At 43.0% G+C, this 138,380-nt stretch overlaps 3 protein-coding genes across 3 annotated transcripts; 2 read left to right on the top strand and 1 right to left on the bottom strand.

The window, feature by feature from the left end:
* The first annotated feature begins 1,604 nt into the window (after positions 1-1,604).
* On the top strand, positions 1,605-12,179 carry LOC120297281 (H-2 class II histocompatibility antigen, E-S beta chain-like). The gene is made up of 6 exons (XM_039319725.1): positions 1,605-1,797; positions 5,799-6,032; positions 10,405-10,686; positions 10,811-10,924; positions 11,164-11,187; positions 11,800-12,179. Exons 1-6 carry the CDS (start codon positions 1,707-1,709, stop codon positions 11,811-11,813), a joined length of 759 nt encoding a protein of 252 aa, XP_039175659.1. The 5' UTR covers positions 1,605-1,706; the 3' UTR covers positions 11,814-12,179.
* Positions 12,180-26,012: 13,833 nt separating this feature from the next.
* LOC120297285 (H-2 class II histocompatibility antigen, E-S beta chain-like) lies at positions 26,013-35,813 on the top strand. The gene is made up of 5 exons (XM_039319729.1): positions 26,013-26,160; positions 28,379-28,669; positions 33,432-33,713; positions 33,863-33,976; positions 34,833-35,813. The coding sequence occupies exons 1-5, from the start codon at positions 26,076-26,078 to the stop codon at positions 34,844-34,846; spliced, it is 786 nt and encodes a 261-aa protein (XP_039175663.1). The 5' UTR covers positions 26,013-26,075; the 3' UTR covers positions 34,847-35,813.
* Positions 35,814-37,620: 1,807 nt separating this feature from the next.
* LOC120297280 (vomeronasal type-2 receptor 26-like) lies at positions 37,621-131,657 on the bottom strand. The gene is made up of 4 exons (XM_039319724.1): positions 131,349-131,657; positions 94,504-94,632; positions 93,578-93,704; positions 37,621-38,525 (listed from the first exon to the last, which is right to left on the bottom strand). The coding sequence occupies exons 1-4, from the start codon at positions 131,655-131,657 to the stop codon at positions 37,621-37,623; spliced, it is 1,470 nt and encodes a 489-aa protein (XP_039175658.1).
* Positions 131,658-138,380: the final 6,723 nt, after the last annotated feature.

Raw genomic sequence — 138,380 nt, 5'->3', positions numbered from 1 at the left:
GATCAAATTAATCATAAAAGGCATGAAGAACAATGAAAGCCCCAATCGCCCTGGTCACAGCCCTTTATTACGTAAGGCTTTTCAGCTCAGAATCCACACAAATCTCCCAGAGACTCTGAATACGAGGCTACGGAAAAGAATAAAGCTTTATGGTTTGATCAAAGAAGAGCCCGATGTCTCAATCTCTTGTCACACGCACAGCGAGACAGAGGAGAAAAGGCACACACATTATCTTTTTTTTTTTTTCACTTTTATAGCTAAGGCACTTTCTCAGGCTAACAGGCTAAAAGATTCCTTTTTTTCGTTTGAATACTTGTTTTCTTTATCTGTCAGGTTAGCTCAGTTACAGCTTGTCACAGGCTACGCTTCGAATACACAACTGCTGGCAAGCAGCCCAGAACTTTCTCTTTGGGCGGATACATTTGCAGCGGAAGAATGATACATTGCAAGCTATAGCCAATACATTTAAAGTGAGAAGAGAGGAGAAGAGAAGAGAAGAGAAGAGAAGAGAAGAGAAGAGAAGAGAAGAGAAGAGAAGAGAAGAGAAGAGAAGAGAAGAGAAGAGACGGAGCTTGTGGTGCCCCACTGCTTACTTCTCTCCATGTGGATGTGGCGCCATTGGGGACTACTCCTTGAGTAGGCTTGTCAGCCACATACAGATCCATCTGGTGGGGATGTTGTTTATCCCACCTTTTCCTAGTTTAGCAAGGAGCAGGTTGTGGTCTACTTTGTCAAAAGCCTTACTGAAATCTAGGCATGCGACGTCCACTGCGTTTCACTGGTCTACTGATTCAGTCCCTTGATCCAAGAATGAGATGAGATTGGCCTGGCATGATCTGTTCTCCACACACCCGTGCTGGCTCCCGGTTATAACTTTGTTTGCTCCTAGTTGTTCACAGATCTGCTTTTTGATTATCTTTTCTAGGATCTTCCCAGATATGGAGGTTAAACTGATTGGTCTGCAGTTTCCTGGGTCTGTTTTTTGTTTTTTTTTTCCCTTTCTTGAAGATGGGAACCACATCAGCCCTTTTCCAATCCTCGGTTCTTCCCCGGTGCTCCAGGATTTGTGGAGGATGGGGTTCTGATATAACGTCTGGTATCGGTTGCCTGAGGAGTTTGGGAGTCTTTTTTTTTGTGTGTGTGTGTGTGTGTGTGTGTGTGTGTGTATCCGCAGTCCCCCCCCACATGGTTCAGACCTGGGGGGGGGGCTTCCTGCCCCCAAACTGAGCCGGGTGAGCCCAGGAGGAGCCCTCAAGCTCTGGCTCCACTTTCCTCTAGGCTCCCTCTGGGAACCGAAAGGGCATCTAGTCCACCCCTACAGACACACAGAGAAAAGGAGGATCTGGTTGAGAATCACGGGGGGGGGTGCGCAAAAGGAAGTCCGCATGAAACGCCCCCCTAAAATGCAGCTCCCCCCCCCGACTGAAGGGATTGTTCCCCCCTCCCACTTTCTCCGCTTCTCTCTCTGCGCCGAACTATCTCCTCTATCGGGCGAAGTCAAGGGAGGCTCTGCCCGGAGATCGATGACGCTGCGGAAGGGAGAAATCCCATTGGTCTCTCCACTTTTCTGGGCCCTCCCAGTTCCGAAGTTCGAGGGAAACGCCTCCTCCCCCCCCCCAATCCAGACCCCCCGATTCCGCCTCTGGGGCTGGGAGCCTCCGCGTCTCCGTCTCTGGTCTCTCTGGGGCGCTTGTGGGGCGGCGTCCATGGGCTCCGCTGGGCTCCTCCTGGTGCTGCTGCTGCTGGCGGGGGCTCTGGCCCGGATCCCCGGAAGCGAAGGGGGGAAGGAGACCCCCGGTAAGGAGGGGGCTCGTCGAGGGAGGAGAGGGGCTGGGAGGGGCCGTCAGAGCCCCTGGGGGTGGGGGGGGGAGAAAGGGGCTGGGATCCCAGAAGTGGGGGGAAAGGGGTCGAGGGCAAGAGAGGCAGTAGGCTGCAGGAGCCTCGATCTCCGCGTGGTCTCCGCCCCTGCCTCGCCTCATTTTCCCCGCAGGATGGAGATGGAGCCCCCTCCCCTCTTCCCTTGTTGTGGCCGAGGTGGGGCGGGGGTCGCGAGAAGGCAGCCCAGGTGGAATAAGAAGCAGCCGGGCTCCTCTCTCGTCCCCCCCCCGTGGCTGGGTGGGAGGGGGACCGTGCGGATCCCGAATTAGCGCCTGAGCCCCAAAGTTTCTTGCACCGAAAGAGGAAGGAGACGGAAAGCGAAAGCGAAAGAGGGAAACTGAGGCATTTTCAGAGCTGAATCCACAAAGGCCAGCAAAGGTATACGAAAAAGGGTTTTTTTTTGGCAAAAGTGTTTTTGCAACCTCAGTTTTTCTTCTGAATCTCCATTTTTTTAAGGGGAGGGAAGAGTTGAGCTGGATTCCTTCTTGGGGGAGACTCTGAATTTGGGGAGGAGACTCAGAACCCCCCACCCTATTGCTGAATCCGGACTTGGAGGGGAGGGGAGAACTGAGGGAGAAGGATATTTGGGGGGGGGTCTGAATTGCTCCCCAAAACTGTCCCTTTAGTGAAGGGGGCTGGAGCCCCTCTCTTTGAGACAGTCTCGGGGGGCTGCAGAGGGGTCTATTTGGACGGGGGAGTGGAAAGAGGCGTCGAAAATCATCCAAAAGCTGCTAGTGGGGCTGAAGATGGGGGCGAGGGGGGAAAAGGGAAGGTGGGGCTTGAAGGGCGGGGATAGCCCAGGAGCATGGGTGTGGGTATCCTGATTGTGAGCCCCCCTTCCCTTCTGCTCCCAAAAGGAAGAGCGAGAGAGAAGCTTGGATATTCCTTTCCTTCCAGCGCAGGGGGGTCTCTTCCTCCCCCCATATTTCCTGCCAATTTGGGGGGCAAAGTGGCCCCATCGGGATCCAACGTTCCCTGCAGACAGTTAGGCCGAGTACTGGACCAGCTGAACTTCTGCCTGCCTTTTTCCACCCTGGGGAAGATGGAGGAGGTCCCTCACCAAGCTCCTCCCCTCCCTCCTTTTCCTCCCCCCTCCCGACCCCCACTAGGAGGGAATCCCGCTGGGACCGACAGTTCCCCATCCCTCCTCCAGGGGGCGCCTTCCGGTAGCCTCTTGCGGCAGGTTTCCCTCCCCTCCTCTGACAAGCCTGTGTCCCTCTTCTAGGAGAGGCTGGGAACCATGGGCCCTGGAGTCCCTCCTGACCCTCCTCCTCCTCCTCCCCGCAGCCCATTTTCTGCACAAGGGGACGTGCGAGTGCCGCTTCCTCTCCTCTCCGGAGCTGGCATGAAACGCCACCCTAAAATGCAGCCCCCCCACCCAGACTGAAGGGATTCCCCCCCCCTCCAACTTTCTCCGCTTCTCTCACTCTCCTCTTGTGGATGACTCAAGGGAGGCTCTGCCCGGAGACCGATGACGATGCAGAAGGGAGAATTCCCATTGGTCCTTCCGCTTTTCCCATTGGGCCCTCCCAATTCCGAAGTTGGAGGAAACCGCCTCCTCCCCCCAAGCCAGACCCCCCGATTCCGCCTCTGGGGCTGGGAGCCTCCGCGTCTCTCTCCCCGCTCTCTGGGGGCGCTGGTGGGGCGGCGTCCATGGGCTCCGTTGGGGTCCCTCTTCTGTTGCTGGTGGGGGCGCTGGCCCGGATCCCCGGAAGCGAAGGGGGGAAGGAGACGCCCGGTAAGGAGGGGGCTCGGAGAGGGGCTGGGAGGGGCCGTCAGTGCTCCTGGGGGGGGAGAAAGGGGCTGGGACCCCTGAAGTAGGGAAAGAGGTCGAAGGCAAGAGAGGCGGGAGACTGCAGGAGCCTCGATCTCCGCGTGGTCTCCCTCCCTCGCCGCATTTTCCCCCGCAGGACGAAGAGGGAGCCCCCGTTCCCTAATTGTGGCCGAGGTGGGCGGGGGTCGTGAGAAGGCAGCCGAGATGGGATAAGAGGCAACTGGACCCCCTCTCCGCCCCCCGCCCCCCCCGTGGCTGGGTGGGAGGGGGACCTTGCGAACCCCAAATTAGCTCCTGAGCCCCGAAGTTTCTTGCACTGAAAGAGGAAGGAGACAGAAAGCGAAAGCGAAAGAGGGAAACTGAGGCATTTTCAGAGCTGAATCCACAAAGGCCAGCAAAGAGTATAAGAAAAAGAGGGTTTTTTTTGGCAAAAGTGTTTTTGCAACCTCAGTTTTTCTTCTGAATCACCATTTTTTTAAGGTGAGGGAAGAGTTGAGCTGGATTCCTTCTTGGGGGAGACTCTGAATTTGGGAAGGAGACTCAGAACCCCCCACCCCATATTCCCCCATTGCTGAATCGCGACCTGGAGGGGAGGGGGAAGGATATTGGGGGGGGTCTGAATTGCTCCCCTAAATTGGCTCCCCAAAACGATTTCTTTGTTGAGGGGGGCTGGAGATGCTCCCTTTGAGGTGATCTTGGGGGGCTTCAGGGTGACAGAAAAGAGGGCTGAATCCTCAAATCACGGAATGTCAGTTAAGTTGGTGGGAAACAAAATTTGGGGGTAACTAGGGGATCTGGGGGTTCCCTTCTCCCCAGGATCCCCAGATCCGCAACCCATCTAGATCAAAATTGAGCAGCCCCCCTCAACAGAAGGGGAGGGAAAGGACCCCCCCATGTCCTGCCCACAACGGGGTCCTTTCAGCAGCTCCAGGAAGGCTCCCCACCCCTTTGGCCCCCCAATTCAGGGGACCCTGAGGGCCCACATAAACCCCTGGGGGTCCTCAAGGCCCCTCAGAGAACCAGGGACTGACTTTCAAACTGACAGCAAGGAATATCCGTCCTTCCACCCTCCACCCTTCGGTCAGAACTGAAGAAGCTTCTGGGATGAGAAGTGAAACGTCTTCAAGGGAAGAGTCCAGCTGCCTTTTGGAGAAGCCCCCTTGGGCTAAACGAGACCAGGGGGAGGGAGGGTCTCAGGAGAGACCCCCCCAAGCTCCCCTCGGCCTTTCCGAAGTCTCTGCTGACCCAGCCTGGACTCCTCATGGGGGGGGGGGTTCTTAAGGGAGCTTAAAGGGGCATCTAGTCCACCCCTCCAGGCACATAGAGAAAGGGGGACTGTGGTTCAGATTCATGGGAGGGGGTGAAAAAGGAAGTCCACAACCCCCCCTGGACACCCCTCTAAAGTTGCAGCACCCAAGACTGAAAATCTTCCCCTCCCTCGTCTTCTCCGCCTCTATTGGGAGGGATATGGGGGGGGGTCTGAGTTGCTTATCCAAACTCCCCCTTTAGTGAAGGGGGCTGGAGCCCCTCCCTCTGAGGTGGTCTTGGGGGGCTGCAGGGGGGAGGGGGACAGAAAAGAGGCCTTGAAAAGCACCCAAAGGCAGCTTGTGGGGCTGAAGATGGGGGGAGGGGGGAAAGGAAAGGTGGGGGTTGAAGGGTGGGGAGAGCCCAGGAGCATGGGTGTGGGTATCCTTATTGTGACCCCCCCCTTCCCTTCTTCTCCCAAAAGGGAGAGGGAGGGAGAAGCTTGGATATTATTTCCAGCCCAGAGGGGGGGTCTCTTCCCTCCCCCCAGATTTCATGCTGCTTTGGGGGGAAATCCAGCGTTCCCTGCAGGCGGACGGAGGCCTGGACCGGCTGAACTTCTGCCTGCCTTTTTCCACCCTGGGTAGATGGAGGGGGGGTCCCTCTTTCCCCCTCCCTCATTTTCCTCCCCCCTCCAGACCCCCAGCAAGGGGGAATCCCGCTGAGACCGACGGTTCCCCATCCCTCTTCCAGGGGGCGCCTTCCGGCAGTCCCTCGAGGCAGGTCTCCCGTCGCTCCGCCTTCCCGTCGCTCCGCCCCTCCTCTAGGAGCCGCTGGGAACCATGGGCCCTGGAGTCCCTCCTGAGGGCTTTCTTCTTTCTGCTCCACCCCCCCCCCGCAGCCCATTTCCTGCTCCAGCGGAAGAGCGAGTGCCATTTCTTCAACGGGACGCGGCAGGTTCGACTCCTGGAGCGGCACTTCTACGACCGGCAGGAGATCGACTACTACGACAGCGACCTCGGGAAATTCGTGGCCGTCACTCCGTTGGCGCAGCCCGATGTGGACCAGTGGAACAGCGATAAGCGCATCCTGCAGTACCTGAAGGCCGCCGTGGATCGCTTTTGCCGATACAACTAGGAGACAGCCAAGACCGGTCAGATGGTTGGCCGGAGAGGTGAGTGGGGGAGGGGGAGTTCCATGGGGGGGGAATGCAGGGACCCCCCCTTTTCCTTTTATTTCTTAGGACTCTCCCGGAGAAAGATTTGCCCCTGATGTGTTCTGTGCCCTCCAATCTATGAAATTTACTCATTGGTATTTATTGGTATTTATTGATACTCCTAAATCGCCCCCCTCCCTCAAAGCAGGGATCTGGATGGCGTAGTAGGATATAACATCACCCCTAAATAAAAGTGTATAAAAAATAAGGTTAAAAATTAAATTACAGTTAAAAAGTTTGAAATTCTACAACGATGACCATGAAACATGCCAAAGGGAAGAAATAGATCCCTCTCCTTCCCATCGGACCCACGATCTTCCTTCTCTTCCCAAGGTGCAAAGTTTCCCCTGCCCAGAAAAACTTCTTTGCAGAATATTATACCAAGTATTATATTTTTCTAAGGGGGGGGGAGGAATCCAGCAAGCTCTCTCTTTTGCCCAGTATATAGATATATTTCAATAGTAATCTACACTATATGCTATATAATATTTCAATATAATATTTTGATTAAATAATATTTATTGATTTACTTATCAACTTTTAAAACCGTCTCTCCCTCTCTCTCTCTCTCTCCCACAGAGGGACTTTACATGGTGTACACATAAAATATAAAGCCACCAAAATAATCTGTAGAATTTAATATTTAAAAGGCAGGAATGATTAAAATCCAGTGATAAAAATTCCATAAAAGGGGGGGGCTTCAGGAGGCTGACCAGCCCCACGGCTGCCTCCTCCTCCCCTGTGACCCCCAAGCAAAGCCCCAGAGCCCCCTTTCCCCCCCTTTCCGGGAGGCCAGGAGTGGGGGAGGGGCTCCCTTCACCTCTGGGGCCTTTGGGATTTTAGGATAAAAAGTGAACTTCCAAAGGTCTGGAAAAGGGAATCAGGGAAGGCTCTTTCGTCTGCTGGGCCCTGTCCATCTTTCAGTTCTTTTTATCCTTTATTCAGATTCAGTTGTTCATCCAATGTTGGGGGTCTGGGAGAAAAGCCCCCCTTGAAGCCCCCTTTTTGGTCAGAGACTCTGCTTCACCTGCAGCCGAATCGCTTCCCTCTTCGTATCTGGGAAGGTTCCCCATTTGGGGGCAAAGATTAACAAAAAAACCACAAACATTAAAACTGAATTTCAGGCATTCGTTCAGCCCTGAAGGCTCAGATTGTTTAGTTCCCTATTCCAGATTCCTGGCAAATTGCCTACATTTGTTGGTCTAGTTTTATTTGTTTATATTAAAAAACCTTATTTATTTCTATCAACTGATAACGTTTCATGGTGCAAAACCAGTGTTTCATCTGCAGTTGTTGCCATTTGTTGTTGCCAGGGTCTCCAAAAATAACACGCTACCAAAGAATTCAATAAGATCTTTCTTCCACGAGAGAAAAAACAAAAGATCCCAAGAGAAAAAGGCATTTTACCAGCTGGGCATCTGCTCCTTCCAGAAATTATGGAATATTTAAGGGGAACCGACACAGATTTTGTTCTCTGTATATTCAGTCGGGAATTCATTTTTACTACTAAATTCTTCCCTGCAAACCTAGGAGGATAATTAACTGTTCATAAAAAAATCCCGACCAGATCCCAGGATTAAATTACAAATAACCAAACCTTTAAAAATTGCAGGTTCTTAAACTTTATATAATGAGCTGTTCATCAGAGAATCCCTAAACGGAGAGAAACGTTGCTAGCAAAAGTTCTCTGATCTGGAGTGGATCTAAGAAGGACCCTCTGGGGGGGGCTCACTCATCCCCCCCCATTAATCCACCCAAGAGTTATGCCATTTGCTGAAGATCAAGAGGGATCCCTTCCAAGGCTCTTCTGTGATCCTGGTATCTGCCTGATCTCCTCAGCCACCAGCTGCCCCCACCTTCCCTTTCCCCAAGATCCCCCCCAGATCCTTTCCCCCCTCCCTGTCCGGAATGGGACAACTCACTGCAGGACAATTCAACAATTTTGTTCAATTATTTAAAATAATTTTTAAAATGTTTTTTTTTTAATTTTTGTCTTTCACATTTCATTTTCCTCCTCCCTCGGCCTCCTTCCTTTCCTGATTCTCTTTCTCCATTTCTTCCATATTGTGTAACTTTTGTGCTGCATTGAGTTGGCTGAGTTGTCCTAGACACCTCCCTCCCCCCCCACCCAGGCAGGAGAGTCGGACCCCTCCCCACCTCCCTCCCCAGGGGAAACGGGGCTGGGAGGGAGGCCTGAAGCTGCAGGGAGAGGGTGGGGGAGGGGGAACCTGGGCAGAAAAAACCAAAGGTTCAAGTACAGATTAGGCGAAATCTGGCTCAAAATCACTGGAGGTAGTTGTTGAATTCAGAGGCAATCCCCCCTCCCCCCTCACACCTCCTGTTCCTCCCCATCTTTTAACTATAATTTTATCTTGACTGGGAATTCCATTTTGATTGTTATAGAAATATTTATCTGTTAGGACTTTAATGTTCTAATGCTGTAAGCCAGGGCTTTTCAACCTTTTCACCGACTGTACCACTTTTAGGATATATGGCAATATTCGAGTACCACCTAGCAAGGTGTCAAACACTTGATGACCAAAAAAAAAACCTGTTCAAAGTTGCAATTGCACTGAAATGACTTATGACCATTTTTCACACTTATGACCATTGCAGCATGCCCAGGGTCGTGTGATTTATATTTGGATGCTTGGCAACGGATTTCATATTTATGATGGTCACAGTGTCCCAGGGTCATGTGATCCCCTTCTGCAACCTTTTGACAAGCAAAGTCAATGGCAGGGCTGCTGGTGGCCAAGTGCTAAGGCGGGACTTTCTTCCTTTCCTGCCTCCCTCCCTCCCTCCTTCCCTGCCTCCCTCTTTCTCATTCCCATCTCCTTCTGAAGGAAGACTTTGGACCCCCCCCCATTTCCCTTCTTCCATAGATTCATTGAACAAGGAAAAGCCTCCAGAGACAGAAAAGACAAGCCATTGAGGGAACTAGCTTAAAAAGGCGCATTCCCCTTTAAGAATCAGCTACTGGCTAGAAAGGAAAGTTAAGGAGCCCATTGTGCACTTAAGGAAGAAAAAAAAATGTAGTAAGTATGGCTGCTGGCTAAGGTAGACTCCCCAAATGGCTCCATTCGTAAGTAAAGGAATGCTACAGGCAAAATCCGTTCAGGAGAAAAATACTTCAAAATCCCTTGCATCAAAACTTACAGCTAACAATAGCAGAGCAATAGAAGCTGAGACATTAGCCATCAGCCAAATAGAAATTGCCAAACACTCCTTAAGAACACAAAGCCCCCATTGCACAAATGCCAGAACTTCAAAGTCACAAAAGCACAAAAGAATCCTTCCACTCTCCATCTCCCTCCTTGCCTCACCTCCAGCCAGTGCTGCCTTTCTTCATTGCTGCCTTTCTTCATTCCTCATGGAGAGCACCCCTCCTCCCTACATCCCTTGCCTCTTGGTTGCTGCCAGCACAGGTGGCTGCCAAAGAAGTTGTAGATCCACTTGTGACAGGCCTGCTTGATCTCCTGTCGTCTCATCCCACCCTCCTCCTTCTTTCCATTCTATGCAGCGAGAGCTGACTCCTCCTCCTCCCAAGGCTGCTTTTTTTTCTCTCTCTCCTTCTCCCGGCCAAAACTGCCTTCTTTTATAGCCTCTCCTGTCTCCATGCCCTCCTCCTCCTTTCTCATGGGGGAGGGGGTGAGCCAGAAGTGAGCCTGGGGCCTTTGCCTCGCCCCAGCCACTCTGCAGCTCCAGAGGACTCTCTCACAGTAAGTCCTTGCCTGCGCTGGCTCGTTCCCTTTCCCACTACACTTGGCTGGGCAGGGCAGCATACCATCTGCCATATGCTCATGTACCACAGGTGGTACACATACCACCAGTTGAAAAGCCCTGCTCTAAGCTGCCTAGAGTCATTTTATCAGGAGATGGTGGCAAACAAATTTAATAAATAAATAAATGTTCCGGTATTCTACCTATTTTTTAAAAAATGTGGTTTTCTTTTGAATGGGATCCCTGCAATTCTCCAAAACATGCTGTGTGTCTTCCCCGTCTTCTGGGTCTCTTTCTGTCTCCCTTCCTTCTGTTCCGGGGCATTTCCAGTATTTATTTCTGTTGGACTTGTGCAATTTCATGATGGAAACTGATCCCAACCAGGAACGATTTATGTTTTTCCATCTTTCAGGATCCCATTTAATTTCTTGCTGCAATTTGCTTTGGAAATAAAACAAATACTATTTTCAGGACTGAAAAGGGCTCTTGGCCTGAACTAACCCACTTGGTCTCCTGTTCTGGCCCCTCCTATGTCTCCCTTGTCCCTCCCCCCCTTCCTCTCCTCCAGCCAAGCCCACTGTTTCCATCTCCCCCACCAAGCTGGATCCCACTTCCCCTAACACCATCCTCCTCTGCATCGCGAGAGGCTTCTACCCCGTGGAGATCGAGGTCCAGTGGCTGAAGAATGGGCGGCTGGAGGAGGAGGGAGTGGCCTTTGGGGAGGAGCTCCAGAATGGAGACTGGACCTACCAGCTCCAGGTGATGCTGGAGACCCAGCCCCAGCGGGGAGACGTCTACACATGCCAGGTGGGGCACGCCAGCCTGGAGGCCCCCATCACCGTCCAGTGGGGTGAGCCCCTCCCCCTCTGGGGACCTCCTCCTGCCCTGAGAAGGGGGAGCTGGGATGGACCCTCTTGGGTGGGGGAAGATGGCCCTGATCCTCTTGCTCAGTGAGGCTCCTTCGCCTTCCTCAGAGCCCCGATCCTCCAACTCAGCCAGGAGCAAACTCTGGACGGGGATCGTGGCAGCCGTGATCGGGGTGATCTTCTTTGCCATGGGGCTCTCCCTCTACCTGAAGAGCAAGAAAGGTGAGTCTGGGGGCTGGATGAGAGATTGTGGGGAGGGGACCATCCAGGGGAGGCCTCTCAGCAAGCTTAGCATATGGCAAGGAGGCCCCCTTGGAGATTTGCTTGGGAAATTCTGTTCTCTGAGAGTCTACTGTATAAGTGAGCATCCTGCAACCTATTATGGGCTATTGATGGGGAGGGAGACACCCTGAGTGCTCCAGCCTATGAAGGGTCCTGATTGGATCTTTTTCTCCTTTCAGCAATTCCCATCCAGCCTCCTGCAGGTGAGTTTCTCCCCAAGTTATAGATGTTTCTTTAACATTCCTTAATTGTTCCTTTAAAAAAAAAAAAAAATGTGCCTGAACAAAACGTCCTAGCTATGGATAGCACAAATTTTTGAAATTTTGGGCAGCTTTTCATTACAGAGACCTGAAAACAGTGCAATCAAAAACAAACACACACACATAAACACTAAAATCTGGCCCAGGAGATTTCCAGGTTTTGGGAAATTGCAAAGGAGAAAGGAAGTCTCCTTGTGACATTTCACACAATTTCTGGCAAAGCCACACCCAGCTTTGCTACCACTCCCATCCTGGCCCCATCTTCTTTGTTAATATGAAACGTCTGCGGGGGGGGGGGCTCCTTTTTTGATTAATCCCCCAGTTAAGTCAATTGGGGTAAATTCCATAAGCCTCTGGAGATGAATTTCTGGTCCTTTGCATCCTTTTTCACACTGAAAAAGGGGGGGACACTCCCTCACTTTGTTCCTACCCATTAACCACCCCCCTGCAATGTGGGCCTGTGTGAGGGGGGTGGCTGAAAGAGAGGAATAATAAGCTATTTACACTGGCTTCACTTTATTTTCTAACTTTCTCCCCATCTCTTTTTTTCTACAGCACTCATGAATTAATCCTGCCATCCTTCCTGCTTCCTTGTGGGAAAGGAAGGGGCTTTTTTCCATTAGCTGATGAATTTCTGTCTCTCTTTTGCAACCTCTGAAAAATGGAGGGTCAAGATTTTAGATTGGGGGGAGGAGGAGAATGGCAGCCTGGAGCTTTTCCTGCTGAGACCCCACTGGCTTTCCTTTGAAGGCCTCTTTCTTGTGAGGGAGCGGTGGAGACCATCTAGACTGACCCCAGGGACTCTGGACCTGCCTGTCAGTCCAGACACCCAAATCTCTCCTGGCTTTAAATCCACAGCAGCTTCATCTTCATTACTCTTCATCCGAATCCCTTCCCTTCGCTTTGCTGTAAAAGAATAAACATTGTAGGAAAAATCCTGGAATTCCTTCTTCCTTCCTCTTCCTCCTCCTCTTTCCTCTCTCCCCCCCAGGAGGGTCCTCCCTTCTTCTCTTCCCCTCCCCAGATTGACACCTCCCCTGCCTCTGGATCAACCATCCCGGCTACTTCAGGTCCGAAGTCAAAACTGGTTTGGGAGGAGGGTGGGAAGATCCAGGGAGGGGAAGGGACAGGACTCCCCTCCTGCTCATAGGCCCCCTTGCTCTGCTTTCCCTCAAGCCTACCTTTGAGGACCAGAAGGTCAGCAGTCCTCCCCAAGCACACGTGGGGAGCCATTTGGGAGCACCTGAGGCTTCACAACTGGAGGGTCCTGTCCCATTTTGGCACCCAATGCCTTCCTTGTCCTCCCTCTTTGGGACTCATTCTAATGGCATAGGGCAGGGGTAGGCAACCTTGGCTCTTTTATGACTCATGGACCTCAACTCCCAGAATTCCTGAGCCAGCCACGCTGAGAGAAAAGGGAGATGTTTCCAAGCTGAGCCATGCTGGCTCAGGAATTCTGGGAGTTGAACTCCACCAGTCATAAAAGAGTCAAGGTTGTCTACCCCTGGCCTAGGTTTATACTATAGGCCACCCAACCAAACAGAGGAAATAGATGAACTTTTTAGTAGCTAAGGCATGGAGAAAGCACAGTAAAATAGTCATGGGGGACTTTGACCACCCTGACATCAACTGGAACACATTTTTTGGCGCCTAGTGGGAGATCAAACAAGCTCCTGATGAACCTAACAGTCAACTTTGACTCCCATAAAGTAGAGAAGGGAACTAGGGGGTCAGCCCCACTGGACTACAATCTCCCTAAGAGTCCTAGGCTGCCTTAACAGAGGGACAGAATCAAGATCACCTGAAGTTTTAATAGCACTTTACAAGGCCTTAATAAGGCCACACTTGGGACACTGCATCCAATTTTGGTCACCACGATGTAAAAAGATTGTTGAGACTCTAGAACAGTGATTCTCAACCTTTCTAATGCCGTGACCCCATAATACAGTTCCCCATGTTGTGGTGACCCCCAAGTGGGTGTGGCCACCAATAAGAGGGAGTAGGACAGCTAGGGAAAAGGGAAAAAAATGGCGGACAGCATGGTTTGGTGACCCCCGTGAAATGGTCATTCGACCCCAAATGGGGTCCCGACCCACAGGTTGAGAACCACTGCTCTAGAAAGAGTGCAGAGAAGAGCAACAAAGATGATTAGGGAGGGGCAGAGGCTGAAACATAAGGAAAGGTTGAGAAATTGGGTTTGTCTAGTCTCGAGAAAAGAAGGACTAGGGGTGATGTGATAGCTGATCGAAGTTGTTTGAGGGGCTGCCCCAAAGAAGAGGGGGCCAAGCTATTCTCCAAAGCCCCTGAAGGCAGGACGAGGAGCAACGGATGGAAATTTATTAAGGAGAGATCTGGATTGAAGGAGCAATTTCCTATCAGTGAGAACAATTAATCAGTGGAACTTCTTGCCTCAGGAAGTTGTGATGGCTTCATCCCTGGAGGCTTTTAAGAAGAGACTGGACAGCCATTTGTCTGAAATGGTGTAGAGTCTCCTCTGTGGGCAGGGGGCTGGACTAGAGGACCCCCAAGGTCCCTTCCAACTGTATTATTCTATTATTCTGTTACATTTTTGCACAGCAGATTCTGGATGTTTCCCATTTAGGGCGTCTCCCCTGGGCACTGAAATCAAATGTGGAGAAAGGCCAGGAGACTCCCGACCACTTTAATTCAAAGCCTTCGGGCCAAATCCTTCCTTAGAGACTGATCCATTTGCTCCTTTCCCCCCCCCGCTCCTTTTACTGCCTAGGAACAATTGTCTCCTTCTGTTTCACATAAGACCCCCCTAACTCTGCCTTACATTGTTTTTTTTTTTAATCCAGCGTTCTTGCCATTGTTTGCACTGGTTTGAAAGTATGTGTCAGAATCCAATCATATTTCATCTTTAATTATCAAATATAGAAACTCCCAATTCTGCCTTCTCTGGATTCTGCCATCAGAGGGAGAGAAGGGGGAGAACAAAGGGGCTTTATGGCCCTCACTTCCTTCAGTACACTTCAAAGAGCTGAATGCTGAATGTGTGTTTATTGTAACATCAAAGCGTTAGCACTAGAGGACCTTATCATAACAAAGCAGGGTATTTGCCTTTCATGTAGTTACCTGAAGTCTCCATCCAGACGGAAGAAAGAAGAAAGGGGGTGGAATTGTGATACTTGAAACTATCACTGGAAGGGGGGTTGATTGGGTGGGACTACTGGGGAACCCCTTAAAACCTTGAATGGGAGAGCTTGAACCCCAAGTCCTGTCTAGCATGCCTGCAACCATTTTCTCTTAATAAAGGATTCCTGTTGGAAGAATTATTCCAAGAGTTCTGTCTTCTTAAGATGCAAAGTGGGGTGGGTCCTTACATTAGACAGGACTTGCAAAATTAATCCACCTGGAAGGGAGACCCTTGCCGGGGGATTTTGCAAAAATTTACCATGTCAGACAATGGAGCAAGAGAGGGGGAAAACTCCCTGGAAAGAGAGCCGCTGACCCAGTTGGAACCTTGCCAGATGTTGGGATCCGAGAGGCCAGATTCCTCAGGAGAAGAAGTGGTGGAGACACAGGACCACAAGCCTCGCTGGTCCATGGGCGTTGGAAAGAAAAGTGAGTGGGGAAAGGAATCAAGAAAGGTGACCCTGAGACGGGGGACCAAGCAACCAGAATGGAAGCAGGAGATGGAGAAATCCCTGCACGCAAGTGAAGAGGGAGGAAGCTGGGCACCGTACTCAGACTGGATCCTAGAGAAAGCTATTGACCTGATGAAAGAGAACTCTCAGCTCCCTAGGAGAGGAGAATACTGAGCCCTACGGCCGCCCCAGTTCCTGGAGCCGCAAAGGGAGAGACACCGAGGGGGACATGGAACCTGCAACCCCAGGGACATCTACTGATCCAGGAGCCCCCACCCCCTACCGGACCACAGATGGCAATCTGGACGGAAGGCACTACCACCCACAACAGAGGCACCGATCCATTCCAAGACGTCCACCGTTGGAAGTGAAATTCAAAGGGGAGCCAACACGCTTGGGGTTTTTCCTAACCCAAGTCCTCAGCTACATGGAGGAATATGGGCAGGATATTCCCAGCGACAAAGCCCGCATCCGGATCGTGCAATCTGCCCTGGATGGACCAGCTGCGGATTGGGTAGTGAACTTGCATGACTCCAATGCCCCAGAACTCAGTAACTTCAACCGTTTCATGTCCTCTTTGAGAAGACGATTTGAAGACCCCCTGGCTGATCGCAAAGCCTGTGAAAGAATAACAACGATGAGGCAGGGCAAACGCCCAGTGGCTGAGTATACACAAGAATTCCCGGCCATTGCCAGCAAACTGAATTGGCCAGAAGACATCCTCCTTGGCCATTTCAAAGACGGACTAAACTATGATCTATATGATGCTTGCCTGCCCCGAGGGGACCCACATCGACTTGAGGAATGGTACGTCTTGGCAGAGGAAGCAGAGATCGACATATTGAAGAGGCACCGCCGAGGAAAACAATGGAGCCGCCCCCCGCCTAAGCTGACACACCAACCGGTGAAATCATCGGATACAGCCAAGAAGCAAATGGGGTGTTTCAAGTGCGGAAGAGAAGGGCATCGAGCTGTAGAATGCCGCTCAAAGGCCCCCCAGCACAACCCAGACAGATCCCCAAATCAACAAACCCGGAAAGTATTCAGCCAAGCCAAAAGAAACGGCCATGAGAATGATGGAAATTGCAGAAACCCCCACCTCTGCTCACCAAGGGGAAAGGACTCCAGCCTACACCACAGGGCCGGTGGATGCCTCAGATGACAGCTCGGAGGGTGAACCCCTGGTCAGTGGATGCATCACACCCATCTTCAAAACAGTGACTATATTAATCCCCCCCATGCCCGAAGCTGTGAAGGTGAAAGCCTTAATAGACTCTGGCTGCACCCGCTGCCTCATTAGCCCAACACTAGTGGGGAATCTGGGCATCCCATCCAGGAGACTGGAACAACCAATCTCATTTGGCCAGCTAGATGGATCCATAGCAGGGGGGGTGCCAGCTACCCTAGCCACTTTGCCAATACATCTCTCCCTGGGCAACCATGAAGAGGATTTAACGTTTGTGGTGACCCCAGGTATGGAATGCCCAATGATTCTAGGGATGGAATGGTTGAAAAAATGGAACCCCTGGGTAAATTGGAGGACGACAGAAATCAAATTCCCGAAGGGGGACCCTATGGACTTAAAACCCCAAGGGAGGCTACCAGAATCAAGAATAGAAAAAGCATCCATAGGAGAGGAAAAAAGATTAACAGAAATACCAGAGGAATATAGGGACCTTGCTGAAGTCTTCAGTGAGGAGAGGGCGAATGAGCTTCCCCCCCACCGACCCACAGACTGTACCATTGAATTCAAGCCTGGGGCAAAACTCCCGAAGCCCAGATTATACTCCATGAGCCCAAAGGAGAAGGAGGAAATGGAAAGATTTATAAAAAAAAACCTGGAGAGAGGTTTCATTGAGCCAGCCAAGCCTAAAGTGGCTGCCCCGGTCCTTTTTAGAGAGAAGAAGGATGGCTCTTTACGTTTATGCGTGGATTATAGGTCCCTGAATACAATCAGTGAAAGCAACCTATACCCGCTGCCCCTCATGAAAGACATGCTGTCACACCTATCGAAAGGGAAAGTTTTTTCTAAACTAGACTTAAGGGAAGCTTACTATCGAGTGAGAATCAAGGAAGGGGACGAATGGAAGACTGCATTTAACTGCCCCATGGGGTGCTATCAATTCAAAGTCTTGCCATTTGGATTACAAGGGGGCCCTGCAGTCTTTATGCAATTAATCAATGACGTTCTAAGGGAGCACCTGTTTAAGGGGGTCCTTGTTTACTTGGACGACATTCTTATCTTTACTGAAACAAAAGAAGAACACGTCAAACTTGTCAGAGCGGTTTTAAAGAAGCTGCGAGCCGCTCACCTATATGCCAAACTCTCAAAATGCGAATTCCACCAGGAAAGGATAGACTACCTAGGCTATCGCATATCCCCACAGGGCATTGAAATGGACCCAGAGAAGGTCAGAGCAGTATTAGAATGGGCACCACCCCGCACAAGAAAGCAACTACAAAGTTTCCTGGGCTTTGCAAACTTTTACCGCCAATTCATCCCCTCATTTGCCCAGATAGCCTTGCCCCTCACTAACTTACTAAAAACGAAGGGAGCATCCTCAGTAAAACCTAGCCAGCCACTAACATGGACAATGGAGTGCCAAGCAGCGTTTGAGAGACTAAAGAGACTTTTTTCTGCCGAACCAGTACTAAGGCACCCAGACATGGACAAGCCCTTCATAATACAGGCAGATGCAAGTGATGTGGCAGTGGGGGCTGTGCTATTACAAGAAAATGATGATGCAGTATTGCAACCCTGTGCATATACATCCAAGAAACTCACGGAAACAGAACAGCGCTGGCCCGTATGGGAGAAGGAGGCTTATGGGATACGTTGGGCATTACTCACATGGCGACAGTTCCTGGAAGGCAACAAAATCCCCTTCCAGGTGTGGACTGATCACAAAAATTTAGAAGCCCTGAAAACTTCCAGGAAACTCAATCCCAAACAAGCCCGCTGGTCCCAGCATTTTCACCAATTCCAATTTAAGCTCAAACATTTACCAGGAAGAAAGAACTTCCTGGCAGATGCACTATCTCGCATGCCCCAATATAACAGCGCACGAACCACAGACTCTAGACCAATAATGGCAGAGTCACAACTGGCAGCACCAGTAACCACAAGAACCCAAGCCAAAATAAAACCACAACTGGACAGCCAAACTGGGATTGAATTCAGAAAAAGTTTGGAAACAGATGAATGGTTCCAGAAAAACAAAAATGTGTGCACAATGAGAGACGGGTTGCCTTGGGTAGGGGAAAAGTTATATATACCAACAACTCAAAGAGTAACTTTCATGCACCTTTGCCATGACACAAAATCAGCAGGGCATTTTGGATTTGTAAAAACTTTACATTTAATTAAACGGCAATTTTGGTGGCCATCCATGAAAAAGGACATTGAAAGTTATATAGCCAGTTGTCCAAAATGTGCCACGGCAAAGAGGTTGCAAGGGAAAGTGCCAGGACTATTGCAAACAGTGGCAAGTCCCTCAGCCCCCTGGAGAGAAATAGCCATGGATTTTATAGTGGAATTGCCAGAAAGCAATGGGAATACTGTGGTCTGGACGGTCACGGACTTGTTTTCCAAACAGGTGCACTTTATCCCTTGCCAAAAGATTCCCACTGCAAAAGCCTTAGCAAAACTTTTCATCCAACACATTTACAGATTGCATGGGGCACCCCAACGCATCATCTCTGACAGGGGGGTGCAATTTACGTCTGCATTTTGGAAGGAATTTTTATCCCTCTTAGGAACCACTCAGGGACTGACATCTAGCCACCACCCTCAAGGAAATGGGGGGGCTGAAAAAATGAACTCCGTACTTAAGCAATATTTAAGATGTTTTCTTAGTTTCCAGCAGACCGAGTGGGCGGACTTACTCCCTTTTGCAGAAGTTGCCTACAATAATGCAGTCCACTCCAGCACAGGTTACACTCCTTTTCAAATAGCCACCGGTCAAAGTTTCAACCCCATGCCAGAATTAACCCCAAACGAACCAACGATCCCCTCGCTGAAAGAATGGATGGAGAAATTACAAAACACCTGGCCAATAGTCAGAAAAGCACTAGATGAAGCTAGGCAGGCATATAAAACACAAGCCGATAAAAAAAGGGTTGAGCCTACACCATTCATTATAGGAGAAATGGTGTACTTATCTACAAAATACCTAAAGTCCCTACAGCCCTGTAAAAAACTTGGACCAAAATATATAGGACCTTTTCCAATTAAAAGAATCATAAATCCAGTAACAGTAGAATTAGAATTACCCAAAAATCTCAGGCAAATACACCCAATTTTTCATTGCAGCTTGCTGAAAAGAGAGCATCAGTCACCTCTACGGCCAAAAATCCCCCCCCACCACCTCCAATCATGGTGGAGGGTGAACAACACTTCGAAATAAAGGAAGTCCTTGACTCTAGGAGATATCATGGAGCAACTCAGTACCTAGTTGCCTGGAAACACCTCCCTCCCTCACAAAATGAGTGGGTCCATAAACGTCATGTCAGAGCCCCGAAGCTATTGAAGAAGTTTCACACAGAGTATCCTAACAAGCCTAACTAAATTTTATACTTGTGTTTTCTTTCAGGTGGATCTCTCTTATTTTTAAGAGGGGCCGGATGTCAGAATCCAATCATATTTCATCTTTAATTATCAAATATAGAAACTCCCAATTCTGCCTTCTCTGGATTCTGCCACCAGAGGGAGAGAAGGGGGAGAACAAAGGGGCTTTATGGCCCTCACTTCCTTCAGTACACTTCAAAGAGCTGAATGCTGAATGTGTGTTTATTGTAACATCAAAGCGTTAGCACTAGAGGACCTTATCATAACAAAGCAGGGTATTTGCCTTTCATGTAGTTACCTGAAGTCTCCATCCAGACGGAAGAAAGAAGAAAGGGGGTGGAATTGTGATACTTGAAACTATCACTGGAAGGGGGGTTGATTGGGTGGGACTACTGGGGAACCCCTTAAAACCTTGAATGGGAGAGCTTGAACCCCAAGTCCTGTCTAGCATGCCTGCAACCATTTTCTCTTAATAAAGGATTCCTGTTGGAAGAATTATTCCAAGAGTTCTGTCTTCTTAAGATGCAAAGTGGGGTGGGTTCTTTTTAAAATGGGAATTAACTAATTAGATTATTTCACCCATTTTGATCAGTGTGCCCCAAGGAGAACGTATTTTGGAAGATGAAATCAAACACATTATATGAAGGGTAAAGAAGAAGAAGCTCCTTCATTTGAGTCTTGTTAGGGATATGCTATTTCAGTGATGGCAAACCTTTTAGAAACGAGTGCCCCAAAACTGGCCCTGCCCCCGCTCCACCCCTTGCCCTGCCCCCACTCTGCCCCCCATCCCCTGCCCGTCTGCCCACAGGACCAATCACCACCTCCAGGACCCGCCGCAGATCGCCCAGGCAACTCAGCAGCGCTATGGCAGCCACACCCTCTGCCTGCACCCTGCAGCATCAACTGCAAGATGGGGTGTGAGGGCAGAGTCTTCTCTACGCTGCCTGGCTGCCATGTCCTTGTCTGCGCTGCTCCATGTGGGCCACACTCAGGGGTGATTCTCCTTCAAGGGGGCTGATGGAGAGGAGGGGGTCATGGGCGGAGGGAAGGCACGTGTGCCCACAGAGTGTTCCCCACCACTGCGCTATTTTCTCTCTTCCACAAGGGCTTTTTGGATGATCTAGAGAGGAAAGGCTCCCTGTCAGCAGGTGAAAATCCCTCCCTCAGCAGGGCTGATCCCAGAAACTCTGCAAGGCCAGTCCAGGCTAGTCCTGGGATGAAGCAGTCTGGAAATCCCAGAATCTCTCTCTCTCCCTCCTTTCCTTCCCTCCCTCTTTCCCTCTTTCTCTCCCTCCCTCCCACTCTCTCCCTCTCTTATCTCTATCTACATCTCTCTCTATTGTCTCTCTATATCTTATGTGTCTGTCTGTCTGTCTGTCTGTCTGTCTGTCTGTCTGTCTGTCTGTCTGTCTGTCTATCTATCTATCTATCTATCTATCTATCTATCTATCTATCTATCTATCTATCTCTGTCTCCCTACCTGTATCTTCTCTATCTATCATTTCTCTATCGTATCATATCATATCGTATCGTATCATATCATATCTATCTATCTCATCTATCTTATCTATCTAGCCATCTCTATCTATCTGTCTGTCTATCATCTCTCTCTCTTTCTTTCTCTCTCTCTCACATCTCTCTATCTATCTCTACCCCTCCCCTTACTAGCTATATCATCTAGCTATCAAATTTATATAACCACCCATCTCAGAACAAGTGACTGGGTTGGATACACAAAGCTAAACACAGGTATATACAGTACATGAAATTATTAAAAAAAACATTAAAAAAAATAAAAAAAATAAAAAAAGAAATATGAGGTGAAGTTTTTTCAGTGCCACTGTAACTTTGAACAGCCATGAAATGAACTGTAGTTTAGTCATCACCATCCCCACCGCTTTCACTGGTGGAGAAAAGACCAGAGATCTCCTTTAACCGGATAGGCTAAAGATGGTTTGTGCCATCAAGTTGGTGTCAACGTTTAATCCCCCCATGAACAGATTTTTTCTGGGGAGACCCTCCCCCCACTCCTCCAGGTCCTCCCTCAGCATCCCCCTCCCCCCACTGCAGCTGAGCCCCTCCCCCTCCCTGCTTCTCCTCCTTTCCCTCTCTCTCCTTCCACCTTTCCCGGCATCAGAGCCCCTTCAACCTCTCCCCCCCCCCAGAGCCGAGTCTCCCAGGTGACGTTTCTCCAACCCTCCCTCGTTTTGTTCCCTGGGCTGTCCGGGGTCTCCTCGGGGGTCGGGAGGGACCCCTAAATCTCTTCCGCGGGGGAGGACAAAGGACCGAGGGGGAGACTCAGCCACGGGGAGAAGCGGGAGAGTCCCGGAGCTGCCCCGGGGAAGAATCCGGGCTTGTTGCCTGCTGGATCAGGGCCAGTTCCTCGGTTCCGCTTCGGGGGAGCCCAGCGCTTCAGGCCGGGGGAGGGGGGGGAGGAAGCGGGACTCAAGCGCCTCTTCGGGGGTTGTGGAAAGGAGTTGCTCTCTGTGTGTGTGTGTGTGTGCGCGCGCGCGTGTGCGTGTGTTTAGGGACTGGCAGGGAGAACTCGGAGAAAATCACAATATTTTTTTTGGGGGGGGGAAGCAAGAAAGACGCCCAGGGGTTCTGCCCGGGTCAGGCGAGCGAGGGGGGCCCCTCCCTCCCCCCCAGAAGCTGCCTGGATCCGGGACAGACTTTGGGCGACCGGCTGTGTCCAGACACGGAACTGGGGGCAGATGCGGACTCCGCCCTCCTTCGGCTGCGGGGGGGGGGACCCGGCTCTGGCCTGCCGGGGCTGGTGCTGGGCCAGGGGGGAGTCAGTAAAAATGCTGAATTCCCTGGCAAAGGGCGAAAGGCGGGAATGGGGAATTCTGTCCTGCTCATCCTGGGAATTCTTTCTCCGATTGATGGAGCTGAAATCCTTTGGCCAGACCTGAATCTCGGAATCCTCTTTTCCTTCCTCCGCGTCTTCGGGGCTGTCGGGGACTTTGTTAGTCTTTATCTCGAATTAAGGCGGAGATTTGGAAGGGCGGGAAAGGCTGCCCGTGTTTGGAAACGGTCTTTCCCTTCAAAAGAGGGTTTCGAGGAACCCCCGTAGAAAAGCCGGAGAGGGTCGTGGAGAAAAACCCGCCCGGAATCTCCACGCGGGAGGAAAAGCCGCGCCTGAAGCTCCCCTGGCGGAGAATCGGGCCGGGCGGAGCGAGGAAGAGCCGCGGATCCCTCGGGGGAGATTCCCGGATCCCTCGGGGGAGATTCCCGGATCCGGGGCTTCGGCCGGGAGAGGAGGGGGGAACGGGGGTCTCGGCCGGGCTTTCCGTGGATGGGAGGGGAGATCCACTCGCGGCCCTTCCCGGAGGAGGAGACCGGGTGGAGACCCACTCCCGCCCTCGGGATCCCCCTCGCTCCCTTGGGGATCTCTTAGGCAGATCCCGGAGGGGGGCAGCCTCGCCAGGGATCCCCCGGCGGCTGACCGAAGCCGAAGCCCGGAGAAGGTCGCTCAGCCTGGGAGGGAAGATGGGACCGTCCGGAGCCTCCGAGGGGGATCCGACCTGGAAGGGATCGGGAGGGATCTTCTGCCCGTGAGACCCAATCAATCAGTGGAACCTGGAATTGGGGGGGGGGGCTCCATCCCTGGAGGTCTTCGAGGAGAAGGTTGTGGAATAAGGACTCCTGCCTCGAGCAGGGGGGTGGACTAGAAGATCTCAAGGGTCCTCTCCATCCTATGAGTCTCTGAGTCTGAGGTCTCCCCCCTCCCTTCTCTCCACTCCCCTCCCCCCAAGCCTTCCCCCAGCCCAGCCCCTCCTGCATCTGACGGGAGGAGGGGAGGGGAAGCTGCCCCGGACGCTCCTGGCTCCGGGCTGAACCCCGACACGGCTCCGCTCCTGCAGCCCTTCAGGGGGGCAGAATTGGGACAGGCCAAGGGGGCCACTCTCTGTGGGGCCTGCACCCCCAGGAGGAGGAGGGCCCCTGCTGATCGGCAATGACCCCCCCCCCAGCGGAGCCCCCTCCCTCCCTCCCTCCTGCAGGGAAAGGACGCAACTTCACACTTACAGAAATCTCCCCGGCTGCAGCATAGCGATCCCAGATGGGGGGGGGGGAATAGGACTCCCCACTCAGCACTGTAGGTTTCATCCCAGAGCCCTTAAACGTGGGTATCGATTGTCTTAGGAGTTAGGGTGTATGTGTGTGTGTGTGTGTACGTGTGTCCGCAGTCCCCTCCACACACATGGTCCAATGCTGTGGGGGGCTTCCTGACCCCAAACTGAGCGGGCGAGCCCAGGAGGAGCCCTCAAACTCTGCCTCCACTTTGCTCTAGGCTCCCTCTGGGAACCGAAAGGGCATCTAGTCCACCCCTCCAGACACACAGAGAAAAGGAGGCTCTGGCTGAGAATCACGAGGGGGGGCGCAAAAGGAAGTCCGCCTTCCCCTCCGGAGCTGGCATGAAACGCCCCCCTAAAATGCAGCCCCCCCAAGACTTAAAAGATCCCCCCCCCTCCCACTTTCTCCGCTTCTCTCTGCGCCGAACTCTCCTCCATCGGGCGAAGTCAAGAGAGGCTCTGCTTGGAGACCGATGACGCTGCGGAAGCGAGAATTCCCATTGGTCCCTCCGCTCTCCTGGGCCCGCCCAGTTCCGAAGTTCGAGGGAAACGCTCCCTCCCCTCCAATCCAGAACCCCCGATTCCGCCTCTGGGGCTGGGAGCCTCCGAGTCTCTGTCTCTTCTCTCTCTGGGGCGCTTGTGGGGCGGCGTCCATGGGCTCCGCTGGGCTCCCCCTGATGCTGCTGCTGCTGGCGGGGGCGCTGGCCCGGATCCCCGGAAGCGAAGGGGGGAAGGAGACCCCCGGTAAGGAGAGGGCTGGGCGGGGCGAGGAGAGGGGCTGGGAGGGGCCGTCAGAGCCCCTGGGGGTGGGGGAAGAAAGGGGCTGGGACCCCAGAAGTGGGGAAAGGTTTCGAGGGCAAGAGAGACGGGAGACTGCGGGAGCCTCGATCTCCGCGCGGTCTCCGCCCCTGCCTCGCCTCATTTTCCCCCGCAGGACGGAGAGGGAGCCCCCTCCCCTCTTCCCTTGTTGTGGCCGAGGTGGGGCGGGGGTCGCGGGAAGGCAGCCCAGGAGGGATAAGAGGCAGCTGTGCCCCTCTCTCGCCCCTCCCCCCCCGTGGCTGGATGGGGGGGGACCTGGCGGACCCCGAATTAGCTCCTGACCCCCAAAGTTTCTTGCACTGAACGAGGAAGGAGAAGGGAAGCGAAAGCGAAAGAGGGAAACTGAGGCATTTTCAGAGCTGAATCCAGAGAAGCCACCAAAAGTGTTTTTGCAACCTCAGTTTTTCTTCTGAATCCCCATTTTTTTTAAGGGGAGGGAAGAGTTGAGCTTGGATTCCTTCTTGGGGGAGACTCTGAATTTGGGGAGGAGACCCGGAACCCCCATCCCATATTCCCCCATTGCTGAATCGGGACCTGGAGGGGAGGGGGGAACTGAGGGAGAAGGATATTGGGGTGCTCTAAATTGCTCCCCTAAATTGGCTCCCCAAAACTGTCCCTTTAGTGAAGGGGGTGGAGCCCCTCCTTTTGAGAGGGTCTTGCGGGGCTGCAGGGGGGTCTATTTGGGCGGGGGAGAGGAAAGAGGCCTCGAAAAGCATCCAAAGGCAGCTTGTGGGGCTGAAGATGGGGGCGGGGGGGGAAGGGGAAAAGGGAAGGGGGGGCTTGAAGGGCTGGGAGAGCCCAGGAGCATGGGTGTGGGTATCCTGATTGTGACCCCCGCCTCTTATGGCCCGGAAAGGGAGAGGGAGAGAGAAGCATGGGTATTATTTTCCCTTCCAGCCCAGAGGGGGTCTCTTCTCTCCCCCCATATTTCCTGTCAGTTTGGGGGGCAAAGTGGCCCCACCGGGATCCAACGTTCCCTGCAGATACTTAGACCAAGTGCTGGACCAGCTGAACTTCTGCCTCCTTTTTCCACCCTGGGAAGATGGGGGGGTCCCTCAGGAAGCTACCCCCTCCCTTATTTTCCTCCCCCCTCCCGACCCCCCACTAAGGGGGAATCTCGCTGGGACCGACGGTTCCCCATCTATCCTCCAGGGGGCGCCTTCCGGTAGCCTCTTGCGGTAGGTTTCCCTCCCCTCCTCTCACAAGCCTGTGTCCCTCCTCGAGGGGAGGCTGGGGACCATGGGCCTCGGAGTCCCTGTTGACCTCCTCCTCCTCCTCCTCCTTCTTCTTCTTCTTCTTCTTCTTCTTCTTCTTCTTCTTCTTCTTCTTCTTCTTCTTCTTCTTCTTCTTCTTCTTCCTCCTCCTCCTCCTCCTCCCCCTCTCACCCCATTTTCTGCACAAGGGGACGTGCGAGTGCCGCTTCTCTCTTCTCCGGAGCTGGCATCAAACGGCTCCCTAAAATGCAGCCCCCCCCCCCAGACTGAAGGGATTCCCCCCCCCCTCCAACTTTCTCCGCTTCTCTCTCGGCTTCGCACTGTCTCCTCGTGTGGATGAACTCAAGGGAGGCTCTGCCCGGAGACCGATGTCGATGAAGAAGGGAGAATTCCCATTGGTCCTTCCACTTTTCTGGGCCCTCCCAATTCTGAAATACGAGGGAAATGCCCCCTCCCCCCAATCCAGACCCCCCCGATTCCGCCTCTGGGGCTGGGAGCCTCCGCGTCTCTCTCCCCTCCCTTTGGGGGCGCTGGTGGGGCGGCGTCCATGGGCTCCGTTGGGGTCCCCCTTCTGTTGCTGGCGGGGGCGCTGGCCCGGATCCCCGGAAGCGAAGGGGGGCAGGAGACGCCCGGTAAGGAGGGGGCTCGGGGAGGGGTTGGGAGGGGGCCTCAGTGCTCCTGAGGGGGGGGAGAAAGGGGCTTAGACCCCTGAAGTAGGGAAAGAGGTCGAAGGCAAGAGAGGCGGGAGACTGCAGGTGCCTCGATCTCCGCGTGGTCTCCCTCCCTCGCCGCATTTCCCCCCCCCACAGGGCGAAGAGGGAGCCCCCGTTCCCTAATTATGGCCGAGGTGGGCGAGGGTCGTGAGAAGGCAGCCGAGATTGGATAAGAGGCAGCTGGACCCCCTCTCTCGCCCCCCCCGTGGGTGGGAGGGGGACCTTGCGAACCCCAAATTAGCTCCTGAGCCCCAAAGTGTCTTGCACTGAAAGAGGAAGAAGACAGAAAGCGAAAGCGAAAGAGGGAAACTGAGGCATTTTCAGAGCTGAATCCACAAAGGCCAGCAAAGAGTATAAGAGGGGTTTTTTTTTGGCAAAAGTGTTTTTACACCCTCAGTTTTTCTTCTGAACCTCCATTTTTTTAAGGGGAGGGAAGAGTTGAGCTGGATTCCTTCTTGGGGGAGACTCTCAATTTGGGGAGGAGACCCAGAACCCCCACCCCATATTCCCCCATTGCTGAATTGCGACCTGCAGGGGATTGAGAGGGAGGGAGATTGGGTGGGGTCTGAATTGCTCCCCTAAATTGGCTCCCCAAAACGATTTCTTTGTTGAGGGGGGGCTGGAGATGCTCCCTTTGAGGTGGTCTTGGGGGGCTTCAGGGTGACAGAAAAGAGGGCTGAATCCCCAAATCACGCAATGGCAATTAAGTTGGTGGGAAAGAAAATTTGGGGGTAACTAGGGAATCTGGGGGTTCTCTTCTCCCCAAGATCCCCAGATCCCCAAGCCATCTAGGTGAAACTTGAGCAGTCCCCCTCAACAGAGTGGGGGGAGGGAAAGGACCCCCGATCTCCTGCCTACAACGGGGTTCTTTCGGCAGCCCCAGGAAGGCTCCCCACCCCTTTGCCCCCCCCCAATTCAGGGAACCCTGAGGACCCAGATAAACCTCTAGGGGTCCTCAAGGCCCCTCACAGAACCAGGGACAGACTTTCAAAATGACCAAATGACCGCAAGGAACATCCATCCTTCCACCCTCCACCCTTCGGTCAGAACTGAAGAAGCTTCTGGGATGAGAAGCGAAACGTCTTCAAGGGAAGAACCAGGAAAGTCCAGCTGCCTTTTGGAGAAGCCCCTTTGGGCCAAGTGAGACCAGGGGGAGGGAGGGTCTCCTGAGATACCCCCGGCTCCCTTCGGCCCTTCCGAAGTCTCAGCAGACCCAGCCTGGACTCCCTCATGGGGGGGGGTCTTAAGGGAGCTTAAAGGAGCATCTAGTCCACCCCTGCAGGCACATAGAGAAAGGGGTACTGTGGCTCAGATTCATGGAGGGGGGCGAAAAAGGAAGTCCACACACATCCTGAACATCCCCTTGAAGTTGCAGCCCCCAAGACTGAAAATCTTCCCCTCCCTCACCTTCTCTGCTTCTATTGGGAGGGATATTGGAGGGGGGGGGTCTGGGTTTCTCCTCCAAACTCCCCCTTTAGTGAAGGGGGCTGGACCCTCCCTTTGAGGTGACCTTGGGGGGCTGCAGGGGGGAGGGGGACAGAAAAGAGGCCTGGAAAAGTACCCAAAGGCAGCTTGTGGGGCTGAAGATGGGGCAGAGGGGGGGAAAAGAAAGATGGGGGTTGAAGGGTGGGGAGAGCCCAGGAGCATGGGTGTGGGTATCCTGATTGTGACCCCCTTCCCTTCTGCTCCCAAAAGGAAGAGGGAAAGAGAAGCTTGGATATTATTTTCCCTGCAGCCCAGAGGGGGGGGGGTCTCTTCTCTCCCCCCATATTTCCTGCCGGTTTGGGAAGGGGGGGGCAAAGGGGGCCAATGGGATCCAGCGTTCCCTGCAGATGATGGAGGCCTGGATCGGTTGAACTTCTGCCTGCCTTTTTCCACCCTCGGGGGGGTGGAGGGGGGGGTCCCTCGGGAAGCTCTTTCCCCCCTCCCTCATTTTCCTCCCCCCTCCAGACCCCCACCAAGGGGGAATCCTGCTGGGACCGACGGTTCCCCATCCCTCTCCCAGGGGGCGCCTTCCAGCAGTCCCTCGTGGCAGGTCTCCCGTTGCTCCACCCCTCCTCTAGTGGCCGCTGGGAACCATGGGCCCTGGAGTCCCTCCTGAGGGCTTTCTTCTTTCTGCTCCTCCTCCTCCCTGCAGCCCATTTCCTTCTCCAGTGGAAGCTCGAGTGCCATTTCTTCAACGGGACGCAGCGGGTGCGGTTCCTGGACCGGAGCATCTACGACCGGCAGGAGATCGACTACTTCGACAGCGACCTCAGGAAATTCGTGGCCATCACTCCGTTGGGGCAGCCCGATGTGGACATGTGGAACAGTGATAAGGTCTATCTGCAGTACCTGAGGGCCGAAGTGGATTCCGTCTGCCGGCACAACTACAGGGTGTACAACTACGAGGTGGCCAAGAGGGAGGAGCGTCTGATTGGCCGGAGAGGTGAGCGGGGGCTTCCCTGGGAGGGGGGTGCCAGCACCACTTTAGGAGACAGCCAAGACTGGTCAGATGGTGGGCCGGAGAGGTGAGTGGGGGAGGAGGGGACCCCGGGACCCCCACTTCCTTTCACTTATTAGGACTCTCCCGGAGAAAGATTCTCTCCTTATATACATTCTCTCCTCTCAGATCCACGAAATTTATTCATTTCTCTCTGTCGCTATTGATGGATCCTTCTAAATCGCCCCCCTCCTTCCCCCAAAGAGGGGCTCTGGGGGGGTGTCCTTGAATAAAGATAAGGTTAAAATTTAAATCACAGTTTAAAAAAAGGTGGGATTATACAACAAGGTGTCCTGGTTCCGGCTGAAGATCCCAGGGAAGGAAGCAGACGGGAGACCTTCCCCTCCCCAATGCAGAACTTTCCTGCAGGACGAGAAGGCCCGAGTGGATCACTTCTGCCGCAACAACTACGAGGTTTTCCAGAGAGATTCCGTGGTTGGCCGGAGAGGTGAGTGCGGGAGGGGGAGTTCCATGGGGGGGAATGCAGCCCCCCCTTTTCCTTTCATTTCTTAGGACTCTCCCGGAGAAAGATTTGCCCCTGATGTATTCTGTGCCCTCCGATCTATCAAATTTACCCATTGGTATTTATTGCTATTTATTGAGACTCCTAATCCCTTCCCCTCCCTCTAAGTGGGCATCTGGATGGTGTAGTTGGATATAACATCACCCCTAAATAAAAATGTATAAAAAATAAGGTTAAAAAATAAATTATCTTTAAAAAGTTTGAAATTCTACAGTGATGACAATGAAACATGCCAAAAGGAAGCAATAGATTCCTCTCCTTCCCATCAGTTCCATGATCTTCCTTCTCTTCCCAGGGTCCAAAGTTTCCCCTGCCCAGAAAAACTTCTTTCCAGAATATTATACCAAATATTATATTTTTCTGAGGGGGGGAGGAATCCAGCAAAGTCTCTCCCTTGCCCACTATATAGATATATCTCAATATAATCTAGATGCTGTATAATATTTCAATATAATATTTTATATTAATAAATCAATAATATTTCCTTATTGATTTACTTATCAACTTTTAAAAACTGTCTCTCTCTCTCTCCCACAGAAGGACTTTGCATGGTGTACACATAAAATATAAAACCGCCAAAATAATCTATAGAATTTAAGATTTAAAAGGCAGGAATGATTCAAATCCAGTGATAAAAGTTCATGGGGGTGGGGGGCTTCAGGAGGCTGACCAGCCCCATGGCTGCCTCCTCCCCTGTGCCCCCAACAAAAGCCCCAGAGCCCCCTTTTTCACCCCTTTCCGGAAGGCCAGGAGTGGGGGAGGGGCTCCCTTCACCTCTGGGGCCTTTGGGATTTTAGGATAAAAAGTGAACTTCCAAAGGTCTGGAAAAGGGAATCAGGGAAGGCTCTTTTGTCTGCTGGGCCCTGTCCTTCTTTCAGTTCTTTTTATTCTTTATTCAGAGTCATTTGTTCATCCAATGTTGGGGGTCTGGGAGAAAAGCCCCCCCCCGAAACCCCCTTTTTGGTCAGAGATTCAGCTTCACCTGCAGCCGAATCGCTTCCCTCTTCGTATCTGGGAAGGTTCCTCATTTGGGGGCAAAGATTCAAAAAAACCCCACAAACATTAAAACTGAATTTCAGGCCTTCATTCAGCCATGAAGCCTCAGATTGTTTAGTTCCCTGTTCCAGATTCCTGGCAAATTGCCTATGTTTGTTGGTCTAGTTTTATTTGTTTATATTAAAAAACCTTATTTATTTCTATCAGCCGAAAAGGTTTCATAGTGCAAAACAAGTGTTTCATCTGCAGTTGTTGCCATTTGTTGTTGCCAGGGTCTCCCAAAATAATAGGCTACCAAAGAATTAAATAAGATCTTTCTTCCACGAGAGAAAAACCGCCAGATCCCAAGAGAAATTTCCTTCCAGAAGTTATGTAATATTTAAGGGGAACTGACACAGATTTTGTTCTCTGTATATTCAGTCTGGAATTCATTTTTACTCCTAAATTCTTCCCTGAAAACCTAGGAGGATAATTAACTGTTCATAAAAAAATCCCAGCCAGATCCCAGGATTCAATTACAAATAACCAAACCTTTAAAAATTGCATGTTCTTAAACTTTATATAATGAGCTGTTCATAAGAGAATCCCTCAACGGAGAAAAACGTTGCTAGCAAAGGTTCTCTGATCTGGAGTGGATCTAAGAAGGACCCTCTTGGGGGGGGTCACCCAGCCCTCCCCCCCATTAATCCACCCAAGAGTTGTGCCATTTGCGGAGGAGGAGATCAAGAGGGATCCCTTCCAAGTCTCTTCTGTGATCTTGGGATCTGCCTGATCTCCTCAGCCCCCACCCTCCCTTACCTCAAGATCCCCTCCCCAGATCCTTTCCCCCCTCCCTGCTTAGAATGGGGCAATTCACTGCAGGACAATTCAACAATTTTATTTAATTATTTAAAATAATTTTTAAAATGTTTTTTAAATTTTTGTCCTTCACATTGCATTTTCCTCCTCCCTCAGCCTCCTTCCTTTCCTGATTCTCTTTCTCCATTTCTTCCTTATTGTGTAACTTTTGTGCCGCGTTGAGTTGGCTGAGTTGTCCTAGACCCCTCCCTGCCCCCCCACCTCCTCCCGTGGGGAAATGGGGCTGGGAGGGAGGCCGGAAGCTGCAGGGAGAGGTTGGGGGGGAACCTGGGCAGAAAAAACCAAAGGTTCCAGCACAGATTAGGCGAAATCTGGCTCAAAATCAGGGGGTCCCAATGGGGAGCCTCACATTGGAGGTAGTTGTTGAATTGAGAGGCAATCCCCCCTCCCCCCCACACCTCCTGTTCCTCCCCATCTTTTAACTATAATTTTATCTTGACTGGGAATTCCATTTTGATTGCTATAGAAATATTTATCTGTTAGGATTTTAATGTTTTAATGCTGTAAGCCAGGGCTTTTGAACCTTTTCACCGACTGTACCACTTTTAGGATATATGGCAATATTCGAGTACCACCCAGCAAGGTGTCAAACACTTGATGACCAAAAAAAAAACCCTGTTCAAAGTTGCAATTCCACTGAAATGACTTATGACCATTTTTCACACTTATGACCATTTCAGTGTCCCCAGGATCATGTGATTTATATTTGGATGCTTGGCAACGGATTCATATTTATGATGGTCACAGTGTCCCAGGGTCATATGATCCCCTTCTGCAACCTTTTGACAAGCAAAGTCATTGGCAGGGCTGCTGGTGGCTAAGTGCTAAGGCGGGACTTCCTTCCCTCCATCCATCCCTCCTTCCCTCCCTCCCTCTTTCTCATTCCCATCTCCTTCTGAAGGACGAATTTGACCCCCCCCCCAATTTCCCTTCTTCCATATATTCATTGAACAAGGAAAAGCCACCAGAGACAGAAAAGACAAGCCATTGAGGGAACTAGCTTAAAAAGGCGCATTCCCCTTTAAGAATTAGCTACTGGCTAAAAAGGAAAGTTAAGGAGTGCAGTTGGTACTTAAGGAAGAAAAAAAATGTAGTAAGTATGGCTGCTGCCTAAGGCAGCCTCCCCAAATGTCTCCATTTGTAAGTACAGGCAAAATCCATTCAGGAGAAAAATACTTCAAAATCCCTTGCAGCAAATGTTACACCTAACAATAGCAGAGCAGTAGAAGCTAACACGAGACATCAGCCATCAGCCAAATAGAAATTGCCAAACACTCCTTAAGAAAACAAAGCCCCCATTGCACAAATCCCAGAACTTCAAAGTCACAAAAGCACAAAAGAATCCTTCCACTCTCCATCTCCCTCCTTGCCTCACCTCCAGCCTTTCTTCATTGCTGCCTTTCTTCATTCCTTGTGGAAAGCAACCCCTCCTCCCTATGTTCCTTGCCTCTTGGTTATTGCCAGCACAGGTGGCTGCCACAGAAGTTGCAGATCCACTTGTGGCCGGCCTGCTTGATCTCCTCTCCTCTCTCCCCACCCTCCTTTCCATTCTGTGCAGCTAGAGCTGACTCCACCTCCTCTCTCTCCTTCTCCCAACCCAAACTGCCTCCTTTTATAGCATCTCCTGTCTCTGCGCCCTCTTCTTCCTTTCTCATGGGAGAGGGGGTGAACCAGAAGTGAGTCTGGGGACTTTGCCTCGCCCCAGCCACTCTGCAGCTCCAGAGGACTCTCTCACAGTAAGTTCTTGCCTGTGCTGGCTTATTCCCTCCCCCACTACACTTGGCTGGGCAGGGCAGCATACCATCTGTCATGTGCTCATGTACCACAGGTAATACACATACCACCAGTTGAAAAGCCCTGCTGTAAGCTGCCTAGTCATTTTATCATGAGATGGTGGCAAACAAATTTAATAAATAAATAAATGTTCTGGTATTCTACCTATTTTTTTAAAAATGTGGTTTTCTTTTGAATGGGATCCCTGTAATTCTCCAAAACATGCTGTGTGTCTTCCCCGTCTTCTGGGTCTCTTTCTGTCTCCCCCAAATCTGGCAGGAAATTCCTTCCGTTCCGGGGCGTTTCCAATATTTATTTCTGTTGGTCTTGTGCAATTTGATGATGGAAACTGATCCCAACCAGGAACGATTTATGTTTTTCCATCTTTCAGGATCCCGTTTAATTTCTTGCTGCAATTTGCTTTGGAAATGACTTAAAACAAATACTATTTTCAGGACTGAAAAGGGCTCTTGGCCTGAACTAACCCACTTGGTCTCCTGTTCTTGCCCCTCCTATGTCTCTCCCCCCCATGTCTTTCCTCCCCCTCCTCCCCTCCAGCCAAGCCCACCATCTCCATCTCCCCCACCAAGCTGGATCCCACTTCCCCTAACACCATCCTCCTCTGCATTGCGAGGGGCTTCTACCCTGTGGAGATCGAGATCCAGTGGCTGAAAAATGGCCAGCCGGAGGAGGAGGGCGTGGCCTTTGGGGAGGAGCTCCAGAACGGAGACTGGACCTACCAGTTCCAGGTGATGCTAGAGACCCAGCCCCAGTGGGGGGACGTCTACACCTGCCAGGTGGAGCATGCCAGCCTGGAGGCCCCGATCACCATCAAGTGGGGTGAGCCCCTCCCCTCCCCCTCTGGGGACCCCTCTCCTGCCCTGAGAAGGGGGAGAGACCTTTCCTGTGGGGGGAGCTGGGATGGACCCTCCTGGGGGGGAAGCTGGCCCTGATCTTCCTACTCAGTGAGGCTCCTTCTCCTTCCCCAGAGCCCCGATCCTCCAATTCTGCCAGGAGCAAACTCTGGACGGGGATTGTGGCAGCCATGATCGGGTTGATCTTCTTTGCAATGGGGCTCTCCCTTTACCTGAAGAGCAAGAAAGGTGAGTCTGGGGGACTGGATAAGAGATTGTGGGGAGGGGACCATCCAGGGGAGGCCTCTCAGAAAGCTTAGAAGATGGCAAGGAGGCCCTCTTGGAGATTTGCTTGGGAAATTCTGTTCTTTGAGGGTCTACTGTATAAGTGATCATCTTGCAACCTATTATGGGCTATCGAATAGGGAGCCCCCCCCGAGTCCTCCATCCCACAAAGGATCCTGATTGGGTCTTTTTCTCATTCCATCAATTCCCATCCAGCCTCCTGCAGGTGAGTTTCTCCCCAAGTTATAGATGTTTCGTTTACATTCGTTAATTGTTCCTTTAAAAGAAAAATGTGCCCGAACAAAACATCCTAGATGTGGATAACACAAATTTTTGAAATTTTGGGTAGCTTTTCATTACAGAGACCTGAAAACAGTGCAATGAAAAACAAACACACACACATAAACACTAAAATCTGTCCCAGGAGGTTTCCAGGTTTTGGGAAATTGCAAAAGAGAAGGGAAGTCTCCTTGTGACATTTCACATAATTCCTGGCAAAGTGACACCTAGCTTTGCTTCCACCCCTCCCCCATCCTGGCCCCATCCTCTTTGTTAATATGAAACGTCTGTGGGGGAGGCCTCATCTTGATTAACTCCCTAATTAAGCCAATTAGAGAAAATTCCATCAGCCCCTGAAGGTGAATTGCTGGTCCTTTGCATCCTTTTCCTCCCTGAAAGGGTGGGGATTCTCCCTCATCCTGTCCCTGCCTATCAACCACCCCCCTGCAGTGTGGGTCTTCCTGGGGAGGCTGTAATAATAATATGTTATTTACCCTGAAGGTTTATATTCTAATCTTCTTCCTCATCTCTTTTTCTTCAGCACTTGTGAATTAATCCTGCCGTCCTTCCTGATTCCTGATGGGAAAGGAAGGTTTTTTTTCCAGTAGCTGATGAATTTCTGTCTTTCTTGCAATGTCTGAAAAATGGAGGCTCAAGTTTTTAGATTGGGGAGAGGAGGAGAATGGCAGCCTGGAGCTTCTCCTGCTGAGACCCCTCTGGCTTTCCTTTGAAGGCCTCTCTTTCTTGGGAGGGAGGAAGGGAGGGAGACCATCAAGACTGACCTCAGGGACTCCGGGCCTGCCTGTCACTCCAGACATCCAACTATGCTTTGAACCCACAGCAGCTTCATCTCCATCACTCTTCCTCCGAATCCCTTCCCTTTGCAATAAAAGAATAAAATTTAGATTGTAGGAAAATGCAGTAATTTTTCCTTTCTTCCTCTTCCTCCTCCTCTTTCCTGCCCCTCAGGAGAGTCCCCCCTTCTCCCCTCCCCCTCCCTGGATTGACCATCCCGCCTAGTTTAGGCCTGAAAGGAGTAGATTAGTAATGAGAAATTTCTAATGAGTCTAAAGGTGGACAGAAGAAGCCACCTGAAAGTCATAAATTCAGACAAATAAGAAAAGCAGAGGTTGCTAGCTAACTGAAACCGCAAGAAGAGGAAACACAAAAACTGAGGATAAAGTTTAGAGCTTAAGGCGCCAAAGGTATAACCACAAACAACTGTAGAGATCATTATAAGAATTGAGCTTTGTTTACAGAATATTAGATGGTGATAGATAGAATGTGCTGAAAGGGGCTTCCTGGAATGTGGGGAGGGGGACAGTATTTTTAGGTGGTCCGGATAGTTTATCGAATGATTAGGGAAGGGGCGTTGAGTGCGATAGGGGAGGGGGGAGTCTGCCTCGGGGGTAGGATATAAAAATGTGTGAAACAGCTCTTGAAGGTGTGGCTGGACTCCTCCGTATGTTTCAGCTCACCAAGTCTTTGCAAATGCTTCTTTTGAAATAAAACTTTGTTGCTGGAATTCCAAGTGAGTTTGTTTGTTTTGGGATCTTGAGCCATGTTCCAAACAGGCCGAAGCCAGAACCAGTTTGAGAGGAGGGTGGGCAGATCCCAGGGAGGGGAAGGGGCAGGGCCCCCCTCCTCAATCTCTCTAAGCCCTGCCAGATGGAGGGGACCTCTCGGAGACCTCCTATTCCTGCTTCCCCTCTTCTGTGGCTGGGAAGCTGCTGGAGCTGGTGGTCTCTCCAGGATTGGAGCCGGTTTGAGCCCCTCACAAGCCAGGGAGGCTCCCTCCCCATTCACACCCAGCACCTACCCACCTCCCTCCCTCCCTCCTTAGTTTGAAAGTTGCCCTGGAGGGGAAACAAAGAAGGAGGGAAGCTTCGGGACTCTGGACCAGATGGTTGGTCCAGACGGACTGAAGAAAGCTTTCTGAAGGACGGAAGAAAGGCTGCCTGGTAAGCACAGGCAGCCCAAGTCACCATCAGCTGGAAAAAAAAAGCGAGGAGCTGCTGTGCTCCACCAAACAGCTGATTGTTAACAGCGTGCTGAAACTAGGTGAGCCTGTTTTTTATTCCTTTTCCTTAAGGACTCAGATTCCCTGATTGGGAAAAATCTATGAAGTAAAGACCCCAGAAGAACTAGGGAAGAAGATAGGTAAAAGTGGCTAGCAATTACAAGAGGGAGAAGGAATTTAAGGAATATAAAAGAATACTTAAAAATGGAACTTAGATCGACTTAAAGAAAAACTGCTTAACCTACAGGACATGGAAAATCTTTTTAGATTTAATTTCCAGGGTAAATAAATTCCAAAGAACTTTAAAAGAAAACTTTGTAACAATCTTTTAAAACCGATATAGACAATACAGTGTAGGAGGACATCTAGTGGTAAAAGGAGATACTACAGTAATACCAAATGATAAAAGAATTTGAAAAGTGTTTTACCTTGAAACAATACCTGGTGTAAACAAAGTGCCTTTATATGACTGTGCATGAGGAAAGACACTCTAGAATTATATCTGTTGACTCTAGATATAACTAAAACAGGAATTATTTGAATACAGCAGGGATTTTATATTTGTGATTTGACTGGAGGATTTGGATTTAGCCTAAAGTACTTGGCTCAATTTTATGGTTGGGTTTTAGCCTAAAACAGTTGGCTTTTTTTTTTCTCTCTCTTTTTTTTCTCTTGTTTTTTCTCCTAGAGAATTTGTATCTAGCCTAAATAGTTGGCTCTTTTCACGGTTTGGATTTTAGCCTAAGATAGTTGGCTTGAAAAATGAGTATATCAAATCTCACTAGACTTATGATATAAACTTCCTCTGCACCTTCTGTCAGAACATCTAACCCAACAAGCCAGGGATCTATTGAAACAATGTTGCAGCATGAGAAAATAAGCACTGCTCAAACTGAGATGCAAACCACATTAAAATTAATTCAAGAATCAATACAGAGAAATCATGAAAAGACAAACAGTAATTTTGATAAATTAAACAAACAAATGTTGGCTATAAAGACACAATTTGAAGCCCATCAGCAAATGATTGTTAAAAATGAACAAAGAATTCAGAAGATGGAAAATAAATCAGATGATATTTACATAAAAATGGAAGTACTAATGTAAGAAAATGAAAAATTAGAATAAGCAAATCAAAACCTAGAAGGTGCTGTGCCAGTTTTAGAAATGGAGAAAGCGGAACACGATTTAAGATTTCAAATATTCCTGAAGACAGAGAAGAAGATATAGCAGTTGTGATTATTATAACCAATTATAACCAATAATAATGGATAATTAGAAGTTACCAGCCTAAGAAAAAATTTCACAATCATTCCCTTGATTTTGCCATTAGATGTTCCTTAGTGTTTAGATCTGGTCTCAGGATGATAATGTAGCACTTGGGGAAGAAGATGCAGCTCAATAGTCCAGCACCGGAGGCCAAGATGGAGAAGACCTGCACGGCCACCATGTATTTTCCTTTAGTGCTCAGATAGGTGGGGAGGAAGGAAATCCAGACACTGCAGAAGACCAGCATGCTGAAGGTGATCAGCTTGGCTTCATTGAAAGCTCCAGGAAGGTTCCTGGCCAGGAAAGCCACAATGAAGCAAATGGCAGCAAGGAAGCCCATGTAGCCAAGGACAACATAAAACATGGTGACAGAATCTTCGTTGCACTGAAGGATAATCTCTTCAGGCTGGGAGTGCAGATCAGAGTCAGGAAATGGGGGAGAAAGTCCCAACCATATGCCACAGATCAGAATTTGGACAGTAGAACAAGAAAGGATGATGGAATTGGCCAAGCTCTTCCCCAACCATCTTTTCACTTTATTGCCTGGTTTTGAGGCTAGGAATGCCAGCACTACTGTGATTGTTTTGGCCAACACAGAGGACACGGCTACTGAGAAGACAATGCTGAACACTGTTTGTCGGAGAAGGCAGGTGGCTTTCCTTGGTTGGCCAATGAAGAACAAGGAGGATAAGAAGCAAAGCAGAAGGGAGACAAGGAGGATGTAGGAGAGATCCCGGTTGTTGGCTTTGACAATAGGAGTTTCAAGGTATTTGATGAATATGATTAAAACAAAGCCCGTGATTAGGAACAACAGTAGAGTAAAGGAGATGAGGATGCTGCTGAGATGTTCTTCATAGGACAGGAAGGTTATTTTTTTGGGGATACACTGGACTCGGTTCTCAGTTGGATATTGATCATCTGGGCACTTGGTGCATTTTGTGGTATCTGAGAAAAGAAAGTAATATTTCTTTTATAGTCTTTCAAATTTCAAGAAAAAGTTTGGATAAGATGTGATACAGAGAGACAGAAAAGTCTCAGTAAATGGAATATACTTAAACTACAACAACAAAATCCCCAGTACACACAACTATAAAAAGTACAACAACAACAAAAATATAAAATTAAAAGAAGATCCATAAAGTGGGAATCTTTTAAGGAATAGATTTTTTGAATGCCAATTTTACCTGCTCTGGTGGGACAAGGAGTTATCCTCAACGAGAGGAAACTCTGCAGATACCTTGGTTCTGTCTCATGGAGGGTTTGAAATGTGAATTTAATTGCACCTGGAAAGAAACTGGGATTCTGTGGAGCCTACATAGCAGGGATGTTCTATGGACGAACACACGGAAACTCAACATTGTGCATGCCTTTGCATTCTGGACCATTTTAAAAATTCCAGGTGGTTTTCAAGAGCAACCCTATGAGTATGGGATAAAAAGATAGAAACAGAAAACTGATGGCAGAAAAATACCTAGTGCTGCATCTAGACTGCCCTTTGAGTTCTTTGTTTTTTTATTTATTTAATATTTTATTTCTTTTTTTTCAACTCGATGATGTCATGGTTCCGAAGGAGGCAGGTTTTCAAAGAACTTTGAGGCTTTATTTACCTTAAATAATCCTTTTATTGCTGCAAAGTTTTGGCACGTACATAATGAAGCCAAAAACTGAATCCTCCCACCCCCAATCACCCATAACAAAGCATAACTCACTCCTTCATTTTATAGTCATCAATCACGTTCTCCAATTAGTTTGAAGTGTGAACTTTCCCTCCCTCCTCTGGTTACAGCTGACCTTGGCAATGCTGTACTGAAATATTGTTGTGGTTAACTATCTTACTTTCCCACCCACTATTCTAACATTGTCTGACTTTAACTCTAGAAGTGATATGCAGGATAAATAAAACATGTTTGCTTCTTCATATATGGAAAGCAAGAACATCTGATGTTAGCAGTCTTGACAGATGACCTCCAAGGTCCCTTCCAACTTTATTATTATTATTATTATTATTATTATTATTATTATTATTATTATTATTATTATTATTATTATTATATGTTTATCCCAAAAACTTTTAAACACAGTTACTGATGATTGACCCACTAACCATACTCTCAATACACTGCTCCAAAAATACTGGACAGAGAATAAAAGTTGTCTAACATGGTTGGATACATGGAGAACCACTCAAGAATGGTTGCAACACTAACTAGTTAAGGACAGGTTGTACAGTCCCCTTCACAAAAAAAACCATTGAATATCCTGAAATTGAGAGAGTCTCCTAACTATTAGGCCTTCTAGAAATTCCTTCAAACGTGATTCTTTCAATGGTCCTGGGGATCTCCTGGTAACAGGGCCCCGTGTGCTGGTTGCATGGTAAGTACCATCTTGATGTACTTCTCTCTTGCTTTCTTAGCATTTATACCTCAATGTTTTAATTTTTATGATTGGTTTAATTGTATCCCACCAAGAGTCACTTTGTGTGACATAGCCATATAAACCTGATAAATAAATTTGAAAAAACATCTTAACGAAGATTAATTCATAAATAAATTCAGGAACTGAGTGTGTTATTTGTATTTTTACCCTGTAAAAATGAGAAGGTGAAGCAATATGTTTCCATATTCTCTCAATCTGGCAAAATTTTAAAGAGAATGAATTCAACATTGGTATCAAAGGATATTTAGTAGATTGGTCTTTTATTAGTTCTCTGTTTTCCTCTTCTTTCTGTTCATTCTAATCCCAATACTGCATGTTAGAATTTTTTTCCTTTCAGGAACACAACTATATTACTTTTTTTGGGGGGGGGGCGGGTGTTATATCACAGTACAGTATTTAACAAGAAAGAAAATTGGAAAGATAAGAAAAGGTAGAAAGGAAATATCTACTTGATGATTTTATGTTGAGTCCTATGTTTGGTTTTCATTGTTCCTTTAACCCAACATCTCTCCCTCTATTGTTCCTCCCAGTTAGATATTGCAGTTTATAAGGATATATGATCTTAGTAAAGATTAACTGATTAAATGAGTGATTATTCGATGCATCTATCAGCCTGTAATGTAAAGTTGGTTTAGCTAAACAAAACCCATTGATCTAAAGCCATTCCTCAAGTTACAAAGAATTACAGATATTTCTAAGAAAGATAAATATGGACGGAAACATCCAAACTGTGAAATGAAAGAGATTTCCCATGAAATCCACAACATCCTTCTTTCTATCTCATCATTCAAGATATTTTTCTTATAAATCCCATTTAGGGAAGAAATTGGACACCATTAAAATAGAGAACTTAGCAATCAAACTTACATGTGTCTTTAACATGCATATTGATCAAAGTTTCCCTGTGGTGTCACCCACCTTCCCGAGTGGAGATGGTCCCCTCTGGACAAGGAATGCAGTCATAGCAGCAAAATGGCTCTCCTTCTCGAGCCTGCTTGACAAATCCAGGATGGCATTTTTCCACACATTTAGACTGAGGCAGAGACTAAACAGAAAAAGAAGAAATGCCAAAGAAAATATGTTAGGACTCACCATCCATGTAAGATGGAGGTAGACATGAACATCAGCCAAGTCGTCTCTTGGCTTCACATAGGCAAATATGAAATCTCTGATCACTTCCACATGGTAAAGTACGTTTCTACTTAACAAAGTTTGGAGGGATGAAATTGAGAAAAGATTTAACCATTAAGTGGCAACCGGTGGGTTCCTCCTCATAGTGGAATTAACATGCATTCCTCCATTCTTCATACATGCTTGAATTTAAAATAAGATATCCAGAAATACTAATTTTGGAGTGAAGTTTATCATAAAAGATTTATTAATTTTTATTCCATTAGATTTATTGAAATAAAATAAAACTCTGATGAAGAAAATAACTTCTGACCAGTAGGATCTGGAAAGGATTCTTCTGGAGTACATAAAACATTGCAAAGCTGCTTCCCTTTTAAAGCAGTCCAAAATTATTTCCCAATTAAAATAAAAAGGAAAATTTCTTTACAAATAACGGCTGTCAGTTCTAAAGATGATCTTTATTTGTATATATATTTGTTCAATTTATATGTTTTTCATGCTGGTGAACTAAAACTAAAACTGGCTGACTATTTTCTAAAACTATAATGAGGTGAGATGGAGGTGAGGTCATGAGAACGTGTCCCTCAATAAGGATGAGTCGGGGATCTTTTGGTGCAACACATGGGTCATGAGTGTGAGTCTTATGTGTGAAAGGGATATTCAACACAAGGTATCCAACACAAGGTCCTTTCTGTTAAGAGAATACAATTAGGTGAGACAATCTGACAGGGAAATACGCACTCATATTTATTATTAGTTTGATTAGTAGCCTCTCAGTGTGTCCTAAGGCAGCTAACAATCAAGATAATCAGTTGCATTCAAGGGATTTTCAGATGAAGTGCATTCTTACAAGCAAATGCCCAAATCTAAGTAATATTTCCCTCGAATTTGTCCCTTATTATTTCTGATATCAAGATTTTTTTGCACCAAAATGATGCTTCAGTACTTCAGTTTTCAAGCCATTATCATGGTGAGATGGGCATCAAATAAATTTAATCAATCAATCCATAAAGGAGTTCACATCAGACCAGTCATTATTATTTCATGTGAACTGAAAGCCTTGGACCTCCTTCCTAAATTCCACTATCTCAGTGGGGTTAGAGAGAGGCAGCTATAAGCATGTTCTCAGCTGATTAAAACATCCCAGACTAAGAGCCTGCAATTTTGGGAGACCCCTGACTCCAATCAAGGCAAGATGAAGCTTATTTAACTATTGGACCAACAGGACCTCCATCCAGTCTTGATTCCATTTCATTGGATTCAGTCCAAATCTGAACTCAGGGACTGGTCAACAGAATTGCCTTCACCTTTGATATTTGAATACAAAAATCTGGTGAACCTGAAGCTATTAACACCAAAATCTCCAGCATATGAGGCCCTGTCTCACCAGTTTTATGGTGACACTAAACTGCCAAAGGGACACTAAAAGGCAATGATTCGTCTCCTAAATAATAATCCCCCCATATCTCATTTTGGATCAGCTTACAACAGGGTTCAACATGACAGCACCAGAAGGGAAACCTTGGTTAATAAAATTGAAGTATGCTTATCTGCCTAAGAAAATTATAGAGGTTTTACTCCACACATTCATTTCTTAGTGAAGGTTACCCACTTTTTTGACTGGGTTTAGCCCACTTGAGACAACTTTGGAAAAAAGAGAAAAGACATCAATATTTTCCCCACCTTGTTGAGCAACTTTAACTGTGACAAAGCATCTTGGTTGATTGTAAGTCTCTGTCTTTCAAAAGTCCCCAATTGCTTCTTGATGGGATCCTCCTTGGGGAGAACCACGCTACTAAAGATCTGCAGATCTGCTGCTACGTCTCCATTCTGATTCAAGTACACTTCCAGCAGGGAAAGATTGTACAGTTCCCTCTTCTTTAGAAATGGATGGAACTAGAATAGAAACATCCAAGAATTTAAAAGCAGAAAACTTGGTTTCTTATCTCTTATCATTTTTTACATTTGAATCTTTCTTCTATGGTTGTTTAACTTGCAAATATTGTGAGTTGGGAGAACAAGTGTTGACATTATCTTCAAAATTGAAGTACAAAGATTCAGCAATATTTCTAAATCATGTAGTATACTGATAAAATGTATATTGACAAAATGTAATTGACAAAAATGGTCAATCATATATAACAATCTAGCAAAGGTCACCAATCAACTATACAAAATACACAAATAACTAGAGTAGTCATCCTTGCAAAGAATAGTGTGATTACCTGAAAGCAGGTAATTTGTTAAGAAGAAAGTTGCAAGGCTAATCTTCATTCAGGTAGAGGAGGTAGGAAAAATGACCAGATGAAGTAATTCTACTTTGTTGTAAGGCAATATTAACGAAATCTTGCAGTGTGAAAGTACAAATCTTTCACTATCTCTTTTGACAGTGCAAAAATTTAGGGACGACTTTTTCTGACTTTCTTTCTCTGCCTGTTACGCAGCTGTGGGTTGCCCCCCCCAAAAAAACACTCCACTTTATCTGATCCTTCCCTGCATCTCTTTCTCTGGTCCTCCAAACTCATTCACACGTATCGTTATACTTCCTTCACAGATTGGGTGAAGAATGGTATGAAATAATTAACTGGATAGAACTGTCTCAAAAATTGTACTCAAATAAATATTAATATTACTGATAAAATTGGGGGAGTTATGAAAAACAATTAAACCTTGGTCATTGTTTTATTGGGGGGATAAGGCAGAATTTTATTTTATTTTTAAAAATATTGTATTGATTTTCTAATTTTACATTTAAGTATTTAAAAAGCAACGTAGCAGCTGAGTTAATCGGTAATTCAATGACATACAAATATTTTTAGTACAAGTCTCAAACTACCAGATTAGTATTTACTGTCTCATGTTTAAACTAATATAATACTTATTATATCAATTAAATAAAAATAATATTCTTACATTTATCAATTTTAGCTTATACATATTCCGGTTATTTTAATCTTCAGTCTTTATGAACAATCAATGTCCTAATTAGTTTTTCCCAATTTTTAGTTTCCCATTAATATTTAAATTTAACATTTTATATTTATAATTTCTAACTTTTAAGTAACCAAAGTTTCTTTTATCACAGTTCATCACAAAATCTAATATTCAGGATACACGTCTTATCTATTTGAATATATTCTATTGCTCACTATCTTACATCATCTAATTAATAATACAGTATAACATTCTTATTTTCTATTAATTTTCAAATGTCTTAAATTTAGTAACCAAAATTTCTCTTGTTTCAACTTCAAATATTTCCTCTCTTTTTCTCTTAATATTTACTATCTCATATTTAAGCTGGTACAGTTCTTATTGTATCAGCTAAGTAAAAATATATTTATTACATTTATCAATAGATTTTTAGCTTATATTATAATAATAATAATAATAATAGTAATAATAATAATAATAATAATAACTGATTACAAGCAGCGGCATGACAAAGTAGCAATAATGGTGCATTGGAAGATCTGCAAAAAATATCATTTGCCTGTAAGCAAAAACTGGTGGGATCATAAAATAGAGAAAGTCATAGAAAACGATAAAATTAAACTGCTCTGGAACTTCAGAATTCAAACAAGGCCAATAGAGTGCTAGACTGCATTAAGAGAGGGATAGAATCAAGATCACGTGAAGTGTTAATACCATTTTACAATGCCTTGGTAAGGCCACACTTGGAATACTGCATCCAGTTTTGGTCACCACAATGTAAAAAAGATGTTGAGACTCTAGAAAGAATACAGAGAAGAGCAACAAAGATGATTAGGGAACTGGAGCATATAAGGAACGGCTGTTGAATTGGGTATGTCTAGTTTAATGAAGAGAAGGACGAGGGGGGACATGATAGCAGTGTTCCAAGATCTCAGGGGCTGCCATAAAGAAGAGGGAATCAAGCTATTTTTCAAAGCACCTGAAGGTAGGACAAGAAGCAATGGGTGGAAACTAATCAAGGAGAGAAGCAGCCTAGAACTAAGGAGAAACTTCCTGACCATTAGAACAATTAACCAGTGGAACAACCTGCCTCCAGAAGCGGTGAATGCTCCAACACTGGAAGTTTTTAAGAAGAGACTGGAAAGTCATTTGTCCGAAATGGTATAGGGTTTCCTGCCTGAGCAGCAGGTTGGACTAGATGACCTCCAAGGTCCCTTTCAACTTTACTATTATTATTATCGATCATCGCACAGTCAGCCAGATGTTCAGACTGGATTTGGGATTTTGTCTACCTATCGAGTCCTTACCCAGGACCTGGGATAGGCAGATGTGGATGTTTGATGGTATTACAGATATCGTCGCAGGATGGAAGCAGTTCCTAATAAGGCCGCCTTTTGCAATTGACTAATAGCGAATTTGTCAATGCCAATGGTGTTCAAGTGGTGCTCCAGTTGTTTTGGGATTGCACCCAAGGAGCCTATGACTATTGGTACTACCCTTGCTTGCTTTTGCCACAGTCTTTCTATTTCTATTTGTAGGTCTTTGTATTTTGTTATCTTCTCCAGTTCTTTCTCTTCTGTTCTGCTATCTCCAGGCACTGCCACGTCCACTATCCAGACTTTTTTGTCTTTCTTATCGACAATTGTTAAGTCTGGGGTGTTATGTTTTATTTGGTCTGTTTCTTTTAAATAATTTAAATCCTTCTAGCTGTGTGTTCCAGGTGTGGGTTTCATCCCACCATGTTTCCTTAATATCTTAATTACTTTTACATTCAACCTTTATAAAGAAATCAATATTCAGATTTATCTTTTAATATTTATACTTCCAAGATTTAAATGAACAAAGTTTTCTTTATCTCAGTTCATAACAAAATCTAGTATTCAAAGTATACATCTTGTCTATTTGAGTATATTCTATTTTAATCCTCACTAATAAGTCAAACCCCCATTTTTCTTCAGCCTTATTCTAGTTTTCTTTCTTTGCCAACTCGCCTTCCATATCCGTGCTTTTAAGTCATCCCTCTGTTATTATATATATTGTTTGAGATAAAAGGGGCCATCCAGTCACCATTTTTTTGGGGAAGGGCTAACAAATTGTCTCTCTATTTTTCCATCTTGATGCAGTTGTCCCGAAATGTTTCGCTTCCCCTTGATCTGTTGTTCTTCTTGATCCTCAGGTTTCTTCTGGTTTATATAGAAAGTTTTTTCCATTTTCAGTGTTGTCAATCCCTTTTTTGGATTTTCCGTTTGTTGATCAGTTGAATCTTCTATCATAGTATTTGATTGTTCCACTTCTTCTATTATATTTTGTGAAGTTGATTCTTTAGTTGTAATCAAAGTTTGGGTTCGTATATCTAGGCTGACATCTTGTTCTTTTCTGCAGCTTCTGTAAGAATAGTTTCATAAATTGCTTTCAACATAAAGAGAATCTGTTCCTGATCTTCATCCATGTTCTCTTGGTGGCATGTTTAATTAAAAGCTTTACAATCAAAAAATGAAAATAATTTTGTCACTGAGTATAGAACACAGCTTGGCTTCTCACAGCTGATATCTGCTAAGGTTGCAAAAGTCTTATCTATAGTCTGGGTTTCAAGCCAAGTCTCTTTTAGACAATAACAAGTTGTAATATCAGGTTTAGCCACAAGATGTCACCCATACCATTTAAGATTTTTTTAAGTCCAAAATATTTATAATCCTTTTTCCAATTTTACTTCTTTTTTTGTAAGTAAAAACCCAAATCTTCAATAAGAATAAGAAATCTTTTAGTCCTTGAATTTTAGGAAGATAGAAATCCAAATAGAATCAGGTTATTCTTTCAGCATTTTAAACTCCCCTGGATAGTCAGTCGCCACTGTTTTTAGAGGCTGGGATGGAATTTCCCTTCCCTCTCTCCACAGGGGAAAAATATTTTGGGCAGCTTCTACAGGTGGAAAAAATAGTTAGGACTGAAGAGAGGTTCAGATCTCACCCAGTCTCATCCGCACTGCTTTATAGGTGCCTGCTGGTAAGTTTGCCTTTGGCTGTCTGCAGCCTAGTGACAGGCCATATTTCTAGGGCTAGTCTTTCATCCGCCAGTTTGGAGGGCTCCGCCAGATCGAGTGGAAGGGCTACCGCCCTCCTGCGATCAAATGGGAGACCCTCCTTGCTCGTTGCCCCTATAGGGAGACATTCGACCCTTTCCAGAGTCCTCCAATGGTGTGAAATCAGACGTGGAAGATGGAGCTCGCCTTCCAGTGGCCGCGGCAGCCACGGTGGCAAACCAGAAGTCCAGACCTTGGTCATTGTTTCTTCTATATTTTCATTAATAAAGGAATTAGATAAAGCATGATTTTGTGATGGAAAAATTATAATAATACTTGGAGAAAATTATTTTGGTCTCCTTTAAAAATTCCCAGCTTCTTTCTGGTCCCTATAGATCCCTGTCAGGATGCTGCCATCCTGATGGGAGGGGGGATCTTTGGAGCTCTCCTGTGATGTGTTTAGCTTTGCTTTGTTGACTTGGTTCTGCTGCCTGAGGTCATCTGCCTCACCTCACCAAGGAAGAGATGCCTGGGAACATCTTATCGCAGTTTCCATCTGGAGTTCTCACAACCTCTTTGCACCTCTGGATTGGCTCCTATGGACTGGGCAGTTGGGGAGGGGGTTGAACAATGGAGTTTAGCCTAACAATTTCACCCGGGAACATGAGATTCTGCCTGCCTTCTCTTGCTGTCACTGACTCTCAATAAAAGTTCATTTTAAAACGATGCCAGTTTCAAGAATTCTGCTTTCTTGAGAAATTCAGCTGAGGCAGGGCCTTACAGCTTCCAGAAAATAAAAATATATTTTGTGTTAGACAGAGGTGCATGAGTAAAATTCAATAGGAAACTAACTAATTGTTAGCATGCAGGACTTGATACATGGTTGTATGAATGTAATGAATGGCAGCTATAATCTGTATTAATATTTCATTTGTAGTTTTTCTCACATTATTCTATGCTTGGAATGGTTACTGATTATCATAAAATAGTAATACGTTAACATTATGATAATAACCATATTATTAATTTGTCGATAATGTCATTAATGATTCAGTGGAATCATACTAGGTCCTCTTGCAGGCACCACACTTGGAGAAGACATTGCACAAAATTTTCAGCAGCTTTAGTCAAGGACAAAGAAGGAGAGGAAAAGATCAAAGGAGCTGCTTTAAGTCTTGAGGAAAGACATCAAGCAGAAGAGCCATGTTGGAATCGAATCGAATCGAATAGAATAGAATAGAATGGAACAGAACAGATCAGAATGGAACAGAAGAGAATAGAGCTGGAAGGGACCTTGGAGTTCTTCTAGTCCAGCCCCCCACTGAAGCAGGAGAACCTATACCATCTCAGACAAGTGACTGTCTAGTCTCTTCATAACGATCTCCAGTAATGGAGCCCCCACAATTTCTGAAGGCAAGCTGTTCCACTGGTTAATTGTCCTCACTATTAGGAAGTTTCTCCTTAATTCCAGCTTGCTTCTCTCTTTGATCAGTTTCCAACCATTGTTTCTTGTCCTAGTTTACAGGAGCTTCAAATCAGAAAAAGTCTGGGAACTTTTTTTTGAATATGTAAAAGGTCTTGGTTGTTGAAGAAAGAATGCAGCACTCTTCTGATAAGTAGGAGATGTTGTACAGAAGCTTAAGATCTTAAACCACGAAGCCCAGAGAGCACAAAAGACCCTGAAAAGGAATTTAGTTTGATGGATCCTGGTTGGGACCCCATACCTTCCATGGCTGCAGCCCTGGAGCCCCCAACATCTCTTCTCCCTTCTTCCTTCTCCTCTGGGGTTTGGATACAGCACTCATGGCATGGGCCAGAATCTTAATGACACTGTAGATATAGCCATCATTTCGGATCCGCATCTTATTCTTTTTCTCTTGGGTCTCCACTGGTGCTTTCTGGGTGCATCTTCTCTGGCCTTTGACAGAAAAAGTGTGTTTTGAAACAGAACAGTGAAAATACTCAGCTTGAAAGTCACTTTCCACAAAGAAAGGTGATTTATAGATATTATCGTTTTTCCTACTCTTTTTCCACTGAAAGGGAAAGCTCCAAATACTATGGACATGTTTTAAACGCCAATCTTTTTTCAGTGAAAAATATCCAGCCACTGTCATGATCCAGACTTTCCCTTCAATGGGTCCTGGCAAACCTTCAAGTGCTGAATGGAAGGGAAGAATCCTGTCCCAAAGGGAATCAAATTCTATGAAGTGAACAAAGATGTTGACTTGTCTCCACTTAGAGAGGGCATCCCTGAGGAATGGGGTATGTCTAGTTGTTGAGAATTGTTGTGATATAACAACACAAATTCTATTCTTGACAAGCATAGGAGTAAAAGTCCTCATGAAATTCTCTCCCTTCTCTGTGTCTGTTGCAAAGAGACCAATCAGGGTCCATCCAAAATGAAGGAGCAATTGGACAATTCCTGGGTACGTGATCCCTTCTTTGGGGAACATAGGATGGAAAAAATGGAATTGACTTTTATCACTCAGAGCCTCTGAAGCAATTCTCACACTGACCTGAAAAAACAATGAAGAATTCTGTGTGATATTTGGGGTCCTACCAAGTCCCATTTTTTAGCTTTTAATGAATCCAACTTTGTTCTCATCCACATATTAGAACATTTCCTATTGGTTAATCATTAGGCCATATCCAGATACAGAATATAAAACACAGAACATTAACAAGACTGCATGTAAAAACAGAATTTAGAAAAATACAATAGAATAAGCAAAAAGAATGAAAATAGTATTTCTTTATAACCCCAGAATTTACCACAATCAGACCATAATTTCCTTCCAAAAAGGGCTTTATTATATATAATTTTTTTGAATTCTGAGCACAGTAGATTTTAAAAAAATATTAGGATTCCAATACACTGTTTCTCTAAAGTACAATCCAAGATATTGATCTCCCTCTTTCTTAAATAATTATCATTCAAAATAATAGATGTATTACAACTTCTATTTCTGGAGCTCCACAAATACAAGTATATTCATTGTAAGGAGTTTGGAAGATTTAACTCAATACTTGGAAGGTACATTTGTAGCAGTTGATGCCTTTCACTGTGCCAGCCTCACTGAAGATGGCCCTACTTTTCTCTAATTTGACCATCTTGGATTCTTTGTGCAGCATTTTTTTTTTTTTTTTTTTGGTTTTTCTCGAGTGGCAAAAAAGACAGGGAGATGACAGTTCCTAATTTAAAATCAAGAATGTTTTAAATGAAATTTAAAATTTAGAAAAATAAGTACTACAGTAGTAGTAGTAGTAATAGTTTCTATACCATTTATTTTATTAAAAACAATTATATGCCCCAATTTTATAAATTGTATAAATTCCCAATTTTGCTCTGAGGGCAGCAGTTGAAGTCCTTTCATCCACTCTCAAGATACTTCTCAGATATGTGATCTAATTTCTTCCAATAATGATATAAATTAAATCCCAAAGTTCAGCTCAATATAAGTGCATAATAGTAATGTTGGTATTTTGTATTTAATAATTCAGTCTAAGGAAGCATACCTATGATTTTTTTAAAAAATAGTTAACAGTGCATTCACTTGTGCCTTCTAAATGAGCTCATTTGATGTTGAGGGAGCCCAGATCCAGTCCCAGAGAAAATTCCCCCAGGTAAGGAAAGGTGTGAACTTGCTCTGTTGCCTCCTCATCGATTAGCCCTATAGGGCAATGCTGTCCTGTCCCAAAGATCATCACTTTTGACTTTGACTTATCCATAATCAGATAATTATTATGAGAATAGGAGCCAAGTCCTCTTAACAGCACATATGGAACCCAAATGTCATATCGGCAACACCTTTGTCTTACCTTTTGGTACATATCAATCCTACTTCTCATGGCTCCATTGAGCCCCAAACACACTCTCAAAAAAAAGAACAAAAATGGGATGGAAGGGACCATGGAGGTTTTCTAGTCCAACCCCCTGCCCATAGCTAGAGATCCTATGCCAATCCAGACAAAATGAATGTCCAGCCTCTTTTTGAAAATCTCCATTAACGGAGCACCCGCAACTTCATGAGGCAAGTTGTTCCACTCATTAATTGTTCTCACTGTCAGTGCTTGTAGAAAGGGCTTTGAGCAGGGTCAACATCCTGAGCTCCATTTGAAGAGCAGTCAATTTCTTCCATAATATTTCTTTGTTTATTGTCTCAAGTGCTATAAAGGCAGCAAACCATTATTTCTGCTGGTTCTTCTACAAGTAATACACTTTTCATCCACCTATTATCAATTTTTTTTCAAATAGAAGGTTGCAAATACTTTAGTCACAATATCTGTTAGAGAATTGGAATTGCTAGGTTCCTTTTTATTACCTTTTTATATATAGGAATTAAAATTAGCATCTTTGATCCAAATGGGTATGGCAGACATTATTTATGTAATAGATATTATTTATATAAAAGTTCCTTTGATTGGATACAGAACCTCTCCTCACCTTCACAAGTGTGCAGCACAAGCCTCTAAGCAATTGGGATGATGTCATGAAAAGACAGGTCTCTTCTGATCCTTGCTTCCTCCTGACTGTATATCCCAATCCTTATTTATAACACTTACAAATGCCATGGGGAAAAGATTATTTGCAGCAGAACCAGTTCTTAAATACCCTGATCCTGAGAAACCTTTCATCAGGATGTTGCGATGACCACAGTCCTCCTACATAAAAAAACCTTATGGGGGATCTGCAGCCCTACACTTCAGAGAGGAGATGGGCTGTTTGGGAGAAAGAGGCTTTTGCAGTTAGATGGGCATTATTAACTTGGCATCATTTCTTGGAAGGGAGTAATGTGCCTTTCGAAGTATAGACTGATCATTATTATTATTCAAAATAATATTGAATTACCTAGAGAAGACACAGTTGGATCTATTGCTTACACACCAACACCCCACTCACTTTACAGAAATGGAAGGACAAACACAAACCTGGGGGACTTTGTAGGTGCCTGCTAAGGTTGACATCTGGATGGAGCTGTCTCTGCTAGCTCCATCAACAAGAGCCAAAAGCTTGTCCTTCCTTCCACAGCTGTAGTTGGGAACATTGGCTTCTCCAGTAGAGAGCATGTCCAGCAAGGCATCTGAAGTGCCCAGGGTGTTATCATAGTTGTCATGGATGTTGTAGCCAAGTGTGAGATTGTGCAGGTTCTGAGGATTCTCCTTCACCAGTTCAATATTGCAAATCATGCGTACTACCTTTCTATACGATAAACTAGTATAAAACCATGATCATGTTAATATTAGCATCATCAACAGCAACAACAACAAAAATATTTTTTCTCCATTTAATCATTTTTTTCTCTCTACAAACTAGCTGAAACATAAGCCAATATTGATCCAAAACTAGAGGCAAATGATAGTCATCCATCAATCTTTAATACTGTTAGTATTAAGGATGGGGATAGTCCTCAAAAAAGTGTAACAAATAAGAAATATACCATTATTTTTAGCAGTACTAATTGTCAACACTGTTAATATAGGGCACAGGTCGGCAACCTGCAGCTCCGGAGCCGCATGCGGCTCTTCGAGCCTTCCCCTGCGGCTCCCAGCCTCCTCTGCCTTTGCAGAGAGAGGCAGAGACAGAGAGAGAAATTGCGCTTCCCTGCCTCTCTCTCTCTCTCTCTCTCTCTGTGTGTGTGTTGTGTGTTGTGTTGTGTTGTGTGTGTGTGTGTGTGTGTGTAAAAAAGAGAGTGGACTCACAGTGTTCTCCGAGGAGCTGAAAAGCTTACTGGGCGGAACTCCTCCCTTTGCTGCGTCTCTGAAGGAAGCAGGAAGCAGGAAGGGCAGGAGAGAGCTAGCTAGCCCAGCTAGGCTGACTCAGGAATTCTGGGAGTTGAAGTCCATGAGTCATAAAAGAGACGAGGTTGTCTACCCCTTATCTTGTTGGACAACAGCTTGAAGCTTGTCAGGTGAGCAGCAGATAGGAGAGGAGGGGGAGAAAGAGAGAGAGAGAAAGAGAGAGAGGGAGAGAGAGAGGGAGAGAGGGAGAGAGAGAGAGAGAGAGAGAGAGAGAGAGAGAGAGAAAGAGAGCGGGGGAAGAGGAGTGGCAGGCAGACCAAGGGCAGATAGAGAGGGAGGGAGGGAGGGAGAGAGACAGAGACAGAGAGAGACCCTTTTGACATCTAAAATGAAGATAACACTGCATATATCCTTTTTTTACCTGTGTGTGTGTGTGTGTGTGTATACATACATACATACATATACATATATATATACATACACACACACATACATACATACACAAACACACACACACAAACACACACACACCTATAATAAAGGTAAAAAAGGATATATGCAGTGTTATCTTCATTTTAGATATCAAAATGGTTTTGCGGCTCCCAGTGTTTTGTTTTTGGTGGGAAACGGGTCCAAGTGGCTCTTTAAGTGTTTTGGGTTGCCTACCCCTGATATAGGGTATTATTGCTTTGACAAGATATACAGAACTGTCTGGTATTTTTAGAGTTAATTCAGATGACAGAGCAAGAGGAGATTCATAAGGAAAGCCCAGGAAAAGGAATGGAAGTGAATCTTTACCCTCCAGGCTAATTGGAAGATGTGACTTATGACTGCAAAATAAGGGAGGGGTTTAGAAAGAAAAGTAGATGCAAGCAAGAGAAATTCAGATTCTGGCATACATCCATGATGTATGCCAGAGATGGGCAATCTGGGAGAAAGAGGCCTTCACAATTGGGTGGGCGCTATTAAACTGGTGACACTATTTAGAAGGGAGTAAGGTGCCATTTGAGATATGGACAGATCACAAAAATCTAGAAGCACTGAAAACTCCCCGCAAATTGTCCCCAAAGGAAGTGCGGTGGGCACAGTACTTTAACTGCTTCAACTTCACTGTAAAGTACATATCAGGAGGAAAAAACTTCCTAGCTGATGCGCTATCCCGGCTACCCCAATACAAAAGCGAACGGGAGGAGGTTAACAAGGCTATTATCCCCAATTCACAAACTGCTGCTCAACTTACACCTCGCAGGGTCCCCAATCCTGATGACCCTGGGGTAAAGAAAATAAAACGAGAGCTCCTCACCGATCAATGGTTCAAAGATAATCAAACCTCCCTAACGTGCAGGGATGGCTTGGCTTACAAAGGGGGGAAACTATATTTGCCCAAAGCCCTCTGTCTTAATGCTCTCAAACACAGCCATGATGTAAAACAGGCTGGACATTTTGGATATTTGAAAACCCTACACCTCACCTGCTGGCAATTTTGGTGGCTGGGGCTAAAATGGGATGTGGAAAACTATGTAAAAAGTTGTACTGTATGTGCCACAATGAAAAGAATCCCAGGGAAAACTCCCAGGGTACTGCGGCCGGTGGCAGACCCTTCTCAACCCTGGGACGAAATAGCTATGGACTTTATAGTAGATCTACCTGAAAGTAGAGGAAATACTGTCATCTGGACTGTGATAGACCTGTTTTCAAAGCAGGCTCATTTCATTGCCTGCAAAGTACTCCCATCTGCCCAACGACTGACCAAATTGTTCCTGAAACAAATCTACCGGCTGCATGGCACCCCTAAGCGAATAATCTCAGACAGGGGGGTGCAGTTCACAGCGAAGTTTTGGAGGAGTTTCCTTAAATTAATTGGATCATCTCAAGGGTTATCATCTGCTTTTCATCCTGCCACGAATGGGGCTGCAGAATCCACTAACAAAATGGTGGAGCAATATTTTAGATGCTACGTTTCTTATCAGCAGATGAACTGGACTGACCTCCCTTCCGTGGAGGTGGCGTACAATAATTCTGTGCACAGCAGCATTGGCTACATGCCTTTCAGAGTGGCCACAGAAAAAGAGTTCAGTCCAATACCTGAATACACTCAGGTGCCCTCCACTTCCCAGACACTTGACAAATGGGTGAGGGGGTGCGAAGAAGTTTGGAGAAACACAAAAACTGCTTTAAAAAGACTTTTGAAACCTGTAAAAGGCAGGCTGATAGAAAGAGGACTCCCCAAAGAACATTCCAAGTTGGGGAAAAGGTTTATTTGTCAACTAAATATTTACGCCTCAAATTGCACAGCAAGAAATTGGGACCAAAATTCTTGGGGCCTTTCCCCATAGTAAGGATCATCAATCTGGTCACCATAAAACTAGAACTCCCTAGACTTTTAGGGAGAATTCACCAGTTTTCCATTGCAGCTTGTTGAAACCTTATCGGGGCTCCACTTTAAGACCTCCCCCAAATAAGGCACCTGGGCCCCTTGTAGTTGTGGGACAGACCCACTATGAAGTGAAACGTATTCTTCACTCTAGAATTTTTAAAGGGAAATTGCAATACCTAGTACAATAGAAGGTATACCCATTGTCTGAAGCCACCTGGATGAAATCCAGTGAGGTGAAAGCTGACAGGCTTGTCAAAAGATTTCATGTGACATACCCGAACAAACCAAAAACTAGTAATTAACATATCCTTTTGTTTACATTACAGGATCTGTCCTTTTTGTAAGGGGGGCTGGCTGTCAACGCTGTTAATATAGGATATTATTGCTTTGACAAGATATACAGAAGTGTCTGGTATTTTTAGAGTTAATTCAGATGACAGAGTGAGGGAAGAGATTCATAAGGAAAGCCCGGGAAAAGGAACGGAAGTGAATCTTTGCCCTCCAGGCTAATTGGAAGATGTGACTTATGACTGCAAAATAAGGGAAGGGTTTAGAAAGAAAAGTTAGACGCAAGCAAGAGAAATTCAGATTCTGGCATACATCCATGATGTGCCATCGATTTGTTACACTGTTAATAAAGACTTTAGGATAAACATGCCTGGAAGTTCTTTGAAGTGTTTCATTAGTCAGAACCATGACACTAATATTCATAGTCCAGAATAATTCAGTCATTAAAAAAGAACCACCATTAAAGGAAGAAGATTTTTGATAAGTGACCCAGAGAAGCTGTTCTAAAAGCAAGTATAATAATAATAATAATAATAATAATAATAATAATAACAACAACAACAACAACAACAATAATATGGGTTTTGGTTGAAACATCTAACTGTTATACACCCACTCATTGCCAAGAAGTTCAACAATATACTACAAGGAGGAGAAATTGAAAAGTGGCTAACAACTGGGAAAACCTACCGAATAATGAAAAATCCAGCAAAAGGGGCAACACCAGGCAACTACAGGCCAATTACCTGCTTACCAACAACTTTCAAATTACTAACTGGTGTGGTAGCTGATGCAGTACAACAGCATCTGGTTGAAAACAATCTCTTTCCACCTGAGCAGAAAGGAAACCGCCCCAATAGCAGAGGAACAAAAGATCAACTCCTAATAGCCAAAATGATCTTTGAAAACTGCAAGAAAAGGAAGACCAACCTGAATGTGGCATGGATTGACTACAAAAAGGCATTTGACTCTCTGCCACATGACTGGATAATAAAGTGCCTAGAAATAACAGGAGTCAGTAGAAACATTAGAAAATTTGTGCAAAGATCGATGGCACAATGGAAGAGACAGTTGCAGATCAATGGTGAGAGACTGGGAGAGGTTAATATCAAGAGAGGAATATTTCAAGGAGATTCATTGTCACCATTACTATTTGTTATTGCACTGTTTCCTCTCAACAATACTGAATAACTCAGGACATGGCTATCAAACATCAAAAACATCTGCCAGACTATCCCATCTCCTTTACATGGATGATCTGAAGCTGTATGGAAAAACATCATCTGAAATAGAATCACTGCTCAAAACTGTCCGCATATATAGCCAAGATATTGTTATGGAGTTTGGCTTGGACAAATGTGCCACACTTACTATCAAACAAGGAAAAATAGTGAAAACTAAAGGAATCAAGATGCCCCACGAAAATAACATTAAGAGTCTGGATGAGGAAGATAACTACAAATACTTGGGTATCCTTCAAGCTGATAATATCAGGTACACTGAAGTCAAGAAAAAGATTAGAGGTGAATACATCAAGAGAGTGAAGAAGATCTTAAAGTCCAAACTCAATGGAGGAAATACCATAAAGGCAATCAACACCTGGGCAATTCCAGTCATTAGGTACACAGCTGGAATAGTGGACTGGACTCAAGCAGAACTAAAAGCAATGGATAGGAAGACCAGAAAAATAATGACAATGAATCATGCCCTTCATCCACACAGTGACATTGACAGACTTTATCTACCAAGGCAAATAGGTGGGCGTGGAATGCTACAAGTACATCAGATAGTTGAAGAAGAAAAAATGGCTTTGGAAGAATATCTGAAGAACAATGATGAAGATGCACTGAAATTAGTATATCAGGAAGGCTTACTAACTACTGGAGAGACCAAACTGGCCTACAAGAAAGACCAAATGAAGAACAGAATAGAGGCATGGGAAGATAAAGCACTACATGGCCAATATGTTAAAAAAATAGCTGGGAAAGCAGATAATAACAAGATCTGGCAATGGCTAAGAGCAAGAAAATTGAAGAAAGAGACCAAGGGATTAATTCTGGCTGCACAAGACCAAGCCTTAAGGACAAATGCATATAAAGTCAAAATTGAGAAGACAGCAACAGACAGTAAGTGCCGCCTATGCAAAGAAGCTGAAGAAACAGTGGATCACTTGGTAAGCTGTTGCAAGAAGATTGCACAGACTGACTACAAGCAGCGGCACGACAAAGTAGCAACAATGGTGCATTGGAAGATCTGCAAAAATATCATTTGCCTGTAAGCAAAAACTGGTGGGATCATAAAATAGAGAAAGTCATAGAAAATGATAAAATTAAACTGTTCTGGGACTTCAGAATTCAAAAAGACAAACACCTGCAACATAACACCCCAGACCTAACAATTGTCGATAAGAAAGACAAAAAAGTCTGGATAGTAGACGTGGCAGTGCCTGGACAAAGCAGAATAGAAGAGAAAGAACTGGAGAAGATAACAAAATACAAAGACCTACAAATAGAAATAGAAAGACTGTGGCAAAAGCAAGCAAGGGTAGTACCAATAGTCATAGGCTCCTTGGGTGCAATCCCAAAACAACTGGAGCACCACTTGAACACCATTGGCATTGACAAATTTGCTATTAGTCAATTGCAAAAGGCGGCCTTACAAGGAAATGGCTTCCATCCTGTGACGATACCTGTAATACCATCAAACATCCACATCTGCCTATCCCAGGTCTTGGGAAAGGACTCAATAGGTAGACAAAATGCCAAATCCAGTCTGAACATCTGGCTGACTGTGTGATGATCCATAATAATAAATAGTAAAGTTGGAAGGAATCTTGGAGGTCATCTAGTCCAACCCCTTCTTAGGCAGTAAACCCTATACCATTTCAGACAAATGGCTGTCCAGTCTCTTCTTCAAAACTTCCACTTTTGGAGCATTCACCACTTCTGGAGGCAGGTTGTTCCACTGGTTAATTATTCTAACTGTCAGGAAGTTTCTCCTTAGTTCTAGGTTGCTTCTCTCCTTGCTTAGTTTCCACCCATTGCTTCTTGTCTTGCCTTCAGGCGCCTTGGAAAATATCTTGACTCCCTCTTCTTTGTGGCAGCCCCTGAGATATTGGAACACTGCTATCATGTCCCCCTTCGTCCTTCACTTCACTAAACTAGACATACCAAATTCCAGCAACCGTTCCTTATATGCTTTAGCCTCCAGTCCCCTAATCATCTTTGTTGCTCTTCTCTGTACTCTTTCTAGAGTCTCAGCATCATTTTTGCATTGCAGTGACCAAAACTGGATGCAGTATTGCAAGTGTGGCCTTACCAAGGCATTGTAAAGTGGTATTAACACTTCACGTGATCTTGATTCTATCCCTCTGTTAATGCAGCCCAGCACTGTGTTGGCCTTTTTGGCAGCTGCAGCACACTGCTGGCTCATATTTAGGTGATTGTCCACTAGGACTCCAAGGTCCCTCTCACAGTTACTGCTATTGAGCAAGGTACCCCCTATACTATACCTGTGCATTTGGTTTTTCTTGCCTAAATATAGAACCTTACTTTTTTCACCATTGAATTTCATTTTGTTAGTTAGTGCGCAGTGTTCAAGTCTGTCCAGATCCTTCTGTATCTTAAGCCTGTCTTCTGGAGTGTTGGCTATCCCTGCCAGCTTGGTGTTGTCTGCAAATTTGGTGAGTTCCCCATCTATCCCCTCATCCAAATCGCTGATATAGATGTTGAAGAGCACTGGACCCAGAACAGAGCCCTGGGGCACCCCACTACACACTTCCCTCCATGTAGATGCGGTTCCATTGAGGACCATACGCTGAGTACGGCCGGTCAGCCAACTACGGATCCATCTGGATGCTGTCTACCCCACATTTTTCTATCTTGTCAAGTAGTAGGTTGTGATCTACTTTATCAAATGCCTTACTGAAGTCCAAATAAATTATGTCCACAGCATTCCTCTGATCCACTAATTTTGTCACTTGGTCAAAGAATGCAATAAGATTTGTCTGGCATGATCTATTTTTGACAAACCCATGTTGGCTTTTAGTAATGACTTTGTTTGCCTCTAGGTTTTCGGTGATTCATTGTTTGATTATCTTTTCCAGGATCTTCCCAGGTATTGAGGACAGGCTGATAGTTGTGTAATTTTCTGGGTCCATTTTTTTCCTTTTTTTGAAGATAGGAACTACATCAGCTCTTTTCCAGTCTTCTGATAGTTCCCCAGTGCTCCAGGATCTTTGAAAAATATAGTTTAGTGGTTCTGAGATCACATCTGCCAGTTCCTTGGGAACCTTGGGGTGTAATCCATCTGGTCCTGGCGATTTGAACTTGTCTAGGCTGGACAGGTGCTCACTTACCATTTTCTTGCCTATCTTAACTTGTGTTTCTATTCTGTTTTTTATGGCACTATTTTTGATAGGTTGGTCTGTTTTTTCCCTTTGTGTAAAGACAGATGCAAAAAATGAGTTAAATAGTTCTGCTTTCTCCCTGTTGCTTGTCACCTTCTTGACCCTTTCACCCACTAATGGACCAATCATTTCCTTCAGTTTTTCTTGTTTTTTACATGTTGAAATAAGCTTTTTTTGTTATCTTTGACTTTGGTCGTAAGCCTTAGTTCATTTTGAGCCTTGGCTTTCCTCACTTCATCTTTGCAGGCTTGGGCTATTTGCTGATATTCTGACTTAGTTATGTGCCCTCTTTCCACTTTCTATACTTGTCCTTTTTATCTTTCAATTTATCAGAGAGTTCTTTATGCAGCCATGCTGGTTTCTTTTGAGAGCTGTTATTTTTCCTCTTTGTTGGTATTGTGCTAGATTGGGCTTTTATTATCTTACTTTTCAAAATTTCCCAAGCCTCTTGAGTTGTTTTCCCCTTGAGGATTCTCATCCATGGAATCCTTCCCAAACCCTGTCTAAATTTGTTGAAATTAGCTCTCTTGAAGTCCAAGCCTGTAGTTCTATTGCTTGTGCTTCCATAATGTTGAATTCCAATATTGCATGATCACTTCCTCTCAAGGTTCCTATGACTTCAACACCTTCTATCGTTTCATCTCTGTTAGTGAGAATTAGATCCAAAATGGCTAACCCCCTAGTTCCCTTCTCTACTTTTTGGGAGACAAAGTTGTCTGCTAGATTTGTCAGAAATCTGCTTGATCTTCCACTTGATGCAGAGTTTGTCTCCCAGTTGATGTCAGGGTAGTTAAAGTCCCCCATTACTATTGTGATGTGCTTCCTACATACCTTAGTTAGCTGGCTAGCAAAAAGTTCATCTATTTCCTCTGTTTGGTTGGGTGGCCTGTAGTATCCACCTACGGCAATGTCATTTCCCCCCTTTTACATTGAGCCAAATGCATTCAAGACAGTTTTCATCATTGTTGTGCTATATTTCTGTGGAAATGTAGTTATTTCTTATAGAGAGAGCAACTCCACCTCCTCTTTTATTTGGTCTGTTTCTTTTAAATAATTTAAATCCCTCTAGCTCTGTGTTCCATTTGTGGATTTCATCCCACCATGTTTCCGTAATGGCAACAATATCATATCTGCCCTCATTAACCTGAATTTCTAGTTCACACTGTTTGCTGTTCATCTTCTATTCCTTTAAAAATCAGACATTGCATATCAATTGGTTATAAAAATAGGGAAATGGTTGGGCAGAGGAAATTAGAACCATTTCAATCATTACTTTCAACCAAAGTCAGTATTCCAGTCATGAATTTAGGATTGAAAAGAGAGAGGAAAATAATAATGTGGACTTCTTTCAGGTTTCATTTGCCTCATGTTTCTACTCTCAGTAAATAAGGCAAAAGAGAGAGGCTGTGTTAATCAAAAGGATTCAAAAAATTTGTGAGATCCTGAAATATAAGAGCAAGTAAAACAAGAAGAAAAGAAGAGTGTTAGAACTGCAAATGGAGGGAAGGAAACTCCATCTCATGACTTACAGCTGAATCTGACTAGAAGGTGCCATGTCAAAAGGGAATGTTGCGGGTGTTTTTTCTGATGCAGTGGTGACTATACCAATGAGAAGATCTCCTGGCCTATAATAGCTCCATGGCTTTTCTCCATTCTGGTGGTCCAAAGTCAGTGGGCACTTCATTCTCAGCTTCCCAGAGAGGGGCTGGGACACCAGCAGCATCAGAAGCAGCATCAGAAGGAGAAGGAGAAGCAGGAGGTCCATAATTCACGGGGCTGAATCAATTTCCTTCCCGTTTCTAAAGAAGAATTAAAAGAATTGGAAGCATTCTCATAGGATGGAATATCTAATAGCTTTCCTGATTGAAACAGAGATAAACCAAAATTTACCTGGAAGAGAAAGTACATTTAAGTGCACAGCTCCTGCCTGTCCCATATCTTGTGCCTCAAAGAGCACAACCTGTAGTTTTTATCCTTTTCTGAGGCAAGATCCCTTCCATGTTGCTTCAGTATGATGTTTACATCAAGGGCAGACACTGGAGACGTAGGAAAAGAGGTCTCAGAGACAGGGAGGGTGATGATTGCAGTGAGAAGGAGCTTCTGCTCTTGGGACTCTGAACTTCTTCCATGTAAGGAGGGGTAGCTGGAGAAAAGCCCCTTAGAGAAAAGTCACAGATAGACCCCTTGGGGCAGTGTTCTCTAGTGGTCTTAGTCCTTCCTGTTAGGACATGTCCAGAAAGTCATGCTGGATGGAGAAAGTTCAACAGCCAGGAAAGTGACTTCTGCTGTCCTTCAATGGGGTCTCTTGCCTCCAGAGGCTGCTAGGGAAGGTCACCCAGAGTTATGGACTTTGGTGCCATTCTAGGTTGGTGACCCTTAACGCTAGGGCTGCCTGTGCTTTATCTCCATGGAAGCACTCAGTATCCTTGAACCCAGCCTAATGTTAAGAGTTTGGGATTTTCTTTTCAATGAGATCTCCTTTTATTAATCCTAATCTGGAGCTGATTTTATAATTCCTTGTAACTGAAGTGAAATTTCATTTGCCATCTGTTCTAGAAACATCATTTTTTTCCATGAGAGCTGGCTAAGAGGCAGGAAAGGGACAGCCTGGGAGAGCACCATTTGCACACAGAGAGAAAATTGTAGAGTGGGTAGAAGTTTTAGTTTCCTCAACACTTTCTGAGTTGTCTTTCCATATTGATACAATGAGAGCCATTAAATTTTGACATTTCTTGGTTTAAATAAAACAATTGTGCTGTTAGGTCTGCAGTTGAGATGGTCACAGAGCCCACAGTATGGTGGATGGTGTGACCTGATTTCTTGCCACAACCACCCGGAAGTTGGTTTAGGGGGACCTGGTGGCAGTTCCTCTGGTTGCATAGATGCACTTGGTGTTTTGCGACTCCTATTCCTATCTCTGAGGCTTTTTTTGTCCTCCCCAGAAGACTTCCAAGTGCTTATAGTTTTGAGTCCCTGTGTTCTGGTTTATCTTGGTCAATCGTTGATAGATTACATTTCTTATCTGGAGGGGGGATGTTAATATGGACAGCTTGTCCTAAAAGAGAGAACTGGGGGGGGGGGTTGAGTGAGAGGGGGACCTGATGGGATGGGCAGGTCCACCCTTACAATGAGGACCATAGGATGACCAATTTCCCAAGTTCGTCATTTGAAAGTTCTCCCACTGTTCAGTTCTCAGCTTCCACTCTCACTGCCTGGCTAGCAGATCTTCAGTGGCTCCCATTCTGGCTGTTGCTTTTGAATGCCAGCCTGATGTGTAAGAAGGCTTCTCTCGCCCATGATGTTGTCCTGCCCTGTCTCACTGAAATCTAGTTGCACCCCAAGAGGGTTGCAAACCTCATTTGGAAATGCAGCCACCTACATTGTGGGTTTCCCTCATGTGAGAGCCCAGGGAAGTGGGGGAGAGGTAGCTGGGGTCATCCGTGGTTTGTTACAGGATTTCCGGAGACTGAGCCTAGAGCTGTCTTTTCACCCAAGGTTGGGTGTCTGCAAAAAATGTTTCCCCAGCCTGCTGAAGTATGTTGTGTGAATGTGGTCCTTACAAGAAGTGTCTCCAGCTTATTTCTGTTATCAATTAATGTTCAGCTAGTCCCTGTTAAATTAATATTCATAATTCACTGATTCATTGGTTGAGCCTCCAAAAATAAACCATGATTAAAAGTTGCAAATGAGAATTCAGCCATTGGTGAGGTGATCAGCTTAAATGGGTTGTATGGCTACGATCAGAGGCAGTCTGGTGTGGTGGTCAAGGAATCAGACTAGTAACAGGAGACCATGAGTTCTAGACCTGCTCTGGGCACAAAGCCAGTTGCGTAAACCTGAGCCAGCCAACCTCTCAGAGCCCTGGGAAAGAGGCAATGGCAAACCACTTCTGGAAAACCAGGTCACCTATGGTCTTTCTGACTACTTTCACACACAGCCAGCTGAGGTTGTGGGCCTTCCTGAGTCTGGGTACAATCTTGCAAAACCAGCCGAGTGGACTCCAATTTGCAGATATTTTAAAAAATTAGTTGTTTTGTGTAAAAGTGGCAGGAAAACCCCGTCCTGATCATGAGAGCGAGTTTCAAGTCCTCATGAAGGCTGTGGACAGGCCAATGAAGTTGGAGTCCTGGAAGGACTTTTGAGAGAGGACCCCTCCTCACATATGGGGGGGGGGCTGTTGAACATCACTAACATCACAGTCACCATTATCAACATTAAGCAAAAGTTTTCTTTCTTTCCTTCCTTCCTTCCTTCCTTCTTTCCACTCTTTGACTCAAAGTAGATTCAAAGTAAATAACTTACAGATTTTGAACCAACCTAGAACTAAGGAGAAATTTCCTGACAAAATAATCAGTGGAACGACTTGCCTCCAGAAATTGTGGGTGCTTCAACACTGGAGGTTTTTAAGGAGGGATTGAACAACCATTTGTCTGAAATGGTAAATGGTGAGGTTTCCTCCTTCAGCCGGGGGTTAGACTAGAAGACCTCCAAGGTCCCTTTCAACTCTGCTCTTCTGTTTCAGGCATGCAGTATAGTAATAGTAGTAAAGTTGGAAGGGACCTTAGAGGTCATCTAGTCCAACCCCCTGCTCGGGCAGGAAACCCTACACCATTTCGGACAAATGGCTGTCCAGTCTCTTCTTAAAAACTTCCAGTGTTGGAGCATTTACTGCTTCTGGAGGCAAGCTGTTCCACTGATTAATTGTTCTCACTGTCAGGAAGTTTCTCCTTAGTTCTAGGTTGCTTCTCTCCTTGATTAGTTTCCACCCGTTGCTTCTTGTCCTGCCTTCAGGTGCTTTGGAAAATAGCTTAATTCCCTCTTCTTTATGGCAGCCCCTGAGATATTGGAATACTGCTATCATGTCCCCCCTTGTCCTTCTCTTCGTTAAACTAGACATACCCAATTCTAGCAACCGTTCCTTATATGTTTTAGCCTCCAGTCCCCTAATCATCTTTGTTGCTCTTCTCTGTACTCTTTCTAGAGTCTCAACATCTTTTTTACATCGTGGTGACCAAAACTGGATGCAGTATTCCAAGTGTGGCCTTACCAAGGCATTGAAGAGTGGTATTAATACTTCACGTGATCTTGATTCTATCCCTCTGTTAATGCAGCCTAGCACTGTGTTGGCCTTTTTGGCAGCTGCAGCACACTGCTGGCTCATATTTAAGTGATTGTCTACTAGGACTCCGAGGTCCCTCTCACAGTTACTACTATTGAGCATGGTGCCACCTATGCTGTACTTGTGCATTGGTTTTTCTTGCCTAAATGTAGAACCTTGCTTTTTTCACCATTGAATTTCATTTTGTTAGTTAGTGCCCAGTGTTCAAGTCTGTCCAGATCCTTCTGTACCTGAAGCCTATCTTCTGGAGTGTTGGCTATTCCTGCCAGCTTGGTGTCTCTGCAAATTTGATGAGTTCCCCATCTATCCCTTCATCCAAATCGTTGATGAAGATGTTGAAGAGTACTGGGCCCAGAACAGAGCCCTGGGGCACCCCACTACACACTTCCCTCCATATAGATGCAGTTCCATTGAGGACCACTCGCTGAGTACGGCCGGTCAGCCAGCTACGGATCCATCTGGTGGTGGTTCTGTCTACCCCACATTTTTCTATCTTGTCAAGTAGTAGGTTGTGATCTACTTTATCAAATGCCTTACTGAAGTCCAAGTAAATTATGTCCACAGCATTCCTCTGATCCACTAATTTTGTCACTTGGTCAAAGAATGCAATAAGATTTGTCTGGCATGATCTATTTTTGACAAACCCATGTTGGCTTTTAGTAATGACTTTGTTTGCCTCTAGGTGTTCATTGATTCGTTGTTTGATTATCTTTTCCAGGATCTTCCCAGGTATTGAGGTCAGGCTGATAGGTCTGTAATTTCCTGGATCCATTTTTTTCCCTTTTTTGAGGATGGGAACTACATCAGCTCTTTTCCAGTCCTCTGGTAGTTCCCCTGTGCTCCAGGATCTTTGAAAAATATAGTTTAGTGGCTCCGATATCACATCTGCCAGTTCCTTGAGAACTCTGGGGTGTAATCCATCTGGTCCTGGCGATTTGAACTCATCTAGGCTGGACAGGTGCTCCCTAACCATTTTCTTGCCTATCTTAACTTGTGTTTCTGTTTTGTTTTTTATGGCACTATTTTTGATAGGTTGGTCTGTTTTTTCCCTTTGTGTAAAGACAGATGCAAAAAATGAGTTAAATAGTTCTGCTTTCTCCTTGTTGCTTGTCACCTTCTTGCCACTTCCACCCACTAATGGACCAATCATTTCCTTCACTTTTTTCTTGTTTTTTACATGTTGAAAGAAGCTTTTTTTGTTATTTTTGACTTTGGTCGCAAGCCTCAGTTCATTTTGAGCCTTGGCTTTCTTCACTTCATCTTTGCAGGCTCGGGCTATTTGCTGATATTCTGACTTAGTTATGTTCCCCTCTTTCCACTTTCTATACTTGTCCTTTTTATCTTTCAATTTGTCAGAGAGTTCTTTATGCAGCCATGCTGGTTTCTTTTGAGAGCTGTTATTTTTCCTCTTTGTTGGTATTGTGCTAGACTGTGCTTTTATTATCTCATTTTTCAAAATTTCCCAAGCTTCTTGAGTTGTTTTCCCCTTGAGGATTCTCATCCATGGAATCCTTCCCAAGCCCTCTCTAAGTTTATTGAAATTAGCTCTCTTGAAGTCCAAGACTCTAGTTTGACTGTGTTCTATTGGTTGTGCTTCTATAATGTTGAATTCTAATATTGCATGATCACTTCCTCCCAGGGTTCCTATGGCTTCAACACCGTCTATCATTTCATCTCTGTTAGTGAGAATTAGATCCAAAATGGCTAATCCCCTAGTTCCCTTCTCTACTTTTTGGGAGACAAAGTTGTCTGCTAGGTTTGCCAGGAACCTGTTTGATCTTCCACTTGGTGCGGAGTTTGTCTCCCAGTTGATGTCAGGGTAGTTAAAGTCCCCCATTACTATTGTGATGTGCTTCCTACATACCTTAGTTAGCTGACTAGCAAAAAGTTCATCTATTTCCTCTGTTTGGTTGGGTGGTCTGTAGTATACACCTATGGCAATGTCATTTCCCCCCCCTTTTATATTGACCCAAATGCATTCAAGACAGTTTTTATCATTGTTGTACTCTATTTCTGTGGAGATGTAGTTATTTCTTATATAGAGAGCAACTCCACCTCCTCTTTTATTTGGTCTGTTTCTTTTAAATAATTTAAATCCCTCTAGCTGTGTGTTCCATGTGTGAGTTTCATCCCACCATGTTTCCGTAATGGCAACAATATCGTATCTGCCCTCATTAACCTGAATTTCTAGTTCACCCTGTTTGCTGTTCATACTTTGTGCATTGGTGTATAAACATTTGAGTCCTTTGTGGGTGGCCCTGTGTTTCCTTTCTACATAACCTGTGTGGTGCCTGAGTTCCCCTATTGTCTTACCACCTATTTGGTTAGTGCACTTTATATGGCACTCGCTATTAGAGGCTTCATTTTGATTGGTAGCAAGGTTGGTATTCTTGTCCACACACACATCTGTGCTACATGCACTGATAGCCCTATAGTTTTTAAATTGCCGGGGACAGGGTTGTTCCGTATCAATTAACTCCCTGTCCCCGCTGTTTAGTTTAAATTTCCCTCCAGAAAATCTGTGAATTTATAGCCGAGTAACTCAGTCCCTTTTTTTGGTGGATGCAAACCATCTCTTTTGTACATCTTTTGATTGGACCAGCTACTGACATCGTGACTAATATATCCAAAGCCTTCCCCTTTACACCACTCCTTTAGCCACATATTGAATTGTGCTATGCGCTGGCCTTTTCCGTTTTGCTCCTTATACACTGGTAAAACCTCTGAGAAAGTAAGCCTACAGCCTATTCTGCTAAGTTCCTTCCCCAAGCTCTGGAAATCATTCTGCACAGAGAGTACATCTTTTTGGGACAGATCATTAGTGCCAAGATGTACAATAGCCTCCACATCACAGTCCTTGCTGCCATTCTTGATTATTTTAGAAATACGCTTCTTGTCCCTACTGGCAGTAGCACCTGGAAGACACCTGACCTCTTTCAAAGCCTCTGTGTCCTTTCCTAAATTTACATCCCTTATAATTGAATCACCTACCAGAAGGTAGCTTCTCTTTTTGGGAGCCTTTCTATTCTTGCATGACTGATGTGCAATACCTGATTCACACTTCTCCCTGTCAAAATCTAGTTCTTCATCTCGGACCACAATCCCCTGCTTATTTGAGTTATCTTCACAAATACCTTTACCAGTCTCCTTAATGTCCCTATTAAGGTCAGCAAGAGCACTGTAGCTGTTGTGCAGGGACACAGCGAAAGCTTTGTGTTTATGGTTCACAGCTCTCACCCTGCCAGATCCCACGGTTGTCCACACTGCCCTTTTCCTGCAGGATCTTTGTGGTAAAGGGGGCTGATAGCAGGGAGGCTTACTAGAGTAGAGGGGCTGAACTGGACACCTAATTTCTGCCCGAAGAGCACGGATTACAGACCCTAGGTAAATGATCTGTCCTTGTAGGCTAGTGATTTGTTTACAGATAGGACAGTTTCCAAGTTTGAAAAGGGTACTGCGAAAGACAGCTGCAAAGCAGGTGTTGCACTGAACTAAGCCGGACATCTTAGATACAGGGGATGTCAGACACACTTGCCCTGAATGTACTGCTACTGTTTGTGATTTTTAGTTATATAATTATATAATTCGCGCGCTGTTAGGCGCGCAGGCCGCTACTTTCCTGGTGGATTCTCCCAAAACTTACAGTTGAAGCAGCAGCTGGTGGGATGTAGCATGTTCCAGCAGCCCGACCGAAGTTGGAATGGGTTTAAATAGAGTATAATACACTATAAATATAATGGAGATCCAATCAGGGCCTCGCTACTTTCCTGGTGGATTCTCCCAAAACTTAAAGTTTAAGCAGCAGCTGGTGGGATATATTTAGCAAAGTGTTGATGGGGATAGAGATTTGAGGGCAGAGGTGGGGAGTTTAGTTTTAGCACCTAATTTGGGGGACGGGGCAGTGCAAGATGAAAAAGTTTGTCTCTTCCAGCATTTTTTGTGTTCTTTATTGAAGAAATGTGGGGTTTGGGGGAGTGAGGGGGGGTCAAAGCCAGAGAAAGGTTTCAGGAAGCTCATCTAAAGCTGCCCCATCGTCATGCAGGGTCTGGTTTCCCAAGCCCAGCAAGAGCCAGGAGAGCTTTGCAGTCTCCCAACAGCCTGAGGATCAGGGTGGGAAGCTCCAAAAGCAGCCGCCATTTCTACAAGGACTCCTCGGAGTATTCAAAATGGGGGCCACTTCCGGCAGGCCTGAGGATCCGGCCCAAGCACTGCAGGGTCCCCTTGGGGCAGGATCGAAGGGGGAGAGGCTTCCAGCCAGAGGGGAAGATGTCACCCAGCCACATCTGGAAGGCCGAAGGACCCCCAACTCTTCTACACATTAAAGAGGGGCTTGGTGGGGGCACAAGGGAGTCAAGGAGGGGCTGAAGAAAGAGCTCACATTTGGGGAGAGGAGATGGAAAAGGGGGGGTCTTTTGGGGGGGTGACCCCAGCAGGCAGCAACATGGCTGCATTGGCATTCAGCTCTTATTTCCCCCAGGGTGGCCCACTTTGGTGTGAAGGAAGACAGACAGCCCTGATCCTGAGTGGGGAGGGAAGTCCCAAGTCTGAAATCTCCCAGTGGGGCTTTTTGCCTAAAGCCACGTTCTCCCCCAGGAAAGATTTCCATTTTGGGCCTCCCGGGTCAGAGAGAGAAGCAGAGAACTGCAGCTGGTTCCATCTGTCTCTGCCCAAAGTCTCCCTGGAGGATTCGGCCAAAGAGCAGAGCGGAAACTTTGAGGATAATAATAATAATAATTCTCCCTCTCACCAGAGATCCCGGCTAATTCAACTAGTTCTGGGACTCAGAGTTTGTTGGGCCCTTCTCTGGAGAGGAATGGAAGGGGAATAATCCCCAGAGGATTCAAAATGATAGGGCAGAGCTAGAATTAAACCTTTCAGCAAGAATTGAGAGGTTGGGAAGCTCCAGGCTTGAAATTGGCCCCAGAGGGAATACACGGCACCTGTGGCTGAAGAAAAAGAAATCGGATATTTGTGGGCACAGCGGTTAAAGAGAAAACCCCGGGGACGACTTCATGCCTGAACATGTCACAGAACTGGAATAGCTTCCTACTGAGTTAAAACCAAAGTTTACTTTATTTTGTAAGTTAATGCTGAATAGAAAAAGACTGATGCAATAGTGGGACCAGGATAAAATAAATAAATAAAAATCTGCTAGTTAAAAACTAGTCATCAGGACATGACATAATTAAAAAAAAATCACATCCATGTACAGAGAATGAGAGAAATGAGAGGAATAAAGGATGCCTTTCACCCCACGTAAGGAAGAGAGGGAGGGGAAGGACCCATGTTCCACTGCCACTCCCTTCCACACATGGGGCCCTGAGGGGGGAAAGCAAAGCCCAGACGTGTCACGTTGCCCATAGAAAAGGCTCAGGAAGGAGGAGGGGAACTGGGGGAACCCTTCACTCCCCCCATTCTGGGAAGAGACTGAGGTGGATGATGGGCTTTGGAGTGGCATTTCAGGGGGAGAGGCAGCCAAGGGGGGTTTGTGAGGCTCCGGTTCCCCTTCGTGTCTTTCCAGGAAAGGCTCCTGGGGGGGAGAAGCCATGCAGGGCCTGGGTCTCCCAAGGGGGATCCGGCTTTGCTGGGGAGAGAAAGGCCGGGGGGTCTCCCTGGAGGGGCCCTCTGGGGCTCTGAGGAAGGGGCATCCTGGGGGTCCCTCCTGGCCCCCAAAGTGCCTCTGGGCAGCCCCTGCCCCCCACTTGCCCAAGCCCCCCCGGAGAAGCCCTCCATTGCAGGGATTTCTGGGGGGGGGGAAAGGCCCTTCCAGGACTCCGGCCTCCCCTCCCTCTGCATCTCTGGCAGTTTCTGCCTCTTTCTCATCCCAGGAAAAACTCTCTCATTCTCTCTCCTTATTGGACGTTTTCCTCTCCCCCCCCTTTGTCTTTGCTCCTTCAGCCTCTTCTCCAGGAGTCTGATTGGTGGCTGAGCTCCCAGGCAACCCTTGTCTCTTCCCTCCTGCCTGATTGGCTGCTGCTGGGTTGCCACGACGACAGGGGCAGGCCAGGACTAGAGGCAGCCACTAGGGAGAGAGAGGGGCGGGGCTTTTGTCTTGGCTCAGAAGTGGAGGAGTTGAAGGCAAAATCTTCTCTTTGAGGAAACTCTGATCAGATGCAGCCCAGAGGGGGAGAAAATGAAAGAGTGTTTAAATATATATCAATATGTTTATATCTATATCTCTCTATCTATATCTATGTATCTATATCACTATATATCTCTCTATATATCTATATATCTATATCTCTATCTCTATTTCTATCTCTACACCTATATCATCTATATCTATATATCTATAATTAAAATGAAGGAAAAATTCAAGACTTTGACAGAAGGAAAATATGAAATGGAAACTAAAAACAGACAAAAAGGAGGAAGATGCAGTGAAATTGGATAGAATAGAATAAAGTTGGAAGGGACCTTGGAGATCATCTAGTCCAACCCCCTGCTCAGGCAGGAAAACCTATATACCATTTCGGACAAATGGCTGTCCAGCCTCTTCTTAAAAACTTCCATGTTGGAGCATTCACAGCTTCTGGAGGCAGGTTGTTCCACTGATTAATTGTTCTAATTGTCAGGAAGTTTCTCCTTAGTTCCAGGTTGCTTCTCTCCTTGATTAGTTTCCATCCGTTGCTTCTTGTCCTTCCAGGTTCGTTGGAGAATAGCTTGACTCCCTCTTCTTTGGGGCAGCCCCTGAGACAAACCCCTGACATTAAAGGAAATAGAGTGGATATAGAGCTTATAGAAAACACTTTGTATTAAGATTAATTTTGCTATTAGTTGAAAACACTTATATTTTACAATTCATTTTTGAACAAATGTGAAAGCTTTCCTTGTGTGAAAGGAAAATGTCTACCCAGCCACTGTGGAGAGAATAACAGAATAATAGAGTTGAAAGGGACCTTGGAGGTCTTCTAGTCTAACCCCCTGCTCAGGCAGGAGACCCTAGGCCCTTTCAGACAAATGGCTGTCCACTCCCTTCATGCTATGGAAGGATTGGGGCTCTTGGGGCCTTGCAGATGTAGTTCAGTAACAACTCTCCCTCTGGCTGGAAGCTGGAGCCATGGGGGGTCCCACGGAATAGCAAGAGGGGCACCACTACGCACCCCAGCCAGGGAGGTTAGCAATTATGATTCTACTACACAATTTGTGGTACCTCTGTGTGTGTCACTCTAACTCTTGTTGTCTGGAGCCTGGATGGCCTAAACATGAGCTATTTATTAACTTTACCCGTTAATTCAGCTAATGACTCCACCTAGCTCAGGAAAGAGGGTTTCTCTCCCATCCAGGTTAAGGAGAGCCCACGCTTCCATGATGGTTAGCAGAGTTTGACTCAAGTTAGTTCAATTCTGCAGAGCACGCACAACTGTCAGCCACCTGGTGGGACACTCACACACAACACACTTGCAGGGTCTCTGTAACTGAGTCCTGCAAAGGGGACTGAGGGGGTCCCATCAATGCTGGGTGTACTGAGCCTGGCCAAATGCAAACAGGGGTTCAAACACCCAAGACTCAGGTGGGCTCTCCTAGCCTGCAGGTGCCTGGGACTTGCCTCCTGAAGGGGTTCCTGCCTGACCATCCACGCTGCACTCTGCTGCTAACAGAAGGGGGTGCATTGACTTGGACCCCCCTATCTGTGGAACCACCCTTGCTGTGATGTCACTGCTGCTCTCCCACCCTTGTTGTCTGCTAGGAAGGCTTCGCCCTCAAAGAAACGTTTTCCAACCATGCCTGAGGCTGCTTGAACCAAATCACGAAGAGGCTCCACCTGCCTTCCTCTTTTCCAGCATGCCCTCCCAGCCCTTGACAGGAAGGGACAACACCTCCTGCAGCCCTCCTGCCCTTCCAGGACCCCAAATTCACCGACCTGTCTGCAGCCTTCATGAGGACTTGTTACTCCCTTGCACAATCAGGATTGGAGTTTTCCTGCCACTTTTTAATCTGCAACCAGATTAAAAAAGAATCTGCCCATATTTAGCAAAATGGAGTCCATTTGGCTGGTTTTGTAAAACTGAAGCCAGAGTCAGGAAGCCCCACAGCCTCAACTAGCTGTGTGTGAAAGTAATCAGAAAGACCATAGTGACCGGGTTTTTCAGAAGTGGTTTGCCATTGCCTCTTTCCCAGGGCTCTGAGTGGTTGGCTGGCCCAGGTTTAACCAGCTGGCTTTGTGCCCAAGGCAAGACTAGAACTCATGGTTTCCTGGTTATTAGTCTGATGCCTTGACCACTACACCAGACTACCTCTGGTCACAGCCATACAACCCCCTTAACCTGATCACTTCACCAATGGCTGCATTCACACTTGCAACTTTTAACCATGGTTTCTTTCTGGAGGTTGAACCTGGGTGTGGCCCTTATCTTCTTGTAAGGGCCATATTCACAGAAAATATTTCAGCAGGCTGAGGAAATTTTCTTGCAACCCCCCTGAGACAAAGGAAAACTCTAGGTGCAACCTGTTTAGAGCCTATAATAAACCATGGATGACCACAGCCAACCCTCCTCCACTTCCCTGGACTCTCACCAGAGGCAAACCCACAAAGCAGGTGGCCGCATTTGCAACTGAGGTTTCCTTCCCTCTGGGCACAACTAGGCTTCAGGGAGACATGGCAGGTAACATCATGGACAAGAGAAGCCATGTTACACATCCACTTAACATTCAAAAAGAACAGCCAGTACCTGGAGCCACCAAAGATCTGGTAGGCAGGCACTGATAGTAGAAGCTGAGGACAATACAGTGGGACAACTTTCAAATGATGGACCTGGGATATTGGTCATCCTGTGCTCCTCATGGTAAGGGTGGACCTGCCCATCCCATCAGCTCCCCCTCTCACTCAATCTCCCACTTCTCCCTTCTAGGTCAAGCTGTATATATTAACGTCCCCCCTCCAGGTAAGAAAAATAATCAACAATCAACCAAGATAAACCAGAACACAGGGACTCTGAACTATAATCACATGGAAGCTTCTAGGAAGGAAAAAGAAAGCCTCAGAGATGGGAATGTCACAGGATCCAGAACACCAAGTGCATCTACACAACCAGAGGAACAGCCACCTAAACCAACTTCTGGGTGGGTGTGGCAAGAAATCAGCTCACACCATCCAATGCACTGTGGGTGCTGCCACCATCTCAACTGCAGACCTAAAAGCAAAATTGTTTTATTTAAACCAAGAAATGTCAAAATTTAATGGCTCTCATTGTATCAGTATGGAAAGACAACTCAGAAAGTGTCGAGGAAACTAAAACTTCTCTCACTCTACAATTTTCTCTCTGTGTGCAAATGGTGCTCTCCCAGGCTGTCACTTTCCTGCCCCTTAGTGATGTTTCTAGAACAGATGGCAAATGAAATTTCACTTCAGTTACAAAGAATCATAAAATCAGCTCCAAATTTGGATGGATACATGGAGATCTCATTGAAAAGAAAATCCCAAATTCTTAACATTAGGCTGGGTTCAAGGATACTGAGTGCAGCACTGAAGTTAAGTGTCACCAACCTAGAATGGCACCAAAGTCCATAACTCTGGGTGACCTTCCCTAGCAGCCTCTGGAGGCAAGAAGCCCCATTGAAGGACAGCAGAAGTCACTTTCCTGGCTGTTGACCTATCTCCATCCAGCATCACATTCTAGACATGTCCTAACAGGAAGGACTAAGACCACTAGAGAACACTGCCCCAAGGGGTCTATCTGTGACTTTTCTCTAATGTGCTTTTCTCCAGCTACCCCTCCTTACATGGAAGAAGTTCAGGGTCCCAAGAGAAGAAGCTCCTTCTCAGGGCAATCATCACCCTCCCTGTCTCTGAGACCTCTTCTCCTAGGTCTTCAGTGACTGCCTTTGGTGTAAACATCAGACTGAAGCAACATGGAAGGGATCTTGCATCAGAAAAGGATAAATATCACAGGTTATGCTTTTTTTGGCTCACATTACAGGACAGATAGGAGCTGTGCTCTTGAATATATTTTCTCTCTTTCAGGTGAATCTTGGTTTCTCTGTTTGAATCAGGAAAGCCACTGAATATTGCACCTTGTCAGAGTGCTTTGAATTCTAATTCTTTTTTTAGAAAGAGGAAGGAGATTGATTCCACCCCATGAATTATGGACCTCCTGTTTCTGCTTCTGCTTTTGCTTCTGATGCTGCTGCTGTCCCAGCCACTCTCTGGGAAGCTGAGGATGAAATGCCCACTGAATTTGGACAACCAGGATGGAGAAAAGCCATGGAGCTATTACAGACCAGGAGATCTTCTCATTGGTATAGTCACCACTGCATCAGGAATAACACCTGCCACATTACCTTTCAACATGGCTCCTTCTAGTCAGATTCAGTTGTAAGTCATGCAATGGAGTTTCATTCCTTTCATTTGCAGTTCTAACACTCTTCTTTTCTTCTTCTTCTTTTTTACTTACTCTTATATTGTAGGATCTGACAAATTTTTTGAATCCATTTGATTAACACAGCCTCTCCCTTTTGCCTTATTTTCTGAGAGTAGAAACATGAGGCAAATGAAACCGGAAAGAAGTCCACATTATTTTCCTCTCTCTATTCAGTCCTAAATTCATGACTGGAATACTGATTTTGGTTGAAAGTAATAATCGAAATGGTTCTAATTTCCTCTGCCCAACAATTTCCATATTTTTATAACCGATTGATATGCAATATCTGATTTTTAAAGGAATAGAAGATGACTTGGTTTTAGAACAGCTTCTCTGGGTCACTTATCAAAAATCTCCTTCCTTTAATGGTGGTTCTTCTTTAATGATTGAATTATTCTGGGCTATGAATATTAGTACTGCTAAAAATAATTGTATATTTCTAATTTCTTAAACCTTTTTGAGGACTATCCCCATCCTGAACACTAACAATATTAAAGGGTGATTGATGCCTTTAATTTTGGATCAATATTGTCTTATGTTTCAGCTACTTTGTAGAGAAAAAAGACGATTAAATGGAGAAAAAGTATTATTATTGTTGCTGTTGATGATGATAATATTAACATGATCATTGTTTTACACTAGTTTATCCTATGGAAAGGATAATATACTTCGCATGATTTTCAATATTGAACTGGTGAGGGAGAATCCCCAGCTCCTGCACAATCTCACACTCGGCTACAACATCCATGACAACTATGATAACACTCTCGGCACTTCAGATGCCTTGCTGGACATGCTCTCTACTGGAGAAGCCAATGTTCCCAACTACAGCTGTGGAAGGAAGGACAAGCTTTTGGCTGTTGTTGATGGAGCTGACACAGACATCTCCATCCAGATGTCAACATTAGCAGGCATCTACAAAGTCCCACAGGTTTGTGTTGGTCCCTCCCTCTCTGTAAAGTGAGTGGGGTGTTTGTGTGTAAGCAATAGATCCAACTGTGTCTTCTCTATGGAATTTAAGATAATTTTGAATAATAATAATGATGAGTCTATACTTCTAAAGGCACTTTACTCCCTTCCAAGAAATGGCGCCAATTTAATAACGCCCATCTCACTACAAAAGCCTCTTTCTCCCAAAGAGCCCATCTATCTCTGTTTCCGAAAGATGTTGTGAAGTGTAAGCGCAGGGCTGCAAATCCCCCCTAAGGTATTTTTGTTGGAGGACTGTGCCAAGTGCAACTTCACTAGCATGAATGTTGAAAGGTTCCTCAGGATCAGAGTGTTGAAGAACTGGTTCTGCTGCAAATAAATTTTTCACCATGGCATTTGTAAGTATTATAAATAATAATAATAATAATAAAGTTGGAAGGGATCTTGAAGGTCATCTGGTCCAACCCCCTGCTCAGGCAGGAAACCCTAAATCATTTCAGACTGTCCAGTCTCTTCTTAAAAATTTCCAGTGTTGGAGCATTCACCACTTCTGGAGGCAGGTTGTTTCACTGGTTAATTGTTCTCACTGTCAGGAAGTTTCTCCTTAGTTCTAGGTTGCTTCTCTCCTTGATTAGTTTCCATCCGTTGCTTCTTGTCCTGCCTTCAGGTGCCTTGGAGAATAGCTTGACTCCCTCTTCTTTGTGGAGCCCCTGAGATATTGGAAGACTGATATCACGTCCCCCCTCGTCTTTCTTTTCATTAAACTAGACATAACCAATTCCAGCAGAGGCTTCTGCTACACACTCATGAAGGCAAGGAGAAACTCTGTGTCCAATCAAAGGATCTTCTGTACAATAGGAATGTGTAGTACTGATGGAAAACTCACATTTTTATATGGTCTTAGCCAAAATAATGATATCTTCAATCATGACCAAATCTCAGATTTTTAAACAGAGTCCTATGGGATTACCTCTCCTACTGATGATAATACATATATGTATTATGAACCTTTAGCGGTCACTAACATTAACCAACCACTTTATTAAAAAATCTACATGTTATGTTAGACAATGTATCAACTATTTTTTGCCCTAAAATTCTCATGGTATAATTCATCATAAAAGCTTTGAAGAGCAATAAAGCCTCTGGAGAGGATTTTCTACCAGCTGAACAATTCAAGAAATATCCCTACTGGTGGGACCCTCCATTGACAGATAAATTTACACATATAAATAATATCTGCCATATCCATTTGGGTCAAAGATGGCAATTGTGATTCCTATGTATAAAAACGGGATGAAAAAGTCCTCTAGCAATTCCAGGCCCATTTCTCTAACAGATATTGTGACTAAAATATATGCAAACGTCACTTGAAAAGAATTGATAATAGGTGGATGAAAAGTGCATTCCTTGTGAAAGAACCAGCAGTCTTTAGGCAGATGTGACCCACTCTTGACAATTCTTTTGTCTTGAACCATCTAACTATAAAAATATCAGTCACAGGAAATAATGGTTTGCTGCCTTTATAGCATTTGACACAGTAAACAAAGAAATATTATGGAAGAAATTGACTGCCCCTCAAATGGAGCTCAGGATGTTGACCCTGCTCAAAGCCCTTTCTACAAGCCCTGACAGTGAGAACAATTAATCAGTGGACGTCTTGCCTCATGAAGTTGTGGGTGCTCCATTAATGGAGATTTTCAAAAAGAGGCTGGACATTCATTTTGTCTGGATTGGTATAGGATCTCTTGCTATGGGCTGGGGGTTTGAGTAGAAAACCTCCATGGTCCCTTCCATCCCATTTTTGTTCATTTGTTTGAGAGTGTGTTTGGGGCTCAATGGAGCCATAAGAAGTAGGATTGATATGTACCAAAAGGTAAGGCAAAGGTGTTGCCAAAATGACATTTGGGTTGCATGTGCTGTCTGGAGGACATGGCTCCTATTCTCATAATAATTATCTGATTATGGATGAGTCAAAGTCAAAAGTTATGGTTTTTGGAAAATGACAGCATTGCCTTATAGGGCTAATCGATGAGGAGGCAACAGAGCAAGTTCACACCTTTCCTTACCTGGGGGAACTTTTCTCTGGGACTCAATCTGGGCTCCCTAAACATCAAAGGAGCTCATTTAGAAGGCACAAGTGAATGCATGTTAATTTCTTTTTAAAAAATCATAGCTAGGCTGCTTCCTTAGACTGAATTATTAAATACAAAATACCAATGTTACCTTTATGCACTTATATTGAGCTGAACTTTGTGATTTAATTTATATTACTACTATAGCAAATCCGATCATAAAATCTGAGAAGTATCTTGAGGGTGGATGAAAGGACTTCAGCTCCTGCTCTTAAAGCAGAATTGGGAATTTATACAATTTATGAAATTGGGGCATATAATTTAATAATATTATTGGTAGGGAAACTGATAAGTGTCCTCAAACGCTATTAGAACAAACAAATTTCATTTAAAACACTCCTGATGTTATATTGGGAACTGTCGTCTCCCTGTCTTTTTTGCCACTCGAGAAAAACCTAAAAAAATGCTGCACAAAGAATCCAAGATGGTCAAAATAGAGAGTTAGGCTGGCACACTGAAAGGCATCAGCTGCTAAAAATGTACCTTCCAAGTATTGAGTTCAATCTTCCAAACTCCTTACAATGAATATACTTGTATTTGTGGAGCTCCAGAAATAGAAGATGTAATACATCTCTTATTTTGATTGACAATTATTTAAGAAAGAGGGAGATCAATATCTTGGATTGCACTTAAGAAAAACAATCTATTTGGATCCTAATATTAAAAAAATGTATTTCCTCTGTGCTCAGAATTCAATATATATATATATAATAAAACTTTTTTGGAAGGAAATTATGGTCTGTTAATAGTAAATTCTGGGGTTATAAAGAAATACTATTTTCATTCTTTATGCTTATTCTATTGTACTTTTTTTCTAAATTCTGTTTTTATATGTAGTCTTGTTGATGTTCTGTGTTTTATATTCTGTATCTTGATATGGCCTAATGACTAATCAACAGGAAATGTTCTAATAGTGAAGGAAATGATTGGTCCATTAGTGGGTGAAAGTGGCAAGAAGGTGACAAGCAATAGGGAGAAAACAGAACTACTTAACTCGTTTTTTGCATCTGTCTTTACACAACGGGGAAAAACAGACCAACCTATCAAAAACAGTGCCATAAAAACAGAATAGAAACACAAGTTAAGATAGGCAAGAAAATGATAAGTGAGCACCTGTCCAGCCTAGAATGAGTTCAAATCACCAGGACCAGATGGATTACACCCCAAGGTTCTCAAGGAACTGGCAGATGTGATCTCAGAACCACTGAACTATATTTTTCAAAGATCCTGGAGCACAGGGGAATTACCAGAGGACTGGAAAAGAGCTGATGTAGTTCCCATCTATAAAAAAGGAAAAAAAATGGATCCAGGAAATTACAGACCTATCAGCCTGACCTCAATACCTGGAAAGATTCTGGAAAAGATAATCAAACAATGAATCAGCAAACACCTACAGGCAAACAAAGTCATTACCAAAAGCCAACATGGGTTTGTCACAAACAGATCATGCCAGACAAACCTTATTGCATTCTTTGACCAAGTGACAAAATTAGTGGATCAGAGGAGTGCTGTGGATATAATTTACTTGGACTTCAGTAAGGCATTTGATAAAGTAGATCACAACCTACTACTCAATAAGATCGAAAAATGTGGGTTAGACAGCATCACCACCAGATGGATTCATAGCTGGCTGACCGTCCGTACTCATCGTGTGGTCATCATTGGAACTGCATTTACATGGAGGGAAGTGTGTAGTAGGGTGCCCCAGGGCTCTGTTCTAGACCCAGTGCTCTTCAACATCTTTATCAACGATTTGGACGAGGGGATCGATGGGGAACTCATCAAATTTTCAGATGACACCAAGTTGGCTGGAATAGCCAACACTCCAGAAGACACGCTTAAGATACAGGAGGACCTGGACAGACTTGAACACTGGGCGCTATTTAACAAAATGAAATTCCATGGTGAAAAAAGTAAGGTTCTACATTTAGGCAAGAAAAACCAAATGTAGAGGTATAGTATAGGTGGCACCATGCTCAATAGTAGTAACTGTGTGAGGGATCTTGGACATGCATAATCACTTAAATATGAGCCTGCACTGTGGTGCAGCTGCCAAAAAAGCCAACACTGAGCCAGGCTGCATTAACAGAGGGATAGAATCAAGATCACGTGAAGTATTAATACCACTTTACAAGGCCTTGGTAAGGCCACACTTGGAATACTGCATCCAGTTTTGGTCACCATGATGTAAAAAAGATGTTGAGACTCTAGAAAGAGCACAGAGAAGAGCAACAAAGAGGATTAGGGGACTGGAGGCTAAAACATATAAGGAAAAGCTGCTGGAATTGGGTGTGTCTAGTTTAATGAAGAGAAGGATGAGAGGGCACATCATAGCAGTGTTCCAATATCTCAGGGGCTGCCACAAAGAAGAGGGAGTCAAGCTATTCTCCAAAGCGCCTCAAGGCAGGACAAGAAGCAACGGATGGAAACTAATCAAGGAGAGAAGCAACCTAGAACTAAGGAGAAACTTCCTGATAGTTAGAACAATTAACCAGTGGAACAACCTGCCTCCAGAAACTTTGAATGCTCCAACACTGGAAGTTTTTAAGAAGAGACTGGGCATCCATTTGTCTGAAATGGTATAGGGTTTCCTGCCTGAGCAGGGGGTTGGACTAGATGACCTCCAAGGTCCCTTCCATTATTATGATTATGATTATGATTATGATTATGATTAAGCTCCAGACCTTCATTATTTTGAATGACAATTATTTAAGAAAGAGGAAGATCAATATCTTGGATTGCAATTTAGAGAAACAGTCTATTGGAATCCTAATATTTAGAAAAATGTATTTACTCTATGCTCAGAATTCAAAAATTATATATAATAAAGCACTTTTCAGAGGGAAATTAGGTCTGATTGTGGCAAATTCTTGGGTTATAAAGAAATACTGTTTTCATTCTTTATACTTATTCTATTTTACTTATTTTTTATATTCTGTTTTTACATGCAGTCTTGTTAATGTTCTGTATTTTATAATTTTGTATCTTGATGTGGCCTAATGACTAATCAACAGAAAATATTCTAATATGTGCATGAGAAAAAATATTGGAGTTATTAAAAGCTAAAAATTGGGACTTGGTAGGAGCCCAAATATAACAGAGAATTGTTTTTTTCAGGTCAGTGATAGAATTGTTTCAGAGGCTCTGAGTGATAAAAGTCAATTCCCTTTTTTCCATCCGATGTTCCCCAAAGAAGGGATCACGTACCAAGCAATTGTCCAATTGCTCCTTCATTTTGGATGGACCCTGATTGGTCTCTTTGCAACAGACACGGAGAAGGGAGAGAATTTCATGAGGACTTTTACTCCTATGCTTGTCAAGAATAGAATTTGTGTTGTTATATCACGATTCTCAACAACTGGACATACCACATTCCTAAGGGATGCCCTCTCTAAGTGGAGACAAGTCAACATCTTTGTTCACTTCATTGAATATGATTCCATTTCAGACAGGATTCTTCCCTTCCATTCAGCACTTGAAGGTTTGCCAGGACCCATTGAAGGGAAAGTCTGGATCATGACAGTGGTTGGAATATTTTTAGAGAAAAAGGATAGGCATCTCAAGCACGTCCATAGTATTTGGAGCTTTCCCTTTCAGTGGAAAAAGAGTTGGAAAAATGATAATATCTATAAATCACCTTTCTTTGTGGAAAGTGAATTTCAAGCTGAGTATTTTCACTGTTCTGTTTCAAAACACACCTTTTCACTCAAAGGCCGGAGAAGATGCACCCAGAAAGCACCAGTGGAGACAGAAGAGAAAAAGAATAGGATGCAGATCCCAAATGATGGCTATACCTACAGTGTCATAAAGATTCTGGCCCATACCTTAAGTGCTGTATCCAAACCCCAGAGGAGAAGGAAGAAGGGTGAAGAGAGTTTGGGGACTCCAAGGCTTCAGCCGTGGAAGGTATGGGGTCCCAGCAAGGATCCATCAAACTAAATTCCTTTTGAGGGTCTTTTGTGCTCTCTGGGCTTAGTTGTTTAAGATCTTAAACATCTGTACAACATCTCCTACTTATCAGAAGAGTGCTGCATCCTCCCTTCAACAACCAAAACCTTTTATATATTCGAAAAAAAGTTCCCCAACATTTTCTGATTTGAAGCTCCTGTAAACTAGGACAAGAAACAATGGTTGGAAACCGATCAAAGAGAGAAGCAACCTGGAATGAAGGAGAAACTTCCTAACAGTGAGGACAATTAACCACTGGAACAGCTTGCCTTCAGAAATTGTGGGGGCTCCATTACTGGAGATTTTTATGAAGAGACTAGACAGTCTCTTGTCTGAGATTGTATAGGTTCTCCTGCTTGAGCAGGGGGCTGGACTAGAAGACCTCCAAGGTCCCTTCCAGCTCTCTTCTCTTCTCTTCTCTTCTCTTCTCTTCTCTTCTCTTCCCTTCCCTTCCCTTCCCTTCCCTTCCCTTCCCTTCCCTTCCCTTCCCTCCCCTCCCCTCCCCTCCCCTCCCCTCCCCTCCCATCCTATCCTATCCTATCCTATCCTATCCTATCCTATTCTATTCTATTCTATTCTATTCCAACATGGCTCTTCTGCTTGATGTCTTTCCTCAAGACTTAAAGCAGCTCCTTTGATCTCTTCCTCCTCTTCTTTGTCCTTGACTTAAGCTGATGGAAATTTTATGCAATGTCTCCTCCAAGTGTGGTGCCTGCAAGAGGACCTGGTATCATTCCACTGGATCATTAATGACATTATCGACAAATTAATAATACGGTTATTATCATAACATTAACGTATTACTACTACTATATTATAATCAGTAACCATTCTACACATAGAATAATGTTAGAAAAACTACAAATGAAATATTAATACAGATTATAGCTGCCATTCATTACATTCATACAATCGTGTACCAAGTCCTGGATGCTAACAATTAGTTAGTTTCCTACTGAATTTTACTCATGCACCTCTCTCTAACACAAAATGATATTTTTATTTTCTGGAAGCTGTAAGGCCCTGCCTCAGCTGAATCTCTCAGGAAAACAAAACTCTTGAAACTGGCATCATTTCAAAAGGAACTTTTATTGAGAGTCAGTGACAGCAAGAGAAGGCAGGCAGAATCTGAAGTTCTGAAGGTGAAATTGTTAGGCTAAACCCCATTGTTCAAAAGCCCTCCCAACTGCCCAGCCCATAGGAGCCAATCCAGAGGTGCAAAGAGGTTGAGAGAACTCCAGACGGAAACTGCAGTAAGATGTTCCCAGGCATCTCCTCCTTGGTGAGGTGAGGCAGATGACCTCAGACTGGGGAACTGAGTCAACAACCAAGTCTAATTGTTTTTTGTAACTCCCCAATTATATCAGTAATATTAATATTTATTTGAGTACAATTTTTGAGACAGTTGTATTCACTTAATTATCTCATACTATCCAGCACTCAATTGACTAGATCCCCATTCATCACATCATGAAGCATTTTGTTCATTCTTTGCTAAAAACAACTTATACCACCAGCATTCACACAATCTGTTAAGGAAGTATAACATATGTGTGAATGAGTTCGGAGGACCAGAGAAATAGATGTAGGGAAGGATAAGATAAGGTGGTTGGGGGGGGGGGCAACCCACAGCTGCATAACAGGCAGAGAAAGAAACTCAGAAAAAGTCCTCCCTAAATTTTTTGACTGTCCAAAGAGATGGTGAAAGATTTGTACTTTCATACTGCAAGATTTTGTTAATATACTCTTACAATAAAGTAGAATTATTTCATCTGGTCATTTTTCCTATCTCCTCTACCTGAATGAAGATTAGCCATGCAACTTTCTTCTTAACAAATCCTTGCTTTCCGGTAATCACCCTATTGTTTTTAAGGAGTTCATGAATACTCTTGTTATTTGTGTATTTTGTTTACTTGATTGGTGACCTTTGCTACATTGTTATATATGACTGACCATTTTTGTCAATATACATATTATCAGTATACTACATGATTTAGGAATATTGCTGAATCTTTGTACTTCAGTTGTGAAGATAATGGTAACACTTGTTCTCCCAACTCACAATATTTGCAAGTAAAACAACCATAGAAGAAAGATTCAAACATAAAAAGTGATAAGAGATAAGAAACCAAGATTTCTACTTTTAAATTCCTGGATGTTTCCATTCTAGTTCCATCCATTTCTAAAGAGGAGGGAGTTGTACAATCTTTCCCTGCTGAAAGTGTACTTGGATCAGAATGGAGAAGTAGCGGCAGACCTGACCATCATTAGTAGGTTAGTTCTCCCTAAGGAGGATCCCTTTGACAAGCGAATGGGGAGTTTTGAAAGACAAAGACTTACAATCAACCAAGATGCTTTGTCACATTTAAAGTTGCTCAACAAGGTGAGGAAAATATTGATGTGTTTCTCTTTTTCCCAAAGCCGTTTCAAGTGGGCTAAACCAGTCAAAAAGTGGATAACCTTCACATAGAATTGAATGAGTGGAGTAAAACTTCTATAATTTTCTTAGGCAGATAAGCATGCTTCAGTTCCATTGACCAAGGTTTCCCTTCTGATGCTGTCATGTTGAACCCTGTTGTAAGCTGATCCAAAATGAGAGATGGGGTGATTATTATTTAGGACACAAATCACTGCCTTTTAGTGTCCCTTTGGCAGTTTAGTATCACCATAAAACTGGTGAGACAGGGCCTCATATGCTGGAGATTTTGGTGTTAATAGCTTCAGGTTCACTAGTTTTTTGCCTTCACATATCAAAGGTGAAGGCAATTCTGTTGACCAGTCCCTGAGTTCAGATTTGGACTGAATCCAATGAAATGGAATCAAGACTGGATGAAGATCCTGTTGGTCCAATTGTTAAATAAGCTTCATCTTGCCTTGATTGGAGATAGGGGCCTCCCAAAATTGCAGGTCCACAGTCTGAGATGTTTTTAATCACCTGAGATATTGCTTATAGCTGCCTCTCTTTAACACTAATGGGATAGTGGAATTTAGGAAGGAGGTTCACATGAAATAAAAATGACTGATATGATGTGAGCTCATTTATGGATTGGCTAATTAAATTTATTTGCTGCCCATCTCAGTATTGATAATGGTTTGAAAACTGAAGTACTGAAGCATCGCTTTGGTGCAAATAAATCTTGATATCACAAATAATAAGGGACAATTTTGAGGGAAATATTACTTAGATTTGGGCACTGGCTTGTAAGAGTGCATCTGAAAATACCTTGAATGCAATTGTTTATCTTCATTGTTAGCTGCCTTAGGACACATTGAGAGGCTACAAATCAAATTAATAATAAATATGAGTATGTATTTCCCTGACAGATTGTGTCATCTAATTGTATTCTTTCAACAGAAAGGACTTTGTGTTGAGTATCCATTTCCCACACAGGGCTCACACTCATGACCCTTGTGGTGCACCAAAAGATCCCTGACTCACCCTTTTTGAAGGACACGTTCTCATGACCTCACCTCCATCTCACCTCACTATAGTTTTAAAAACTAGTCAGCCAGTTTTAGTTCACCAGCACGGCAGCCATATAAACTGAACATATATATATATGAATGAAGAATATCTTTAAGGTTGACAATGGGTAAGGGAATTTCCCATTTTATCTTAACTGGGAGATAATTTTGGAGTGCTTTCAAAGGGAAGCAGCTTTGCAATGTTTTCTGCACTCCAGAAGAAACCTTTCCAGATCCTACTGGTCAGAAGTTTCTTCTTCATCTTCATTTATTTATTTATTCTATTTCACTAAATGTAATGAAATGAAAATTTAATAAAATTTTACAATATAGTTTACTCTAAAATTTAGTATTTTAGATATTATATTTTAAAATAAAGCATGTATGAAGAATGAAGGAATGCATGTTAATTCCACTATGAGGAGAAACCCACCGGTTGCCACTTAATGGTTAAATCTTTTCTCAGTTTCATCTCTCCAGACTTTGTTAAGTAGAAAGCTACTTTATTGTAATCTGATAAATCAGAAGAAAAAGGGAGGAACTGAATGAAGCATCTGCCTACAATTGTCTCTCCTGAAACCATTTGGGAGGGGTCAGAGATTTCATATTTGCCTACATGAAGCCCAGAGACGACTTGGCTGATGTTCATGTCTACCTCCATCTTACACGGCTGGTGAATCCTAACCTATTTTCTTTGGCATTTCTCCTTTTTCTGTTTAGTCTCTGCCTCAGTCTAAATGTGTGGAAAAATGCCATCCTGGATTTGTCAAGCAGGCTCGAGAAGGAGAGCCAGTTTGCTGCTATGACTGCATTCCTTGTCCAAAGGGGACCATCTCCACTCAGGAAGGTGGGTGACACCACAGGGAAACTTTGATCAATATGCATGTTAAAAACACATGTAAGGTTGATTGTTTATTTCTCAATTTTAATAATGTCCAATTTCTTCCCTAAATGGGATTTATAAGAAAAATATCTTGAAGGGTGAGGTAGAAAGAAGGATGTTGTGGATTGCATGGGAAATCTCTCTTTCATTTCCCAGTTTGGATGTTTCTCTCCATATTTATCTTTCTTAGAAATATCTGTATTCTTTGTAATTTGAGGAATGATTTTAGATCAATGGGTTTTGTTTACCTAAACCAACTTTACATTACAGGCTGATAGATGCATCTATCAATCATTCATTTAATTAGTTAATCTTTAGTAAGATCATATATCCTTATAAGCTGCAATATCTAATTGGGAGGAGCAATAGAGGGAGAGATGTTGGGTTAAAGGAACAATGAAAACCAAACAGAAGATTCAGGATTCACTTGGAATTTATAAAATGGTCCAGAATGCAAAGGCATGCAGTGTTGAGTTTCCATGTGTTCTTCCATAGGACACCCCAACTGTGCAGGCTGCACAGAATCCCAGTTTCTTTCCAGGTGCAACTAAATTCACCTTTCAAAGCCTCCATTAAACAGAACTAGGGCATCTGCATATAATAATTGGCATGCAAACGGTCTGTTCCCTTAAAGGATTCCCACTTTATGGATCATCAGAAGCCTGCCTTTTCTGCTGCAGTTCCTGCCTTATAGGATCCATTTCCCCTTGAAATTGATTAGGTCCCCATCCTCTTAAACCTCTGAACACATGCTACTTCTCCCAACTATTTGAGATAAAATAAGGTCAGTGCAGGATACGAATCTGGTGGATTACTTCAGAGAAGGGAGGATGCAGAACCAGACAGATTTTCTTTTGAATTTATATTGTTTTTGTTCTTTTTATAATTGTATGTATTGGGGATTTGTTTGGGCTCATGTTGTGTAAGTATATTCCATTTACTGAGACTTTTCTGTTCTCTTTATATCACATCTTATCCAAAGTTTTTCTTGAAATTTGAAAGACTGTAAAAGAAATATTACTTTCTTTTCTCAGATACCACAAAATGCAACAACTGCCCAGATGATCAATATCCAACCGAGAACCAAATCCAGTGTATCTCTAAAAGAATAACCTTCCTTTCCTATGAAGAACATCTCAGCATCATCCTCATCTCCTTTGCTCTTCTCTTGTTCCTAATCACAGGCTTTGTTTTATTCATATTTATTAAATACCTTGAAACTCCTATTGTCAAAGCCAACAACCGCGACCTCTCCTACATCCTCCTGGTCTCCCTTCTGCTTTGCTTCTTATCCTCCTTTTTCTTCATTGGCCAACCAAGGAAAGCCACCTGCCTTCTCCGACAACAGTGTTCAGCATTGTCTTCTCAGTAGCTGTGTCGTCTGTGTTGGCCAAAACAATCACAGTAGTGCTGGCATTCCTAGCCTCAAAACCAGGCAATAAAGTGAAAAGATGGTTAGGGAAGAGCTTGGCCAACTCCATCATCCTTTCTTGTTCTGCTGTCCAGATTCTCATCTGTGCCATGTGGTTGGGAGCTTCTCCCCCATTTCCTGACTCTGATCTGCACTCCCAGCCTGGAGAGATTATCCTTCAATGCAACGAAGGCTCTGTCATCATGTTTTATATCGTTCTTGGCTACATGGGCTTCCTTGCTGCAATTTGCTTCACTGTGGCTTTCCTGGCCAGGAATCTTCCTGGAGCTTTCAATGAAGCCAAGCTGATCACCTTCAGCATGTTGGTCTTCTGCAGTGTCTGGGTTTCCTTCCTCCCCACCTACCTGAGTACTAAAGGAAAATACATGGTGGCTGTGCAGGTCTTCTCCATCTTGGCCTCTGGTGCTGGACTATTGAGCTGCATTTTCTTCCCCAAGTGCTACATTATCATCCTGAGACCAGATCTAAACACTAAGGTACATCTAATGGCAAAATCAGGGGAATGATTGTGAAATTGTTTCTTAGGCTGGTAATGTCTAATTATCCATTATTATTGGTTATATGTTCTTCCTTTGGATTTACTTGACAACTTATGTTTATTAAAACTGAAGGAAATAAATATGTGAAGTTTGTTAGTTAGATGAAAATTAAAGATAATCGTCAAATACATTAATAATAAACAAATTAAAAACAAACAAATGAATAAATATTATGTTTTTTAAATTATTGGTTTTCATCCTTTTTCTCAGCACAGATGTCAATATTTGGCTTAAGCAAGTCTTCAAGACAAGAGATATATGAGTCATTTCCTGGGCTTTATAGTGGTGTAAGCTTGGCAGGTATCTTCAAAGATAATTAGTGAGGTCTGAATCTCATCTCTTTCATGGTTCTTTATGAATTGGTATTTCCATTCCCCCAAGTTATGGGTTCTACTGGGGATAAGAGAGTAAGTGGCATAGCTCTCATCTTCCTCAGAGTACACAAGCCCCACAACCTCGTCAAGGTAGTGCCTCACTGAGGGATGATGATGATGATGATGATGATGATTGATCATCACATAGTCAGCCAGACGTTCAGACTGGATTTGGCATTTTGTCTACCTATCGAGTCCTTACCCAGGACCTGGGATAGCCGAGGTGGCGCAGTAGTTAGAGTGCAGTACTGCAGGCCACTTTAGCTGACTGTGTTCAGCAGGTCAGCGGTTCAAATCTCACCGGCTCAAGGTTGACTCAGCCTTCCATCCTTCCGAGGTAGGTAAAATGAGGACCCAGATTGTTGGGAGCAATGTAAATATATATATACATTGCTTACTGGTGTACACCGCTTAGAGAGTGCTTGCACTTAAAGCGGTATATAAGTCTCATAAATAAATAAATAAATAAATAAATAAATGATTGATGATATTACACATATCTTCGCAGGATGGAAGCAGTTCCTAATAAGGTCGCAATTGACTAACAGCAAATTTGTCAATGCCAATGGTGTTCAAGTGATGCTCCAGTTTTTTTGGGATTGCACCCAAGGAGCGTATTACTATTGGTACTACCCTTGCTTGCTTTTGCCATAGTCTTTCTATTTCTATTTGTATGTCTTTGTATTTTGTTATCTTCTTCAGTTCTTTCTCGTCTATTCTGCTGTCTCCAGGCACTCATCTATTCTGCTGTCTCCAGGCACTATTATTATTATTATTATTATTATTATTATTATTATTATTATTATTATTATTATTATTATTACTATTACTATTATTATTATTATTATTATTATTATTATTATTATTATTATTTACTGAGATAATGTGAGCAACAACAATAGATATGAATTTGTATAACTATTCCATCTAGATCATTTATAGTTTTGGATAGTCTACATTTCCAAACATTTTAGATGAGAAGAGGAGAAATTAGAAACTTCAATATTTATTTATTTATTTATTTATTTGCAATATGTATTTACAATATTTATTTATTTATCAAATGTTTATGCCACCCATCTCCCTTATAAAGCAACTCTGGGTGGGTTACAGATTTTAAAAAAGACAAATAGAAAAACAATTAAAATCCAAATTAAAATTTTAGAACTACATATAGAAAAAAACTAAGAGTAGAAGCCAGACTGCATAGGGATGATGCCTTCTTACCCTATCAACCCCCTCCAATGGTGAGTGTCCCTCTCAGGGTTCCAAGTCAACCAGCAAGTCAAGATTTTAATATCTTTTCAGAAGGCCCAAAGAATCAGAGAAGTTCTCACCTCCAGAGGTAGAGTGTACCATAGGGATAGGGCCACAGTGAAAAAGCTGCTTCTCCATGACAGACACACACACACACACACACACACACACACACACACACACACACACACACCAGAATTTCTTAGCAGACAGGATCTGTAGTTGGCCTCTTCTGCTAGTGTGAGGATAGTCCCATTGGGGTGGGATGGCTTCTCAAATACAAATTTAATAACACAAATTTCCAGCTCAGGATCCTACCCATGCAGTAACCAATCAAGGATTTTATTTGTGAAGAAACTCTGTCTTACAGTAACAAGAAGATTGTCAAATTCTGAATTTCCTGTCTCATATATATATTACAGTAATGGTGTCCATACATTAGAAGGATGCAAAGATACATATTTTTTGTCAAGAAATGGAATAATGTGGAAAAATTCTGCCTAGAATAGCCCCACAGCAAGGTAGGCAATAACTACATTTTAGAAAATAAAATAAACATTTCCTTATGTAATGGGAATAAGGCAGGGATCCCCAACCCCAGTCCATGGATCAGTACTGGGCTGTGGTATGCCAGCAATTGGTCCACACAAACAAGCAAAGCCCCATCCACAAGATGCAGGCAGCACACAAAATCATACATCCTCCAGTCCATGGAAAAACCACTCTCTATGGAACCAGTCCCTGGTGACTAAAAGGTTGGGGATCTCAGGTGTAAGGCACCTGGGGATGAGCTATTGCTGAGAAATTAGCAGATGAGACTCAGATGATCAGTAACTAAATACATATAGCAGTGGGCCGTGTTAGGCAAATATAGTAATGGGTATCCTGTCTTAGAACTAGATTAGTTAGAACAAAGAACATAGAATAATAGAGTTCGAAGAGACATTGGAGTTCTTCTAGTCCAACCCCTGCATGAGCAGGAGACCCCATACCCATTTCAGATATAATGGTTATCCTGTCTCTTTTTTAAATCTTCCAGTGATGGAACACCCACAACTTCTGAAGGCAAGCCGTTCCATTGGTTGATTGCACTCACCATTAGGAAATTTCTCCTTAGTCCTTGGCAAATTTCCATCCATTATTTCTTGTGTTGCCTTTTGGTGCTTTGGAAAATAACTTGACACCCTCAAATATTGGAACACTGCTATCATTTCTCCCCTAGTCCTTCTTTTCATTAGACTAGACATACCCAATTCCTGTAACCGCCCTTCATATGTTTTAAGCCTCCAGCCCCCTAATCATTCTTGTTGCTCTTCTCTGCACTCTTTCCAGAGTTTCAACATTTTTGTATATATTGTGGTAATCACTAGAACAATTAGTTCTAGTTTTACCACAACTTTACAAAGAAATAAACTTGCAAAGTTCTTAATATATTTAAGGCCGACCCCTGGACACACTGTATATTTTTTAGTTCTTTATTCTTATCAGCTGATCTCTATTATTCAGTTCTGGTTTTACTAATATAATATAGCTTTTGGGAAGAAACATACAAATTAGTAATGCAGCACTGGACACCAAAATGGAGAAGATTTCCACAGCCAGTATGTATTTTCCCTTTGCACTCAAGTATGCCGGAACAAAAGTTAGCCAAACAGAGCAAAACATCAGCATACTGAAGGTGATAAACTTGGCTTCATTAAATGTATCTGGCAAATTTCTGGCAAAGAAAGCCACAGTGAAGCTCAGAAGTGCCAAGAAACCCATAAAGCTGAGGACACAGTAAAACATGACCATTGAGCCTTCCTTACATTCCAGTAGAATTTCTTCGGCTAAAGAATGCATATCAAAATCTGGGAATGGGGGAGTAATTATCAACCATATGGTACAAATAACAATTTGGACAAAGGAGCATAAAAAAACAATAGAAGTAGCCAGTGGCTTTCTCATATACTTCCTCATTTGGGAATCAGGCTTTGTGGCCTTAAAAGCTAGAACCACAATGATGGTTTTGGCCAAGACACAAGATACAGCAAATGTAAAGATGATACCAAAGGCACTTTGTCGAAAAAGACAGGTCAACTTTCTGGGCTGGCCAATGAATAGTAAAGCACAAAGGAATGAGAGCAGAAGAGAAATAAGGAGAGCATAAGTGAGATTCCTGTTATTGGCTTTGACAATGGGAGTACCCTGATGTCTAATAAATATCAACAGCATCAATACTGTAATTAAAAAAAGTGAGAGGGCAAGAATAGTCAAACCAAATCCTAAAGGTTCTCTATAAGACAGATAAGTGATATTTTTCAGAAGACATCCATCTTTAGCATCATTTGGAAATTGTCCTTCTGGACAACGAACACAGTCAACCATGTCTGGAAGAGAAAATATATATGAACAATTTAATTCATTTCAAATTTTTTTTCTGTAATGGCAAAACTATGAAGGAGATAAATTGGATTAAAATTTTAAATCTTATCAGTCAACTTTAGTAGAAACAAAACAAACCTTAATTATCACTTATAAAAATGGTGAATAAATTTATTATGAATGTTAAACCTTCTCCAACAGTTCAAGTTGGGATTATCTATAGACTGTGCATGTCTTTCCACCTTGTGAAGGACCAACAGTTCAAGTTGGGATTATCTATAGACTGTGCATGTCTTTCCACCTTGTGAAGGACCAAATACAGGATCCTTCACTATTAATTGAATGAAGCCAGGCTTAACAAGTTCTTGATTCCCTTGTTACAAATAATTACTTCCATCCACTATGGTCCAGTAAGCTGTCTTTAGCTCTTGTTTAATTCTTTATTGCTCTGGCAATTGATTATTGGAAAAGACCTCAGTCCCTTTCATCTCACAGAATAAAGAGAGTAGCGTAATATGTACACTGGGTGGGCCAAATGGTTTGGAGGAAATGGTGGTCTTGCAGTTTCAGGCCTTCAAAAAAAAGGCCAAGATAAATATTCCAAACATAATGTTTAAGGATTAAATACTTAGTGTAAAGTAAACATAGTGTTTAAGAATTAAATACTTATTGTTTTGTTCTCCTTCTCCATGTGTTTGCTCCTTCACAAATCAGATAGAATCTTTAACCCATACTACAAAACCCAAACTGAACTGTTTAATATGATGCTAATGAATTACATACATCATTTTAAATGCAAAGGAACTGCATGTGCTAAATATCAAAGCATTTGAAAATTCTAGGTTCATTTTTTCTCACCTTTCTGGGATGAAATCTTTCCTTCTGGACATGGAAGGCAATCATAACAGCAAAAGGGCTTCCCCTCCTTCTTCATTTTATAAAATCCTTGATGGCAGTTATCGTTACATACTGAAATAGGTTGTGTCTTAATGTAAAAAAATCAAATAGTCATATCAATAAATATGTATCAAACATATAAAAAGCAAAACTAAATCAAATAAATAGCAATATTCATTTACTGCAAAACTAATGCAGACTTTTCTTTCAGCACTGTATGATTATTGTTTCACCCAAATCTCATGCTCTTCATAAGGGATGGTTCTAGTGAGTTAGGCTGTCACTTAACTTCTCTAATAATTGATATTTATCTCAAGATTGCCTTAAACCTTCATTTGGATAAATGTCACTTAACAAACCTGAGAAAATGTGAAATTAAATACTTTTATGTTCCCCAAATTGAATGTTAAGAGAATACCCTTTCTCTTTTCATGCATAGAAGATAGCATGCTGACACATGTGTGCAGTGTTGCCTTAGAAGCGTTAGGAGAGATTATGCTGTATATTATCTCTTTTCAGCCCATTAAGGTGAGGAGGCAAAACTGTTTGGGAGACTTCCATTGCTCCTCTGCAATCCAGCTTCTAGGACCAATGCCAATGATTTCCTTGACCAAACATGGCTACGACATCTGTGTTAGACATGCATGGTAGTCCAGACAGGAAGCTTAGATGAACTAAGTCTACTTTATTGTAAGATTACGCTAACAAAATTTTGCAAGTCTGAAAGTACATGTCTCCCTTTACTCATCAAAAAACAAGGGACAATCCCTTCTGAGATTTTTGCCATACCCCTTTGCTTCTGTGGGCTAAACTACCTCTTATCTGATTGGTCCCTTGTCTTGGCTCTTCCCAAGGTCATTCCCATATACTATTACATTTGGAAATACCTCAGGAAATAGGTGGATCCTTACATGATTGAACTTCTTGGGCCATATAATGCTATTGTCGTTAATGGAGAATATACTCTTTGAAGAAGCATATGGGTCAATCTTTCCAACTTTTGCTTTCAAGAAAGACTGATTTGGGAATGTTATCCAGTTGATAATATCAAATCCAGCTTTTCTTTCTCCACTTTGATCAAAGGAAATTTTCTCTCCAGCACTGTTGTTGAATGATACTTTTCGTAGAATGTGATGAAGCTAAGATCAAATTTGGGGAAAAGTTTTAAAACACCAGGCAGGGATCAACAAGGAGATAATATTCTATTACTGAATATTTTAATGTCATAATTTTTTTTTTTTATTAAAAAGTTTTATAAATTTTACAGAAAATAAAAGACAATACAAAAACAAAAAACAACATATACAGATAAAAAACAAACATTACCCAACAAAACCCCCCTTCCCCCACCCCTACCCAAACCCCCCTCCCCCCCCAGGGCCTCCCAGAGCAGAATATAGGCTTAATTAAAAAAAAGTTAAAAAAATTTATATTTATAAAAAAAAGAGAATATAAAATAGAATATATATATATATAAAGTTAAAAATTATGAAAAAACTATATAGTATTTTTTATATCAAATTTAAATTGTATGAATTTTATCCATTTATCCCAAACAGCAAGAAATTTCTCTTGCGTTTGCCCCTTTAAGAAAGCCGAAATCTTTGCCATTTCCGCCAAATGAGACACTTTAAGAAACCATTCCTGCAATGTAGGCAAAGATTCCTTCTTCCAATATTGTCCTACTAACAGCCTCGCAGCTGTAATCAAATTTAACATCAATATAACCTCCTTTGTATCACAATCAGTAACTATACCTAACAAAAATAATTGTGGAGTAAATTTTACCCTCCTTTTAAAAATTCTCTGGATATTCCACCATATCTTAATCCAGAATGCTTTTATCTCTCTGCACGACCACCAATATGATAATAAGTAGCGTCCATACAACCACATCTCCAACATTTAGGTTGTAAGTCAGGGTACATAAAAGACATTTTTTGTGGATCAAGGTGCCATCTATAAAACATTTTATAAAAATTCTCCCTTAAGTTCTGTGCTTGTGTAAATTTGACATTTCTCACCCAAATAGTTTCCCAGGTGTCCAATGGAACTGGCTCGCCAAAATTCTGCGCCCATCTAATCATACAATCTTTAATTAGTTCCGTTTCTGAATCCAATTCAACTAAAACCCCATAAATTCTCTTAATGTGGGTTTGTCTTTGATCCTTCACTTGCTTGATAAGATTTTCATCTTCTCTGAGAAAACCCACCTTACAGTCCATCTTCCATCTATCTGATAATTGCCTATATTGGAACCAAGAATAAATAATATTTTCTTGTGCTAACTCTTCCCGTGATTTTAACTGCCAGTTTTGTCCATCCCATTTAAGTAACTGTCTATAAGACACCATATCCATTTTAACCCCTCTTTTTATTCCTTCTATCGCATGCCAAGGTATAGCCCATAATGGTACTTTGAAATCACTTTTATAATATTTTCTCCAAATCCTAAGTAAGGAAGTTCTTAAGATATGAGATTTAAAAGCCCAATCCATTTTTTTATTAAATATTAAATAGGCATGCCACCCAAAAAGTAGATTCCATCCCTCTAAGTGGAGTATATCAGAATTTGTCAAATTTACCCAGTCACTAACTAATGTTAAAACCACCGCATCATAATATAATTTCAAATTCGGCACCTTGAGTCCTCCCCTCTCACGGAAATCTTGCATAATTTTAAACTTAACCCTTGGCTTTTTCCCTGCCCAAATAAATTTATTAAGGCCTTTCTGCCACTCAGTTAAATTGATCTCATTCTTCAAAATCGGTATCATTTGGAACAAAAAGAGAAACTTGGGTAGAATATTCATTTTTATCACTGCAATTCTTCCCATGAGGGATAATTGCAACTTTTCCCAATTCTTCAAGTCTCTCTGTACCCTAACCCACAACCTTTCATAATTATTTTTAAATAATTTTGCATTAGAAACAGATAACATCACCCCCAAATATTTTACCTTATTAACAATTTCAAAACCCGTCAAATTAACCAAAGTCTGCTTCTCCCGACTAGTCATATTTTTAGGTAGAATTTTAGTCTTATTAACATTAATCTTAAAACCCGAAACCAAACCATAATTATGAATCAGCTGTAATAATTTTACTACAGAATAAGTAGGTTGCGACAAAGTAATGACCAAGTCATCCGCAAAGGCTCTTAACTTATACTCTTTTTTATTAACTTCTATTCCTTTAATTTCCTGCGACTCTCGAATTTTGATCAACAGTATTTCCAGTGTTAAAACAAACAGCAACGGTGATAGTGGGCAACCCTGTCTAGTACCTTTCTCTATTGTAAAAACCTCTGACAAGCCTCCATTAACGATAAGTTGTGCCGTTTGTTTTTGATATATTACCATAAGAGCTTGCAATATCTTTTCACCAAAATTCATCTCTTCCATTACTCTTAACATAAAATGCCAATTCAATTGATCAAAGGCTTTTTCAGCATCTAAAAATATCAGCCCTGCAGGAACTTGGTTGTTTTTATCTAAATATTCTAATAAATTAATAATTTGTCTGACATTATTTTTCATGTACCTTCCAGTTATGAACCCAGATTGATCTTTATGCACAAGGTGGTGCACAACCCTCATAAGCCTATTTACTAAGATTTTTACAAATATCTTATAATCCACATTTAAAAGAGATATAGGCCTATAATTCTTTGGTAAAGTAAGATCTTGATCTTCCTTTGGAATCAATGATATAAAAGCAGTACGCCATGAGGGAGGAATCTCTTGACCCTGTAAAATACCATTAAAAAGATCACCTAATGGTTGAGTCATCTCCTCCAATAAGGCTTTATAGTAAACAGCTGTTAACCCATCCGTACCCGGTGCTTTCCCTGGTTTCAATTGTTGAATTGCTAACGAAATTTCCTCCTTAGTAATTAAACCATTAACTTCATGTTTCTGATCCTCTGTCAATTTAGGGAAACTAACCTCGCTTAGGTATTTATTTATCTCTAAAATTTGCACATTAGTAGATTTATATAATTTTTGATAATAATCCAAAAAAGATTTCTTAATCAGTTCCTTCTGAGAAACTAATTTACCCTTGTAATTTATTTTGTCTATTGTTCTCTGTCTCTGTTTCTTTCTCAATTGATAAGCCAACCATCTCCCTGGCTTGTTAGCATTACAGAATGTGTTTTGTTTCATAAACAATAAATTAGTTGCAGCTTGATCTACTAACAACATATTAAATTGTGTTCTTAACAACTTTAAGGATTCTTTAATACTTTCATCAGAAGGATTTAAAATCAAAGACTTTTCTTTTAATTTAATTTCATCTTCCAATTCTTTACGTTTCTGAATCTGTTTTTGCTTATGACAGTTATTCATTTTTATCAAAATCCCACGCATAAATGCTTTCCCTGCATCCCATACCATTGACATTGAAGTCCCCTTATACATATTCAAAGCAAAATAATCCTTTAAACACTCCTTTAGTTTCTGAACATTTTTTTCTTATCTAAATAGATTCTCATTCACCCTCCAGGATCTTCTCTCCTCTTTTTCTTGAGTCAACTCCATCCAGACTGGACTATGATCCGTCAAAGACCTAGGGAAAATCTTGACATTCTTTACTCTATTATATAAGTCCGTTGTAATCAAGAAAAAGTCAATTCTTGAGAAGGATTGGTGTCTATCTGAAAAGAAGGTAAAGTCTTTCTCCTCTTGATTGCATTCCCGCCAATAGTCCCATAATTCCCAGTCCTCTTTCATATCAAAAAAGGCTTTAGGTAATTTTGCCTGCTTAAGAAGAGGAGAGGAACCTTTTTTGTCCCTTTGTACATCTAAGACACCATTCCAATCCCCCATTAGTACCACGGACCTGTAGTCCAGCAGATTTATTTTTTCATGTAAGAGTCTGTAAAATTGTTCCTGTTGCTGATTTGGTGCATATAATCCCACTATAAGTACTTTCTTACCATATAAGCCCAATTCAACCATCACATATCTCCCTTGGGGGTCAGACTCCACCAGACAAACTGGTAGATTTTGCTTAACATAGATAACAACTCCCCCCTTCTTCCCGGGAGCAGAAGATACGAAGTGAGATCCCAACGGGCATTAACTAAATATTTCTGATCCTTAAGTAAAATATGAGTTTCCTGTAAGCAAATAACATCATTATTACATTGCTTCAAATAATAAAAGATTTTTTTCCTTTTCTGAGGAGAATTCAATCCATTAACATTCCAGGTCAAAAACTTTGCCATCTCCCTTGGCCCGCAGCCTGGAGAAGACACCTTGGAGATCTGAAATTGCAACATGTGTTGCATGACTCTTGGGTCTTGCTCCTCCCACCGGCGGTGATACATTTCCAGGAGAAATCTCTTTGGCCTCTTTCTTACGTTGCTCCTTCTCTTTACGTTTATAAGCTGCGCGAGTCATTCTCTGCTCTTTAACCTCCGTCTGGCGTTGCCATTCAGCTTGCAGCATCCCAGCAGAAACCAAACCTAATGCCTCAGACTGCTGCTCCGCCTCTTTGCCACTCAGGGATTTCTGAACAGGTAAAGTTGAGCCTGCACCTAGGACTGAAGTATAGAATTCTCTAGCTTTATCAACCGTATTCAATCTATAACGTGTCCCCGCATGGCTCAAAACAATACCCATCGGGATTTCCCATCTAAATGGCATCAATCTAGCTTTAAGCTCATTAGCTAAGAAAGCAAAATCTTTCCTGCTTCTTAAAATTTTGGATGGGATTTCCTTTAGTATGATGACATCTTGGGCAGCTATCTGAAATCTTTTATTATAAAAGGCTTGTATGATCTCATTACGCAGAGACTTCTTCGTAAAATAAATCACCACATCTCTAGGCAAATTCTTCTGCTTAGCAATCCAAGAGTTAAGCCTGTACACTTTTTCAACTTCTCTGCGTAATTCTCCTTTGTCCATATCCAAAACCACAGCCAAATCAGTAAGGACCACCTCCATCAAATCTTGATTCATATCTTCCTTGAGGCCTCTAATCCTCAAGGCATATTCCATCTGCCTATACTGAAACATCAGAATATCTTCTTGTGAAGTCTCCACCTTCCTTTCCACATCTTGAATTTTATCATCAAAGGAGTCAACTTTATCTTCAACTTCCTCGAGTCTTGCATCCAGCTTAACCACCACTGTAGCCAAACCTGAGACTGCTGCAAGTATATCTTGTTGCAAAATACTGTTATTATTTTCCAATTGATCCTTTATCCCACTTATCTCTTCTTTGAAGTCAGATTTAATTTCTGATTTAAGCTGTGTAGTAAATTGCTTCATTTCCTCTCTCATTTGAGCTACAGCCTCTCCCATTATACCTCTAGCCTCTTGTGCTGAAAGTCCAGGCAAAGGAGGGGAGGGTGGTGGCTGTGCCGGTGGTGCGTGTTTAAGTTGTTGTTGTGGTTGTGCAGTAGAAGTTATAGGAGAGGAAATCACCTTGGATGTTGTAGAAGGCGGCTGTCTCTTTGAAGCCATTTTAAATGACACAGTTCTCACTTCCCTTTCCCCCCCCCAAAAAAAAGAGATGAAGGGGAAAGAGAGAAAATTTTACTTTTAAAAGAGGCAGCAAAAACACTATAATCCTTAAAAATCCAGAGAAAAAAGACCAAGAAAAAAAAAATCAAAAAAGAGAATTCAATACCAAAAGCAAAAGTAAAGTCCAGTCCTTAAAAGGAGAAAGTGAAACAAAAAACAAAGGAAAAAAAAAACTCCGTCACTTTCAAAACGCCATCTTAAGTCCTTCTCCACAATAATAATAAAAAAGGAGAAATAATCAGAACTAAATAAAAAAAAAGAAACACCTAAATTATATAAGAAAAAATCCTTTAAACTGCTCTGTCCGTTTTTTAAGAATTACTCACCAACTCTCTATAAGCACGGAGATAGAAGCGGCAGTTTCTTTTGCTTCCTAGGAAGCAAAAACAGCTGGGAGGCGGAGACAGCAAGAGCTCCGAGGGAACACTCCTTTCACCCCCTCTAGAATTAAATCCAGAGAGGGTTCAGGGGTTCTACCTCTACTCTTGCACTCTCTGTCCCTTCCCTTTGCCCGGGAAGGGAATTCCGAGCCGCGGGCCAGCTGGTGCGTGCTGCGCTCCGCGGCTCTGACACTTTCCCAGCTGGACGGCTAGAAGATAGCCGCCATCGCTGTCGCTCCGTACCGAAAGCCAATGTCATAATTTTTAAAAATCAATATAGAATTGCTAATATATCTTGTGAGACAGAGGAAATCGGGAACCAAGATCATTCAAATGAGTACAGGTTTATTCCATGCTATCTTTTTGCAGGTATCTGAACTACTAATGGTCAAAGCAAAATAGTGGCAGATAAGAGGACAGTGGAACCTTCAGAAATCATGGGTGCTCCATCACTGGACGTTCTTAAGAAGAGACTAGACAGTCACTTATCTGACATGGTACAGGTCCTTCTGCTTGAGCAGGGGGCTGGACTAGAAGACCTCCAAGATCCCTTCCAGCTCTATCCTAAGAGTCAGTGGAACTCAAGGAGGGCTAGACTTAGATCTTTTAAGGGCATGAAGGGACTCCAAATTGATGATGTCCTTGACCCCCTCCATTGGGCTCAGCCTAGTCAACTCCTACAATATCCTATTAAACTAGAGCAGTGGTTCTCAAATTCAGCAACTTAAATGTGTGAACTCCAACTAACTGAAGAAGTCTGTAACTTAAAGTCTATGCATCTTAAAGTTGATGTGGTTGAAAAATACTGGACTAGAAGTACAGAACTGACAAAAGTAGTGTTTTCTTCCAGTGGGGGAAAAATGAATTGCAGAGAAATGAATTGCAACATTGTGGAAATTAGTACACATAAAACAAACATTTATTTCTAATCCAGCATTTAATTTTTTCTGGGAACATCCATGAGAGTATCTCTTGAGATCAAAGTGATCTTTAGGATCAAATCAGCTCTGATCTCTGTCTCATTATTTTTTAGTGAGTGACTAAATATCAGAGACTGAAATGGGGATTCTCAGATTGATACAAAGTTTGGAGTAGAATGGAGTTGCCTATCCAAAGTCAACAGAGGGAACTATATTGTTCTCAATCCTGTCTGATAGTAGTAATAGTAGTAGTAGCAGTAGTAGTAGTAGTAATAGTAGTAGTAGTAAAGTTGGAAGGGACCTTGGAAGTCATCTAGTCCAACCCCCTGCTCAGGCACGAAACCCTACGCCGTTTCAGACAAATGGCTGTCCAGTCTCTTCTTAAAAACTTCCAGTGTTGGACCATTTACTGCTTCTGGAGGCAGGCTGTTCCACTGATTAATTGTTCTCACTGTCAGGAAGTTTCTCCTTAGTTCTAGGTTGCTTCTCTCCTTGATTAGTTTCCACCCGTTGCTTCTTGTCCTGCCTTCAGGTGCTTTGGAAAATAGCTTGATTCCCTCTTCTTTATGGCAGCCCCTGAGATATTGGAAGACTGCTATCATGTCCCCCCTTGTCCTTCTCTTCTTTAAACTAGACATACCCAATTCTAGCAACCATTCCTTATGTTTAATAGTGCCCAGTGTTCAAGTCTGTCCAGATCCTCCTGTATCCTAAGCCTGTCTTCTGGAGTGTTAGCTATTCCTGCCAACTTGGTGTCATCTGCAAATCTGATGAGTTCCCCATCTATCCCCTCGTCCAAATCATTGATGAAGATGTTGAAGAGCACTGGCCCAGAACAGAGCCCTGGGGCACCCCACTACACACTTCCCTCCATGTAGATGCAATTCCACTGAGGACCACTCACTGAGCACGGCCGGTCAGCCAGCTACGGATCCATCTGGTAGTGATGCTGTCTAACCTGCATTTTTCTATCTTATCAAGTACTAGGTTGTGATCTACTTTGCCAAATACCTTACTGAAGTCCAAGTAAATTATATCCACAGCATTCCTCTGATCCACTAATTTGGTCAAAAATGCAATAAGATTTGTCTGGCATGATCTGTTTTTGCAAACCCATGTTGGCTTTTAATAATAACTTTGTTTGCCTCTAGGTGTTTGCTGATTCATTGTTTAATTATCTTTTCCAGAATCTTCCCAGGTATTGAGGTCAGGTTGATAGGTCTGTAGTTTCCTGGATCTAATTTTTTCCCTTTTTTGAAGATGGGAACTACATCAGCTCTTTTCCAATCCTCTGGTAGTTTCCCAGTGCTCCAGGATCTTTGAAAAATATAGTTCAGTGGTTCTGAGATCACATCTGCCAGGTCCTTCAGAACCTTGGGGTGTAATCCATCTGGCCCTGGTGATTTGAACTCATCTAGGGTGGCCAGGTGCTCACTTACTTACTTTCTTGATTATCTTAACTTGTGTTTCTAATCTGTTATTTTATGTACTGTTTCTGATAGGTTGGACTGTCCCTTTGTGTAAAGACAGATGTGAAAAATGAGTTAAATAGTTCTGCTTTCTCCCTGCTTTCTCACCTTCTTGCCACTTTCCGCCATTAATGGACCAATCATTTCCTTAACTTTTTTTCATGTTTTTTACCTATTGAAAGAAGCTTTTTTTGTTATTTTTGACTTTGGTCACAAGTCTTAGTTCATTTTGAGCCTTAGCTTTCCTCACTTCATCTTTGCAGGCACGGGCTATTTGCTGATATTCTGCCTTAGTTATGTGCCCCTCTTTCCATTTTTTATACTTGTTCTTTTTATCTTTCAGTTTATCAGAGATTTCTTTATGCAACCATGCTGGTTTATTTTGAGAACTGTTATTTTTCTTCTTGGTTGGTATTTTGCTAGACTAGGCTTTTATTATCTCACTTTTCAAAATTTTGCAAGCTTCTTGAGTTGTTTTCCCTTGAGGATTCTCATCCATGGAATCCTTCCCAAGCCATCTATAAGTTTATTGAAATTAGTTCTCTTAAAGTCCAAGACTCTAGTTTGACTGTGTTCTATTGCTTGTGCTTCCAGAATGTTGAATTCCAATATTGCATGATCACTTCCCCCCAAGGTTCCTGTAGCTTCAACACCTTCCATCATTTCATCTCTGTTACTGAGGATTAGATCCAATATGGAGGCTCAGTAGATTAGAAGGGCTGAACCGGACACCTAATTTCTACCTGAAGAGTGCCGATTACAGACCCTAGATAAATAATCTGTCCTTGTAGACTTGTGATTTGTTTACAGATAGGACAGTTTCCCAGTTTGAAAAGAGTACTGTGAAAGACAGCTGCAAAATAAGGCAACTGAACTAAGCCAGACATTCTGAGATGAAAGGAATCTCAGACACGCTTGCCCTGAATGTACCACTGCTGTTTTTGATTTTTAGTTAATTAGGTTTAGTTAAACCTCTGGGCAGTTTAAATGCAATGGAGGTCCAATCAGCAGAGGCTCAGCTACTTTCCTCTCCACCCTCCTTCTTAACTCACAGATTGTAGCTCTTCCCAGCAATCTCTGGGCGGTTTAAATTCAACGGAGGTCCAATCAGCAGGGACTCAGCTACTTTCCTCCTCCACCCTCCTCCTTCTTAACTCACAGATTGTAGCCTATAAGTTATACCTTTGCATATAAAACTACGATAAGCTATTTTCCATTTGTGATATAAAATAGACTAGAAAGAACAGAATAACAGAGTTGGAAGGGATCTTGGAGATCTACTAGTCCAACCGCCTGCTCAAGCAAGAGACTCTATATCATTTCAGACAAATGACAGTCCAGACTCTTCTAAAACGCCTCCAGTAATGGAACACCCATAACTTATAAAGACAAGTCTGCTCACAAGTGGTTCCATGGGTTGTTCCATTGGTAATTGTTCTCATTGCTAGGAAATTTCTACTTTACATCTAGGTTGCTTCTCTCTGTGATTAGTTTCCATCCATTGCTTCTTGTCTTGCTTCTGGTGCTTTGAAAAATAGTTTAACCCACTCCTCTTCATGACAGCCCATCAAATATAGGAACACTGCTGTCATCCTGTATTTACATTTAAGGGCATATACTGTACCTGCCAAGAGTATTGATTGAGAAGTTTCTTTCTCTGCCCCTTTACCATTATTTTTCCCTTGAATTTCAAGAAATGTATGTGGTGCAGAGCATGTGCTATAGCATAGACTGCATTGTACATGCTATAGCTATGAGCAGACATCTTCACTTCAAAAAGAGAACCAGGAAGAGACTCCAGTTTTTCAAACCCAGTGCAGATTTTCTCAGACGTGTTTTCTGAAGCGGGGCTTGAGAAAAAACATTCAAACACACTTTCCCAGAAGCTCTGGATAAAACCGTCTTCTTTTTCTGAGATAGGATTTCTGGTCTGAAGGAACTCTCGAAATCCCAACACTTTCTTTGACTGGACTGCCAAGGAGATAGCACCAAGAAGGAAGTCTATGCTCCAGCTGCCCTGGAAAGCAAAGGAAGTGAAATCCATTTGAGCCATCATCATCCAGACTTTATCACCTGGCTTTGAAGATATATCCAAATATACTGAACTTGCTATCATGAATCTCAAAATTGGCACTGTCTGAATTTCTCCATGTATGAGCAAAATGTTGGAACTGTTTCTCATAATGGTGTTGTAAGTTGCAAGTCCTCCTTCTATAAGTTTCTGCATTTCCCCCGTAAATCCTTGTTTGGGGAGCCTTTGTATGAAGTCAAAACAAATGCCCTTCTCAGAGAAAAAGGGAAGGACATTCTGCACAAACCTTTCCCCGTTGTCATCATCAAGGGAAAGCACCCCAATCCATGTCCATCTGAAATGCAGAAGTAAGTGAAGGATCCCATTATATTGATGAGTGCCTCTTGGGAACATCTGTTGCACAAAGCCTGCTTGGCTTCTGTAATGCAGTACTGGAGCAGATCCATATGTAATCTTTTTTTAAAAATAAAGAACAAAAATATTTTTGAAAAATTATGTCATAATATCTATGGGTGAATATATTTGGTCACCACAATATTTTTTAAAAAAGATATTAAGACTCTAGAAAGAGTACAGAGAAGAGCAACAAAGATGATTAGGGGCCGTAGGCTAAAATATACAAAGAATGGTTGCAGGAATTGGGTAGGTCTAATTTAATGAAAAGAAGGACGAGGGGGGACATGATATCAGTCTTCCAATATCTCAGGGGCTTCCCCAAAGAAGAGGGATTCAACCTATTCTCCAAGGCAGGACAAAAAGCAATGGATGGAAACTAATCACAGAGAGAACCAATCTAGAACAAAGGAGAAATTTCCTGACAATTAGAACAATTCATCAGTGGAACATCTTGCCTCCAGAAGTTGTGTGTGCTCCAACGCTGGAGGTTTTTAAGAAGAGATTAAGCAACCATTTGTCTGAAATGGTATAGGGTTTCCTGCCTGAGCAGGGGGTTGGGCTAGAAAACCTCCCGTCCAACTCTGATATTCTGTTAATATATCTGTAATAATATAGCTGCCATGATCCTATGTTTTCATGTGATCCTATGTTTTCTATGAGACATCAATAGAAAACAATAGAAGATAGCAACAGGAAAAAACAGTTTGCCCAAAATACTTCTATATATGTAAACACGTTAGTGCAAGTTTTTGATCACAGAAAGCATTGCTAGTTCTTTTTAGATTCTAGCAACTAAGTCTTCTAAATCAAATTATGAAAAGTCAAGGATAAAATCTATTACTCTCAATTTTGGCAGATTGGAAGGTGTGCCCTTCTTCTGCAAAGAAACGGGGGACATGAGACAAATTTTGATCACAGGAAAAAGTATTTTAGTCTCTATAAGCAGAGGAATTCTGACATTCAATTATGAAGGATGAAAGTGAACATATGAGTCTCAACTGTAAAAAAGCCACATAGTTTTCCCCTTATTGTAATAAAGCCAATAAGGGAAGCGTGAGAAATATAGATGTCCTTTACCTGTGGAATCTTGTAGAAACCAAGGATGGTGGCCATATGGAGGCAGACATTTGAGTTAGGTCCCCCAATGACGGCAACTGCATTGTTTCTCCTGTCACACTTGTAGTTTGGAATGAACCTCTTCTGGGGGGAGAGCAGTTCCATTGAGGCAAGATAAGTCCGGCTTGCACTGAAATGGCTGTTATAGATCTGGAAGCCCAGAGTGATGTTTGGCAAAATATGTGGGTCTTCATTGATTTTTTTCACAGCAAATACCAGTGCCAGGATATGCTGGTAATGCTGAGTCAACACCCTACAAAGAAGTACATAAGACATAACCACACATTTCAAAATTGCTAAATGTAGCAAAATATGTATTAAATATATATATCAAACAAATGATGCTATATCTGAGATAGATTATGTAGCTGTTATGGCGGGAAGGGTAACTTGGGAGAAAACAATGCACTCTGGTAAGGTATCCCTTTTTGAAATTTGTATGTGAATTTAATTTGGAACTTCTACTCAGCACGCACACAATAATTCTGTTACATGTTTTGGGAAATCTGCATCAGCCTGCATTCAGTAAAGGCAAACCATTCATACAGTTGTGTTAAGATTATAAATGACCCTCCTTCATTCATTCACAGGGCTGCGTAGAGAGTTCTGCATGATTCATGATTTTAAAACCCAGTGTTCTTGTTCATTCCCTTGTAGAATATCTTAACCTGAGCTCCAGAGCATTGTTAAAATTAGATTCATGTGGTCTATTCTGTTCAAAAAGGAGGACAATATACTAGGACAGCAACCGGAAGAAAGCTTAGCATAGCATCTTCATGGCCAGCAGGTATATGATGGCACATACTTTCAGGGACTCAGAACATTTGATTCAGTTTGCAGGAAGAATTTATAGTTGTGTTATCACATGGATATAACAGCCACCCACTTACCCACCCACACATAGACATGCAGACACACAAACACACGAATGGGCTAAGAAGAAGGAGAAGCAGAAAGAAGAAAAAGATCCTTTTAAAAAGTCAAGGATTGGGAATAATTAACAGCTGTTTATAACCCAAAACACAAACAAGTTCCCAGAATTGTTCATTCAAGTTCAGAATTCTGCCCAAAACTGAAAATATAGTTTATCAGTTTTGAAAAGTTGGTCATTTTCCCTAATGTGGGGAAAAATCTATTGCAACCGCTATACATTCTAACTCAACAGATGTAATTTTGGGAGTCAAAATAAACGATTACAAAAGAATCTTGCTGTTAAAAAGTAAATTGGTTAACATATATCTTCATAAGGGCTGCAGCTCTTGTCTTCAAATCTACCCTGAAATAAATATAATCAGAAAACATGCCCTGCTTTTGTTGGAGAACCAAAACCTTATTAGCACACAACAGTCTTTATGATGTTACAAAATACAACTTGAGCTGACCAGCTTCAGAAACAACAGGGAAGGACACAAACATTATTAAGAACAGAATGTATGGCTTCTATTAATAAAGAAACATGCTATCATTATGCTTTTCTGCTAAAACTAGAATGAGGTCATATTAAAAATGGTATGAATCGGAATAAAAGTTCATCTATAAAGCAACTTGCTCAGACAGAGAGTTAGGAGAGATACACATTGCTATTCAAATATATCCCAGGTTCTTACGGAATATCATCAAAGTACTCCGGAGATGGTATTTTCTCATACGATAATGCACGTGAAAGCACGTTGCTCTGAGAAGTTATGCTAGCAATGTTAAATTCTCCAGAATGGTAATATTTGTGAAGAATTGGAAGAAGCACCCGAGTTGCACGTTTATCAACAGGACATTTGCTAGCTGTGTAAGGTAACAAAACTAATGCCAACATTATTATCACCACCATCTTGTTCACTGATTTAAAAAAAATGATAATGGAGAAGATCTTAGTGCCACATCTTGATTTAACTGATTACTTTTGCAAAAAGCAGTCCTGAAAAAGAAAAAAAAAAGCTCTGATCATACAGATCAATTGTTGGTATGGAAAAATCTATTAAACATGATATGTAGTTTTCCTAAAAGCTGTCAGTTTAATTATGGTTATTTTAATAATAATTATTTACTCAAAGCTGCTGTTGCTTTGCAGTCTTAGGTCCAGAGTAAGTCAGTTAACTTTTTTGTGGCTGTTTAAACCCATGGATAAGTTGTGATCTGTATCTTCTATCAAGTTAAATAAAAATTAAATTTAACACTTTAACTCATACTACTCTAGGAAGTGTTATATATGACTTCATTCATTTTATTTGTTTAACCTTTGTGATTGTAGCCACAAATATTCTCCGGGGACACATAACAGTGAGCCTGAAAATTATCACTCACTTGGTTTTTTTACATAATGAAAGCCAAAACAGTTTGGTAAGATCTTCATTCTTGTTTCATTGTATTTGACATGGGAGGAAAACAGCAATTGAAATCAATCTAGGAATCATCCTATGAAGAGTTGAAAAAGGGGCACGTGAAAGTAACAATCAAAAATTGTGCGATTTATGCTGAACTAACTTAAGGCACAATTAACTTCTTTCAAGAACTAGCAAAATCCTCTATGGTGCTAGGATACATGTGAGGCAGTGCCAGCATTGAAAGATTTCCCACTGAAATATTCCTTGTATGAAAATATGCCGTACTGGCCAAACTAGAGAAAAAATATATATTTGTTTATTTCTTATAATTAATCTTCTACCCATCGCATCTAGACGTGACTATATGAAATATGAAAAGAATTGTGGAATATCCCAGGATTATAATAATGATGATGATGATAATAATAATAATAATAATAATTGGTCAGCACCAGGTGAAGATGAACTGCATGGGTTTTGGTTGAAACATCTAACTGTTATACACCCACTCATTGCCAAGCAATTCAACAATATACTACAAGGAGGAGAAATTGAAAAGTGGCTAACAACTGGGAAAACCTACCTAATAATGAAAAATCCAGCAAAAGGGGCAACACCAGGTAACTACAGGCCAATTACCTGCTTACCAACAACTTTCAAATTACTAACTGGTGTGGTAGCTGATGCAGTACAACAGCATCTAGTTGAAAACAATCTCTTTCCACCTGAGCAGAAAGGAAACCGCCCCAATAGCAGAGGAACAAAAGATCAACTCCTAATAGACAAAATGATCTTGGAAAACTGCAAGAGAAGGAAGACCAACCTGAATGTGGCATGGATTGACTACAAAAAGGCATTTGACTCTCTGCCACATGATTGGATAATCAAGTGCCTAGAAATAACAGGAGTAAGTAGAAACATCAGAAAATTTGTGCAAAGATCGATGGCACAATGGAAGACACAGTTGCAGATCAATGGTGAAAAGCTGGGAGAGGTTAATATCAAGAGAGGAATATTTCAAGGAGATTCATTATCACCATTACTATTTGTTATTGCACTGTTTCCTCTGTCAACAATACTGAATAACTCAGGACATGGCTATCAAACATCAAAAACATCTGCTAGACTATCCCACCTCCTTTACATGGATGATCTGAAGCTGTATGGAAAAACATCATCTGAAATAGAATCGCTGCTCAACACTGTCCGTATATATAGCCAAGATATTGTAATGGAGTTTGGCTTGGACAAATGTGCCACACTTACTATCAAACAAGGAAAAATAGTGAAAACTGAAGGAATCAAGATGCCCCACGAAAATAACATTAAGAGTCTGGATGAGGAAGATTACTACAAATACTTGGGTATCCTTCAAGCTGACAACATCAAGCACACTGAAGTCAAGAAAAAGATTAGAGGTGAATACATCAAGAGAGTGAAGAAGATCTTAAAATCCAAACTCAATGGAGGAAATACCATAAAGGCAATCAACACCTGGGCAATCCCAGTCATTAGATACACAGCTGGAATAGTGGACTGGACTCAAGCAGAACTAAAAGCAATGGATAGGCAGACCAGAAAAATAATGACAATGAATCATGCCCTTCATCCACGCAGTGACATTGATAGACTTTATCTACCAAGGCAAATAGGTGGGCGTGGAATGCTACAAGTACATCAGATGGTTGAAGAAGAAAAAATGGCTTTGGAAGAATATCTGAAGAACAATGATGAAGATGCACTGAAATTAGTATATCAGGAAGGCTTACTAACTACTGGAGAGACCAAACTGGCCTACAAGAAAGACCAAATGAAGAACAGAATAGAGGCATGGGAAGACAAAGCACTACATGGCCAATACATGAAAAAAATAGCTGGGAAAGCAGATAATAATAAAACCTGGCAATGGCTAAGAGCAGGAAAATTGAAGAAAGAGACCGAGGGACTAATTCTGGCTGCACAAGACCAAGCCTTAAGGACAAATGCATACAAAGTCAAAATTGAGAAGACAGCAACAGACAGTAAGTGCCGCCTATGCAAAGAAGCTGAAGAAACAGTGGACCACTTGGTAAGCTGTTGCAAGAAGATTGCACAGACTGATTACAAGCAGCGGCATGACAAAGTAGCAACAATGGTGCATTGGAAGATCTGCAAAAAATATCATTTGCCTGTAAGCAAAAACTGGTGGGATCATAAAATAGAGAAAGTCATAGAAAATGATAAAATTAAACTGCTCTGGGACTTCAGAATTCAAACAGACAAGCACCTGCAACATAACACCCCAGACTTAACAATTGTCGATAAGAAAGACAAAAAAGTCTGGATAGTGGACGTGGCAGTGCCTGGAGATAGCAGAATAGAAGAGAAAGAACTGGAGAAGATAACAAAATACAAAGACCTACAAATAGAAATAGAAAGACTGTGGCAAAAGCAAGCAAGGGTAGTACCAATAGTCATAGGCTCCTTGGGCGCAATCCCAAAACAACTGGAGCACCACTTGAACACCATTGGCATTGACAAATTCGCTATTAGTCAATTGCAAAAGGCGGCCTTACTAGGAACTGCTTCCATCCTGCGACGATATCTGTAATACCATCAAACATCCACATCTGCCTATCCCAGGTCCTGGGTAAGGACTCGATAGGTAGACAAAATGCCAAATCCAGTCTGAACATCTGGCTGACTGTGCGATGATTGAGATAATAATAATAATAATAAAGTTGGAAGGGACCTTGGAGCTCATCTAGTCTAACCCCCTGCTCAGGCAGGAAACCCTATACCATTTCAGCCAAATGGCTGTCCACTCTCTTCTTAAAAACTTCCACTGTTGGCGCATTCACCACTTCTGGAGGCAGGTTGTTCCACTGATTAATTGTTCTAACAGTCAGGAAGTTTCTCCTTAGTTCTAAGTTGCTCCTGTCCTTGATCAGTTTCCATCTGTTGCTTCTTGTCCTGTCTTCAGGCGCTTTTGACTCCCTCTTCTTTGTGAAAGACCCTGAGATATTGGAACACTGCTATTATGTCCCCCCTCATCCTTCTCGTCGTTAAACTAGACATACACAATTTCAGCAACCGTTCCTTATATGTTTTAGCCTTCAGTCCCCTAATCATCTTTGTTGCTCTTCTCTGTACTCTTTCTAGAGTCTCAGCATCTTTTTTACATCGTGGTGACCAAAACTGGATGCAGTATTCCACGTGTGGCCTTATTAAGGCATTGTAAAGTCGTATTAATACTTCACATGATCTTGATTTTATCCCTCTGTTAATGCAGCCTAGCATTGTGTTGGCTTTTTTGGCAGCTGCAGCACACTGCTGGCTCATATTTCAGTGATTGTCCACTAGGACTCCGAGATCCCTCTCATAGTTACTACTATTCAGCAAGGTACCACCTATACTATACCTGTACATTTGGTTTTTCTTGCCTAAATGTAGAGCCTTACTTTTTTCACCATTGAATTTCATTTTGTTAAATAATACCCAGTGTTCAAGTCTGTCCATGTCCTCCTGTATCTTAAGCCTATCTCCTGGAGTGTTGGCTATTCCTGCCAACTTGGTGTCATCTGAAAATTTGATGAGTTCCCCATCTATCTCCTCGTCCAAATCATTGATGAAGATGTTGAGGAGCACTGGGCCTAGGACAGAGCCCTGGGGCACCCCACTACACGCTTCCTTCCATGTAGATGCAGTTCCATTGAGGACCACATGATGAGTACGGCCGATTAGCCAGCTACGAATCCATCTGGTGGTGATGCTGTCTAACCCACATTTTTCTCTCTTATCAAGCAGTAGGTTGTGATCTACTTTATCAAATGCCTTACTAAAATCCAAGTAAATTATATCAACAGCATTCCTCTGATCCACTAATTTTGTCACTTGGTCAAAGAATGCAATAAGGTTTGTCTGGCATGATCTGTTTTGACAAAACCATGTTGGCTTTTAGTAATGACTTGGTTTGCCTCTAGGTGTTCGCTAATTCGTTGTTTGATTATCTTTTCCAGAATCTTCCCAGGTATCGAGGTCAGGCTGATAGGTCTGTAATTTCTTGGGTCCATTTTTTTCCTTTTTTGTAGATAGGAACTACAACAGCTCTTTTTCAGTCCTCTGGTATTTCCCCTGTGCTCCAGGATCTTTGAAAAATATAGTTCAGTGGTTCTGAGATCACATCTGCCAGTTCCTTGAGAACCTTGGGGTGTAATCCATCTGGTCCTGGCGATTTGAACTTGTCTAGGCTGGACAAGTGCTCACTAACCATTTTCTTGCCTATCTTAACTTATGTTTCTATACTGTTTTTTTTATGGCACTATTTTTGATAGGTTGGTCTGTTTTTTTCCCTTTGTGTAAAGACAGATGCAAAAAAACGAGTTAAATAGTTCTGCTTTCTCTCTATTGCTAGTCACCTTCTTGCCACTTTCACCTACTAATGGACCAATCGTTTCCTTCACTTTTTTCTTATTTTTTACATGTTGAAAGAAGTTTTTTTTGTTATTTTTGACTTTGGTCGCAAGCCTTAGTTCATTTTGAGCCTTGGCTTTCCTCACTTCATCTTTGCAGGCTTGGGCTATTTGCTGATATTCTTAGTTATGTGCCCCTCTTTCGACTTTCTATACTTGCCCTTTTTATCTTTCAATTTGTCAGAGAGTTCTTTATGCAGCCATGCTGGTTTCTTTTGAGAGCTGTTATTTTTCCTCTTTGTTGGTATTGAGCTAGACTGGGCCTTCTATTTAGGGCCTCATTGTTGCATGAGTAGATTGAGTGGATTTTTCAGAAATAGAATTTAGTCTATGAAAGAATGTGAAACACCCTTTTTGTCCATCTATTCTTGTTGTTGAAAGTACATTATTACTTTCCTGGTAGGTCGCATAAAACAGGATTGTGAAGGGCTCCATCATCCCAAAATCTATTTTGGTTCCCCAGCCTTCATGGTAGGTTTTCACTTCACTATGAAGAGTTATCAATTGTATTGGAGAACATCCAATGATATTGGGCTATAATGCTTTACTTGGGTCAAGAACTTACTAAGCTAATGGATAGCAAAAGCATAATCTAAAAATAACAATAACAATAATAATTCTTTGTCCAAAAAGGATTTTGTGATCACATTTATGACATATTATTTAGTTATAACAAAATCAAAACAAATTTCTGTGTCAACTGAATAAAAGTGCTATGAGTGTAGTAAAGGCATGTGAACACATTTAAGGCAAGAATAATGTTAGTGTCACATCTTGATTTAACTGACTACTTTTGCAAAAAGCTGTCCTGAAAACCAAAGCTCTGATCATATAGATATTTGTAACCATCATCCTTTGCTAGTGCTTTCACAATACTTCCATTTCCCAGTTCTATTCCTTCTATTTTTCTTATTTTTCCTCGTTGCATGGATAATATAGCACATTTTCCAAGTCCAAAGTTCATTCTGATGTCACTGTTAAACAGTTGGACTGCGTTGAATATTGATAGAAGTTCAGTGTGGCTTTTTGTATACAGTTTTAAGTCATCAATGTATGGTAGGTGGTTTATCTTGCCATACTGGCTTGAGATGTAGTATCCCAATTTTGCGTTTTGTAAGATTATTGTCAATGGAATTAATGTGACGTTGAATAGTAATGGTGAAAGTGAGTCCCCTTGGAAAATTCCTTGTCTGATGTTAATGTCACCAATGTTCTCCCCATTTGCTGTTAGGATGTTGTTGTTGCATTTATTTATTTATTTGAAAAAATGTTCCCAGATTCCTTCTGATTTTAAGCTCTTGTAAACCAACATGGTTCTTCTCCTTGTAGTCTTTCCTCAAGGCTAAAAGTAGCTCCTTTGATCTCTTCCTCCCCTTCGTTGTCCCTCACTAAAACTAATGAAAATTTTGTGCAATGTCTTTTTCAAGTTTGTTTCCGACAAGAGGACCTGGTAGGATTCCACTGGATCATTAATGACATTATCATCAAATTAATAATATGGTTATTATCACAGCATTAAAATATTACTACTATTTTAGTATAGAATCTAGAATAATGTGAGAAAAACTGAAAATGAAATCTTAAAGAAAGATATAGATTGTGGCTGCCATTCATTTGTGTTATACAAGATACAATCATGTATCAAGACTGAATGCTAAATATTAGTTAGTTTCCAACTGGATTTTACTTATGAAATTCTCTCTATCACAAAAATCATATTTTCATTTTCTGGAAACTTGAAATTTTTTAAAGGAGATCAAAATAACTTTGTCCAAGCATTATTACAATTTTTGCATCATAAAATCATAATTTATTTACTTCCTTTATTAATGAAAATATAGACAAATCAATGAACAAGGTCTAATTGTTTTTCATAACTCCCCAATTTTATCAGTAAAATTAAAATTTATTTGAGTACAATTTTTAAGACAGTTGTATCCATTTAATTATCTCATACCATTAGCACTCAATTAACTAGATCCCCATTCATTACATCATGAAGCATTTTGTTAATTCTTTGTTAAAAGCAGTTATACCACCAGCAGTCACACAATTTATTAAGGAAGAGGAATGATAAGTTTGGAGGAACAGGGAAAGAGATGCAGGGAAGGATCAGAAAAGATGGGGGGAGGTCCCATCTGCACTCCCAGCCTGGAGAGATCATCCTTCAGTGCAATGAAGGCTTTGTCACCATGTTTTATGTTGTTCTTGGCTACATGGGTTTCCTTGCTGCCATTTGCTTCATGGTGACCTTCCTGGCCAGGAATCTGCCTGGGGCCTTCAATGAAGCCAAGTTGATCACCTTCAGCATGCTCGTGTTCTGCAGTGTCTTGGTCTCCGTCCTCCCCACCTACCTGAGCACTAAAGGAAAATTCATGGTTGCCGTGCAGGTCTTCTCCATCTTGGCCTCCAGTGCTGGACTGTTGGGCTGCATCTTCTTCCCCAAGTGCTATATTATCATCCTGAGGCTAGCTCTAAACACTAAGGAACATCTAATAACAAAAGCAGGGGAATGGCAATGAAATTGTTTCTTGGGCTTATAACTTTTAATTATCCATTATTGTTGGGTTTATATGCTTCCTCTGGATTTGTTTGACAACCTATGTTTATTAAAACTGAAGGAAATAAATATGTGAAGTTTGTTAGTTACATGAAAATTCAAGATAATTGACAAATACGTTAATAATAAATAAATAAATAAATGTCAACTCTACAACAAACCTGACTGCAGCCATCTTGCCTGTTGTAGGTTGCCACATAAATGGAAGTGGGTGCAGTGGATTTTTGCTAGTCTAAACAATTCTGTGTCCTATGGGAACCAAAGTTATTCTGTTGGTTATGCTAGGATGTTGGACAGGGTATTAGAAAGCCCGCCAAACTATTATATTGGGAAACGTAGCTGATTGCAGACCACTGGGGTGGGAAGTTTGACTTTGTAATAGTGTAACCCTTTGGAAGGAATTTTAGACTTGGTTTCAGTTTTGACTCTGCCGATATGTTGTATCCAATAAACATGTTCTTTGAGGAAACCTCTGGCCTTGGAGGTCTGATTTAATCAGTCTCATCTATCAAAACCATGACAAAAATAAATAATGTGAGTCATTTCATGGGCTTTATAGTGGTGTAAGCTTGGCTGGTATCTTCAAAGTTATTTAGAATGGTCTCAACCCCATCTCTTGTCTTCTCAATAACCATGTCTTCTGTGTTGTCCAAAATAATCAGAGTGGTGCTGACATTCTTAGCCTCAAAACCAGGGAACAAAGTGAGAAGATGATTGGGGAATAGCTTGGCCAATTCCATCATCCTTTCTGGTTCAGCTGTTTAAATTCTCATCTGTTCCATGTAACTGGGAGTTTCTCTCCCGTTTCCTGGCTCTGACCTGCTCTCCCAGCCTGGAGAGATCATCCTTCAATGCAACAAAGGCTCTGTCACCACATTTTATGTTCTCCTTAGCTACATGTGTTTCCTTGCTGCCATTTGCTTCACCTTCAGCTTGCTGGTCTTCTGCAGTGTCTGGGTCTCCTTCCTGCCCACCTACCTGAGCACCAAAGGAAAGTCCATGGTGGCTATGCAGGTCTTCTCCATCTTGGCCTCCAGTGCTGGGTTTCTAAGCTGCATTTTCTTTATTTTCCTGAGGCCAGAATTAAATGCTAAGGAACATCTAATCATAAAAGTAGGGAAATGACTTTGAAATTGTTTCTTGGGCCCATAACATTTAATTTTTCATTGCAGATATTGGGCTTTTGTATTCTTCCTGTGCATCAATGTGACAATTATGGTAGTTAAAACTGAAGAAAATTAACATATGAAGAGTGTAAGACTAGTGAAATTCCAAAATAAACCTCAAATAGTAATATAAAGCAATTAGTAATTAAAATTGTTATCATCCAGGAATGGACAAGCTAAGAAATAATATAGTTATAGTAAAATAAGATAGCTGAACAGAAGATATAAGACTCCCCAAAGAGATGGCGGAATCTTTTGCCTGAGGTGTGATGAATATGAAACTGTAAATCTGTTTGAACCTAGTCACTTTCTCTCTCTATGATTCTCTCTTGAAAGTAGCTATGAGCAATGGAGCTGGATGTCAAGATCATGCAGATAACTCCCACTTCAATACTCTGGATTTATTTATTTATTTATTTATTTTTAATATTTATATGCCGCCCAATCCCGAAGGACTCAGGGCGGCGTACAAAGTTAAAAAACAGTCAAAAACAATAAAATAATAAAATAATACAATCATACTGCGATCATACTGCGAGTCCGGTCATATCCCGGCCCCCCGGGGACATCAGCCCCAGGCCTGCCGGAACAGGAGGGTTTTAACAGCCTTCTTAAAGGCCGGCAGGGTGGGAGTAGTTCGAACCTCGGGGGGAAGTTGGTTCCACCAGGTCGGAGCCACCACGGAAAAGGCCCTTCCCCGAGGGCCCGCCAGCCGACATTGTCTGGCCGACGGGATGGATGCTACACCAGTTATTTCTGGAAGAATTAGGTGACATCCTAGACCTTATGGGACCTTAGAGTTCCATGACTTAATGTTAAATCATAATTATCCTAACATCTTTCTGGATATGTCCAAAAAGTAGTGACCCCACTGCAAAACAGTTTCTGGAAGGCTCAACACCCTCAGTGAAGACTTGATCCAAATAGAAAAATGGAAAACAGCCATGAATCAGATTGGTTCCTTATCCAAAGAAGTCATTTGATCCTCTTGTCCCCAAATGGGAAGCTTTCAGCATTCTGCTGTGGGAATGGGAAAACAATCCAAGATAGAAAATGGCAGGAAGGCATCCCTGAAGCGTCACTTTCCAGAAAACTAGGGAGCTGCAGAAAGAGCCCACTTTCTCTGGAAGCTACCTAGAGACCAACTGTCTTTGCCCCATCCAATAATAGGGAAACAGTGGGAGGCAAATGCCAAACTGGGAAGGAAGAAAAACTGGAGGTCCATTCCATGCTCTTTCCTCCCTTAAAACAAAAACACAAGGGAGAAAGGAGAACAATTCATCTGTCAGTGAAAAAATCCATTAAAAGACACAGGACAGCACATTTCAAACATCTCACTTCAGAAGTTTATTTATTGAAATTTAGAACACAAAGCAATCACATACATACTTCTACCCATTGCAATGAGGACCAGCTTTGGACTAGCCTTCATAGCAGTGACATCCAGTGCCAAGTGGCCTCAAACCCCTCCCAGGCCCAATCTTTTATACCATAACTCTCCTTAAACCACAGACAGATGGTCAGCAACCTTGCTCTTTCTGCAGACGTTCTGCTGATCATAACTTTTCACATAATCATATACATCGGAACCCGCACCCATCAGCTACTTTCAGTTCCCCATTTCTCACAGTTCCAGTCCTTTTGTTCTAAATATATTTGAAACAAGCAAGCTTAGAAAAACCATATAAAGTAAAATACAGTTGCAATTGGGATTACAAATAGCTCCTTTGGGTTGTAAAACTGAGCACAGCACAATCTTTCGTTCAGTACTTTTTCCATGAGGCCTGATTGAGTTCACCTGGGCCTACCTCTTGCATAGAAGTACAATAGCCAATATTTTCATTTCTCACACCTCTCTCTGACACTTTTAGTCATAGCTGGAGCGGTATTTGGAATAAGGTTTCACTATGCCTTCACATGTTTTATGCAAGACATCTCTTTGTGTTGATTTTCCATCTAGGGTTTTTATCACTTCCAAGATCAGTTCAAAATGCCTTGAGATTTGTGATAAGGTGACCAAATGAACCAGAGAGGCTTCACTAGTTCCCAAAGTGATGGATTCAACTGAAAAAGGATCTGTTGCCTGAAATCTGTATTTTTTTTAAAATTGTAGGTCAGTATTTCTGTTCAGACTAAGTGTGAGAAGTGGGAATGTGTTAGAAACATAGAAAGAACATGTGCTATTGTAACCTTCAAGTTCTCAGTTCTCAGTTCAGCATATTTTATAAAAACTGTTATGGAAATGCAACGGATGTTTGTTTATTTAAAACAATAACACATTCTTAAAGATAGTAAGAGTAGATGGGTGGGGAAGTCCCTTGAGGCTTGTTAACTATGAATATTCATGCTTACATCATCTATTACCTATGTACAGTTTCCTCCTCCTATTTTTCCTTGCCACAAGACCCCTGGGAGACAGGTGGGCTCAGGTGACTGACTGATTTGGAGTGTCCATGGCTAGGGGGAGCAATCCACCCAGGACAAAACCATTGATGGGGTTCGCACCAGCTCAGCCGAACCGGTAGCTAATATTTTGTTGCCCAAGCCCAGAATGGTCTTCCAGAAACGGCATCCACAAAGAGAACCAGTTGTTCAAATATTTGAATCCCACCACTGAACAAAACCCATATTAATGAATGGATAATGAGAAAATACCACTTTACAGGCAACTTATTCCTCATAGAAGGGTCAGCATGGAGGAGAAACTGCCAATACCTGGTGTGTGGAAAGAGCTTCAGGCTGAGCTGTTCCCCGAGTTCTGACAAAATTCACCCAGGAGAGAAACCCTATAAATGCATGGAGTGGGGAAAGAATTTCAAGATGAGTTGCTTCTAAAATAAGTTCTGTGGGGTAATTTTCCTTTTAACTGTATGAAACATGGAAATTTGGGGTTCCACTTCTAAGGCAGTGATTGATGGGCAAAAATATGATGCTATCAGATGGCTGAGGTGAAAATATAGCTGGGAGGATTGAGAGAGAGAGAGAGAAGAAAGGGAAGGCAAAGGATATGGGACAAGGCAAGGAGTGGGGTAATGAGGAGAAACTGATCTTTTAAAGATCAAGGCAACCTTATGGGATCCCTAAGAGTCAACTTACCAGAAAGCCAATAATGGAAAATAAGGTGGAAAGACTTTGAGGGTTTTCTGAGAGACTTTGGAATCCTAAATAGTAATAGTAGTAAAGTTGGAAGGGACCTTGGAGGTCATCTAGTCCAACCCCCTGAGGGGGGTGAAGCTGGGAAAGATGGAAACTGAGTTGTTTCACTGTGGCTAGAATTGTCTTAGGGTTTGGGGCTTTTTTAACTGTGTTCTCTTTATGAAACCTTATTTTCTTTCAAGGCCTTTAGCAAAGTTGATTTTCATTTAAATCCGGGAGTTGACCCATGGCCTTCTTGTATCTGTCTCATCTTGGTTGAGCTACTGGCTCCCCAAATCAGACCAGGGTGAATTTTATCTTCAATCCTCTTCAGTCTGATTGACTTGAATACCGATATGCCAAACCTGTCAGGAAGTTACAGGCTATAAATAAATGTCTACTACTGGAAATTCCTCACCAGAAGTCGGAAAGTCTGTTCAGCACTTCAGCCCAGAGAAGCTGTAACTGGAGGCTGTGAGAGAGGAAGCCATGAAGAAGATGGAACTTGATCTGGAGCTGAAATGAAGGGAGATTGCTGAGAAAGAGCACCTCAGGAGAAAGAGAAGGATCAACAAAACCAGTGAGAGAGTTGCAACACCATATCATCTTCACTTACTCTCTTCTGTCCAGTAGGACCCATAATCTGGGGGAACGGATATACCAAAGAACTATGAAACAGATGAGATCCAGACCACACTAATTATATTTGAAGATACCTGCCAAGCTTATACCACTATAAAGCCCAGAAAATGAACTCATATATCTCTTGTCTTGAAGAGTTGCTTAAGCCAAATATTGGTTGACATGTGTGCTGAGAAAAAGGAGGAAAACCAATAGTTTAAAAAACATAATATTTGTTTGTTTGTTTGTTTGTTTGCTTACTTATTTACCTACTTATTTACTAACTTATTATTAATATATTTGATGATTATCTTGAATTTTCATCTAACTAAAAAACTTCACATATTTATTTCTGTCAATTTTAATAAACTGTTGTCAAGCAATTCCAAAGGAGGCATATAAACCCAATAATAATGAATAATGAAAAGTTATGAGCCGAAAAACCATTTTACAGTTATTCTCCTGTTTTTGTAATTAGATGTCCTTTAGTGTTTAGATCTGGTCTCAGGATGATAATGTAGCACTTAGGAAAGAAGATGCAGCTCAATAGTCCAGCACCGGAGGCCAAGATGGAGAAGACCTGCACGGCCACCATATATTTTCCTTTAGTGCTCAGATAGGTGGGGAGGAAGGAAACCCAGACACTGCAGAAGACCAGCATGCTGAAGGTGATCAGCTTGGCTTCATTGAAAGCTCCAGGCAGGTTCCTGGCCAGGAAAGCCACAGTGAAGCAAATTGAAGCAAGGAAGCCCATGTAGCCAAGGACAACATAAAACATGGTGACAGAGCCTTCGTTGCATCGAAGGATAATCTCTCCAGGCTGGAAGTGCAGATCAGAGTCAGGAAATGGGGGAGAAACTCCCAACCACATGGCACAGATGAGAATTTGGACAGCAGAACAAGAAAGGATGATGGAGTTGGTCAAGCTCTTCCCCAAACATCTTTTCACTTTATTACCTGGTTTTGAGGCTAGGAATGCCAGCACTACTGTGATTGTTTTGGCCAACACAGAAGACACGGCTACTGAGAAGACAATGCTGAACACTGTTTGTCGGAGAAGGCAGGTGGCTTTCCTTGGTTGGCCAATGAAGAACAAGGAGGATAAGAAACAAAGCAGAAGGGAGACCAGGAGGATGAAGGAAAGGTCCTGGTTGTTGGCTTTGACAATAGGTGTTTCAAAGTATTTAATGAATATGAATAAAACAAAGCCTGTGATTAGGAACAAGATTAGAGCAAAGGAGATGAGGATGATGCTGAGATGTTCTTCATAGGACAGGAAGATTATTCTTTTGGGGATACACTGGATTCGGTTCTCAGTTGGATATTGATCATCTGGGCACTTGGTGCATTTTTTGGTATCTGGGAAAAGAAAGTAATATTTCTTTTATAGTCTTTCAAATTTCAAGAAAAACTTTGGCTAAGATGGAATATACTTACACTACAAGAACAAAAAATCCCCAATGCACACAACTATAAAAAGAACAGCAACAACATAAAATTAAAAGAAGAGCTATCTGGTGCTGCAAACTCCCTTCTCTGAGGTAATCTACCAGATTCTTATCCTGCACTGACCTTAACCTATCCCAAATAGTTGGCAGAAGAAGTAAGTCTCCAGAAGTTTAAGAGAATGGGGGGCCTATTCAATTTCAAGGGGGAGTAAGTCCAATAGGGCAGGAACTGCAACAGAAAAGGCAGGCTTCTGATGATCCATAGAGTGGGAATCTTTTAGGGAACACATCATTTGCATGCTAATTATATCTGCTCTGGTGGAACAAGCAGATATCCTGAAGCAGAGGAAACCCTGCAGATACCCTGTTTCTGTCTCATGGAGGGTTTGAAAGGTGAATTTAATTTAATTTAATTTTCTGGAAAGAAATTGGGATTCTGTGGAGCCTACATAGCAGGGATGTCCTATGGAAGAACACACGGAAACTCAACACTGTGCATGCCTTTGCATTCTGGACCAGTGTATAAATTTCAGGTGGTTTTCAAGAGCAACCCTGTGAGTATGGGATAAAAAGACAGAAACAGAAAACTGATGGCAGAAAAAATCCTATTCCTGCATTCAGTCTGCCCTTTGAGTTTTTTGTTTTCTTACTTATTTAATATTTTATTTCATTTTTTTAAAAAAAATTAAATGATGGACATATGTTTATCCCAAAACTATTTAAAATCAGTTACTGATGATTGACCGACAAACCATGCTCTCAATACACTGCTCCAAAAATACTGGACAGAGGATAAATTTGTCTAACATGGCTGGATCCATGGAGAACCACTTGAGATAGGTTGCCAAATTGACTATTTCAGGACAGGTTCTACAGCCCCCTTCACAAAAAAAAAAAAATCAATTGACTATCCTGAAATTGAGAGTGTCTCCTAACTATTAGGCCTTCTAGAAATTCCTTCAAATATGATTCTTCCAATGGTCCTGGGGATCTCCTGGTAACAGGGCCCCCTGTGCTGGTTGCATGGTTGGTAGCATCTTGATGTTCTCCTCTCTCGCTTTCTTAGCATTTATACCTCAATGTTTTAATTTTTATTATTGGTTTGATTGTATTCCACCAAGAGTCAGTTTGTGTGAAATAGCCATATAAACTTGATGAATAAATTTGAAAAAAAATATCTTAAGGAAGAGTTATTCATAAATAAATTCAACAGCAGGAACTGAGTGTGTTATCTGTATTTTTATCCTGTAAAAATGAGAAGATGAAGCAATATGTTTCCATATTCTCTTGATTTGGCAACCATTTTAAAGAGAATGAATTCAACATTGGAATCAAAAGATATTTAGTAGATTAATCTTTTATTAGTTCTCTGTTTCTCCCTTCTTTCTGCTCATTTTAATCCCAACACTGCATGTTAGAATTTTTTTCCTTTTAGGACCACAACTATATTCCCTTTTTTTTTTTTTTTGGTGTTATATCACACTACAGTAGTTAACAAGAAAGAAAATTGGAAAGATAAGAAAAGGAAATATCTACTTGATGATTTTATGCTGAATCCTCTGTTTGGTTTTCATTGTTCCTTTAACCCAACATTATTCCTTTAACCCAACATGGTTCCTTTAACCCTTTATTGTTCCTCCCAATTAGATATTGAAGCTTATAAGGATATATGATCTTACTAAAGATTAACTGATTAAATGAATGATTGATCGATGCATCTATCAGCCTGTAATGTAAAGTTGGTTTAGATAAATAAAACCCATTGATCTAAAATCATTCCTCAAGTTACAAAGAATACATATATTTCTAAGAAAGATAAATATGAATGGAAACATCCAAACTGGCAAATAAAAGAGAGATTTCCTACGCAATCTACAACATCCTTCTTTCTAGATATTTTTCTTATAAATCCCATTTAGGGAAGAAATTGGACACCATAAAAATTAAGAACAAAATAATCAAACTTAAATATGTCTTTAAGAGGCATATTGAACAAAGTTTCCCTGTGGTGTCACCCACCTTCCTGAGTGGAGATGGTCCCCTCTGGACAAGGAATGCAGTCGTAGCAGCAAACTGGCTCTCCTTCTCGAGCCTGCTTGAGAAATCCAGGATGGCATTTTCCCACACATTTAGACTGAGGCAGAGACTAAACAGAAAAAGAAGAAATGCCAAAGAAAATATGTCAGGGCTCACCATCCATGTAACATGGAGATAGACATGAACATTAGCCAAATCGTCTCTGGATGTCATGTAGGCAAATATGAAATCTCTGACCAGTTCCAGTTGGTTGCAGGACAGACAATTGCAGGCAGATACTTCATTCAGCTCCTCCCTTTTTCTTCTGACTTATCAGATTACAATAAAGTAGCTTTCTACTTAATGAAGTTTGGAGGGATGAAATTGAGAAAAGATTTAACCATTAAGTAGCAACTGGTGAGTTGCTCCTCCTAGTGGAATTAACATTCCTCCATTCTTCATACATGCTTTATTTTAAAATATAAAATCTAAAATACTAAATTTTAGAATAAACTCTATTGGAAAAATTAATTAAATTTTCATTGCATTGCATTTATTGAAATAGAATAAATAAATAAATGAAGATGAAGAAGAAACTTCTGACCAGTAGAATCTGGAAAGGATTCTTCTGGAATGCAGAAAACATTGCAAAGCTGCTTCCCTTTGAAAGCACTCCAAAATTATCTCCAGTTAAGATAAAAAGTAAAATTCCCTTATAAATAAGGGCTGTCAACCTTAAAGATATTCTTCATTCATAAATATATTTGTTCAGTTTATATGGCTGCCATGCTGGTGAACTAAAACTAAAACTGGCTAGTTTCTAAAACTATAGTGGGGTGAGATGAAGGTGAGGTCATGAGAATGTGTCCTTCAAAAAGGGTGAGTCAGGCATTTTTTGGTGCACCACAGGGGTCATGAGTGTGAGCTTGTGTGGAAGGGATATTCAACATAAGGTCCTTTCTGTTGAAAGAATATAATTAGGTGACACAATCTGTCAGGGAAATACACACTCATATTTATTATTAATTTGATTTGTAGCCTCTCAGTGTGTCCTAAGGCAGCTAACAATAAAGATAAACAGTTGCATTCAAGGAATTTTCAGATGAAGTGCACTCTTACAAGCCAGTGCCCAAATCTATGTAATATTTCCCTCAAAATTGTCCCTTATTATTTGTGATATCAAGATTTATTTTCAGCAAAGCGATGCTTCAGTACTTCAGTTTTCAAACCATTATCAAAAGTGAGATGGGCAACAAATAAATTTAATCTATCAATCCATAAATGAGCTCCCATCAAATCAGTCATTGTTATTTCATGTGAACTGAAAGCCTTGGACCTCCTTCCTAAATTCCACTATCCCCATTGCAGGTTAGAGAGAGGCAGCTATAAGCATGATCTCAGGTGATTAAAAACATCCCAGACTGTGGACCTGCAATTTTGGGAGACCCCTGACTCCAATCAAGGCAAGATGAAGCTTATTTAACAATTGGACCAACAGGATCTTCATCCAGTCTTGATTCCATTTCATTGGATTCAGTCCAAATCTGAACTCAGGGACTGGTCAACAGAATTGCCTTCACCTTTGATATATGAAGGCAAAAAACTAGTGAACCTGAAGCTATTAACACCAAAATCTCCAGCATATGAGGCCCTGTCTTCCTGTTTTATGGTGATACTAACCTGCCAAAAGGACACTAAATTGCAATAATTTGTGTCCTAAATAATAATCACCCCATATCGCATTTTGGATCCGCTTACAACAGGATTCAGCATGACAGCATCAGAAGGGAAACCTTGGTCAATAGAACTGAAGCATGCTTATCTGCCTAAGAAAACTATAGAGGTTTTACTCCACATATTCAATTCTCAGTGAAAGTTACCCACTTTTTTGATTAGATTTAGCCCACTTGAAACGGCTTTGGAAAAAAGAGAAAAGAGATCAATATTTTCCCCACCTTGTTGAGCACCTTTAACTGTGACAAAGCATCTTGGTTGATTGTAAGTCTCTGTCTTTCAAAAGTGCCCAAAACCTTGTCGATGGGATCCTCCTTGGGGAGAACCACCCTACTCAAGATCCTCAGCTCTGCTGCTAGGTCTCCATTCTGATCCAAGTACATTTTTATCAGAGAAAGATTGTACAACTCCCTCTTCTTTAGAAATGGATGGAACTAGAATGGAAACATCCAGGAATTTAAAAGCAGAAATCTTGGTTTCTTATCACTTTTTACATTTGAATCTTTCTTCAATGGTTGTTTAACTTGCAAATATTGTGAGTTGGGAGAAAAACTGTACAAAAATTCAGCAATATTTCTAAATCATGTAGTATACTGATAAAACGTATATTGACAAAATGTAATTGACAAAAATTGTCAACCATATATAACAATCTAGCAAAGGTCACCAAGGAAGTAAACAAAATACACAAATAACTAGAGTATTCATAAACTCCTTGCAAACAATAGGGTGATTACCAGAAAGCAAGGATTTCTTTAGAGGAAAGTTTAGAGGAGATAGGAAAAATGACCAGATGAAGTACCGTAATTCTACTTGTAAGGCTATATTAACAAAATCTTTCAGTCTGAAAGTACAAATCTTTCACCATCTCTTTTGACAGTCAAAAAATTTAGAAAGGACTTTTTCTGAGTTCCTTTCTCTGCTTGTTGTACAGCTGTGGGTGATCCCTACACCCAAACCATCTTATCTGATGCTTCCCTGCATCTCTTTCTCTGGTCCTCCAAACTCATGTACAAGTATCATTATACTTCCTGAACAGATTTTGTGGATGCTGGGTGTTAAGTCCTTGGAAGAATCAGAGGGCTGGAGACTCATCCTGCAACAACTCAGCTCTTTATTCACTCTGTAATCACCAACAGACACTAAGAGGCTCGCAGGCCTCTTAAATATGCCCAGATCCCCGGGCAAAACTGAAACAGCTGATAGGTGTGATTTCGCGCCTCGAGTATGTGTGCGAGGCTGTCGCCGTGCTGTCTGGTCCCAGGCAGCTTGCAGCAATCACGGGACCATTGCAACATCCCGAGCCTGCTTCTGCACCCCTTCCCCCCAGATGAAACATTTCTGCACACATATGTGACCTCTCTGACAGGACGTGTTCCAGATTCCATCACTCCACTGCATGGACTGTACATGCTAACGTTGCTAATGGTCACACCCTTGTATTGTACTGTGCTATCATTAGGGAATAATTGTACCTCACTCTCCCATGACAGCACCAACCCAATGGGTACAACTGCAATTCATTTCCCTTGACTTGACAGCCTGTTCCAATGCCCCTTAAGGTATTTATGTGGGTGATGGACATGTTGCGACCTTCTCAGACCTGGGGAACACCCTTGTCCAACAAATACATGGAATGTGTAATCTGTTATGTTAAGTGGGGCACACGCCCTATCATTTTGGGAATAAAGGTATCGGAAACAAAAAAAAAAACAATTAATACAAGACTGCCCCATTACTTGTGGGCCCTCAGCAGTTTCCCAAAACTGGTCTGCAGGTTAACATATTCCCTCAGGTATTTTGGTGGGTATCTGGTCCTTTGCTACCTTCTCGGACCTGGTGAGGGTGCAGGGCTCACTTGCTCACCTGCTAGGCTAGGTGAGCCCAGATGTTGCTGCCCTACATTTCCAAATGCCATTGGAGCTGTTGCCCGGCCCGTCTGCTCGCCCACCAGGCTCAGCAGGCCAGGACTTTGTTGCCCCTCGTACCTGGTCGACCTGCCCCCCAGCTGGCTGGCTGGACCTTCTATGTCCCAGCCAGCATACCTTGGAGGAGGAGTAGTTCCCAGGTCCACAATGGACCTTCCATGGGAGCACTGTCCCTAGGCCCCGGGGCCAGCCGATGCTGAGTTCTGGGCATCAGAGCCACCCCTGTGCTCAGGAGCTTTTCCACCTGTGCCTGAGGTGCCGGAATCAGGAGTTGCCTCTCTGGCCACCCCTCTCCCTGTTGACCTCCTTTGTGAGGTAGTTGCCGGGACGTACCCTCGGCCTTTGCTGGAATTCCTGATCACTGTTCCCTTGTGAAATATGAGGATACCCCCTGTCAAACTCCCTGTCTGGAGTGTTATCTGTTGAAGGTGAGTAATGTGGACACCCCCGGTATGTCTCCCTGTGGGTAAGTGGGGAAACCCCCTATCCCTTGAATCTTCATACTGCATATTATCATCCCCCTCCCCCTCCCAGAACAGAGCCAGGAGCGGAAGAGTGAGAGTCCAATCTCCAACGCAGCTGATCAATGTGTCTGCAAATGACACGGCTGTCACCCACTGTCACTTCATACGACAATGGCGCCGAGGTCTTGCAGACTGTCACCCAGAGATGACCAGGCCCATAGTTATGTGCCCAGACCGGATCACCCACTTGGAGTCTCCTAGGTGCCCGCGGTTGTGACACCTGTGAAGCCACCCGGTCAGGATGCAGCCTGTCCAGCTTCGTTATGAGGCGGCGACCCCAGCGGAGTTCAGCAGGGCTCTTTTCTGTGGCAGTGCATGGTGTGGTGCGGTGTGCAAGAAGGAAATCTGCTAACCTGTGATGCCAGTTACCATAAGCCAATCTCTTGAGAGCATCTTTGGTAGTGCGCACCATTCTCTCAGCTATTCCGTTGGAGGACGGGTGGAAAGGAGCCGACGTCGCGTGCCGGATCATGTTGGCTTGCAGGAAAGCCTGGAACTCAGAAGAAGTAAATTGGGGACCATTGTCTGAAACCAGCACATCTGGAAGGCCGTGTGATGCAAAAATGCCTCTCAACACCTGGATGGTCCTGGCGGTAGTGGTGGAGGAAACAGGAACAACCTCTAGCCATTTGGAATGGCTGTCAACAACAATGAGGAAGAATTGCCCCTGAAAGGACCCAGCGTAATCTATATGCACCCTGGACCAAGGAAATAAAGTTTCCTCCCACCTGTGCACTGGGGCCTGAGGCATTTCAGGCCGAGACTGTTGACATGCTTGGCACCCATGAACCTGGGCCTTGATGGCTTTATCGAGTCCAGGCCACCAAAGATGGCTGCGCGCAAGCGCTTTCATCCTTACTATACCAGGATGTCCCTCATGCAGAGAACACAAGATTCTAGGCCTCAATGAGATAGGGATCACAACCCTGCTACCCCATAACAGGCAACCCTTGAAAGTGGAAAACTCATGCTTCTTTTTCCAGAAACTCTCAAACTCCATGTCAGGGCATTTGTCAGGCCACCCTGAGAGCACCCATGACAGCACGTGTGTAAGCGTGTGATCAGTGGCGGTTTCTGCAGCCCCATCCCTAGCATTGAGGGGACACTCTGATAATTCCTGAATGGACAGAATATGAACAGCAGGAGCAGGAGCAGGCTCCAATTGCTGCAGGGGCAACCTACTCAGGCCATCAGCATGACCCATATCCTTACCTGGTTTGTGAATTAAAGTAAAGTCATACGCTGACAGAAAAATGGACCATCTCAGCATACGAGGAGAAGTGATATGTGGGGTCTGTTTGTTTATAGTAAACAATCCCAAGAGAGGCTTATGGTCCGTAAAGACCGTAAATTTGCGGCCATATAAGAAATCATAAAATTTCTTAATGCCGGCCATTATGGCCAGACCCTCTCTGTCAATCTGAGCATAATTGCGCTCAGCAGAAGACAGGGTCCTGGAATAATAAGCTATAGGGACCTGAGTCCCATCAGCCTTCAGATGGCTGAGTACTGCTCCTACCCCGAAAGGAGATGCATCACAGGCTATGCACACAGGCAGCTGCTCATTGAAATGAGCTAAGACAGTATTGCAAGGCCTTAACCTCATTGAAACTCTTTTCATGGATCTTAGTCCACTGCCACGGAGCCTGTTTGTCCAAAAGCCTATGTAATGGCTCCGTCATAGCAGCCTTGTGAGGTAGGAAGGCATGATAAAAATTTAAGAGACCCAGGAAGGCTTGCAATTCACCCTTGGATTTAGGGCTAGGGGCCTCTTGTATAGCTCGCAGTTTGCCTTCAGCAGGGTGGATACCCTGGGCATCTATTCTAAATCCCAAGAATTCAGTGGAATTGACTCCAATTTTGCATTTTTTCCTTTTCAAGTTTAAGGCCTGCTTTTCTGAAACGAAGCAAGACAGCTCTTAATCTCTCTGCTAGCATTTGAGGTGACTCCCCAGCAATGAGGACATCATCAAAGTAGGGGCAGACCCCTGGAATCCCACACAGTGTGCTTTCCATGACGCTTTGGAATATGCCAGGGTCTACACTAACCCCAAATTGCAGTCTCTTTACCTTAAATGCCCCTCTGTGAGTGACTATAGTTTGTGCTTCTGCAGCTGCCTCATCAACAGGCAACTGTTGGTAGGCCTGTGCCAGGTCAAGCTTTGCAAAGATGCGGCCCCCCTTAAGGGATGCCAGAATGTGACTTACCACTGGAACTGGACAAGCATGCTGTTGTAAAGCCTTATTTAGTGTACATTTATAATCTGCACAAATATGTATTTCCCCATTAGCCTTTAGAGGCGTTACTATGGGGGTTTCCCATGGAATCTACAGGTTCTAAAATACCTTGCTGTAGCAGTTTGTCCAGTTCAGCATCAATCCTAGCCTTGAGGGCAAAAGGTATCCTCCTTGGCTTAGCCCTGATGGGGGTAATTTTTGGGTCTAACCTTAACATGACTGGAAGCCCCTTGAAGGATCCGAGCTCTGAACTAAACACATCTGCAAACTCCTTGCAGACTTCTGCCAGGCATGACGTTTGCAAATTGTGCAGCCCAGTGATTTGGATGCCCAGAGCCTTGAACCAATTGAGTCCAATAAGGCTCATGCGTTCCACCCCCACTACCAACACATCTAGAGGACCTTCAAAATCCTTATACTGCACATTAAGGGTGGCCTCCCCCTTAACACACACTTCAGAATTTTGAAAGTCTGGGAGAATTATGTTAGAGGGTCTTAGTTTGGCTCGAATGCCACTACTGTTGCAAATCTTCCTAAATGTATTGTTAGAAATAATAGAGAGAGCGGACCCTGTGTCCAACTCCATAGCTATAGGAACCCCTTGCAACCCTACTTTTAAAGACAGTTTTTTCTTTAAGGGTTTATGTGTTCCTGTGCTCAAAATACTCCTGCGCGATGTCAGAAACCCACCCTGTTTTGGCTGGGGACCCTGGTACCTTTCAGACGCAATTCTTCCTGAGGTTGTACCTTCTGTTGACTCAAACATACGGCTGCAATGTGGCCTCGCTTTCCACACCCTCTGCATACGGTGGGCCGGAACCTGCACTCAGCTCTCTTGTGGCTCCCACCGCATCCGAAGCATTTGATGGCTGTAGTGGCCTTGTCCAGACGCTGCTTCTGCTTCTTCCCCAATGGCAGGTAAAGTGTATTCACCTCATCTTCAGGATCTGTGTCTGACTCATCTTTGATGTCTTCCTGATGGACAGTTGCCGTCTCAGGAACGTTCCTGGTAGGCCGTAGAGACTTTACAGCTCCTCCAGCTGCTTCTTCAGCCATCACCTCTCTTAGGGCATCTTGGAAGGATACATCTTCTCTGGTAAAAGGTTTCTGCTGCAAATCTCTGTTTCTTAAACCACAAACAAAGTGATTTCGCAGCCTCTCTTCCAGATCCTTGAACTCACAAGGCTTGGCTGCTCTCCTTAAAGCTGCAATATAATCTTTAGCAGGTTCACCTGCCCTCTGGTCTCTTTGCTCAAATGTGTGTCTCCATGCAATCACAGACAATTTGGGCTGGAAATGTTCCTTTAACAATTTCTTAACTGACTCTAGAGGTGCAGGGGCCACTACGTTCTCAGCTATTTCAAATGCCTCCTGACCACAGACACACAACAACGTTGCAGCCTTTAATCCAACTTCCCTTATCTGGTTTACTCTAAAATGATTTTCCACCCTGGCAGCATAGGAGTCCCATTTTTCTGGATGAGCAATGTCAAACTCGGAAATGCACCCAATTTTCGCCATTTCCTCTCTACTCTTCCTAACATGGGGGGGGAAAAGGGTTATTTAGCCGAGCTCACCCTCCAGTGATGCTGTACTGGTCGGCCTGAGATGCTGCTCCCAACGCCGACTTCCCCCTTCTTCAGGACTTTTTGTAAGTAATTAATGATTACTTGTTTGAAGCTCTTCTGAAGCTCGTCGCCAGTGTGAAGTCCTTGGAAGAATCAGAGGGCTGGAGACTCATCCAGCTCTTTATTCACTCTGTAATCACCAACAGACACTAAGAGGCTCGCAGGCCTCTGAAATACGCCCGGATCCCCGGGCAAAACTGAAACAGCTGATAGGCGCGATTTCACACCTCGCGCATATGCGGGAGGCTGGCACCACGCTGTCTTGTCCTGGGCAGCTTGCAGCAATCCTGGGACCATTGCAATGTCCCGAGCCTGCTTCTGCAGGCTCAGGACACAACACCGGTGGTATAACTTGTTTTTAGCAAAGAATTAACAAAATGCTTCATGATGTGATGAATGGGGATCTAGTTCATTGAGTGCTGGATGGTATGAGATAATTAAGTGGATACAACTGTCTCAAAAATTTTACTCAAATAAATATTAATATTACTGATAAAATTGGGGAGTTACAAAAAACAGTTAGATCTTGGTCATCGTTTCTTCTATATTTTCTTTTAAAAAAGAAGTAGATAAATTATGATTTTGTGATGCAAAAATTATAATAACACTTGGAGAAAGTTTTTTTGGTCACCTTTAAAAATTCCCAGCTTCTCTCAGGTCCCTATAGATCAGTCATTCTCAACCTTTTAAATGCCGCAACCCCCAACCGGTCGTAAGTCGAGGACTACTCAACCGGTTGTAAGTCGAGGACTTTCCCTGCCCGGGAGCTCCGCGCATGCATGATGCAGCCCCCTGCGCTGTCCGAGGCGTAGCTGGCAAGGGGCAGTGACGGCGCAGGGTGACCACCAGCTGGGCCACCAGCTAGCCCAGCCCAAGGGAGGTAAGGCACCCGCCGGGCCCCATGTGCACCAGCAACTCTCCCTGTGTCCACCGGCCTGCCACCCCTGGCCCTCTTTTACTTACATTTTTAGTAGTTGCTCAGCAGGGAGGGGTGGAAACTTCCAGACAGCTCGCCTTTGCTGCAGACAACTTGGAGCACTGTTTGCAGAATGGGACTTTTGGTGGGCTCAGCAGGGCAGAGACAGCCTGGACAATTCCTATTGGCTTTTGAAAGCCAATAGAATTAGACTCTATTCAAGAGAGTCTATTCTATTGGCTTTCAAAAGCCAATAGAATAAAAGGGAGTAGCACAGCTAAGGAAAAGGGGAAAAAAATGGCGGACTGCGTTGTTTGGTGACCCCCGTGAAATGGTCGTTCGACCCCAAATGGGGTCGCGACCCACAGGTTCAGAACTGTTGCTATAGATGCCTGTCAGGATGCTGCCATCCTGATCAGTGGGGGGACCTTTGGAGCTCTCCTGTGATATGTTTAGTTTTGCTTTGTTGACTCGGTTCCGCTGCCCGAGGTCATCTGCCTCACCTCACCAAGGAAGAGATGCCTGGGAACATCTTACCCTAGTTTCCATCTGGAAATCTCACAACCTCTTTGCACCTCTGGATTGCCTCCTATGGACTGGGCAGTTGGGAGGGGTTTTGAACAATGGGGTTTAGTCTAACACTTTCACCTGGGACCTTCAGATTCTGCCTTGCTTGTTTTGCTGTCACTGGCTCTCAATAAAAGTTCCTCTTGAAATGAAGCCAGTTTCAAGAGTTCTGCTTTCTTGAGAGATTCAGCTGAGGCAGGGCATTACAGCTTCCAGAAAATAAAAGTATGATTCTGTGTTAGAGAGAGGTGCATGATTAAATTTCAATAGGAAAATAAGTAATTGTTAGCTTCCAGCACTTGATTCAAGATTGTATGAATGTAATGAATAGCAGCTATAATCTGTATTAATATTTCATTTGTAGTTTTTCTCACATTAATCTATGTGTAGAATGGTTACTGATTATAATAAAGTAGGAGTAATAAATTAATATTATGATAATAACCATATTATTAATTTGTCAATAATGACCTTAATACTCCAATGGAATGATACTAGATCCTCTTGCAGGCACACACACTTGGAGGAGACACTGCACAAAATTTTCACCAGCTTTAGTCAAAGACAAAGAAGGAGAGGAAAAAATCAAAGGAGCTGCTTTAAGCCTTGAGGAAAGACATCAAGCAGAAGAGACATGTTGGAATAGAATAGAATGGAATGGAATGGAATGGAACGGAACGGAATGGAACGGAAAAGAACAGAACAGAACAGAACAGAATAGAATATTACTGTAAGGGACCTTGGAGGTCTTCTACTCCAGCCCCCTGCTCAAGCAGGATAACCTATACCATCTCAGCAAGTGACTGTCTAGTCTCTTCGTAAAAATCTCCAGTGATGGAGCAACCATGATTTCTGGAGGCAAGCTGTTCCACTGGTTAATTGTCCTCACTATTAGGAGATTTCTCCTTAATTCCAGGTTGCTTCTCCCTATGATCAGTTTCCAACCATTGTTTCTTGTCCCAGTTTACAGGAGCTTCAAATCAGAAAAAGTCTAGGAACTTTTTTTTTAATATATAAAAGGTCTTGGTTGTTGAAGGGAGGATGCAGCACTCTTCCGATAATTACATTTTATACAGAACTTAAGATCTTAAACCACCAAAAGCACAAATGACCCTGAAAATGAATTTAGTCTGATGGATCCTTGTTGGGACCCCCTACCTTCCACGGCTGCAGCCTTGGAGCCCCCAACCTCTCTTCACCCTTCTTCCTTCTCCTCTGGGGTTTGGATGCAGCACTTAAGGCATGGGCCAGAATCTTAATGACACTATAGGTATAGTTATTATTTCGGATCTGCATCTTTTTCTTTTTCTCTTGGGTCTCCACTGGTGCTTTCTGGGTGCATCTTCTCCGGCCTTTGACAGAAAAGGTGTGTTTTGAAACAGAACAGTTAAAATACTCAGCTTGAAATTCACTTTCCACAAAAAAATATCTTTTGAAGGCATTATCGTTTTTCCAAGACTGAAAGGGAAAGCTCCAAATACTATGGACGTGCTTGAGACGCCAATCCCTTTTCATTAAATATACTGCAGCCACTGTCATGATCCAGACTTTCCCTTCAATGGGTCCAGGCAAACCTTCAAGTGCTGAATGGAAGGGAAAAATTCTATCCAAAAGGGAATCAAATTCTATGAAGTGAACAAAGACGTTGACTTGTCTCCACTTAGAGAGGGCTTCCCTGAGGAATGCAGTACGTTCAGTTGTTGAGAATCGTTGTGTTATAACAACACAAATTCTATTCTTGACAAGCATAGGAGTAAAAGTCCTCATGAAATTCTCTCCCTTCTCTGTGTCTGGAGCAAAAAGACCAATCAGGCTCCATCCAAAGTGAAGGAGAATTTGGACAATTGCTGGATACGTGATCCCTTCTTTGGGGAGCATTGGATGGAAAAAAGGGAATTGACTTTTATCACTCAGAGCCTCTGAAACAATGTTATCACTGACCTGAAAAAACAATGAAGAATTCTGTGTTATATTTAGGGTCCTACCAAATATAATTGGGGTCCTAATTTTTAGCTTTTAATAAATCCAATATTTTTTCTTATGCACATATTAGAATATTTCCTGTTGATTAGTCATTAGGACATATCAAAGTACAGAATATAAAACACAGAACATTAACAAGACTGCATGTAAAAGCAGAATTTAGAAAAATAAGTACAATAGAATAAGGATAAAGAATGAAAATAGTATTTCTTTATAACTCCAGAATTTACCACAATCAGACCATAATTTCCTTGTGAAAAAAGCTTTATTATATATATAAGTTTTGAATTCTGTGCACAGAGAAAATACATTTTTTAAAATATTAGGATCCCAATAGATTGTTTCTCTAAAGTGCAATCCAAGATATTGATCTCCCTCTTTCTTAAAGAATTGACATTCAAAATAATAGATGTATTACATCTTCTATTTCTGGACCTCTACAAATACAAGTATATTCATTGTAAGACTTTGGAAGATTTAATACTTGGAAGGTACATTTGTAGCAGCTGATGCCTTTCAGTGTGCCCACCTCACTGAATATGGCCCAAGAATGTTTTAAATGAAATTTGTTCTAATAGCATTTGGGGACTCTTATCAGTCTCTATACCATTAATTTTATTAAAAATAATTATATGCCCCAATTTTATAAATTGTATAAATTCTCTATTCTGCTCTAAGGGCAGTAGCTGAATTCCTTTTATCCACCCTCTAAACTAGGGCTTTTCAACCTTTTCACCCATTGTACCACTTTTAGGATATGGCAATATCCAAGTACCACCAGTTGCCTAGCAAAGTGTTAAAAACTTGATGACCCCCTAAAAGGAAAAAAGTGATAAAGTACAGGGAGTCCTCAACATACAACTGTTCTCTTAGTGACTGTTTGAAGTTACAATGGCACTGAAAAAAGTGCCCCCCAAACCACAGCTGAGCAAGACACCTGCCTGCCAACCTGGCAGTGCTCTTCCTCCTGTCTGAGATTTTCATTGTTGTGAGCATTTCTGTTGAGGATTGGCAGCAGGGGTGGGGTGGGGATGTTTGGTTTTTATTCCCCCCCTCTACTTGGTGGTTGCAGCAGGTTTGGTCACTTCACATGACCCTGGGACACCGTGACCGTCATAAATATGAATCAGTTGCCAAGCATCTGAATTTAAATCACAAGACCCTGGAGATGCTGCAACATTCCAGCTGATCGGCGCTTCTTCTCGGCTCAGCAGAAGCTCCAGGATCAGTGCTGCTTTCTAGCTGATCGGCGCTTCTTCTGGGCTCAGCAGAAGTACCAGGATCAGCACTGAGCTTCAGCTTTAGCCTGGCACTGGTCCTGGAGTTTCCACTGAACCCTGACAGTCCCAAAGAAGCACCGATCAGCTGGAAAGGGACACTGATCCTGGAGCTTCCGCTAAGCCCTGACAGCCCTGCAGCTCCAGACATCTCTCGCTCAGGATTGTGCAGTGTTGCCACCGGTTCAGCTCATTCCCCTCCCCCGCTACCACTTTTCTAGGATGGTCGCATACTACCTGCCAGGTGTCAATGTACTACAGGTGGTACCCATACCACTGGTTGAAAAGCCCTCCTCTAGATACTTCTCAGATGATGTGATTGGATTTGTTCTAGTAGTGATATAAATTAAATCCCAAAGTTCAGCTCAATATAAGTGCATAATGGAAATGCTGGTATTTTTTATTTAATAATTCATTCTAAGGAAGCCGCATAGCTATGATTTTTTTAAAAAAATTAACAGTGCATTCACTTGTGCCTTCTAAATGAGCTCCTTTGATGTTGAGGGAGCCCAGATCCAGTCAGAGAGAAAAGTTCCCCCAGGTAAGGAAAGGTGTGAACTTGCTCTGTTGCCTCCTCATCGATTAGCCCTATAGGGCAATGCTGTCATTTTCCAAGGACCATAACTTTTGACTTTGATTTATTCATAATCAGATAATTATTATGAGAATAGGAGCCAAGTCCTCTTAACAGCACATGGAACCCAAATGTCATATTGGCAACACCTTTGTCTTACCTTTTGTTAAATATCAATCCTATTTCTCATGGCTCCATTGAGCCCCAAACACACTCTCAAACAAATGAACAAAAATGGGATGGAAGGGACCATGGAGGTTTTCTAATTCAACCCCCTGCCCGTAGCAAGAGATCCTATACCAATCCAGACAAAATGAATGTCCAGCCTGTTTTTGAAAATCTCCATTAATGGAGCACCCACAACTTCATGAGGTAAGCCGTTCCACTGATTAATTGTTCTCATTGTCAGGGCTTGTAGAAAGGGCTTTGAGCAGGGTCAACATCCTGAGCTCCATTTGAAGGGCAGTCAATTTCTTCCAAAATATTTCTTTGTTTACTGTGTCAGATGCTGTAAAGGCAGCAAACCATTATTTCCTCTGACTGATACTTTTATAGTTAGATGGTTCAAGACAAAAGAATTGTCAAGAGTGGATCACATCAACGTAAAGACTGCTGGTTCTTCTAAAAGGAATACTCGTTTCATCCACCTACTATCAATTCTTTTCAAGTGGAAGTTTGCATATATTTTAGTCACAAGATCTGTTAGAGAAATGTGCCGGGAATTGCTATGGTCCTTTTCAGTCCCTTTTTTATACATAGGAATTAAAACTGCCATCTTTGATCCAAATGGACATGGCGGATATTATTTATAAGTGTAAATCTATCTGTCAATGG

Source organism: Crotalus tigris, unplaced genomic scaffold (assembly GCF_016545835.1).
Source record: "Crotalus tigris isolate CLP2741 ecotype Arizona unplaced genomic scaffold, ASM1654583v1 scf7180000023616.527904, whole genome shotgun sequence".
NCBI classification, from domain to species: Eukaryota; Metazoa; Chordata; class Lepidosauria; order Squamata; family Viperidae; genus Crotalus; species Crotalus tigris.
This window is presented reverse-complemented; position numbering and strand designations above follow the sequence as displayed.

Coding starts and splice junctions, on each gene's coding strand:
- LOC120297281 (XM_039319725.1), top strand. CDS start 1,707: ATGGGCTCCGCTGGGCTCCTCCTGGTGCTGCTGCTGCTGGCGGGGGCT. Junction 6,033..10,404: donor TCGCTTTTGCCGATACAACT/AGGAGACAGCCA, acceptor CCTCTCCTCCAG/CCAAGCCCACTGTTTCCATC. Junction 10,925..11,163: donor CTACCTGAAGAGCAAGAAAG/GTGAGTCTGGGG, acceptor TTCTCCTTTCAG/CAATTCCCATCCAGCCTCCT.
- LOC120297285 (XM_039319729.1), top strand. CDS start 26,076: ATGGGCTCCGTTGGGGTCCCCCTTCTGTTGCTGGCGGGGGCGCTGGCC. Junction 26,161..28,378: donor AGGGGGGCAGGAGACGCCCG/GTAAGGAGGGGG, acceptor TCCTCCCTGCAG/CCCATTTCCTTCTCCAGTGG. Junction 28,670..33,431: donor GCGTCTGATTGGCCGGAGAG/GTGAGCGGGGGC, acceptor CCTCCCCTCCAG/CCAAGCCCACCATCTCCATC.
- LOC120297280 (XM_039319724.1), bottom strand. CDS start 131,657: ATGGCTGAAGAAGCAGCTGGAGGAGCTGTAAAGTCTCTACGGCCTACC. Junction 93,705..94,503: donor GGATCCACCTATTTCCTGAG/GTATTTCCAAAT, acceptor TTTTACATTAAG/ACACAACCTATTTCAGTATG. Junction 38,526..93,577: donor AAAGATTTCATCCCAGAAAG/GTGAGAAAAAAT, acceptor TTCTTTTCTCAG/ATACCACAAAATGCACCAAG.